The following is a 117,499-nucleotide window of genomic DNA, read 5'->3' as shown; positions in this document are numbered from 1 at the left end:
AATTTAACTCTGAGAGTGTACAAATGGAACCAAATGGACCCGTTAGGGTTAGGGTTAGTGTACCATTTGTACACTCTCTGAGTTACAGACCCATAAGGGTTAATTTGGTTCCTAATTATCATTTAGCTGGGGACCAATGTACTACATTATCAAATACATGATGTGCAGGACTTCAATTTGAAATGTCACGCTCCATTATCCGTTTCCACGTTACAGTGTTTGTTACGTTAATAATTCGGATATTATTAACAGAAATTATTTGGTAAGAGTTAGCTGCTCATTTGGCAGCAATTTTTGCACATACTGCGTTGTTACTTCACATGCACATTTCTCAACGTTTAATGAATGAGATTTCATTGTCAAAACATATTGTGCGACTATTTCTTACCTTTACCGCTCCTGTGTGTGTGTGTATATATATATATATATATTACAGTATATTACAATATTTAACAGAACGTTTCCAAGTTACTAACTCAAATCCATCCATCCAATTATTAAATGTTGCCAAAATGTATGGACCTGGAGAGAAAATCTAGCCTTGGCTCTCTTCTCTTTTATACTTCTATGAATGTTTGTGCAAATAAAATAATATAATGTAATACCTCTAAAGGGGAAATTCATGACAATTTAAAGCAAATATCTCACATCACAGAAACTCAAAAAGGTCTTCCCCATTTTTGAAATATATTGTATGATTTGTTGCACTGAGAGCAGCCAAGTGAACAAATTAACAAAATGACTTAGTAGCAAATGAGTAGCTTGCAGGTTAACCCTTTAAAAACATTGAAGTGTGTTTCACAGGATGGCAAATCACAATATTATAGCCAAATATATGATTAAGTAGAGCATGCAATTAATTGTGAGGTGGAAATAGATCTTCAAATTTTGCATGGTTCCTTCAATGCTCAAAAATGAACCACTGTACCTTTCCTTCAGTTAATTTGTCACCTTACCAAACTAGCTGTCTCGTTACGCAGAAATAAACACTATTTTTCTCCTTTTTGTGAATTTATTGAAGTCTGCTTTACTACAACATTGAGTAACCTTTTATACAGTAACATCATAATAATCAAAATGTATGTATCTGTCATCAGAAATTATAGTTTTACTTACTTAAAATAAACTACATTTTAATAACAATGCCCCACACTTCCAAATAACCTACATTTCATTAGCACACCCCACCCCATCATCAAACAAACACAACTTATTTGGTAATGTTGTTAGCATTCATGCTCTTCCCACTGCCACTGAGAACAATATATGGTGTTTTCTGAGATTTCTGCTTCTCTTGAAGCAGGGCTACTGTTCCCAGAGGGGTATCACTGCTGCTCATCTTCTTCAGCAGGGCCTCTTCCTCCAGCTTCTTCATTCTCCTCTCCGTCTTCATTTTGCCTGAGCCTTTGCCGTGGAAGCGATGTGAGAGTTGCCTGAAAGCTTCTTTGGGTGTGAGCTTACGGCCCGACTCGTCCACATACTCGATCTTGACGTCGGGTCTGTACATGTCCTTCTCCTTGAAGTCCTGGGTAAAGCCTCTGTATTCCTCTCTGCGGCTGTACTTGTCGTCGATGGTCATCTTGTCCTCGATGCAGTAGTTATCGTTGGGTAGGCCGGTGCCCTTTGGAGCTCTGACCCGGGCGATCTTCTGCATCTGGGTGTCCAACAGGCCCTTGTTTTTGCACAGATGCAAAGCGGCAGCCAGGCCAGAGTTGACTATGGGCTCTTCATCCAAGATAGTGGTGGAGGCGGTGGAGAAGTCGGGCTGTTTCTGCTCTTCGTCCAAATTGACCGTGCTCCAGCCAATGTTCTCATCGCCGTCTGAGTCAGAACCCCCGGCCTCGTCCCGTTCAGCCTCCTGCGCAAAGTCCATCATATCCTCTTGGTCCTCTCGGTTTCCTGAGAGACCGTAGGTCGGGATGTCGCCCAGAGTTCTGCAGAACTCAGAGGTGGCGTTGAATACGATGTTGTTCTTCCTGTCTGGGTCGTCGTCGCCGGCATCTCCGTCCAGCACCTTTAGCTGCTCTGCCACCTTCTCTCCAGAGTCTTTCAGGAGCTGCTTCTGCCTGAGCCTCCGCTGTTTCTCCAGCTGCTTCTGCAGCTCCTGCTCCGCCTCGTCCTCCTCCATCACGGCTGGCTCTGGGGTTTCAAAGTCGTCATCGTCGCTCATTTCCATCTCTGCCGTCCTGATGTCATCAGACAGTCCGGGGATGGCCACTCTGTCAACGACCTCCTCCGCCCCCTCCTCCGTTTCGTCCTGGCCTTCCACCTGGTCCACCTGCTTGCGGCCCCGCCCGCGCACCCTGGAGCCAAAGTCTGTGCTCCGGGTGTCATCTATGGCGAGTTCATCTGCCACTGATGCCTTCTCCTTCTTTCTGATCTTCCTGACACGCCGCTTTGTTTTATTAAAGCCCACCATTTCCTGCGGGGTGTAGTACTCAGAGGCCAGGGTGAGAGCAGGCATGACCAGGGTCTGGGCCTGGTTGCGAAGGGTCTCCCTGATGACCTCGAGCTCCCGTTCCCGCGTGCCCTCAGCGAAGCCTCCGGCGCTCAACCGAAAGCTCTTCTTTTTCTCCCCGTCGATCTCCTCATCGTACTTTGCCAGAACGCCGCGGGGCTTGAACGTGACCATGTCGTCGACACTTTCCTCTTCGTCATAGGGCTTGTACTCTGGCTTTTTCTTCTTCAACTCAACATTCTTCTCTGCTTTTTCCCTGTCCACCATGTTCACATTTACAAGCACATCTTCCTCCTCCTCTAGCACTCCTTTGTCTTGGAGCGTGAGGATGACGGTCTGGCCCTCTGTGAAGGAGTCTATCTTGTGCTGTACGTTGAGTCCCTTCAGGTCACGAGAAGTATAAGCATCTTTCTTAATCTTGGCCTGTCCAAATTCTTCCTCCACCAGGCTGCTGACGCCAAACTCCTCATCCATCTCTTGCAGGAGTTTGGCTCTTTTCTCTGCCAATTCTTTCTCCTTTGCCAATTTTCGGCTTCTCTCCACCCAAGCAGTGGTGTTATCCAACCAGTCATCTTCAGCTAGGGTCTTAACTTTCCCCAATTTCTTATTCAGCAAGCGTTTTTCTTTCGCCGCCGCAAGCTTTTCTCTCATCTCCTTCTGCTGCGCGATGTGAACAGGGTTGATGGTCTCTGCCACCAGTGGCTCCTCCTTGGTGCCGAGCTCCTTCTTGTTTTCATTTAACTCCAGAGGCTTCAGGCCCAGCTTGGCCCTCAGTTTGTTTGTTTCCTCGATGCTGAGCGACGCGTCTCCGCTCGCCGACTGGGGCTGAATGTCAGCGCCCGCCTCGTACGCAGTGTCAACTTTCTCCTTCTTGATGCGCGGCTCTCCCTTGCTGCGACCCTCGCGTCCACTCCTGTCCCGGGACCGGGGCCGTTTCCCCTTCTCCTTGCCTCCCCGCTCCGCGCCGTCCCGTTCCGCGTCTCTCTCACCTCGGTCCTTATGACGGTGTTTCTTGTGCTCGCGACGGCGCTCTTCGTTGTCCTTGTCGCGGCTCTTCTCCTTGTGTTTCTTTGACGAGCCCATGGCTTCAGGCGACGGTTATTGACGTTTATAACTCACAGAACGGTAGTAGACACCGATTTAGGAGTAGATGACGACAGCGGGCCTAAGTTAGCATGGGGGCTAAGCGACTATCTGAACGACGCGACTTAGACGGGAATCAAGATTTGACAGAAAGAAGACTTGTTGCAGAATAGACGAGCAAGCTTTACTTTACTTTACTTATCTAAAACTGATGTAACCGAGTGGCTATTATTCCTCCTCCGTGAGAGCATGGTGTGAAAGTGCGTTCACGGACATCGTCGCGTTTTTGTCGATAAAACGAACACAAGACGAAGACGCTGTTGTGAGAGTGACCTGCACTACTTCCTGCCTGGAGCGAGCAAGTACTTCCTGTAGGTCAAACTGGCTACAGCGCCACCTACCGTACTGGTGTTACACCTAAACCGGTGACTTATTGAGTTGAGAAACACAATGTTTATTTGAGGGAAACCCTTTTATACAGTCTATGGGGAAAACAGTCATTAAGGACTTGTTTTCTTACTTGTTTTGGTTTGACAACGGGTCATATGATAATATCAACGTGTTAAGATCGCACAGTATGCATTGCATCCGGTTATAATACGGTGAAAAACGTACATTTTGTGTGGAAACGGTGATTTTTTTTATTTTTTTTACCTGTTTCTTTTTATTGTTAATTTTCCAAAAGTACCATAAGAATATCTGTACTGGTGCCGGCAACTACAATGACACTCAAACACCAGCACATAATGTACAGCATTGGTTCTCTAGTGTGGGGTCGGGGAGGGTACCAGGGGGTCCCCAGTAAAATTAGTTAATATAGCGTTACAATCATTTTAACCACTTTATCGATCAAAATATCCAAGCTCATAGATCTGCATGTAGTAAATCTTTAAACTTTGTGCAAGTCTTTGAATATTTTTCTCAAAAAGCGAACATCTTTAACACAAATCTTTGCTGGGGGCCCCTGGCTCAAAACCTTTTCAGATGGGGGTCCGCGGCCAAATACATATCAATTTGGGGGTCCTTGACTTGAAAAAGTTTGAGAACCACTGATAGTGTACAGCATTGGTTCTCAAAGTGGGGTCCGGGGACACCCAGGGGTACTTGAGGGGGTTCCAGGGGGTCCCCAGCTAAATGATGGACAGGAACCAAATGGAACCTTATGGGTCTGTAACTCTGAGAGTGTACAAATGGAACCAAACGGACCCGTACACTCTCAGAGTTAAATTAACATTGATTTTACGATATGAATTGGGGTCCCAGAGGTATAAATGTCATTAAATGGGGGTCCGTTGCCTAATGCATGTTAAACTGGAGGGTCCTTGAAATTAAAATGGTTGAGAATCACTGCTAGAGAGCCGTAAAAACCTTCTCTTATGGGGGTCCCTGGCTTATCTTTTCAAATGGGGGTCCGTGGGGTAATAAGTGTCAATTTGGGGGTCCTTGACATGAAAAAGTTTGAGACCCACTGATAGTGTACAAGTGCGTATGTTGATATTTCGAAGCGAGAACAGCAACCTCTGGAGTCACACAATTCGATAGGTCACAACATTCGGTGTGACTCCACATTGATTAATGTTGCATAGATAGACAAACGGGAAGAATCGGTGGAGGAGACGTTGTTAGTTTTTTATTATCCGGTTATTAAAACAAACTAAACTATTAAATCCACGGACATGGTGGCCACCGGAGAGCTGTTAGTTACTAAACTGAAGTAGAAAATACTAGCCTGCTGCGACATTTTTAATATTGTCACCGCGGGGATAGAAGGAACGGTAACGTTTGTTTTCTTCTACCTTGCTAACCTTAGCTAACGCGTGAGCTAATAAACTAGCACAATGTTAACTGGTGATGATGATGGTTTATATACTCTTGTCAAAGTTAAACGCTGTTTATTTGACGGGGGTTTGTTGTTTCTGGACGTTTTCTGTGCCAAGCCAATGAATAGTATGAACACTTGACTGTTGGGGATATTATTTGGCCTTCTAGTGGGACTTCCATCAGTTTAGCTTTATCTGCAGCATTCTGCTGCTGCAACTTCTCTACCAGAGAGATGTTATTTATGATGATAAAGTGGTCGTTTCATCATGTCAGCATCACTAACTGCTAGTGTTATTGTAGCTAACAGCAACTAGCAGACCCCCCGCTGTGATTTAGCCTTCATCACCACCACCATCATCATCATCATCAGTGGTGTCTATAGTGTCAGGTTGATGAGCATCCTTATTGTGGAGAAGGCTTTCACAGAAAATAGCAGATCTACAAGCTCTCAACGCGTTGTGCTGCAACAAGTTGTGAGCTTGTAGATCTGCTATTTAAAATAAAAAATCATGCTGGAAAATAGAAGGGAAATGTGGCATATTTTGGACAAAAACTTGAACGGGGGGTCGCTGCCTCCTGGCACTACATGTTTTCAGATTGGGATGTGTGGACAATTACATATTAATCTGGGGGTCCTTGACATGAAAATGTTTGAGATTGTCGATCTGCTATTTTAAGTGAAAGCTTTCCCCTCAATAACCCAAAACAGAAAATACACTAGTTTTGAGCCCTGAGGGACTCTGGTTACCCATATTATGGGGTTTAAGTTGTTAAACACGGAGTTAAAGCCTTGTACTCCGTCGTACAACTGTGTCCCTTACTAAAAAGCTAAAAAACAGATCTACAACGTATAGCATGTCTTGTTTGTGTAGGTCTGTTCTTTTTTTGCCGCTACATGTCACCTCAAGGCAGGTCAGCCTCGCGCGATTGCCGCCCTTTTATTGTTGGTTGCCATGACGATTCTATGAGACAAGAGTTAGTTAACGTTAACCGTTTGATAACCACCTGGCGTCACACAACGACTTTTAACACAGATACAGTGGTGGAAAAAGTACTTTATTACTTTACTTACTCTGTTGCAAGTAAAAGTCCGGAATTCAAAATCTACTTGAGTAAGAGACGAGTACAAACGTATTGGTTTCAAAAATGTACTTACAGTAACAAAAGTAGAAAGTGCTCAAGATATAGAAGGTCCCAAGTTTTCAAATGTATGAATTGAAATGTATAAACGTCTTTTGAACATAGCAGATCTACAAGCTCACAATGCGTCTCATTGCGAGCTTTTTGACTGTCTATTTTCAAATGGATGAAATGTATTTACTAGGGCTAATGTAGTAATAATCAAAATCTACAAAGTTACTAGTAACTGAAGTTTTCAAATAATTGTAGTGGAGTAAAAGTACAATATTTGGATCCGAGATGCATTGGAGTAGAAGTAAAAGTATTGGGAATTGGAAATAGTCAAATAAAGTACAAATACCTCAAAATTGTACTTAAGTACAGTACTTAAGTAAACGTACTTAGCCACTTTACACCACGGGACGTTATTAACTAGTAGCAATGACAGTAGGTTTGTAGCTGGCGCTGACTGCATAGTGGGAGGAAGGTCCCTATTGTTATTTTACACCCGGGAATCCAGGCGGCCAATAGACAGACACAGAACACTACAGACAGGACTCTGTCAGTAACAGACTTAATCCAACAACAAGGGAGGGAATTCATTAGTGGGGTATTTGAAACTGGATATTTGGCTATCAGGTGTGTTGTGGTAAGAAATTACACTATGCTGTTGTTAAAAGTTACCGTCGACGTGATGAACTTGTCTCATGTGAACTTACGGTTACTTTTCAGCAGCATGCTAAGCATGGTTATTTTGTTATTAAGCTGGCATTGAGGTATTTGCTTGTTGGTCTGATTAGCTTACTACATATTTATGACGAGTCTTGTAATAAATATTATTTAGGCAATGGAGTAATCATACAGTTAGTTAATAGTATATTGTGTGTTTAACCACATTACTCAGTGTCAGTGTGTGTCCTGTTTGACTTTGACGGTTGATCAGTGTTTATATTGTTGTGTGAATCTCCAACAGACTGCGAGTGGTTGAGATGGCAACCGGGGGCACTCCTTTCGATGACTGCACCGAGGAGCAGGAGTTACACAACTGGGCCATCACCAATAGCAGTCTGGAAGACCGACTCAATAACATGGTAATAACAGTGCATCGGAGAGACACATCAGTCCATGACACCTTGATGCTTGTCATTACAATTACTGGAAGTACATCTTATAACAGCTTATGTACATCACAGTTTTTTTGCTCCAAAAGGGAAATTTGGTTTATAAAAAGTTGTAAAAAGATGCTCACAACAGATACAATTTGCCAAAAGCACATTAATTTGATTATTCAATGACCATGGATCTATCTGCTTTCTCCTTATCTACCGTATGTTGACATTTTGTTGTCCTTCTTTCAGGACTGGGGTGTACAGCAGAAGAAAGCCAATCGCTCCTCGGAGAAGAACAGGAAGAAGTTCCCCACCGTCGTGGCAGAGAGCCGGCTGACCAACGACATCTCCCCCGAGTCGACCCCGGGGGCCGGCCGCAGGAGGGCGCACACCCCTCACTCCTTCCCTCACACCAAATACACCACGCAGATGTCCGTCCCCGACCAGGCTGAGCTGGAGAGGTTGCGACAGAGGATTAACTTCACAGACCTGGACGAGGTGAGCAAATAAAAAAATCAGACTCAGAATCAGCTTTATTGTCACACCACAGGTTTACAGAAGTAAAAAAGTGGGTGAAATTTGTTTTCGTGCATAGTTTCCATTGTATTGTTATTTCCATTGAAAAAAAGAAAGGGAAGAAGAAGAAGGGGAGGGCGGGGGGAAAGGAGATCAAACAAGAGAACAAAAAAAAAAGTTTTCTACATATTTGCACATGGTACCTGAGATAAGATATAAAGGTGCGTGAGCATAGCAGCAGATGTATACTGTGCATGATATACTTATGTACGTTAGTAAAGGTGCTAGAAAAACACACAATAGATAAGACGAAAGTCAGTGCGTTGTACATGGGATTAACTCATGTTTATCCCAGGTCTCTTTATTTCTCTTGATTAACTCAAGAGACCTCTTATCCTGGTGTCAGGACGGTCTCAATCACTTATCTGCCTTGCATTGCAGTCATTATGGCAGAAACCTGAATTGAGCAGAAGAAATAGAACATGCACAGTCATCCATACAATGGTTCAGGTGCTGAACAGATGAAAGACTAGCACTAAAAGAAAGAAAGTCTGCACACTCCCCTATCAATCAAGTGTGTGTGTGTGTGTGTGTGTGTGTGTGTGTGTGTGTGTGTGTGTGTGTGTGTGTGTGTGTGTGTGTGTGTGTGTGTGTGTGTGTGTGTGTGTGTGTGTGTGTGTGTGTGTGTGTGTGTGTGTGTGTGTGTGTGACTTAAAACCTAAACCACTAGGTGCTAGCTAGGCAGTATCTCCGGGCTAGCTAACCCTATTTAGTTTTTAGTGACCTTTTCTCGTTGACTGCAGTGCCGAGAATGTTTTTCAAAAACGTTGGGAAGTGACATCATCATAAATGAATAACATGATTTGTATACAAAATCTCGAGGGCTCATGTCTGTTAGGGGCGGCCGTAGCTGAGTGGGTAGAGAGGCTGTCTGGGAGAAGGTCCCCGGTTCGTGCCCTGGCCCCAGAGCAAGACACTTATCCCCTTACTGGTCCCCGAGCGCTGTACTAATAGGGTGCTGCTCACTGCTCCTAATAGTTGTAATGGGTAAATGCAAAGGACAAAATTCACGTATGTGCAAAAAAAAACAGTGACAGAAATACCCTAAAGGAGTGTAGCCTCGTTCCCAGCCTTACTCATCTGATAAGAGAAAAGCCTGGTCACGACTTAACAGAGTGTCTACAGATTTGTAAAGTGTCAACGTCATTTACTTGGGCGGTACTTCCGCCAAATTCCATTACTTCCGTTTAGACACTCAACTGGCTATGGCTAGGTCTTACCCAGTGTGAAAGGAGTGGGGACCACGTTTTGTATTATTGTTATGTTATGCATGTGTGGTATATACATCTATTAATATGTAATGTGACATTCTACACTGGCGGCCACTGTGTAAGCAGGGAAAGATAGCATGACTTGGAGAGTTTGTTGTTCATGTATGAGACAATGGACATACCACGTAAAACAACATTCAGCACATCTCGGGTGTGTAATAAATACTGTATTTTGATTGAAAACCCATTTCTATCAGAACAAAATTGGGGAAAATATATAGCATTTTACTTTACTTCTTTTTTGGTCATATCTTTAAGTTGTAAATTTGAAAGAAACACCTTTATTGAGTTGGGACAATAAAGGATTTCCAAAACCTTTGACACCAAAAATACAATCTTTTAACATTTTCCCAAATCATGAGCGCTTTTGTTGTAACTTATTCTACCGAGTTAAGCATTCATCTGCCTCCTGTCTCCCCGCTGCCTCAGAGGAGCATCGGCAGTGACTCCCAGGGCCGTGCCACGGCTGCCAACAACCAGCGGCAGCTGGGCGGCGAGAACAAGAAGCCCTTCAACTTCCTCCCGCTGCACGTCAACACCAACAAAAGCAAGGCCCCGCTCCCCCCTTCCTCCTCCGCCCCGGCCACCCCGGCCATCTACAAGGAGGCCAAGAAGCAGAGCCTGGGGCTCAGGGACACGCTGACGCTAACGCCGGTCCTTCCCAGCAGCAAGGACCCCCCTGGCCTGGGACGCAGCGGAGCGGTGAGAGGCGGGCCACTGGCACACCACTTTGGAAGAGAAGAGCCCAACGTCGACAGCAGCCAGGTAACATGGCCGGTTTCTACCGGAGTTGGGTTTCAAACCCGGGCCGTCCTTGTTCTGGTCTCATGACCGATCACTCACTGGCTTATTTTGTGAGCTCCTGGTGAAGTAAGACAATGGGGTCTTGTTCACAAGGCACACATTGTGAACGGAACTCCCAAGTTAAGGGACAAGGTTCAGTCCTGGTCCAAAGCCTCGGTGAACGCACTCAAAAACAGGATCTTTAATCAAATAATGTATTTGTTCATTCATTCACTCTGCTCAATGTGCTTGATTTTAATTAATCATTCAAAGGGTAATGTTCATTGGATTTGCACCTTCATATTGCCCCTTCATAATATTCAGCATATACAGTACGACGAGTACGTGTAACATTTATTCCACACTGAATGCTTGATTTGATCAGAAAAAGATTCCTATTTATGTTCACTGCTCTTGTTGGCCCGGTAGGTAAGTAGGTAAACTTATGCAGCTGGTGTTGTGGGGATGTTGTATGATTGCTTAGTTTGGCGCATTTCAACTGTCAGGTGTCATGTTTTATAGTTAGTTTATCTAAAACGAAAAAAAAAGATTTCTATTTTTTTGTCAGTCTAGCGGCTAGACTCTAGCCTGAGCAAAAGAAACTAGCCTTTTTAAATGTCAGTGAATAAGATCCTGTGAAAGAGCATGTGAAACAGAGAGCCATCCTGAAGGTTTTTTACTCAGTTTTAGGGAGAAACCGTTTGTCGTTTTAGATTTCTTAGTTTTAAGTTCACCTTTCTTGGGAAGACATAGTGAAACACATATTTTGTGAAAATCGTGTCTTACAAGTCTTCACTGGGGAAACTAGAGCAAGGATGAACTGTGAGAGAGCCACAATGCTGCTACTGCAGTAGCCAGCCAGCCAGCCAGCCAGCCTGTATTTAGGGCAATTTCTAAATATGCCACCCCTGGTGCCCAGTGAGCTCTGGTACCCAGCTACTCCTCTCCTCCTCCACTCTTTGCCCTTGTTCAGACTGAGCTGAACAAGAGTCTTCATTTCTCCTCTCTCTCTCACACGCGCATGCGCGCACGCACGCACGCACGCACGCGCACACACACACACACACACACACACACACACACACACCTGGCGCTCCTCTCTCTCACACACGCATGCACGCACACACGCACGCACGCACGCACGCACGCACGCTCGCACGCACGCACGCACGCACGCACGCACGCACGCACGCACGCACGCACGCACGCACGCACGCACGCACGCACGCACGCACGCACGCACGCACGCACGCACGCACGCACGCACGCACGCACGCACGCACGCACACACACACACACACACACACACACACACACACACACACACACACACACACACACACACACACACACACCTGGCGCTCACCTGACTCTCTCTCTCCCACACACACATGCACTCACCCCTCCCCTCTCCTCCTCCCTCACACTGTCTATTGTTGCGGTATCAGGTGGTGAGCAAGCTGGTTCAGATCAGGGAGTACATCGGGAAGGCCAGCTCCATGAGGGATGACCTGCTGGAGAAGAACGATGTGCCGGCCAACGTGGAACGTCTCTCCCGCCTCATCGAGCATCTCAAAGAGCAGGAGAAGTCCTATCTACGCTTCTTGCAAAAAATGCTGGTTGGTCTCAATGTTTGTTTTTTTCTCTTTGTCTATTGCTATGTCTGTCTCTCCTCTGCTCAGATATGTCCGTTTTACATTCTGTGTGCTCAGACATTGGATATAAATTATACATAGTGTACATTATTTGACATTGAGGTGATGTTTGAAGCGTTTAGCCCCGATGTAGAACCTGTTTGTTTTTAGCTGCAACTCCCTGTTCATGTATTTTTAATGACCGTCTTTCTCTTTGGCCTGACATACTTTAGCAGGCGAGTGTCATGTTCTGTCTGATGGAAAAACTAGGACAAAGCGCCGCGCTCTTCTCTCTCGCACTGAGGAGTGGCTTTGTTTTATTTCTCCAGCTGAAGGCAGAGGAGGCCCATGTGTCATTCACACATCTAACAATGTTTACAAGAAATTCACTTTATCTAGTCACAATGTAGATTATGGATCAAGTACCTGCACTCAGCTTGTATTCCCATGACGATACCCACACACTGCTACTGAGGGCGATGATGTCTTTTAAAAATATTCCCAGTATTTTATTCTCTGATCTTTTCTTTTTTATTGTATCCTCCGTTGTCCTTGGTGCTGTGTTTAAGTGTGTGGCTGACCCTGTCTCTGACCCCTCCCCCCAGGCGAGGGAGAACGAGGAGGACGATGTGGGCACCCTGGACTCTGCAGTGGGCTCCGGCTCGCTGGCAGACAGCACCTCTCTCAACATCGAGGTCCGCTCCTCAGACACCTCCAACGCCACGGTGGGTACTGCCTCTGTTCACTGTAGGGATACTTATGACTTTTATTACAACCACCACAATATTGGGATAGATAGATAGATAGATAATGTAAATGGTAGATAGATGGAAGGACAGATACTGTAAATGATAGATGGACTTGTTGCTGGATGGATAGATGATACTGTAGGTATTATGGACAGATACTGTAGATGTAGTGTGTTGCATACACACAAGAATGCCAAATAAGCATTAAAGAGGTTGAGTGAACCAGTTTAACGTAATGTCATTTGGACTGGTACCAGTGAACTGTTTTTTTTAATGTCACATGAGGTATGATCTAAATGCAGATCCTGATGAGAATATAATTCTGGGGGATAGAAATAATCACGTTTAAAGATAATTCAACGTGAGCTCAAAATATCAGCTATGAATAGCATCAGCCTGGTATCAACAGGTTTTATTTTAATGTCACATGAGGTGTGATCTAAATGCAGATCCTGAAATAATCACGTTTAAAGATAATTCAACGTGAGCTTATGCTATGAACAGTATCAGCCTGGTATCATACAGCAGTGGTTCTCAAACTTTTTCATGTCAAGGACCCCCAAATTGACACTTATTAGCCCGCGGACCCCCCTTTGAAAAGATATGCGAGGGACCCCCATAAGAGAAGATTTTTAGCAGTGTTTCTCAACCATTTTAATTTCAAGGACCCCCAGTTTGACATGCATTAGGCTACGGACCCCCATTTAATGGCATTTCTATCTCTAGGACCCCAATTTATAATGTAAAATCAATGTTAATTTAACTCTGAGAGTGTACATTTGTACACTCTTAGAGTTACACACTCATAAGGGTCCATTTGGTTCCTAACTATCCATCATTTAGCTGGGGACCCCCTGGAACCCCCTCAAGGACCCCTGGGGGTCCCCGGACCCCACTTTGAGAACCAATGTCATACAGTATATGAGCCATTCTCTGCGCCTTCCTATGGATGAGATTCTTATGTGAATTGCAGGCTGCAAGGTTACTGCTTACTTTTCGGCAGCTCATTCTTGTGGAAATAGTTTTATCTTGAGGGGGGTAAGCTCTGCATATCATGTGTCACTTTTTAAGACAACCACTCAAAATAAAAGGGTGTGAAATTGAAAACAAACCAAGTGGAGGAAAAAACTTGTTTTTTTGCTGTTTCAGTACCTGACACCTGACTTGTTCAGCCTAAACGGCTGAGTGCCTGTGTGGAACAGCTGACTCTGTGCTTTCAGTAAACAGGAACTTTATCTGTTTATCTCTGACCCTCCCTTCATACTCTTAATTCCTGCACTGTGTGTGTGTACGTGTACACTTCCCTTCCCACCGTCCCTCTTTAACTCTTCCTCCCTGGCCTCCTTGTAGGGTGGAGGAGGAGGTGCCGGGCTGGGACGCGGGGATCAGAAGGAGGAGCTGGAGAACCTGCGCAGGCAGCACGAGCTGCTGAAGAAGATGCTGGAGCAGCAGGAGCAACTGAGGGCCCTGCAGGGCCGGCAGGCCGCTCTGCTGGCCATGCAGCAAGGAGCAGAGCAGGCCCTGGCCGTCCTGGATGACACCGGTGAGAGGGAGGTTCACACACACAGGGGTGTCCACATTAGCTGTCCATTTCAGGCAGTTGATATCGCGTATTAGGGCTGTGAATCGTTTGCTATCTCACGATTCGATTCCGATTCTTGGGGTCACAATCCGATTTTTATCGATTTTTTCAAAATAAACGATTCTCGATTCAAAATCGTTTTTTTTTTTCGATTCAAAAGCGTTTTTTTCCGATTCAAACGATTCGATTCAAAACGATTCTCGATTCAAAACGATTATTGATTCAAAACATAGGACACATTTATGTGACTTTTATAATTGTAAAGGTTTTATCAACTGATAATAATGTAAACACACAAAGGTAAATCCAAGTCCTCCCAAAAAAAACGTTTAAAAAAAAAATGAGAACACACCGTGAAGTGAATTAGTTGTAAGAGTAAGTACTACTACAGAAGTTTATAAAAAATTGTCCTTTTTAAAACTTTACTACAAGTCTCCATGGAGTGACTAATCGATAGAAAATAAGTATTTTTTTTGGTGAACTATCCTTTTAACACATTGAGAAGTTAGATTTTCACAACCTCACAAAGAACGTTAGGCTAAATATCCTGCCCTTTAATTGATGCCACACAAACACCACCTGTGCTGAAAGTTCAGCTGTGTTCTTTTCTGTGTTGTTGTACCAGTTGTTACGGAGACCACAGGAAGCGTGTCCGGCGTGAGCATCACCTCTGAGCTCAACGACGAGCTCAACGACCTCATCCAGAGGTTCCACAACCAGCTACATGACTCTCAGGTACGCAGCACATGTCATGTTTCAACCAGTGGGTTAGGAGCCAAGTGTGAGGTCTTGAATTTAAAAGATCACAGATGAAGAACAATTTTGGCATATTGAGTTATTTAACCCATTAAGAACTTTTAAAGCGAACATTTTTAACCCATATCTTTCCTGTTGGGGGGGTCTGTGGAACAAAATATTTTGAGCGGCAAAATACATATAATTTTGGGTGGTCCTTGACAATGGAAAATGTTTTGAGCAGTACTGATATGGAAACATACGTTTTTCAGAAAACTGTTAGGATTTAGAAGACATTTGTAGAATCGGGTCCTCAGGGGTTAATATACTGTAGTGTCCTGGCTAGGGTTGGGTACCGAAATTCGGTTCCAAGTAGAAACCGATAAGGAAATGGTCGGTACCGGGTACCCATACAAAATATGTAATTTCGGTTCTGCATATTGGTTCCTAGACGCGGCTAAAAGACGTTCAAACAAAGGCGTTTAGAAGTGCTACACAAACAGCACAATACAAAAATCACAAATCCGGTAAAACACTGTTGTATGGAGATGTATACATCCGTTGCGTCTCACTCGGTATTCGGTAACACACCGTCGTATGGTCGGAGGAGCTGCTGCTGCTCTCTGAGTGCAGCTGCATTCCTCCCCGCACCCTCCGCGTCTCCTCTCCTCTCCTCTCACACAACACCGTCTCAACTTTGTAAGCTTTGTTGTTCTCATCTTAGAATCCACATGTCAGAGGGGGTAACATTAGTAGGATGACCAGCGCTATACAAGAGCCTGTGCTGCGCAAGATAATTAACACCAGCTGTAAACGATTCTGTCTTTGATTGTGTGTGTGTGTGTGTGTCTTTCTGAAATGAAACTGAAAGTAACTTCTCCAAAAGAAAGGAATGGCAGGCCTAATATTATTAATGCATTTTGGCTGTGTGCAATAATGCAACTGCCTTTTGTTAGGTTATTGAATATTTGTTTTCATTTCTTGCATTCATATTTATATAATTTGCAACAATTCAACTGTATGGCATGCTAATGTTTTAAATAACTGATCTCAATATGGACCCATTATAGTTATGATAAGTTTTGCCATAATCATGTAGCTCTACAACAGAGGCATAGCCATGACAGCAATGGTACAAAAAATATTTTAAAAAAAATGTATATATTTAGAAAAAATAACAATTTTCGGCTATTCGGTTTTGGCCAAGAATTTTCCATTCGGTGCATCCAATATTTTTTTTTTTACCATTTTGGAACCGAAATATGGAACCGTTAGGAACCGTAACCGATAAGCAGAACCGGAACCGGACTCGGACTCGTAAAAATCCTAACGATACCCATCCCTAGTCCTGGCATCTATGTCAACATACAGTTAATGACACTGCACAGAACATCTCTTCGGAGCTCAGATTGTGGCTGGCTGGCAGGCAACGTTCATCGCAACACAAATGCTAGGCAACAAGTACAAACATAAATGGCCATTGTTTTCCTTTAGAAAACGTTGTGCATCAGTCTCCAGTCTACAGTACATGTACTATAATGTCAACAGACGACCTAAACGCTCTTTAGTTCTCAAGTTCTCTTTCTCCTGAGTTTAAGCCATTATATCCTCGTCCACAGCAGACTAAGGCGGTCCCAGACAACCGTCGGCAGGCAGAGAGTCTGTCTCTTTCCAGAGAAGTGTGCAGGTCCAGGCCCCCCCAGCCGTCCGGGCCCCCTCCACACAGACCCCTCCTGCACTCTGCCTCTGGGCCCCACGTTGGCCTGGCCAGATTGGGGCCCGGCGGCCTGGCCGCCGCCGCTGCTTCTGGAGACTCGGCCGCCGCCGCCAGCGCCAAGAAAACCAAGCTGCAAGAGCTGCAGGACAAGAAACACACCATGGATAAGATCCTGCAGGAGCTGCACTCCCTCAGAGACCAAACACTCAATAACAACTCATGTAAGGGATACTAATAAAGATGATGCGTTAGACCTGATCCGGTTTTATTTGATTTGTAGGCTGTAGCACCAGGTTGTAGATTTACATGAAACCGGTTATAAACACACACACGCAGCCTTTCTCATCAGCAGTGATTGATTAATGTGTTTGTTGCTGTCTTTCCCTCAGGTCGTGGCGTCCCTGCCCAACGCAGCCTCAGTATGGGAGCCTCGTCAGACCGACCCTCCACCATCTGCTCCGACGGAGTCACAGTCTCCACCTCCTTCCAGCCCTCCCTCTCCCACCAAGACCCCTCCAACCCCACAGACAAACTCAGGTAACACGCGGCACAGAACACTCACAACACTATCTATCTGAATGGATGGTATGGATTCAGGCAGATTATCAGATGCACACAAAACAAGTTTCAGACACATTTCATTTAAAATGGGCAGCTTTGTGTTTTTCTTGCATTACTGTATATTGAAAAAGTGAGTGGGAAATCCAAGCACTTTGAGGACATTCAGTAGGAAGGCAATGAGCATGATCCGATCCAACGTCAGTTATTTTCTAAATCCTCTCACTCTCTCTCCATCTCTCTCTAGGAAGCTGAAGGAGGTGCACAAGCGTCTCAATGAGCTGAGGGAGTTGGTTCAGTACTACGAGCAGACCTCCGACATGATGGTGGACACCGTCAATGAGAACATCAAGGAGGACGACGAAGACGACGAGGAGGAACAGATGACAGAGGACGGATCCATGTTTGAGGCCATGTTTGACTCGGAGCAGGAGAACCGACCGCCCATCACCAACATCAGGTTGGTGTAATTACAGTAATTCACAAGTGGTGCCAGGCACAACAAACCCCACCCCCCTATAAATAGAATAAATACACACATTGATCATGAAATAAAACGTATATATATATGAAACCAGCCTTATCTCACAGAATTTAGTATACATTGCACAGATCCAGTGCACGTCATTCCGTGCATAGTCGCCTAGAAAACCCGAAAATCCGTGCATATGTACCCACGGTGGGCGTAACCAGTTGCAACCCGGAAAAACCTGGAAGCAGAGCAGTCCCCACAACAAAATGTACGATTCTGTGCCTATCGGTACATAACTCAAACGGCGCTGAGTAGGCTCAAGGGAACGTCGCAACGTTTGGGACGGCAACTCGCTCTCTTTAGCTCGCTCGGTGGTCCCTTACGTGGCGACAGTTCCCTTGAGACTGCACGCCTCCGAAATGGTTTAGTCACAATGGGGGAGATGCGAGGCGGCTATGCATGGATTTTCGGGTTTTCTAGTTTATGCACGGAATGACACTCGTGCAATGTATACTAAGTCGTGTGAGATCGGGTTGATGAAACATACATCTGACCCACCCTAATCAAAACGATAACGCAAAAAAGCTTACAGAAAAACAGGTGACATTAAGTTTGACCGAGAAGGTCGATCAAGTTTCAAAGGTCCTCTTGTCACATGAAAGACCATAAAGTGACTCCTTATTTGTTGACAAATTAAAGTGGAAAATATGTAATTGTGACAGATGACCTTGGCCCACAAATCTTTGAACCCTATGGACAACAATGGATGGGATTATAACATTTTGTTGTTGTTGTTGAAGTTAGCCTGGTTGTAAGTAAATTGGACTATTCTTGGCGTGGTGAAAGTTTATTTTGAGCTTTTCTGTGACCTTTGAACAGAACTTGACATCTTGGGACCATTGTCACCTATCCGGAAAGTTTCATGTCATTCCTTGCAGCTGTTGTCCCGTTAAGGGACAATTTATTTTTCACCAGAAACTCACAGCAGTCTGTTCTATTTGAATTTGTATTTATTTGTGTTTTTCAGACATTTCATTAAATCTGCTGAGAAAGTGTTTTCTGAAATCCCACTATTTGTGTTCAGAAATGCGCAGCGCAGTGGGAACTGGACAGACCTGAACAGTCTGACCAACGGTCTGACCAATGGCCGGGCGTCCGGAGGCAGAGGAGCCAATAACCGAGACGGCAGACTGAACACCGAGTGTGAAATCAACAACCGATCTGCTGCCAACCTCCGTAGTCTCAACATCCCATCAGCGATAGGTACACAGAGTCACATTACACCCTAACCCTAGCTTTAACCCCTAACCCTAACCCTAACCCATTAAAACCTGAAGCCGATTCTACAAATTTCTTCCTAAATCCTAAAAACAAAACGTATGTTGCTGTATCAGTGGTTCTCAAACCTTTTCATAATTGTCAAGAACCCCCAAAATTATATGTATTTGGCCGCGGACCGCCCATCTCAAAATATGTGGTTCCAGGGACCCCCAGAAGCAAAGATTTGTTTTCGCTTTAAAATAATAGATATATTCACAGACTTGCACACATTTTCACAATTCTTAAAAGAATAGCAGATCTACAAGCTCGAAATTAAAAGAATACATAGCGCGGCACTGATTAAAATCTACATAGCACGGCACTGGGTGCCGCGCTATGAGCTTATATATCTGCTATTTTTTAATAGCCAAAGTGTTAAAATAATGCTTTTTTTGTTGCTCAAATCTAAAAATGACACTGACGCGTCCCCGGTCTTAATGGGCTAAACCCTCTAGTCTTAGAGAAACGGACTTGAGTTACAACTGTGCTCGGACCGCTTTTTTCTGTCTACACCAAAACTCTTCATCCAAAAATAGCCGATCTAAACCGAACTTAACTGAACCTTTCCTAACATTTCCTCCGTCTCGCTGCCTCACCACAGAGTGCCAGTACAACCGGGACAGCCCCTACAACCAGGCCAAGGATGACAACGAGGACGAAGAGGAGGACGAGGACGGCCTGGAGAACGAGGAGGGGGGTCGGGCGGCGGCGGGCAGGGACAGCGAGGGGTCGGGGTCCAGTCGCAGGAGCAGCCTGGGAGACGACGCGGCCTTCGCCCAGAAGGTCCACCGGCTGCACACGGCCAAGCAGAAGCTCCGCCAGCTACAGGAGCTGGTGGCCATGGTGCAGGTGAGACAGAGTCTACTCTCTGTGTGTTTGAATATTTTTAATACTTTATTAATAGTAATAATAATAAACTTTATTTGTATAGCACCTTTCATGACATGAAATGCAGTTCAAAGTGCTATAATCAGCAATAAGCAATAATACAATTACAGAAAAAGTACAGCTAATTTAACAATAAAGCAAAAAAGAAAAGCAAAAGCATAAAACAACATTAAAATAAAAGCAAAACAAGCAGTGGATCAGGCAAAACAGTGAGGACATGAATAACAACACAGAGATTTAAAAATCAACTAAAAGCAAGAGTGAAGAAATAGTTCTTGAGCTGTGCTTTAAAGCTATCCACACTTCACAGAGGCTTAGTCAGAAATGTAAACACCACAGAGGTGCATTCAGGTGACATTCAGGCTAAAAGGATAACACACTGCTCCCCCCCCCCCCCCCCCCCCAACCAGAGCGATGACACGGACGGCACCACAGCCAACGAGGACGAGGCTCACCATCAGCAGCCCAATAACACCAGAGGAGCCGTAGGGGGCGGGCCTAGGGACGGAGACACTCCCAGGCGCCTAACTCTGTCTGACAAGGCCAGGTAGTCTGTTCGGTTCACTTAACTAGTTTGATTTCGATGGCATCTCAAAAAGTTTTCTTTGTCCTAATAGAAATGTGTTTGTTTTGGTGGTTTCAGGGAGAAGCTGTACGAGGAGAAGCTGCGCCAGCAGCAGCAGGAGCTGAAGCAGCTTCACGACGACCGCCACAGACTGATGGAGATCCAGGGAAAGATCCAGGACCTGCACTGGGCCTGCCCAGACCTCCAGGTAACACACACACACACACACACACACACACACACAAATAGATAGAAGTGTACATACACTAATTTAAAGGTTCAGTACACTATGGACTGAAGTATGTATACAAAACTGGCTGTATTATTATGTTTATTTACTTACACAGAATTGTAGTTCATGTACAGCATATATTGGCCATATGCTAGCGCTCTGTGTAGCCACACTGTCCAGCTGGCAACACAACCTGTAGCCTCAGCGTGTGTGTGTGTATCTCTCGTTCCCAGTCCTCCATGTCGAGCACCATGAGTCAGCCCGGCCTGCTGAGGAAGCTCCCAGGAGCCGCCTCCACACCTGCTGCTCCACAGGCCTTCTGCTCCTCCTCTGGACAGAAAACCAACTCGGCTGTGCTCAAAGCCACCGCTGCAGAGGCAGCCAACACTTCAGTCACTGACAATGAGGTGATGCAGCTTCCCCGTGCACCCAGTACACGCTGCAGAGTTTAAACAAATGAGTTATGCTTCTCAAAGAGAGAATTTAGCACCACAAGTAGGATCTCTACTTGGATTTTTGTATTTAATGCATGTTGTGTAATTCATCTTTGTACTTCTGAACTGTTGGAGCTCGGCGACAAACACTCTGTTCAAATGTGTTCATGTGTTCAATGTCCTGTGCGTTCCCAGCAGTTGTGGTCGGAGATGCGTCGCCACCAGATCCTGCGGGAGGAGCTACGTCAGCGCAGGAAGCACCTCGAGTCCCTGATGGCCGAACACCAGAGACGCAGTGGCCTCCCCGACTCCTCCTACAGGCTGGATGACTGCGAGGGACAAGCTGCAGGCTCACTGGCCCTCAGCAGGGACGAGAGGTGAGAGACCAACCAGATGTTATGCAATGCAGTCAGACCGTTGCTTTGCTCTAGAAGATGACAAGATGCTCACTGTCCCCTCACATTATTCGATGCCTGACGTTGCTGCTGCCAACTGTTTGTTGCTGGCTCTATGTGTGGGCACAAGTGGTGTTCAGTTCTTACGGTGCGTTTTAACAGCGGGCGATACTGGGCGACATCGTCCAAAAAGATAAAGAAAATCCATCTTTCATCGCCCCCCCGCCCACTTCGCCCGATCGCCGGCTCTCATAGACTTTCTTTATATTTTGGGCGATGTTGCCCGGCATCGCCCGAGAGTTGCCCGCTGTTAAAACGCACCGTTACACTTTTGCTTTTACTTTTTCTATTATGGTCACTATCACTACTCCAGGACGCGTTGTGGTTTTTCTGTTGTATAGTTGGAAGGGACCATAAAATCTTATAAAGGATAGAATCTTAGGATCAAAGTCTTTTGTTTTTTTTGTCAACATGGGTAACAAAGAGGACATTGAAAATTCTGGTTACATGGCACATTCCGCCTTTGGCCAGACGTTGGCCCAAGGATCAGGATAATCCTCTGACTGAACGCACTCGGGGGCAAAGCTCTTGAATTCACTTGTTAACTCTGCAATGGCCTGGAGACATTGTTAAAAAACAATTTGTCCAGGTTGATTTACTACTGCCATAATCTTTCCCTTTTTTATTATTCCTCTCACCAATTAAATAAAAGCTTTTTAAACTTCATATTTAACATAGTTCATAAAAATATATTTTCTATTGGACAATTTGATGTACTGTTATTGTGTTGTTATATTACAGTACCCATTTTATCATAATACCTGGATGCCAGTCTATGATAGTACAGTCATCTACATATTTGGGTATATCTCCATATTTGGGCATATTGAGAAAAGATACACACACACACACTTACTGTATGTGTGCATGCACACACACACACATGCACGCACACTGCCCAGATCAGACATCGGTGGAATTTATTGCTGTTTTGGTCTGTGTTTTGTCAGGACTATGGCTACCTGGGGGGGTTCTACTCCCTGTCACCTTGATGAGGATGACGATGACGAGAACGGCTACCCGTCTGAGCTGGGCGGAGAGGAGGAAGACGAGGAAGAGGACAGAGGTGCAGAGAGCAGCTCAAGCTGCGACCTCCACCTCTACTCCGCTAGCAGGAAGCAGCGCTCTTTCAGCAATAGGAAGAACCACACAAGGTCTGTTTGATCGACTAAAGTCAACTATGAAATCCCAACTGCTTAATTGTCTTGTCTTGAAATGTTTATTCATTGTACATGACTGTCACTCATGTTATGACATGTACTTGTCATGTGTAAGAGGACCACAATGGAGTTCTGGACGTTAATCTGTCTTATCCTCTGTTGGTTTTAACTTGTTATTACTAGCCTAATTTATACTTCTTTTTTTTAAAGATTTGTTTTGGGGCTTTTATGCCTTTTTAATGATAGGACAGTAGACTGACAGCAATGGTCGTCGTGATCGGGACTCCAACCCGTGACAAGCTGTCAGGCTGGCATTGCAGCCTAGGGTGCCTGGACCGCCAGGCCACAACGTTTTTAAAAACTTGGTTGCTTTGTTTTATTTATTTTTATCTACGCCAGGTCGGACGGCCGATGGCAGGAGATTATGTTTTTGCCCCTGTCTGTTCGTCCGTCCGTCTGTCTATCTACGTGTCCGTCTGTAAACGGCTAGTCTCCGGCACCGCTGGACCGATCTGTGTGACACTTTGTACACACACGCTTAGTAGGCCAAGGAATCTCTATTATCTCTATTACTAATATTTCTAATCAGCCTCATGGTGGCCTTATAACAGGCCACTTCAGATTTTGGCCTATACTCTTGAACTGCAGGTTGTACAATGAAACTTATTTTTTCCCTGGATTCTTTGGCTCATGACACGACTCATATGATTTCCCTCCATTTTGCGTTTTCTTCACAAAACTACTCCAGTAGTCATGTCAAATTCAAAATTTGCGGGTAGCAACTCGAATTAATGTTCTGCCTTAATTGTTCTGTCCTAATCTCGCGTAGTCAGGTGATTTCAGGTCTCTGTCTTACAAAAATATCTGCTCCTTTTCATGTCAGCAAAGTGGCAGCATGGGGGGTTTCTGCTGCTCTCAGTATGAATTAATACAATTATATTTATAGTTCGTAGACTGTTTTGGGTTGAAATATCTTTGTCTGTGGTAGAGGTGAGATGTTTATCTCAGTTTCAAAGCATTACTGATGCTGTTCTTTTGGTGTTTTTCTTTTTGTAGTTTGTATCAATGTTTTATCATTTTTTTTCACATTGTAAAAAATGGATATGACCAAACTAAAACAAGCTATGATGAATCCTGTCTCTCCAGCAACCTGAAGCCTCCGGCAGCTTTCTCAGGAGAGGCCAGTGGACATCAGTCCTCTCAGCGTTCCAAGTCAAGGACCAAGCAGGAGCAACAGAACAGGACTGCGACACAGTCCGGGGCCCAGTCCGGGGCCCAGTCAGGGGGCACGCCGCGGCAGGAGAACCTGCGCTGGGCCTCGGAGCTGTCCTTCACCGAGGGTCCCCAGCCTCACTGGCAGGAGCAGGTCAGCCATCTGCAGAGGCAGTTGGACTTCAGCACCAGCATGTGTCAGACCCTCCTGCAGGACCAACAGGTGAGTTTACCAGGAAGGAACCACACACCCATCAGAACCATCAGACACAATGTTGATTACCTGCACTCAGTTAGTATCCCCATGATCACGCACACTCACACACACACACACACACACACACACACTCAGAGTCACTCGGCATACATTGATGTAGAAATTCACAAGGACGTGCAGCTATTATTGAATTTGTCATGGAATGTGCCCCATCTCAAATGCCAGCGCAGCCTTTCTGTTTTAAACATTTTTTAAAACGTGCTCCTTAATTATGATTATTTGAAAAAGTGATCGATAGAATAATCACGAAGACAATAATCGATAGTTGCAGCCCTTATAGAGTACAGAAGTCCTGATGTCACTCGTTCATCCCCTGGTTCGTAAAGTAATTTCTCTATGGAGAATAACATTGGGTCATCTTAGAATCGTCTCATATAAGAATTGTGGTCCAAAAATAAACAAACTGTTTTGGCGATATTGTCAGGGAAGTGGCTCTGTATCGTTCATGATGGTCAGTCACTCATAATTTGATACAGTCTGTTGTTTCTGGCGAAAATTTAACTAATTCGGTGGAAGTAACATTATCGTTTTCTCACCGTCAGTTGATGCTTCATATCCATAAGAGTCAAACCGCCGGGATCATTTGTTTATTTTTGGAACACAGTTCTTACTTGACGCGATATTAAAGACGTCTATGGGAATTCAGAATGGGGGTGGAAAACCGTGAACCGGGTAGAATGTGTAAATTATATCAGACTTCTTTGCTCTATTGTTTGCACTCTGCCACTGTACAGTTGATGATGCTGTGTGTCCCTCTCCCTCCCTCTGTCCAGACTCTGTCCTTCATGCTGCAGAGCCTGTTGGCGGGCCAGCACAGGGCGTTACCCAACAACATGTCATCCCCCCACGTCCACCTGATCATGCATCAGCTCAACCAGTGTTACACCCAGCTGGCCTGGCAGCAGAACAACGTGCAAAGGTAACAAACCTACATAAAATCAAGACCGGGTGTAGCTTCCCTGTGAATCTCTGTGGTTATGTTGATGATATCACATTGATGGCGTCAATGAAATATGGGGCTGATTGGTCCAGTGGTTGTGACGTTAGCCACTGACACACACAGATCCACGCCATAAAATATAGTGTTCAAGTGGAATTTTACAAAACCCAATATGGATATCATTTTTTATTATAAAAAAAAAAATCTATATAATGGCTTAACCCTAACTGTTTTAAAGGCAACAACCAGACAAGTAAACGTTTCGACAAGTTTTCACTCCTATTCACTCCTCTCAAACGATATACCACCGTAGCTTTCTGTACTATTGCCGTATGTTGTGTACACTGGTCCATGTGTTTGATTGTCCTGTCGGCTGGCCCAGGCTGAAGCAAGTCCTGAATGAGCTCCTCCACCACCAACAGAAGCTCCCGTCGCCCTCAGCGGGTCAGCAGGCTTCTTCCTCCCAGGACTCCAGCTCTTCCCGTCCGCCACTGTCCCCCAGCCTCTACCTGCCCATCTCCTCCGGCTTCCACCCCTCTGCCAACGCCTTCAATCTCCCGGGCCTGTCAGCCACCGCCTTCTCCCCGCTGCCTCCCAGTATGTCTCTCTCTCTCTCTCTCATTTACAGTATATATTGGCCATATGCAGTACTAGCGCTCTGTTGGCACTAGTATAGATTGTCTGAATAGCAGGGTTCCATGAGCAGCACACATTCATCTAATCTGGTGCCACCTGGACAGATTGTGTGCTAGTAATGTGTCTCACCGATTGTGTACTTGTAATGTGTCTCACAGATTGTGTACTTGTAATGTGTTGAGAGACATAGTGGGATGTTTCGTGCATGATGTGCAGACATTGAGCACTGGGAGTCCGAGTGCGCACAGGGCTCAGGGCTCTCTTTTCCATGCTGAAGAATTAAAATGCTGAGTCTGCCGTCCGATCATTCAGCCTCTGCTCTGCTGTGAAATTGGAATTAATTGAAATTGGATAAAGTTACAGTGCTAACACCGGTGCGCACACTTTTTTTCTGTGGGAAAGCCATTGACCTTGCCCAACTGTGAAGAGTCGTGTGAGATGAGTCATAGTGAATTACTACTTGAAGGGTGGTTTTACTTAAACATGGACCATTAACACCCTGCCCCTCAGAGGAAATCAGAATGTGCTCTTATCTTTTGCTTCTCTCCTCTCTTTCTCTTGCTCTGCTTTTTCTCTGGCTGTCTCTCACTCACTTTCTCTCCTCATCCTCTCTCCCTGCAGGCTTTAACTTCAACCCTCTGTTCCCCGTTGTGGGAGACTTTGGTCAAGCTTCAGCAGCTCAAAGCAGCCCCGACCAGCAGCAACATCACCATCATTCTCAGCAGCAGCAGCAGCAGCTAGATCACAACACCTCTGTCAAGACCGAGTACATGAGCTTCCCTCCACCCGTGCAGCGCTCTCCCCTCAACTCTGCTACATTTGCACGGTTTGTACGCCTGTATAGTTAGCTTTTAAAATGTAGGTATGGTGAGGATTGACAGCAGCACTCAAAGATGACAAGCAAAATGTGTAGTGATGAGATGAAGACCGTTAGGAGCTTATGAATGCAGCTCACCTAAACGGAAAGGAAACAACCAGCTTAGAATTTTAGCGAACAAGCAAGCGCATATCATATCATCAGATAATACCGTCTAAATGATAACAGTCACTAGAAATGACTAGTCAGTGAAATGAATGGGCTCTCCCTAGGCTGGCAGAGGGAGAGTAGCGCCCAGGATTACATAGGCAATTGGCACTGTGTGAAAAAATGGGTTACAAAATCGTGGGATAAAGATTTAGTAAAAAAATAAAATAATAATAATAATGAATATAACTCCTGATGCCAGCTGTCTGTTTTTCTGAAAGAGCCTTCAAATCCCTTTTCTGCACCACCATTTTACATACTCAACTCATGTATCTCTCTTTCTCTCTTTCTTTCTATTTGAACCGTCTCATAATCTGTGCAGGCCTGCTGGCTGGCCCAACACTTCCTCCTCCCGCATGAACAACACCACCCAGCTCCACCGGGACGATACGGAGCAGCAGGAGTCCCCGTTCTCCTCCCCCACTCAGGCCCCCCGCCACAGCCACAACCTCCCCCATTCCGAGAGCTTCAGCAGCCTGCCAGACGCCGCCGATCCCACCACCGTCACCAAGACCTTCAGGGCCGGACGCAAGGCGTCGGCCCAGGCCAGCCTGGCATCCCGTGACAAGACGCCCATCTCTACAGGCCGACGACGCAGGAACAAAAGTCACAAGAACGCTGCAGGTAGATTTACATAGGGGCCTTAAAGCTAAATGAAATGGTTGTGTTGTTAGTCCTCTGAAGTGGCACTTAATATCTGTGTTTAATTTAATGTCCGGAATGAAACCTCAAAATGGACTGAAATCCAAGTTTCTGTTTTACACAAAATCCTGGTAAGAATAATATTCTTCTTAATGGGATGCCGTGAGATCCAACAGGATGTCAATGTAGACAGACTGGACTACGAGAATATGTAGTGCCATTAGAAGTGCAATTGTTTTCACTGTGGAACAATGTAGTATTACAGGAAAACAACTTTTTTGGTATCGATCAGTGCTTGAAAAATAAATAAATATATATTTGGTTATATGAGGTCAGAATATTTTATTGAATATTTTATTTATTATTATATAGGCTCAATTGTCAGTGAATGGTACATTTGGCGTGTAATTCAGCAAGGCAAATCATCCCTCTGACTGTCTGAAAAGCAGTTACTTCCATTCATTTATTCTTTGTCAGTTTAAAATTGGCTCATTTGGACACTCACTGCTTTGCCTGCCAACTAACCAATTAATGACTTCATGATTCTTTTCCAATTTACCAGAAGTGGGTATAGATGAATGCGTCGGCCACAAGGGCAGGAGCCAGTATATAAGATAACAACAAATAATCATCCATTAAGGCCCAATTCATCCAAATTAAAGGGTGTGTGTGAGAGAATGGTACATACATTCACAACAGGAGTTACTTAGCACTTCTGGGAACATCTCAATTCAATGCAGTGGTTAAAACAGCAACAAAAACAGCAGCTAACAAACCCACAGCTAATGCTTTGAAAAACAGTCCTAATACCGTCCCAATATAAAGGACCACCCAAAGTCTTTGCATTGGTTTTATTTTTCATTTCAGAATTATTCCACCCAGTTCCCCTAAATTTAATTTAGATTTCCCCCAGACATTTTGGTACACAGAGACCTGAAATCACCTGGCTACGCGAGACTAGGACAGAACATTAAGGCAGAACATTAAAATATCCCTTTGGCTTCTTCTGTGTGTTCTGCAGGCCAGGAGAGCGACAGCGCAAGCAGCACTGCAGGCTTTGGCCAGGAGAGGGCAGCGCAGCCCCGGCAGAGGGACCAGGACCAGAGCCTTCTGGACAAGCTGACGCAGGAGAAACTGGACAGCAAGACCAAGGCGGGACACAAACCCAATGACCTTTCCTCTGGTACTGTCTCAACTGTCACCCGTCTGAAGCAGTCAAGGGTTCTTTCAATAATGACCTAAAATCCATGAGAACCAGACTACTGCTAGTGCTCTACACAATACGATGCCCAATGTTCTTTTAACGTAAAATGAGTGTAAAATGGAGCAGTTTACGTCCATTTTTGTCCAGTTTTTACACTCTCTGAGTTAAATTAACAGAGGATTTTGTGTATCCGTTAATTGGTTTCACAAGTTAATTACATTTCACCTGGGGCTTTGGCTCTCTAATTGGTGGTTCACTACAGATGAGATGCCAGATAAACGCTAACTACCTGGTAGGATGGATAGAATACTAGCAGTACCAGGGGTCCAGTGTTGAGAAACACTAAGTTTATCCAATTGTAACTAGTCATCAGCTTTCATTATATACAGTGATGGAAAAAGTACTCAAATTGTTTACTTAAGTAAAAGTATCAATACTGCAATATAGAAATACTCTGAAAGTGCGGAATTCAAAATTTACTTGAGTAAAAGTACAATAGTATTGGCATCAAAATGTACTTAAAGCACCAAAAGCAAAAGTACTCATTATGCAGAATGTCCCATTTACGTTTTCAAATGCATACAAATCTTTTGAAAATAGCAGATCTACAAACTCACAGTGCCAGTGTGTCGCATCGCGACGCACTGTGAGTTTGTAGATCTGCTATTTTCAAAAGATGTGAGCATTTCAAATGGCCGAAATGTATATAGGGCTGAAGTGGTTAATGTATGTTTGGTAATAATAAAAATCTACAAAGTAACTAAAGTTTTCAAATAATTGTGGTGGAGTAAAAGTTTGCCTCTGAGATGTAGTGGAGTAAAAGTATTGGAAATTGGAAATACTCAAGTAAAGTACAAATACCTCAACATTTTACTTAAGTGCAGTACTTGAGTACATGAACTTACTTACTTTCCACCACTGATTATATATGGATAATATGAACAATATCAGTGGTAGTTCATAGTTTTTTCTACAGAAGTGAAAGCTGATGACAGGCTGCATTTGGATGAAATGTTTGTCCTTGTTTATCATCATTACCACACTGAATGTCCTGAGTCCTGAGTGTTTACCATGAAATATAACATGCTTTATGCTTTTTAATATAATTTAATTTAATTTATCTATGTTTGCACATTTTGTTGTTGCGTCACATTATTTTAATTTTCGTCTCATCTCCCTTTGTTTGTCACTTTTGAATGTATTCTTCACTCAGCATATGCTTGGAGAACTCCCTTCCTCTCTAACAGAATTGCATGCACTGAAGCACCAGGTAAACTCACCCAGCAGCTCTTCAAAATAGCAGATCTACAATGCTCACAACATGTTCGCAATGTAGATCAGCAATTTCTGGGACACCATCGTACGACAATGTATCAGTGTTGATTTTGACAGCAAATTTTGATTTAGTTTTAGCCATAGTCTTTTGAATAAAATTCCATTTAGTTTATATTATAGTTCATATTTTAGTCATCTGAAATGTTTTAGTCTAGTTTTAGTCGACTAAATAGATAGAAGATTATAGTCTGCTAAATCTAATCTACAGTTGATTTAGTCTGTATTATAAAAAAATATTTTGGCGGTGCCTTGATGGCGTCATAATGCCTGATTTTACACTTGGTTGCATGCTGAAAATAGCCGATCTACAAGCTCACAACGCGTCGCGCTGAGACGCGTTGTGAGCTTGTAGAGCTGCCATTTTCAGAGCACAACCAAACATAAAATGACTTGTCTTTTAGTTCTACTGGATCTCTTCTCCACTAGTCCCTCACTAACATTTTAGTCTAGTTTTTATTTGTTGACGAAATTGTCAATATATTTATATATTTTATACGTTTCTTTTAGTTTTCGGCCTTGAAAAAAAGTAGGCAACGAATATTTTTCGGATTAGTCTTAGTCAAAGAAATCAATACTGCAGTGTATAAATCAAGCTCAATGGCATGCACTTACCAACAGTTGCTGCAGACCATTATTTTTTTGATATCCGGCATTTTCCAAAATGGGTAATGGGCCATAACAAATCTGCAAAATTGATTGTTTGTGACGATCATTGGTATATACATGGCATTCTCTAGCTATCTGCAGACACACACACACACACACACACACACACACACAGCGTAGCTTAGGGGTAACACTGGGTTTGCTCCCAGATGTCAGGAGCAGGTCTATGAACTCTGTAAAAAACAATTGCACATTTGCACACGAAATCTGCATGTGTGCTTGAAGCCATTAGTCGCTAAGACGGTGCTGTTTGTCTTCCCTGCAGATGCGAGCAGCGACTTCTCTCTGTTTGAAGCACTGAGGGAGACCATCTACTCTGAGGTGGCCACTCTGATCTCTCAGAATGAGTCACGGCCACACTTTCTTATCGAGCTGTTCCATGAGCTGCAGCTGCTCAATACAGACTACCTCCGCCAGAGGGCGCTCTACTCCTTGCAGGTAAACACAGATCCGACAGTCATTTTGAACCAATTGGTCAAAACTCATCAAGAAATGGCTACACACACACACAAACACACACACACACACACACACACACACACACACACACACACACACACACACACACACACACACACACACACGTTGCTTTAACGTCTTTGAACCATGGTGCTATGGTTTGACCCTTGTATTTTCTCCTCCAGGACATAGTGACGAGGCACCTCACAGAGCGGCATGGGGCTGAGAACCAGCCTCCCTTGCTGGGCCCTGTGGCTTGGGCAGCTGGTTCCCAGTCGGAGCTGACGCCCAGCGAGAGCCTGGCCACCAGTGATGTGGTAAGATGGAGTCTTTGGTGTGACCACCAGAGCGTTTTTTTTCTCAGCTGAAAATGCCAGGTGCTCTTCTGATAACGACCAGTTGGGAGCGCTTTAGAGCGCTTTCGGAAGGTGCAGCGATTTCCATTAGCCGGTATACGCCGGCCATTTGTAGACTAGAATCTCAATTGGCCATTAAATATCAATATTGCAGGCCATCTTGGCAGTTTGAAATAATGTTTTGAATTTTAGTTTTTATTATGATTAGTACCCCTCACTCTGGAAGAAGGGAAGTCTATATGCATACATGAGATTTCTTTACAAGGTAAAACCTTGGAGAGTAGTTTCATTGCACTTGTACATGTAAGAAGTGACAGGTCTTTTGTGTTGTTTTTCCCCGCCCCTCCTCCATTGCAATCGGATGGCTCTGTAAAAAGTGACAGAGATGAGAGCAGAATAAAGAGAGCAGTAGTACCTGTGTTTGCGTCCCTGTTATTGCCCTTAACACATTCACTACTAGGTACTATGCATCCGCCTTCTGTTGCTGCCGCCAGGGTTTTTTAGAATATTTATCTCCATTATGATCGATCCCCTGATGGTTGCTAATCACGGAGGGTTTCACTGTGCTTCCGTAAAAAAGAAAAAAATCATCGCAACCTCCCATTCGCTTGAAAATTTGCCAAAAGTACATAGTAAAACACAGGAGCCGTGATACAGAATATTTCCCAAATACTTTAACCAAGAAGTGAATGGAGCAGTAAATCTTTGGATCACGTTATATCCTGGTTCTGATGTCAAAAAAAGCGGGATAAAATAAAATCTCATTTTTTTTGGGGGGAAAAACCTTTTAAAACGTTTTTGGCAGGCAAGTGTTGTATTTGAAAAAATGTTTTAAAATGTTTTTGGCAGGCAATGTGTTAAGAACTGGGCGTTGCAGCCAGCTCTCCCTGGCTCTACTGGAGATACTAGTATTACTAGCGTTGGCTCGTAGACTAAGTCATCAGACAAACTCTCATATTGATGCCGTGCTGCCTTAAATGTTTTCTCAGATTTTATGTGCAACCTGACTTGCAATACATACATACATGCTACACGGTAGCTCATATCAAAATAAATAGGCACACTGCCCTAGTCGCGTAACTTAGGTCCTGGCAGATAGCTACATTCTTGCAGATATGTATTGATTGATTGATTGAATATTTTATTAGGCAAACAAATGTAAAACAACACATTTACATTTAAAATACTTTGTCTAACAGGTCCGTTCATAAAAGTCCTTGCGGACTTGTTTCCAATGAGGGCCTTGGTATTCAATTCATAGTCAAGCCTTTGTTTGCAATAATAAAAGGTTAATTAGTGCATTTATGAATCGATAAGCAGAACCAAAATTCAATTGTCATGGGTTTGGTTCTACTTTTGAACCAAAGTTCGGTTCCCACCCTACTCTCTCTCTATCTATTTTATCTATCTATATCTATCTCCCTCGTGTCTACATCTGTCTCTGTTCCATTTTGTCTCCTGTCTTCATCTCTTCTGTCCATTGAGGAGTCTGCCTGTACCTTCATCTTCATGCTGAGCCTCTGTGCCAACACGCGTGCCCTGCTTTCCGTCACCCTCTGTCCCTATCCTTACATACACGTCGCCCCCTTTAATTCCCTCAAGGCATCTGTCATTTTCTCCCCTTTCTCTTAATCTCGTTTCATCCTTATCCATCGCTTGCTTCTTTCCCTATCTCCTCACCCGTCCTTTATTCCTCCCCCCCTCCATCTCTCCCCGCCAACACCACCGCCGACAGACCCTCTGCTGGCTTTGAAACCTCTCATCAGACGAGGCTTTTTGAGAGCGCCCACACACACCTCGCTCCAAAATTCTCTCCGCGGCTCTCCTTCAAATGAGACACACCGGCTCTTGTGTTCTCGGAGGGGGCCCCACGGCGGTCCCCGGGGCTGTGCTAATTGGAAGCCGTCCCTTTTGTCTTCCTAAATAAGCCGCCTCTGTTCCTCGAGAATTGATGGATGGAAACACGTGGAGCGTCGGCGTTAGGAGGGTGGCGGGTTGAGGCGACCATTGTTCTCCTGGTTAATTCCTCCTATCTCTAGGTGTTCTTCGGCAGAGGTTATAGTGTTGTCAAGAGCGGTGCGCGCGGGGGCGGTCCCTGATGAGGCTTTATCACAATGGAAAGACAATGATGACAGATGAGAAGATATTGTTTAGGTTTTGTTGACACGTCTGTGTGCTGTGCGTGTGTGAGACTGATGGCAGCATGCTTGTGTGTTGTTAGGAGGGCTCTGAGAAGAACCTCAGGCAGATGAAACAGGAGCGCGTGAAGAGGACAGAGGACGGGGACTCGGCGGACGACAGCATCATGTCCACGTCCTCGAACCTGGAGGCCTTCGCCAACGATGACCTGGGTACACGGCATACACACGACGATGCTCGCCACAAGCACTCTCTCTCTCTTGCTCCCACAAATATATGCACACACTGTTTTTCCACACATACTGTGTACAGTACACATACAAACACACCAGTGACAAGTGGTTGAAGCTTTTCAGAATGATGCATGTTTTCCTTTCCTTTTTACATCGCCCATTTTAAGTTCTGCTTTTGCTTACAGTGCTAACTCAACTCACTCAACTATTGCGAATAATTATAAAACATTGTTTTGATGTTTATTTTAACCCTTTAAGACCTGGAACGCATCTGTGTCACTTCTTGATTTGAGCTAAAAAAGCATTATTTTACACTTTGGCTATTCAAAAATAGCAGATATACAAGCTCATAGCGTGGCACCGAGTGCCGCGCTACGAGGTTGTAGATCTGCTATTTTTGAGAAATTGTGAAAATGTGTGCAAATCTTGGAATATATTAAAGCGAACATTTGTAACTCAAATCTTTGCTTCTGGGGGTCCCTGGAACAAAATATTTTGAGATGGGGGGTCGGAGGCCAAATACATCATTTTAGGGGTCCTTGACATGAAAAAGTTTGAGCACCGCTGATATAGAAACATACGTTTTTCAGAATAGTGTTCAGGTCTTAATGGGTTAATATATTAATGAATTGAAGCGAAAGATTCTAATCGACAATTATAATCATTTAAACCGATTACTCCAATTAACTGTAGCAGCCCTATTGGTCTTCACAGTACATTTACGCTACTGCTTTTAAAGACGTACAAATAACATGCAATGTCTTGTGTATTTCGTGTATATATTAAATTGAACAGTATCTGTAGATTTATATCAGCAGGTACTCAAGCTTAGAAATAATTACTACACTTTGTAATAATCTGACACGCAAAAGTAATCTCCCATATGTTTAATAATGGACTGTCGCTCCACCCTTGCGTGCAAAGCTGAAGTGATGAGCAACTTACATTTTGTTTATCCAGAAACCAATGATATACGCTTACATTTCATGTCACCCACCATATGCACTCTAACTTTCACCAGCAAGAAAATTATGGGTTTTTTTTTTTATCCCTAGGCCCTACTGTGGAAACCAGTGTTGATTTTGACAGCACATTTAGATTTTGTTTAGTCATAGTCTTTTGAATAAAATTCCATTTAAACCGCTCACAAAATGTAAGGAAACTTGAATTTGGGCCATTTTATCTCCCCTTTACTAATACCAATCAGTAAAGTGCTATATATCATTTTTATCTGTGATTAGTCACCTTTACAACGAGGTACAGCTTGTAAGCATCGGGCATTCATGGAATGAGCAACACAGGCAAACGTGTGGGTAGCGCCAAGCAAAAATGTGCCAAAATCACCCAATATGCTTTTGCTGGTAATGGCTCTTGTTTTGAGCAACCTGCCAGCACACACCTGCTGAGAGGTGGGTTCTGCAACTTTGCGTTCTGCAACATGGGTTCTGCAACTTTGTTGAGTTTGTGTATGCTCCAAGCAGCAACACTGCCCCATAGAAAGATGCCACGTTTGTCCCTTCAGGATAAGGCCCGTGCAATATGGCAAGTGAAGCTGGTGTTCCGTTACGCAGATTACGCATTATTTGATGTCAGCCCTGATACCATTTGCAGGCAGGTGTGTGCCAGTCAAAGGTGTGTGACTGGCACCTGAGCATGGGCCCTGCAACTTTGACATCTGTCTTTGGTACCGTTGTGCAAATCTTGCCTGTAAATCTATGGTTCCTCAGTGAAGCAAGGGGTCTGGGTTGTTGTCTTCCTTGTTGACCAGTTCACCGGTCTCACAGAACTTAGTCCTAAGTTTGGAAATGGTACCAGGGCTAACACCAAATAATGCTGTCACTCTGCATAACGGAACACCAGCTTCACTTGCCCTGTTGCACGGGCCTTATCCTGACAAAAGTGGCATCTTTCCATGGGGGCAGTGTTGCTGCTTGGAGCATACACAAACTCAACAAAGTTGCAGAACCCATGTTCAGGTGCCAGTCACTCACCTGTGAGGCAGTCACACACCTGTGACTGGCACACACCTGAAGCCCATTGAATGTCATGAATGTCACGACATTGAATGTCAGCAGAAAAGTCTAATAGGCCATTTTGGCACATTTTTGCTCGGCGCTACCCACACACGTTTGCCTGTGTTGCTCATTCCATGAATGCCCGATGCTTACAAGCTGTACCTCGTTGTAAAGGTGACTAATCACCGATAAAAATGATATATAACACTTTACTGATTGGTATTAGTAAAGGGGAGATAAAATGGCCCAAATTCAAGTTTCCTTACATTTTGTGAGCGGTTTAGTTTTAGTCATATTTAAGTCATCTGAAATGTTTTAGTGTTTTACTGTAGTATTTTGGCGGGTCTTGATGGCGTCGTAATGCCTGATTTTACACTTGTTTGCGTGCTGAAAATAGCGGATCTACAAGCCCACAACGCGTCGCAGCGCGACGTGTTGTGAGCTTGTAGATCTGCTATTTTTTTTCCCTCCCTAACATTTTAGTCTAGTTTTTATTTTTTGACGAAATTGTCAATATATTTAGTCTTAGTTTTAGTCATCATAGCTTAGTTTTTATTTAGTTTGCATTTAGTTTTCGTCAGTGAAAAAAGATAGTTGATTTTTCGTCAATAGTTTTAGTCGACGAAATCAACACTGGTGGAAACCTAAGTACAGAATGATGCATTCATATCCACAGCAATCCCTGCTTTTTTCCATCCCTCTTGCCTCATTGAGTTTGATCTTCTCTCTCTCTCTCTTTCTCCTCCTGTGTGTGCTGCTCTGCTAGGTAACACAGTGATTCATTTAGACAAGGCCATGGCCAGGATGAGGGAATATGAGCGCATGAAGCTTAAAGTTGAGTCTAACCACTGTACCACCCACGCTGTAGCCACAGGCGGCGCTAATGCTCATCACCCCTCTGCCCTGCTTCGGGAAGGTACCTAAATCACTTAACCCTTCACAGTACAACACTGGGGTCATACTGGGTTAGCTCCCAGTGCCCAACAGTAGATGACTGGTCTTATAAAGTACTGGCATATTGATGTTACTTAGATGATATCACATTATTGCAAAAACATATCAAATCTGTATTTGATATGTCGCCATATTGTCACATTTTGTTAACACAATGAGTGCCAAAAAACGTAATATTAAGTTTTTGCAAATACACTTGTGGAGTGCCATAAACGTTATTTTTTTCACTAGAGGGCGCTCTAACGCAACTTAGGAATGATCCTAGGACCCTTTAAAGGGGAACGGACGGATGTGAAGTCATCCCAAAAAACGGAAGTGCATCCGCCCCAATGATGTGATCTTGAGAAAAAGGTCCATATCTCTATATCTTTTTGTTGTGGTCAAAACAAGACAATTTCGACGGCCGATCTCTGCAACGGCGGATTGCGGTAGAAATGTTATTGTTCCAGTCGTTAGACGAGACCCTTGGCCATTGCCCAGACACCGTTTGTTTACATCCGGGTCCTCATTTGTGGCTTCTGCAGCTCTAAAAAGATTGCCAATAAACGGTAAAAAAAACGCTGGCACTGGCTGTACCCTGTTTTAATAAAACCTCTGGCACTCAATGTGTTAAATACCAGTCGACTGTATGGATACATTGTCCACTCTAGCTCTAGTTGTGCTCGACAGCATCCAGGAGTAAATATAAATAAATGAATACACTGTGACTGTTAATGAACATCTGTGCTCAGCTGTCTTTCCCCAATGACATAAAGGTTGTCATCATTCACTCATGTCTCTGCTTGTAATGTTGATTATATTATTATTATTATTTTTTGCTTCATTGCTTCTTTTCTTTAGAGATGACATGTCTTCTTACATCAGTCATTTGTTTCCTTATTTTTATTCATTTCTTTCTATCTTCTAATTAGGCCTTTTGTCTTTTGGATTACATCAAATTGTTTTGATTTTCAGCCTTTGAGCCCCTTGGCTCTTCAACACATCTCAGAAGAACATCTGGGCTTTTTTTAATATACATATTTTTTATATCTCGCAGGTTATCTTTTTACTGTTTTTTTCTTATCACCGTGTTTCCAGAAAACCTGAAATAAAGTGGTTTGTTTGTGTCCAGGTGCTTCTGCAGAGGTGCGCTGTCCTCAGATAGACACGCAGCAGCTGGACAGACAGATCAAGGCCATCATGACTGAGGTCATTCCCTTCCTCAAGGTATGCTCGCCAGAACAGTACAGATCAGTCATCTTGATGATTGGTTCTCAAAGTGGGTAGCGGCTGGGATGAGACACAAAGGAGACTCTTTGTGTCTCCTAACCGCAGCCGCTGCCAGTCATCAAATTATTGGCTTAGGAATGCGACCAAAACAAACAAAAAAATCCATGACTTCAAGTCTCTATGGGTTGAGTAATCGTTAGATTTTGTCGTTAAATCGTTAACTTTTTTGAGTGAAATATCCATTTTAACAGTTGAGTTTAAAAGAAGGGATTGATCAGGGAGCAAGAGTCAATAATGTCACAATAGTTCCTTTTATTGTCACTCCTTCAACATGGCAGCACTGGCCCCTAAACACTCCAGATCACTTTGAGATTTTATTTTATTTTATTAAGGATTCCCATTATCTGGTGCCATAGCAACCAGCTAGTCTTCCTGGGGTCCACACAAAAAACAAACAATCATTATGGTTGCAAATACAAAATTATTAAATGTCAGTACTCAACACACAATACATAATGAAGCTAACAAATAAGATAGCTAGAATTACATGTGAGCAAAGAAACAGAAAACAACAAAAAAAAAGATGTCTTTAACTAGAAAAGTTAGAAGAAAAGAAAGTTAGAGATGTACAGCATAAAGAACAACGTACAGCAAACGGAGCTTCATTGGAAACAAGTCCGCAAGGACTTTTATGAACAGACCTGTTAGACAAAGTATTTTAAATGTAAATGTGTTGTTTTACATTTAAATAAATACAATTATTCATAAAATATTCAATCAATCAATCAAAGCTCATCTGTGACAGTGTTGTGTGTTTGTATTTGATGTGATTATAGGAGCACATGGACGAGGTGTGTTCCTACCAGCTGTTGACCTCCGTCCGTCGCATGGTCCTCACCCTCACCCAGGAGAACGACGACAGCAAGGAGTTTGTCTGCTTCTTCCACAGACAGCTGGGAGGAATCCTGCAGGTAGGGGCGATGCGTTCATGTTCACTGCATAGACAAAATTAAAGAGGTGGCTCATTTGTTTATTTGTGTAATGCCAAACCCAAATGTTAATACCAAACTAAAAATAAGTGTTAAATACAGTGATGAAAAATGTATATGAGAAGGAAATGTTCATTTGAGTTAAAATAATACCCTAATAGGGTTTTACAAATATGACACCTAAAATAGAAGAAACAACATAGCCACAGCAACAAATAAATCACTACAGAAAACCGGTTAAAACAATGCAAAGAAGATAACACAATGTAACTATCTTAAGGCTATTGAACTCTTTGTCTCGTGTCCAATTTTCAAGTGCATTTATTTCCAGTGACAATGCTGTACATCGTCAAACCTAAATTAACCTATTAAACATCACAAAGTTGGATAATATGATTTTTCACAGAGGAAATGTGTTTGTGTGTGTCTGCGGACACGTGAAGGCAGAAGATCATGGTTTTCATCCCATGGGGATGAAACAGCATCCAGGGGTCTAATGCCTTTCCTTTCTCTGCCCACTGCCGCGGGTCAGGACTCTCTGAGTAAGTTTGCGGGTCGGACTCTGAAGGACTGTGGAGAGGACCTGCTGGTGGAGATCTCAGAGATCCTGTTCAACGAGCTGGCCTTCTTCAGACTGATGCAGGATCTGGACAACAGCAGCACCGCAGCGGCCAAACATCGAAACAAAAAGAGACCGGAGGAACCCAACAACAGCAAGCACAGAGCTCAGGTCAGCTTATTGCTCTATCAGGGAAATATCATCATTTTGTAAATTGTGACTATTGATGAAGGAGCAATTAAGACGGGAAAGAATCTGTGTCTCTTTTAGATTTCTTTGGGCTATTCAAAAATAGCAGATCTACAAGCTCATAGCGCAGCACCAAGTGCCGCCCTACGAGCTTGTAGATCTACTATTTTTAGGAAAATCGTGAAAATTTGAGCAAATCTTTGAATATATATATTTTTCAAAGCAAACATTTTTAACTCAAATTTTTGCCTCTTTGGGGATTCTACAAATGTCTTCTAAATCCTAACCTAATAACAAAGTATGTTGCTATAATCAGTGGTTCTCAAACTTTTTTCATGTCAAGGACCACACAAAATGATATGAATTTTGACATTTACATGGACATTCATTTGTGTAAACATATAATATATTATAGAAAGGTGTCTGGCCTACAAGGCATGAATGTAAATATCTGCATACCTCCCCAACAGGAAACCAAAACTGTGGAGGGAGAGAAGTGCTTTTCTCCAGTATACCTGGATGAAGACAAGGTAAGAACTGCTCAGAATGTCTGTATTGTTTAGTCAGTATTATTCTCCTTCATACCGCATATTGTACTGTAGTAAACGCATTGGTTAACCTCATGCTTAACCGAAATGTTTTCAAGAATAGCGAGAAAGAGCAGACCTACAAGTCTCACAACGCGTTGCGATGCAATGCATGTGAGCTTGTAGATCTGCTATGATCGCTATTCGTGATACGATGAAGTATATAGTATATAGCTTACGTGGTCAATAAAGAGTTTTTTTTAATGGTGAGATATAAAACACGATGATGATAATGTCTGTCTCTCTTCCAGGACCAGGATGAGACAGAGCAGGTTGCTGAATTCCAGCAGAGAGAAGGACAGAAGGCTGAGGGAGAGTACAGCAGGAGCAGCAACGCTTCAGATGGAGACGAAGAGGAGGATGAGGAAGATGGAGAGGGAATGCCTCTTTCCATCAGTATGTGACAGTTTTAACTTCTCAAAATGATCGGCTCTCTTAAAGGAAAATGTGTCTTTTCTTTTTGAAGTGTGTGTCATTCATTGCCTGTCCACAACAATCAGCTGACCAAATACGTTTGAATTAATTTTTTCACGATTACATTATTGTGAAACCTAAAATCAAACATTTCGATTCATTTCAAATAACTATGCAGTCCTACCTATAATGCTGATTTAGTGTTTTGTGTGTGGCGTTATGTAGTGGTGGTGATGTATGTCATTTACCTGAGCTGTAACATATTATCTGTTGTGTGGATTATTATTATTGCTGTGTGCCTCCATGTCTCATGTGTTACTCCATTGTGTTGTGAGTAATACCAAAATAATACTGTGTGTGTTGCAGGTTTGTCCAAAGCAGAGACCCAGGCTCTGACCAACTATGGCAGTGGAGAGGACGATAATGAGGTGGAGATGGAGGATTTTGAGGCAGGACCTATAGAAGTCCAGACCTCCCTACAGGCCTCGTCTGACACACTCCTGGAGCAACAACAGGTCACAACCAACACACACATCATACACCTGATGTTTAAACATGACATATTCCATAGCTGAGCAAGCTGGACTTCCTGGGGCCGTTATAGTCTAGGACCTGAGACGGAGTCAATAATGTATTCCAATGAGTCTACACTGTAGAAAGCAGATCATTATATTACTCAAACCAGTGAAAGTGCTGTCATTGAGTTGCAGCCGAATTATCCCAAGCGTTTCCTTTAGTTGTACAAATATTTTACATGTTGCACAGTGAAATCTGACTGATACAGAGTGAATTTGGGTCATAGAACCGGAATCTCGTTGGGGCCAGGCTAATATTCCCTGCACTCTCAGCTTACATTCCAACGTGTCTCCTAATGAGGGTAGTGCTACTTAACACCTGTCGTGTTTCCTTTGAGCAACCCACCAGGTCAAATTCCTCATCATGAGCACACTTACCAACTAGAAAATGTGCTCCTCGGAGCACAAGTCTCCGCCAGCAAATATTGGAATTTATTCCAAGATTGGAACTTTGATGATAGGCGTTGCGCCTTTGCTTCTTCATCAGTTTGCAGACAATGATTAGCTTCTTCAGTTTGCATAATAAGAGTTAGTTGCACTGTGTCATCAACTGTGACTGGAAAGTACTGTTCTTGATTAATCCTGTCTAAGCTATTTATATACAGGAATAATCACGAAATCTCAGCCATTTCGTGCGTGATTATTCCTGTCTTACCTCACTTTGAAAGAGACCAAGACTCTTTCAAAGTGACACATCTATTTATATGCCGCTATACGTCATGCGTCTCACTAGCCAATCGGAGCACACTCTTTCAACGTATTGTCACGTGTCACGTGAGGCTTGACCAATGTTAGCTTGGCCGAGGGGGGGGAAGTGAAAACAGTCTCAGAGACAATGAAGTGGTTCTGATTCAAGTGAAGTGTGATTTGATTCATCGTTGGTCTGACCGGTGTAATTGTCTTTGTGTATTTCAGGGAGCGCAGCCTAGAGGACAGGAGGCAACATCTGACCAGAACTGTTCAGAGAATAATTATGGTGAGGATTTGTTGTCACCTAAATAAACATTTTTTTTATTCCTACATGTACTGTATGTAGGAAGGAAATGAAAGAAATGGATGGTGGTTTGCTAAAATAACGCATTGGTTTCATGCAGACGTAAAGCAGTGTTGGACCTAAACATTACAACAGGATGACTATGCCCTTCTTCATCCAGTGTATAATGACCAACAAATGAGACACACACACACACACAGGTGCTAAAGTTTATTACCCCTGACTCACATTGGTGTCACATTCACTTTTATTACCAGCGTAAAGCACTTTTACACATAAACTGGATTCTGTTTTAGCCTGTGCGTCTCTGTATTCATATTTCATGGTGGCCTGATACAGGTGAAGGGAAGGTGTCTGTGAGGGGTAAAACTTGAGTGGCAAACCGAGGTCATGTAGCCAGTGAGTGGCCACTTGACCTCGGTTTGTTCCATAAACATGTTGACACTAGGACTATAACAATTATTATAACTAGACCATACCCGGTCGGCGCAGCGCATCCGTGGGGGGATATGCGCACATGATCTGGCAACCCGGGAGGCAGTTTGTCCCATAGCTGGGCAGCCGCAGCTATGGGACGACATTCTTTGACACAAAAACGCTAATAAGAAGCTGGGATTTGATTAAATTGAAAAACGGGCTTCACAGTTGTGTTCAGATGGTAATGGTCAATGGCTGTGTGCAAAATCAGAGCAATTGGTCCAGCCAGTGGGGAGAACCGGGTAGCTTCACCACCACCACCACTACAAACGCACGCACAGAGGTTACTAGAATTATAGTAGGACTAGACCATACCCGCTCGGCGCAGCGCATCCGTGGGGGGATATGCGCACATGATCTGGCAACCCGGGAGGCAGTTTGTCCCATAGCTGGGCAGCCGCAGCTATGGGACGACATTCTTTGACACAAAAACGCTAATAAGAAGCTGAGATTTGATGAAATTGAAAAACGGGCTTCACAGTTAAGTTCAGATGGTAATGGTCAATGGCTGTGTGCAAAATCAGAGCAATTGGTCCAGCCAGTGGGGAGAACCGGGTAGCTTCACCACCACCACCACTACAAACGCACGCACAGAGGTTACTAGAATTATAGTAGGATATACTCGCCTAATCGCAGTTTTCTGAGATAATCACAGTTCCTTTGCATTATCATCAGAATCGTTTCCGTTAATCTGTATGATTCATCTGTTAAAAAATGTTCATACAAAAATATATAAACAATTGCCAGTATACCGGCTCACAACACGTCGCTATGTGACACGTTGTGAGCTTGTGGAGCGGCTATTTTTTAAAGTACAAAATGTATGGCCTGCTTTGACCATAGTACTTATTGATTATTTATTTTGATTATTGGCACCGATCATTGCCTGTCATTTCTTTGTATATTTTTAAGTTATTAGTTATATCTACCCTACAAAGCCTTAAAATGCAAACAGAAATTACAGTTTTATTCATATGTTCCAACGTTCAATGCCAAATCACAATTAAATCATTAATCGCAATGTATTTGTATAATAGTTGATCGTGAACTAAAATGATTGTGACTCAACTCTAGTTAACACACGTCTCCTCCTCCTCCTCTTCCCATGCAGTCCTGAACAACCGGTCCGAGTCTAAATCCCCGGAGCGTGTGGCATCCTCCCCAGAGGGGAATGTGGGTGCTGGGGTGGAGCACGGAGGTCCTGAAGGGGAAAGTGTTGAGTGCGAAGGGGGAGATGAAGGAGGCGCAGCCGCGGCCCCAGAGACCAACGCCACAGACAGCCAGGGTCAGGAAGCATCCAAGGCTGCTTCCGCCACCAGCAGCCCTGACACAGAGTCCCCTGTCATGATTAACGTAGATGTAAGACATCTACACTTCTTCTCCATTAATGACCCCTTTACACCAAATCTAGAAAGGTTTCTAACAGGGTTGCAACTAACTATTTTCACAATTTCACATTGGTTGAATGTTTTTTCCCTCAACTATTTGAAGCTAGATGAATAATTTAGATTTTATAAAATAGGTATAACATGATAATGAGTATTAAAGTACAAAATTATAGCAAATGCTCATCACGTGTTATCTGAACCCCAAAAGACATCTTTGGCCCTATTCTGGGCGCCGTCTTACACATTATCCCTAAACTTCTTTGCCATTTTTTACTATTTTGATTAACATTTTCAAATAGTTGAAATAGCAAATCTACAAGCTCACAATGTGTCGATATAGATTGGCTATTTGAACTACTTGAAAATGTTTTTCAAAATAGTAAAAAATGGCAAAGAAGTTTAGGTAAGACGGCACCCAGAATAGGGCCACTTGTATGCTATGTAAAATAATAACTTCATTTCATAATACTGCAAAGACAAGCGTTCACATTATGGTGAAGTTGTAAACGGCAAAAACAATTACGTTTTGACATGATGCATCACTAAAGCAGTTAGTTGATCACAAAAATGTTGTTTGATTTTTACAAAGATTTTATTTTCTATCAATGGAGTAATCAATTATTGGATCGATCACTTCACGCCTATCTAATTATATACTACAGTGTGTGCATTAGTGATGCATATAATGAGACCACATTTTGCACGATGCAAATGTTTGCCTGCATCCGTGCCATCGTTACTAGGAGATTAAATAGATGTGAACTGTCTTTGTCACAGGAGGTGGGATCAGGAAACACCAGCCAGAAGTCTGATGAGGATGACTTTGTTAAGGTGGAGGATCTTCCCATGCAGCTCTCTGTCATGTGTGAGGTACAGATCACTCGTATAATACTCACTATTATAGATGATCACCTACAGTACACATTTGTTCTTGCCCGAGTTTTATCCAGCTCACCTTGCTTGGGCTGATAATATGCCTTTGCATGAGGTTGGATAAAGAGGACAACCATGGATGCCGGGCCGTCATTTGTTTATCACACATACCCATACCCTTATTTTATTCACAAAGTAAATACAAGTCTGAAAATGGTATTTGATCGTCACTTTAAGTTAACTCTCTCAGTCCAGAATTTTCTAGTATTTTCCATGCTCCGTCATCTTGTCTTACCACTCCATGAAAGATGCTCATTCCTTAATTCCCAATCTGTCCAACAGCTGTTTCGATACCATAATATAACCCGGAGCGACAATTGGCGCTTTTGCTGCACTTATTTTAATGCTTTCCTGGGGAATATGTGGTTTTGCATTGCATTGATTGGCCAGCTGCCATATTAGCCCTAAGGGTTACATAGACCTCAACCAATCAGCACAAGCTTATCACTCCTCTTACCCAGGTCAAGTAAAGGCTGTGTATGTGATGCTGTCCATAACAAAAGGAACTGTTCATGAATATATATGAATTGAACTAACCTGCATGTGTTGCTGTCAGGAGGAGCTTCAGAAGCGGATTGTGGATGAACAGCAGAGCAACAACCTGTCAGCAGAGATCCTCAACCACAACACAAACACACTGACTGTGCTGGTGGGAAATGCACACACACTCAAAGAACCAGGTATAGAAAACGGTTTACTCCAAACTAACTAATTCTATAATTATCAATGGACTCAAAACCGTTCAATTTAGGCTTGAGCTAACATTTGATCATATCAAATATAGACAATACAACATTTATTTGATGTTTACTTTATATTATGGAATAAATGCAATAGCCAGCTTAGTTGATTTTGATCATAGTGTCACGTTTGCTTTTCCTTCTTACAGAAAGTCTTGGTGCCCAGAGTGCATGAAGAATCGCACCAACGTCTAAATATCCATTGATTTTTAGAAACACTACAGTAGCATCAATCTCGCACACTGAGCCTGTATCAACGGACGATCAATTGTTCTTTTTGTTGATTGTTCTTTATGTTGAAGTAACGTGGCAGGAGCAACGGTTCAGAAGATTCATCACAGGTTGCAGTAACAAACACATATTGAAATAAAAGCTATAGCTACACATAATCAACACTTAAATCACTTTATTCCTCAACATGTTCATTTAATTGGTTGCTGATTTAGGTTGTTTTTCCCCTATGCTGCTGTTGACAAAGTTGTATGCCTCTGTTTGAATCTTTATTTTCTTTCTAGTAGCCCTCATTCTTTTTGTTACTTTTACTGTTCTGGGATCAGTTTGAATTCAGTTTTAAATGTTCTATTTTTGTCTATTTTTGCCTCGTTCTGCTGCTTTAGTGTGTTTTTCTTTGTTCTTGACTCCCATTATTTCCATTAATGTTAGCAGGTAACAGGTTTTAATAAATAAAAGAAGTTGAATCTTTTGAGAGTGGCGTAATTGTCATTCATTTGTACTGAAGTTTACGAATTGTCTTAAAATTATGTTGTTGGTGATGGTATACTGTGGCATAGAATTTAAGAGAAGCAGTTTTGCCTTACATAATTATTTCCCTAGTACATGTGCACATATCTGTAATTGTCCTCTGCATTTACCCATTCTACTAGGTGCAGTGGATGCTATTAAGACCGCACCCATGGAGGAGTTGTCTTCTCCTCCACCTTCCACCTTCTGAGGAAGATCGGTCGGATGGTTCTCAATATGCGGGACACACACAGAGATTAATATAGATTTATTACTGGTGTAATACCCATCATCGGAGCAGAGTAGTACCATACTGTACCTGTTATCAGAGTACTCTGAGGCCAGTCTATGCCGCACCAACTTGGGAGAGTTCAAGGATCTCCATAAATGGGCGTTAAGTAAGTGTTTCACCAATCGGAGAAGCAGATCGAGAGTAACACACATACACAGTTATCAGTTAACACAGTAACTGTGTCTGAAATTCTTTGCATTCTATAGAATGCAAAGAATTTCAGACACAAGACTCACTCAACAGTTGGCTGCCATCGTTGCTAGGATACAGGTCAGGTAAATTCGGAGTGTGTTCGGACTTCTAGAACTCTGTAATTCCTCTCCACCAATCATGATGCGAGGAACTATGACATCACTGCTACATTATAAAAGCTTGCGCAGCTTGACGTCATTGTAGTTTGGAAAGCACCTGTTCCATATAGATTTTACGTATGATATTAATAGTTGATATTTAATAATCCTAATCAAGGACAGTTAATAACACCAGTTAGTAAGAGCAAACTTAACTGTTGGTATTTACTTGGAAATGCCTTTGATCATTAAAGACTACTCATGGAAACAGACAGAATCAACTGTTTACATAAATGTACCTTTAAAAGGTACGAAGGTTACGAAAGTGGATATACTTTCTACAGATGAATATCTAAAGGTCCATTTCCCACCCTTTCTGTTTGAAGCGTTTCTGTTTGAACCTGTCATTGACGATCAAAGCAATACACAGATTGGAAATGGTGTTGCAGCTATCATTCTGCAGAAGAGGGCCCACAGGCTGTGGGAGCATCTCATGATTAGGAACAACAATAAAGAGCAAATGCAAAATATTAGAGAGAGGGCACTCTTGAAATACCAGGAAAAAATTGCAACAGACACCAAAGCCAAAGATGAAAAGAAGAGAGAAGATAAAAAATATGCATTGGACACAATGATGAAGCTTGAGCAGGAAGAGAGAGAGAGGATCAAGAAAACGAGAGATGATGAAGTGAAGTCGTGGAAAGTAAAGGAGGAAAAAGTAACAGTCAAAGAACCATTAGTCAAAATGCCAAGTCCAAGCACCAGCTCGGAGAAAATGAACACATCCTCAGACGCACGCATGGTCAAATGTGATCAGAGAAGCAGCAAGAAAAGGCAGGTCAATTTGCCAGCGCCAAGATCCTTTGGAAATATTCAACTCAAATTTACCCCACGAGGGCTCCCCACGCCACTCAGAGAATCCCGATTGCCAGAAGAGGAGGAGTGGCTCAAAAAGCAAGCTGAAGCCAGACGTGCAATAAGTGCAGACCTTGCAGAACTGACTGACTTGAAGGAGGAAGAGAAGAACCCAGACTGGTTGAAGGAGAAAGGAGACAAATGTTTTTCAATTGGAAACTACCTGGGTGCAGTAAATGCCTACAACCTTGCGATCAAGCTGAACGGAATGATCCCGGCCTTGTACTCGAACAGGGCTGCGTGTCATCTGAAACTAAGACATTTTCACAAAGCTATGGAGGATTCCTCTAAGGCACTTGATCTACTGACACCACCAGTTCCTGACAATGCATCTGCCAGAGTAAGAGCACATGTACGGAGAGGAACTGCTTTCTGTGAGCTGGAACTCTACACAGAAGGCCTTGAGGATTACCAAGCTGCTTTGATGATTGCTCCTCAGAATGAGTCCCTACAGGCAGATGCACAGAGAATCAGGCTAATTATTCAAGGTAGTGTCAGTGGGCAGGTGGAGTTATGTGAAGAACAGGTGAAGAATGAAGATAGCACACTAGAAGACACTGAATTGGCTCCCCAAACGTCATGATTTTCTGTAACTGTACCAAGTGGGAATTGATTTGTCAGACTTCAGCAACATGTTGAAGCAAGTGAGTGAGGAAAACCAACCTAAAGTTCAGTAACAATGGCTAGCTGTCGTCCATACTAGTAGGACAATAATTTTGCTTATTAATTCACAAAATGTTTTTGAACCAATTTCAAAGATCAGCGTTTTGTGACATTAGCTCCATACTCACTCTCTCTCTCTCTCTCTCTCACACACACACACACACACACACACACACACACACACACACACACACACACACACACACACACACACACACACACACACACACACACACACACACACACACACACACACAGACACACACACAGTGGCAAAAACAAAATCTCTTGCTCCACCTTTTATTGGCAGAGATAAAAACCCACATAGGGCTAAGTACTGCAGACTTAAAGGTGCTATAGATGTCACACTGGACCCACCTCCACATTACAACACCCTTGTTGCATAAGGTGCCTTATTTACCCTGCATCACGTCTATAAAGCAACATTAATGCAATTTAGAAGGTTGTAAGGTGGCGGCTGCCTCCAAGCATCTCTTTAGGAAAAAAGTACCTTCCCCAATGAAAACAGAAGCAACCATGATTACAGGTGTAAACAAGACAATAAGTTTGTGCCTCTCAACATTTTTTTAATTATTATGTTGTATTTTTTATTTTGTAAAAGTGATGCTTCAATGGAAACAAGCCCCTGGGGATTATCCTTTTAGCTTAACCTGAGACTGTACTACTGTTTAAGTACGTCGGTTTACCTCAGCCGCACATACCTCATATTCAAGAATATCAGGTAAAACCAAAATTTTACATGTAAACTTAAAAGTACTGTAAGAGTTTTGACAAAGCAGAGTGTAGTGTCTGCAGGTGATCATCTCATACTAATAAAGCTCTTAAAACAAGTGTTGCCACAATTGTCTATCACAATCCAGGCATTGTAGATCATTTAAATTATATTAGTATAAATAGCTGTAAGAACTGCTAAATGGATTTGTCAATCAGCACCTACTGGTCATATATTGTAACCACTGTTAGCCATATATTAAAATGATGACTAGTAACATTTAGATTTGGATTGCTGATATCGGAAATGGGAGTTTCTCCTAGTAAGAATGCTACTACAAATATCCAGAAATGATAATTGTGGATAGAAAGGATGTCACTGTAGGTGTCAGAAATGTTCAGTTTGACTAGGTATAATTTAATTACAGATACTGTATCTGGGGTATGTGGGCTCATATAAGCCTCAGGGAGCTGAACGCCCCTGCCTTACATAGTTTCGGGTCACCCTTGGGCAAGGTGTAGCACCCGTTAGCCCCCCTCATCAGGGTTACGAGACTACTGCCTTGTAGTGAGGCCCCGGAAGGTTAAAGGCTAAGGGACCTCCCCTGACAAGAAAAGGGTGTCTGAAGAAGTTGCGCTCTCAGCACACAATTTAGCAAACGACAAGATCAAGTATCTGCAATACTCAGTCTAGCTATTTAATGTTGAAACAGTCACATTATATTTTAAAGTTATCTTAAATGTAATCAAAGTTGTATTACATCAAATGTAATCAAAGTTGTAGACATTAACCCATTTAGATCTGAGGCCGATTTGAAATAAAATTATGTTGCTACATACTGTATAGCAACAACTACACATATTGGTGTTCCTGGCTTGAATAACAACATATGTGTTCCAGGCTTATTACTGCAGATAACTGTAATTACCTGTTACGACTAGTGAGACAGACTACAATTTTGACTAGGACAAATGTTGGATATTGGATTAGATCAAATATAATTACAGACTCACAATCCATTACAGGATTGTGGGTCGATTAAATGTTAAAATGGCTTTCCATAAACCTTGGTTTTCTTGGCATTTAGCCCAAAGTTCCAGATAAAGATTTGTCAGTAGCTCATTTTCATTTTGCATCAGTCGCAGAAAAGAAAAAGTAATTTGAAAAGCTTAAATTTGTTATTGAAACGAATCCTGTTTAGATCAAAAACTCCACAGGGGATGTATCATTTCAATTAAAAAGAAATAAAATGAAAAATATCACATTCAAAACACAGCAGGACATGCAGTATTCAGCATTAATCATGATTCAAATGATTTGTGGTTGAGTGCTGCAATCTACTCTGAGCTGTGGAAAGTGCTTTTGTTCAAATGAAAACACTGATTGAATGCCACCGGCCTTCACGGTTTTACCACCAGTCATTTCCAATAAGTGCCTGACTTTCTTTTTGAAGAAAGTTTTTAAACGAAATGTCAGAAACACAGTCATAGGTTTTTATTACCACCAAATTCATTACAAGAACAGTGAAAAGTAGACCGTACAATTATCAGTAAAAGTGAAATGATTAGTCATGTTCCGTTAATGATTTTGTGTTATCACACTGTGGTTCTCAACAAATTATCTGGCATCCTTCCTGTGTCCCCCCTGAGGGGATCTGGCGCCCAGGTTGAGACCTGCTAGCCTGCTAGCCTACAACCTGACAGAATGATCACGTACTGCATATCTCACATTAAAAAAACACATTCTCCACCTTCAGCCATACAGTACAAAACAAGTGGTCAAATATTACCATAAAATATCAGTTTCATTTTTACACTGACTTCAGGTTAATACGTTGTATTATTGCCAGCTGAATTTCAGCTGATCAGCATTTCTTTTTTTTCCCAATTCTCCCTAATTTAGTCATTGCTATTCCCCCCCCATGTACAGTATATCCCTGTCACTGCTCTGGATCTATGGGAGGGTGTAGACAACCATGTGTCTCCTCCGATACACATGGACTCGTCAACCACTTCTTTTCACCTGACAGTGAGGGGGCATAAAATGCCATTCTTCCAAGTTCTGCTACCTACTGAATAGGCAACCAACCTGTAGGAGTCGTTAGTACTGTACAGCCAATCGGCTCTGGGCATAAGTGTAGTCCCAGTTTTCCAGAAGGTGGCATACCCGTTTCCTATTCCAGTTCACTTCCCCATAGGCCCATACTGTTATTTGTTTGGCTCAGCAGCCAATTTAAAACACACTTACACATACATACACACACATATGACACATTCACATGTGTTTACAGATCAAAACTGCTGATGAGCAAATCAAATGGAATGGAAAAAATGAACTGAAACAGGAAACGGTTATGCCACCTTCTGGAAACCTGCGACTACACTTATGCACAGAGACTATTGTGTTCGTCGGAGCGCCTGTCCAAGCTGGAAACACCACGGAGGAATCCATGGTGGTGGGGAGCAACTTTACCTCTGCACCAACTGGACGCTCTTATTTGCTTTGGTTAAAAATACTCGTGAGAGTGCTACTGTACAACATTGAGGCAATCTTTGGTTCCTATGATTAGTCACTGAGGAAAGACCTGAGCTCATCTCTCTCTCTCCCAGTCTTTCTGTGCAATCAGGCGTTTAGAAAACTGAAGAGGTAGAGGAGATGTTCACCAGGGCATGCAGGGGTCAGGGCAGTCACGGATGTAGGACTCCAGTCTGCCCTTGGACACTTCCATCAGGGTTGTGTATGTGGTCAACTGCAGAGGACACAGTGGAGAATGGAGGACATAAATGAGTCCGCTGTGGTTGCGTTGTGTGCAAACTACACTCAGTAGAAATTTCAGTAGAAATCATTAACTTTCTAACTTTGCAAGTGTTATTTTTAGGGGTGCACCAAAAATTTGGCCACCTAACACATTCGTCCGAAAAGGCAAAACCTATTTTGCCAAGGCAGGTCACATCAATCCAGCTTTATAACGCCACAGAAATATGGCTAATGTCAACAAAAGACTCACCTTGTTCAGGACTGGTTTGGTTGAGAGCATATCGTACATCGTCTTCAATGTGATGTTCTATGAAAGACAAAGAGGCAGATTAAGTGTGTGTTAGTAGTAAAATAAGGCTGAAATTCTACAGTCCTTATTCCACCTTGCCAGACTTACTTCCATGGTTAAATGTGGGTCTGTAAATCCCTTTGAGAACAGTGATTAAGGGCTATACAAGGGCTCTATACATTTGAGTTGAACTTCAATCCAGGGTCCCCACACATTTTTAGCAATGAATTTCCAAAACTTTTCCAAAACTTTTCCAGAATATTTAGCCCAATTTCCAGGCCTATATAACAATAATTCGGCGCAATAATGTGTCTCTTACTCCTATGTAGAATGCCCAAAGATAGGCAGTGTAGCAAAAATACAGTTTGAGACATACATTAGGCTGCCGTCACACAGCCCGTTCGGCGAAAAACTACTTATGTTACATATTTCGTGTAATATTATTCATGTTTATGAAAATGTTTTGTTTTAACAAAATCAATAGCCAAAAACAATGCATAGCCAAATATTTTTCCAGGACCCTTGATAAATTCCAGGACCTTTGATGATGTTTGATCAATTTCAAACCTTTTCCAGTACTGGATTTTTTTAAATTTTATTTCAAAATATTTCCAGGAATTTCATGACCGTGGGGACCCTGTCAATCTTATAAGACTTTTGCACTTTTCTTACATATATGGAATTACTGTCAAAGCACCTGTATATTTATTTAAAGAAAAGCTTTAAGTTTATTTAAATCACTTTCCATTTTACTTACTCCCTGCGAGGTCTGGTTCATACACTTCATAGCTGGTGTTCTGCGGTCATCCAGGAACAGAGGCTTATCCCAGTGGTCATAGTTGGTCTCCAGAACGTACCACCTACCCAGCTTCAGCTCAATCCTGGAGGGAGGGAGAGAAGAGTTGAATCATTCAATAGAGAGATGAATATAAGTAGACAGAGACACATATCCAATCCAACTTTATTTATAGAGCACATTTCAAAATAACAGTCGACCAAAGTGCTGCACAGTAGGCATAACGACAAATAAAAACATACAAATGAATACACAATATAATTAAACATGAGTACAAATATCAATCAGGGTTAAAAGCCAAGAAATACATGAGGTAGTGTGGGGGGAGCCAGCCTGACATTACAAGGTAGCTGGTTCCACAATTTGGGAGCTACAATTGAGAAGGCTCGCCACCCTCTTTGCTTAAAAAAATTACTTATTTTCTACCAATTACACACCCGATGAAGCCTTGAATTCGTGGAGCTGTTTTTGTTTTTGTCGTATTCCTAAGCCAATAATTTGATGACCAGGTCAGTAGGAGACTCAACCGGTCATCAAATTATTGGCTTAGGAATGCGACAACAACAAAATCTCGATGAATTCAATGCTTTGTGGGGTGTGTAACTGATAGAAAATAAGTAATTTTTTGGGTGAACTACTCCTTTTAGTGACGACAAGCAGCAGTTGATCAGCTGACCTCAGGGATCTGGATGGAACATATAATTCAAGATAAAATGGCACTAATCCATTTAAAGATTTAAAAACCAACAATAAAATCATATACAGACAGATGTTGCGACAGACTGACAGTCAAGTACTGGAAATACAGATTATGTACCAAAATACACACAGCACAGAAGATGATGTTTGTTCTCAGAACAAACATCATCTGGTGTGCTGTGTGTGTAAGATCTGATGACGGCAAGTCGGACAGAAACCTCATGACCAAATTTCACAACAATCACAAGACCTGTAGTGTCTTGTGATTGTTGTGAAATTTGGAAGGAGTTCAAACTAAGCCACAAAGTACACACCAAGATCTATAAAAGTCAGTACTGTGTTCTAGGTTACAACAGGCTATAATGTCTTGCTCTTGTCTGTTAAAGCACTGGGTCCCGGTTTCATTCCCACATGGACATATTTTTCTTTACCATCCTTACAACAACAACAAGTATATATTTTTAGTTTAGGATGGTAAGTAGATGTAAAGTTTGACCTAAGGGTGGCACTAGAGGAAAGGTCACAGGGCCACGAAAATCATCGTACTGTCATCCTCAGGGGAACATGAATGCACTCAGCAATCTGCCCATTAGATCTGGCCCTGATGAAGGACCAGCTCCATCAAAACACGTGGGCTTTTAACCTTTGTAATAGACATTAAAGTTCGTAGCCTCCGTTCCTTTTTTGAGTGCTCAGATCTTTTTGCCCTTTTCCGATTTTGAGATTATCTTGTGCGCTTGAAATTCTCGCCTAATGATGGCGCTAGCGGAAAGGCCATGGAGTAATCAAAATCAGCAAGAGTCATGCAAATTCCATGGCAATGCAGCCAGTAGTTTTTGAGAGATGTTGTTTGGGACCAAAGTGGCCCCAAATGTCATCTAGAATGAACTGCCCATTCCCCTGTTAGCCTGGGACAAAGCAACATCACTGTCCTCAGTACACGGAGAAGGACTTGACCAGCACATCCAAATGCAAACCAAAACCCTCACAAGCTCCAAAGTTATGCTATCTGAAAATCTAATTCAAACAATGAATACACTTGAATATGCTCCTTACTCCCAGATGTCCAGGCTGAGCTCTCTGGACCTGGTGATGACACAGCCCTGGCCTGTCTGGTTTCCTCCCACGATGAAGTAGGCTGGAGCCAGCAGCTTGGTCTGGGCCAGACGGTTCTTGGCATCCTCATAGCTGGAGAGAATGAGAGAGAGAGAGCGGGAATAGGAAAGCGGCATGATGACAGAACATTAAGCTAATATTGAGTTCCTGATTTTTGCAAACAGCATGTGGCATGTGGAAAGAGCATGTGGGAATCCTAATACTTAGTACACAGTAAAATCTGGGATTGTTAATTTAACTGAGTGTACAAGTAATCATTTGGACCCATAAGCGTCCCTTTGGTTACATTTGTACAGTGCACTCTCAGAGCTAAATTAACATTTTTTTACTGACAAGCACATTCCAGTCATCTGAATTGTTTGTTGCATGTCTTGCAGAAACAATATTAGTCTATTACACGGCCCAGTGGAAGCCTTTCATTTCCTGTTGTAAGAGATGACAAAAACTCATCTCTCTTTTTGTGTTCCCAGAGGTACAATTAGGAGTCATGTAGCAAGTGCAGATGCCCTACTTTTTTTCCCCTCTACATAGACTTTTGTTCCAGCCCCAAGTGAAATGTTTGGAAGAATCTAGGCATGCTGTCTTTAAAGCAGTCAGAAGAAGGATTGTCTGTTAACAAGCTGGCTGACAGACACTGGCGTATTGTGTTACAGCATAGTTATTTGTTTCAACTGTGCGGCATTTAACAGAGAATTTCCTGCATCAGCTGTAATTCAAGATACTAATGTAGATGGAAGACATTATTCTATGATGGCTCACACTCCACATATATCAATCTATCTATATGTAAAAGTGAAATAAATATACACATTTATTTAATAGTTATAAGGAAACTGACCTGGTAGCGTTCTCAAGGACAGAGCGGGTGAGGAAACTCATCCACATGCCATCCCTCTTTCCCAGAATCCACTCCATGATTCCTTAAGTAGAAGAGAGAAACAAAAGCATTAACCTTAAAAACAAACAACACCCACATTCAAGCATATTCAATCATTTGAACAAAGCTTGGCTCCCGTTAAGACTAAATTTCCCCTCAGGATAAATACAATTTTCATGTTAAGCTCAAGTGCACTCAAGGTTTTCCAGCACCTGTTTATACCAAATGTCAGTTAAAAGCAGGAGTGCAATGAGAACAATTTAAACACTCACCGATGTACCCTCCGTCGACACTGAAGCGCTCGTTCATAGTCAGAGTGAATGTGTTCTTTGAAGATTGAAAAAATGTTTTGTTAAATATACACCCGGAGCTAGGCAAGACCAATATAGCATTGACATCATGAGCTCAAGCGGTTCACTAATATTTTATTATTTCTGTTTCAGTTAACTTACAGCTTTGATGCCAGTCAGAATACCAACGTATCCGGCAAAATTGGTCGACTTGAAGACAGTCTTGTTATTTCTGGTGAAGTCAATGTTCACCACAAGAGGTCTGAGCTTCTCACTGACTTCCCATGACTTGTTCTTTACGTCCCACCTACACAGAGAGAAAGACTGTGTTATGACTCTATGACCTCCATTGGACCAATTCTGAATTCAATATTGTGTAGTGCAGTAAGATACAGTATAATGCAGTAACATGTAGTGCTGTGAGATATAGAACAGGGGGAAGTACTACAGTGAGATGTAGTACAGTATGGTGCAGTCCAAATAAAGCTTATAAGAACCTGCCAAACATCATTTGCAGTGTTTACAAGCTATATGCAGGCCACTATAATGGAGTAACAATAAAAGGAAAGATCCCTCCCTGACCTTTCAACCCCTTTTGGTGCTAGGTTTTGATCCCACAATGAAGCAATTAGAAAGTAGCAACAGAGTTTAAAAAATGTAATAAAAAAATGCTGCGAGTTAAATACTCAAATTAATACTTTCTTGAAAGTGTAACACAGCCAAAGCTCCCTCCTTCAACTTAATGCATTCTCACCCCAAAAATAATCCAAAGTCCAGATTTCTGCCATGGATCAGGTTACCTGTAAGAGTAAGACCAAGGCCAATAAGCCATCATGAGAAATTACACCGTTTTACTTGAAAACATTTCACAATGATAATTAGCTAAATAACTTGACCACCTACCATTAGTGTCTTCTGCTACAACTGAGGTGCACACAGTGAACACCTCATAGAAGATGTTAAACAACGCAATTTCACCTGCATTACAAATAGAAAAGAATAAGCAATTAGACATCTATATGTTCATATTTATACAACACATTACATTGGGTGAACCCTTACATACAAATAGGTTTGCAGTAACAGTCAAGAGTGCATACATTTTAGAACAGTTTGAGGAACTATCAGTGACTGGAGGTTAAAAATAAAAAAATATCTGAGTTCTTACCAAGACGAATGCCTGAGGCGGTTGCAATTCCGTTTATTTCATCAGCGAAAGGGTACGGGAGGCTCTGCACAATAGCCGGCTAGAAACAGAAACACATAAGACAGCTTTAAAACCTTTACATGCAATTGCTTGTGTCAATATATGTTTAAGTTATTATTTACAGTGCTTGTACAGTTCACTCCCGTTCCAGACATAGGACATTTCAATCAGACTATCCTGACAATCAGACTATCCTGACCTGATGTCGTTCACTCCTCAAATATTAGTTTGCTGTGTTTTCGCGGTTGTGTCCGACCCCTATCTGCACCACTACAGTGATCATGGATAAGTGAACTTGATTATTGAAGTAGAGACAGAAACATTATTAAGCTTTATTAAGATCAAACATCAAGCAGACGCTGTATCACCAGAGGGGTTGTTTATGTCCATAGTTAATTTGATCATCTCATTATGACTATGATGTTTGCCTTAATAGTGCAGCTCTAGCTTGAGCCAAGATGATGGAAAGAGAACCTTTGGCAGTTAGACACAAGACAGCAATTTGCCCAGTTTCTGCCTTTTGTTGATCCTCTCCTCCCACACTGATGGCTCAATTATCAATAACTACCCTCTGTGAGTATTTAATCCGGAGTCTGTTTTCTGTTCCACTGACCCCCCCAGGAGTCTGTACTTGGACCCCTTCCTTTCCCTCTTTACACCAGATCCCATCTCTGCTCTCCTATGACTGCTATGATGATACTGAACTAATTTTTTTTTCCCATCCCTCTCCCTTTAGCATCTTCTAAATGCCTAAATTATCATTTCAAGCAGCACCAACTTATAACGTTTTTTTCCCCCAACACCACACAGTTTCAGTAAGGTACCATCTAACTCAAAAGACAAACCTCTTTTTGAAAAGCTGTTTGTAAAAATATGAGATTTTAGATGTTGCATACAGGATACCAAGTGGATCGTTTATGTCTAGCATTTTCCAAAATGTCCATTACTTTCATTCAAATTACATTTATAATGATATTATTATTATTATTGTTGTTATTTCGTATTTGTTCTATTATATTATTAATATATAACTATGTATCAATCCTCATACAACTGAGGTGTAAGATTGGATTCAGTAAATAAAAAGCACACTCACCAGAGCGATATCAACAATTTCTATCAGCTTCCCACTGGGTACGAAAGCATCAGCCAAGTCTCTGATGACCTGGATCATGTTGGTCAGCTAAACATAACACATAAAGGGTTCTTATTAGTACACACATGCCATGGGGCTATAAGACACATCTAATAGCCGTCTGGGACACCAATCTACACTGTAAAATCTTCAGTATACAAATGGGATTTGTACACTAGCAGAGTTACGGGCTGGTAAGGGTCCATTTGGACCCGACATTGAGAACCAGTGCTTAAATGACACAATATATTCAGGTAAGATTCTTACATCTTGTTTTTTGTCAGTGATCAACTGGGTCCATCTCTTGCTGGGAGGCAAGTCCAGATCTACTGTGTACCATGGGACTGCTCCTTTGAACCTGATCCAGAAAGGTTAAATAGAACATTACTGCAGCAACACAGAGTGCAAATCTGAGAAATGCACTGTCATTATGTAAATCTCCTAAAACAATGACAGAGCTATTTTCATTCTTGACTATCTAATTTCTCTTCCTCCACAAATCAGACTATGATGACTTGACTATGACGGACCTAACAGTTTATGGCATAATGATGATGCTGTATTTGTATTTCTTTGTTGATGCTGCCATTTGATTTCAAGTGGATGCACTAAACAATAAACATCTTATCATTATTTCAGCCAACTCAAGATAGAAATGACTGTAGCATTGACACATAAACCAGACCTGTGTAGCCTAGACCAGTGGCTCTCAAACATTTTCATGTCATGAGCACATACAAGTAAAGGTCGAGGAACAAAGAAGATAACCCAATAGAGCTGCAATATTGATACGTTCAATACAAGCAAATAGGACCTCGACCTTTCTATCTCTCGATGAGGGCTGTCAATGGCAGGACATGCGACATTAGAAGCAGTGGTGTAAAGTAAATAAGTACATGTACTCAAGTACTGTACTTTTGAGGTATTCTTTTTATTTCTTCAGTATTTACAAATTGCAATACTTTTACTGCTACCCCACTACATCTCAGAGGAAAATATTGTACTTTTACTCCACTACAATTATATGAAAACGAGTTACTTTGTACATGTTGATTATTATTACAAAACACACTAACCACTTCAGCCATATATATATTTCGGCCATTTGAAAATAGCAGATCTATCTACAAGCTCACAATGCGTCACATTGTGAGCTTGTAGATCGGCTATTTTCGAAAGATGTTTTACATTTTGAACTATGCAATGGGACATTCTGCACAATGAGTACTTTTACTTTTGGTACTTTAAGTATATTTTGATGCCGATACTTTTGTGCTTTTACTCAAGTACATTTTGAATTCCAAACTTCTACTTGTAACAGAGTATTTCTACATTGCAGTATTGATACTTTTACTTAAGGAAACAATGTGAGTACTTCTACCACCACTGATACCCTGCGAGTTGCTTCAAACTTCCTTGCCTTATGGCTACACAACAGGCTACAGTAGAGAGTGGGTGGGGAGATATTATAACTTCGATTGATTGATTGATTGATTGAATGAATACTTTATTTAGAAGTTTGCAGAGAGAAAAAGCACATGGAAGTACAGTTCAAAATACAAGGTCAACTAAAAAGGATGAAAAACCCAAAGAAGCCTTTCAGCTTGATTCAATAGGGGTCCGCACGTACTCAATTACAGCACATACTCTAGAGTCTACTACACATAACAGTGTAGTAGAGTGAAACTCTATGGTCTGCTCTGAATGTCATTCTTCCTTCCATAACTGTTCCTCATTTTGTGGGGGACCCCTCCAGGTTCTCAGACCCCACTAGAGAGGAACTGCTGTAAACAACAGTGTTGTGTAACCTATTGTTTGCCACTCCTTATTAACCTCCTTCAAAACCCAGCATAAAAGAGCACCTGTCTGTAAATGGTAACTAACTGGTCCTATAAACGTCTAAGCTCAACAGCAGAACATAGAAATGACCTCTATGAATTGAATTACGCAGGAGGACCACAATGGAAATAAGCCCTCAGGACTTTGAGTGTGTTATCCTTTGTATAATAGTACCTACAGTACTATTGGCAAACTGTTGATAAAGTATTCAATCAATCAAAAACTCTACACTGTATGTCATGTGACTACTTGCTTGGCAGAATGTTTGGTAACAGTGTTATTCAACGTGTCTCGTATTATAATAATGTTATTATAGTCTTGAGGGCGTCTTTCTACTTACGTTGGACCGTTGGGAGGATACATGCCTGTCCGACACTCCTCTGTGTACTGTAGTTTAAACATAGACAAACAAAAGTCAGTTTGCTATGAAACACAACAACACAACATTCAAATACTTGTTATCTTCCCACATAGAGTTCACTTACCGGTGGTATAAACTGTGCCAATGCGCCTGAAAAGAACGCCGCTAAAACTATAAGACCAAATCGGTCCATGTCTAGGACTTAAAATCAAGTAAAACTCTCTCTCTCTGTCTGTGTAGTTGAATGACTCCCGTGATCTGCTGCTCAGCCACGGAAGTCAGGGGCTAGTGTTTACCAGTGTTGCCAGATTGTGCGAGAGAAATAAGCAACCCGGTCTATGAAAACAAGCCCTAACGAAGCGACCACTCTCTAACTTTCACTGATTGATTGATTGATTGATGTACTTTATTTAGTAAGACATGAGAACATCAGTACATGGAAGTACAAAAAAATCACAATACAAGGTCTACTAAACTGGAAGACTCATTAAGCACTGATGACATATAAGAGACAGACAGATATACACACTACGTCACTACTATACATAACGTCATACAATCAGCTTACGGGTTACTGGTATGAAGAGTGAAAAGAAATGTACAAGAGAAAAAAAGAAATGGGGGGGGGGGGGGGGGGGGGGGTAGGTTAAGACTTAGACAGGGGTCATTTTCGAATTGCAGCCTCCTGAAGGTGTATCTTTAGGGCAGTTTTGAAAGTGAGTAGGGTTTTACACTCCTTTACTCCTTTTGGTCCTTTACTCTAAACTCATAACGCGTTGCGATGGGACGCGTTGTGAACTTGTAGATCTGCTATTTTCAATGAAAAATCTTGGAAATGTACAAATATTTTCAAATCCACCAATCTTGTATGGGGGTCTCAGGGATAAATTCTTTTAAATGGGGGTCCGCAGAAAAATACATGTTCATTTGGGGGTTCTTTACTTAAAAATGTTTGAGAAGTTGAACCACTTGTCTAAACAACATAGGAAACAAGCCCAAATAAGCAACTACACTTTAGCCACAAGCCCTAAAAAACGCAACCCGCGCAACTACCCAATACCAATATTTACAAGCGACTTTACAGAAAAAGAAACCAAAGTCGCTTCTAATAACCGGACATGGCAACACTGTCAGCGCGTCGCTGGTGTTTACCAGAGCTTCTTCTGTACCATGCAACTACGGGAAGCACGAGGTTTTCGCGTGCCAAGAAGAACAGATCTACAAGATAACAACGAGTCGCTATGCGACGCGTTGATAGCTTGTAGATCTTGTAGATCTGTTCTTCCTGACAAGCGACACCGTCGTACAACGGACTATACATTCGGCTTCTCAAAGCACAGAATGTTCACATACATTTGAGCAGTGATGGAAGAAGAAGTACTCAAATGTTTTACCTAAGTAAAAGTATCAATAGAAATAGTCTGTTACAATTACAAGTTCGGTATTCAAAACGTACTTGAGTAAAAGTACAGAAGTATTGGCATCAAAATGTACTTAAAATACCAAAGGTAGTAACCCCAGAGCACTTCTGGGTTTTGGAACCATAGTTTGGTCTGTACACGACATGCTGTATGATCAGCATTTACTTAACCATTTAAATCCTAATATACTTCGTTGACCAGCATCCCCCAAGGCTCGATCTGTAGTAGGTTCACTCCCATCTTCCCTACAATCTCTTCCCTGAAAATAGCAGATCTACAAGCTGAGCTTATAGATCTGCTATTTCCGCCTGTTATGACATGTCCAGAATAGGGACGCTGGGGTTCATAATATACTTGAAGAACAGAACCCTTGTTGCTTTGTGAAATGACCCAAACATTCAGTAAAACAATGGCTGTAAATAAATGTGGCAACTGTTTATATCAAATAAACCAGTGGTTCAGTATCCTGCGTGTATGCGGTCATGGTTACCACCAAAGTATGCTGTTATACGATACGAGTACTGGCTTCAGGAAATACACACTGGGAGGAGACAGTGTCATGTAATCACTGTTATTGAGGGGAGGGTTTATGTACACACTGCCTTTTTTAATTCATTGTAAAATTGTCCGTTTTATAATCATCTTTTTATACTGTACATATGACATACAGATGTTGGTGTGTAAGAAAATTATAATTAAAATGATCAATACAAATGATAAAGGAGATAGACAGCAAGCAATTTATTTAGATCAAATCAGATTTATTCGTGACATTAAAAAAAGTTAAAAGTGTAAAATCAAATGGCCAAATCTAGATAACACAGGTTTACAGTGATGGCTCTTCACTTGCAGTATCTGTCAGCTTTCATTTTGGCTCTCCTGTAAAGAAACATTGCATAATGATTACACCAACTTTATTTGCACCTATTATACATATGTATACCCAGCTGGGTGCACACCAGTAATGTACATAATATAAAACAAGAATTGACAAAGTTATGAGTAGGCTAGTTTACGTCACCTTACATACTCAAATCTATTGACATAAGTTGGTATCTTGTACAAGCCTGTGCACAACGCACATAAAATGAATGGGTGAGGTCCTGCACTTGGGCATAAGTTGAACCATGGTTATGTAAAGACAGCAGAATTGACTTATGTGCTTGATTTAAGGCGTTACTGCAGTTTGTAGTTGCTTAGACTAAATGTGTGGTCAAAACAACTGTCAAAGACAGCGTTTGAGCTGCACTCTGTCTACTTCCGTTTCCCTGTGAGTCACATGCCCACGTCCCCCATATATGTCACAAGATATGACGAAAAGGGTTTGTATTCGGACTCTGCCTGTGTCTGTGCTTAACTATTGTTCCTTTTGGGTGGTGCATCCAACACACTGCAGCACCTGCCCACCCACACACACACACGGTGTGATTTTATACCTGTCAAGCAAAGTTTCATGAAACTTCCCGTCCGTCCTGGCCCGTTTCAGCGAGGTCGAGTCCTCTTCATTCACCCTGAGCCGCCGGTCCTGAAAACTCTGGAACTTCTTCCTGGAAAGTAACATGTTAGACAGCATTATGTTAGGATCCAGTATACTGTACATATACACAAAACATTGATACGCCTCTCTATTCTCTTTCACTGAAACTGTTAACTGTGTGGTACTTGGTTGAAGAGAATAATGTAGTTCAGTTTACTGTGGTTGACGAGGAAGTGGAGCAGTGCTTTTAAATGTTTACAATGTTAGGTGGTTAGAGGGGCTATTTGCTACTTTCTAACGAGAATGGGCTCGTCTATTACACGTCTATTACATCATGTATGACGCAGCAACGTGACCAAATTTCTCTTCTTCCCGTCTTAAATATTTCACTTAAACAGTAAACAACCGTAGGGGAATAAATAATATCAAGTAAAATGGTGCAAATTAAACAATAGGGCTCTATTTGTGCTGTTTTAGGTTGGCGGTTGGAGAGGAGGGTACTCCGACAGTGGTTTACGATACCCAGGTTGCACTTCATTCTGAAACACATTGGAGATGCTAAGCACTACATCACGAAGGCAGCTCAAGGGCAGCTATTATCGTCACGTCAACATGATGAGTCCATTTCCCCAGTGTTTGCCCTAAAAAACAATAATGGAGCGCGGAGGTGGGGGGCAAAGCCTTGACAAGCATAAAACAGCCCGAGATGTATTGTTTCAGACTTAATAGGCAACAGATGGGATGTGATAAATAGAAAAACAAACAGGAACACACACGTCACGTTACGTCAATACAGCAATGTCCTCTAGTGCAATCCATCAATTGCGTCTTTAACCACATTAACCCTGGCGTCCCTATTTTGGGCATCAGTATATTTTTTGAAAATGGCAGATCTACAAGCTCACAACATGTCGAATTGCAAAGCGTTGTGAGCTTGTACATCTGCTATTTTTGTGTGACACCGTTGTATGACAAAGTTGTATAAAACAGGCTTTAAGGCAGAGGGATTGATGAGGCTGCCACATCAAGGGAAAGTGATTTAGCTGTCAGAACCTCCCTGCCATCAACTGAGGAAAAAAAAGGAAACGTCAAGGTAATAGGGAGGAAATCACTGCATTAAAAAGGTCAGCCTGAAACCCAGCCATGTTGAGAGAGGCTGGAGGTTTGTGCATGCTGTAAATTATTGTGCTGAAAGTGGAGCACTAATGGAATAGAAGTAGAACAGATGGGAAAAATGGCAAGAAACGCTCAAAAACCTGTTGACTGGTTTTTGGATGCTTCTGGGTTTTATTAGATTTAAATGAAACAAATTCTTTGCTTCTTTCAAAATGTGTCTCTCAGACAGTAAAATAAAATAATATCTATTGCCCCGGTAAAAAAGCAATAACGCAACATACACCCGATTCGGTATGTTTTTCAGCAACATTACATTGGTTTCGGTTGAGCAGGTCATAACGGATTTGAAAATGACACTGAGTTAATCCGAACGGGTCACCTTTACGTGGGTTGTTTTGTAATGGGACTGCTGGAGCGCTGAAGCGATTATAAAAGGCAGTTAGGCATGAAAAGTGTTATCGTAAAGGTCACGCACACATAATTGATCTCGCAGTTCTTCACGTTGCCCCGGTCCTCATCTGCTATGTCATCTTTGGGCTTCACATCCTTCTCCGCACAGGACCGGATCTGTTCATCATCCACAGAAAGACACACAGACAGACAGACAGACAGTTAAGAGAGATGAAGAGAGAGAGAAATACAGAGAAAATGAGAGCAAAAGTTACAGACTTGGGAGTGAGCGAGACAGAACGAAAGATGATATAAGATGAGAAATGAGACAAGTAAAAGAGATAGAGAAGCAGAGAGTGAAAGACATTGAGAAAAGTCAAGTCACAATGGGAACGGCGTTGCACCAATGTGGAACCCGTACTTAATGTGGCCAGCTTGTTGGACATCTATGACATCAGTCGTCTATGAAATATCTATGACGTATGACTCCATATTTGGGCAAGGTTTCAGCCCGATCAGAGCTCCTATGACTTCCATTATTATACATTAATTAACATTAAATATTTCAAAAAGTATAAAACATAGATATTTGGAAAAAAATAAATAAGTGGAAGTACTTCTGTGTGAGCACATGAAATATGGCACCAATTGCTCCAGCGGTTTGTGAGATTAGCTCTGGACACAGTCAGGCAGATCCTCTGAGGAGCCATATTGTAAAGAAAAAAAAGGAAGGGGGGGGGGGGGGGTACCAACTGTTTTTCATGTAATAAATGTCCCTGCATAAGGTCAGGACCATTTTGCAAACCACCTCTCCATCTGAGCTGGCAGGTCCCCATGGAGACAGCCTGTCTATATGAGTTGCATATTAGGATGCAGCCTGAACACTTCACCTTCACCATCTCGTCCTCGCCTGCTGTCTTAGTCTTCGCCTCGATGTCCCCGCTCTCACTGTAGGAGATGAAACAGCTGTTTGATGCCATCAGAGCCATTTTACCCTGAAAAGGTACAGACAGACAGGGCTGTGTTGGGATATGTGTTGACCAGAAGGTAAGCATTCATCTACACAGGTTTCAAGTCATGATGGAAGGCCAATTTATGCTTGGAGTAACAAGTGGCGCACAACGTGTCACGTGATGAAAGTGACCTGATTTTTTTTGTGGAGGCTGTCCCCCCCCCCGACGGTGTCTCATGCCTCTTCATGAAATGTTGCATTGATTGGGAAGACGAGGTAAGCTCCGCCACCACAGAGGTGCATGAGACCACCTTCACATCCTTGTTTACATTTTATGGCGAAGCTGTCGGCGAGTCACAGACAGAATGAATGCTCAAAGCTAAAAACGTGTGAGAAAAGTGAGACACGTAGTCCGATGCGTTGTTCGACACTTGTCTCTCCAAGCATAAATTGGCCTCGACAGAGTTCATGTACAGTGCACTGCATAATCACCAGAATGAATTAACTGTGGGAACTTTGAAGGGCTCTTCTGTCTGGCTTCATCATATAAAAAAACATTTAAGGCTGTTATGGCTAAGACTAATGCACTCCTTAGTAATGGCTGCTCGGAATGATGGTCATATAGGAAATGAAGCTTATATTACAGTAGAACAGATTATTAATAACTCTGGGGTTACTGCACACAACGACAGTTTGCAGAGTACCATGGGAAAGTTAAAACTCTTCTATTTCTGACAGTGCACATAAAATGCCTAGTTTTATCAGCTTGCTTAACTTACTTCTTGGAAAACGGGTTCCCATTGTTCTCTGGAGCCGATGGCGTCTGAGCGACCCACCACCAAACCATCCGAGTTGATTCCCAAGTACTTTCCATATCCAGACTTCAGGGCTATCCTGCAAAAAGAACATCAGATCAGCGTTTTCTCCAGCAGTATGTCCTTCATACCCTAGGCCTGTAAAGGGGCCGCTTGGTTATCGTTGGCCATCATTTCCTGTTAAAGCAACCTGAATGGTTCTAATTTCAATCACCATTAATAACCCTCCCCGTCAGTCAGGTGTGCAGGCTAGGGCAATGAACTCAAATACTAAGGTAAAAAAGTTGTAGTTTGAGAACAATTTATTGATACACAAGATGCTGCAGATGGCTTCACAATGTAGTCTAGGGCTATCACAATAACCGTGTCATGAACCCTATGGGGGAATGGAAAAGCTTACATAGGCCTACTTGTATACTTTATAGACGTTATAAACACTTATAAATATTATGAATCTTCAAGGGACAGTGGGAAGAGTGTCTTTTTGTTTCTAGGCAATGGTGTGTTGACTAAACTTGTACCGATTCATAAAGATAATTTAGATACAGGCATTGCATTTAGTCATTAATGCTGTGTTCAGTGTTGCACCCTATGATTCATAAAGATAATTTGGATGCTGACTGCTGTTCTGCCTTGCGTTTAGCCAGTAATGTTGTGCCAGGCAAATTATTCTAAATTCTTAACACGATTACAAACATAGCAATGGTAATACACAACATCCCTTTTTATGAGCCACTTCACTCTGTGTATTCCACATTGCAGAAATCATAAAAGGCACTAAAACGAATGACGCACTCAATGTTATGATGGTTTAGTGAGGTTCGTTGCCCCTTTCACATTATAGCAGAATGCAATGTTAGGCGTAAAGACAAAAACATGTTGCATTATACGGTGATAGGTGATGATACAAACCTACATTAAATAGTGATCTACACTACAGTAATCCTGGAACCATGGCCCGGCCAAAATGTTTTATTTTTTCTACTTCTAACATTCCATGAAAGTCTGTGGTGCTGTGAAAAGGTAGCTTTAAACAAAAAACCTTCACGTGCGAGAGTGGAGCGTCCATGCGCGGCCAGTGAGAATGGCTGCATTAATTAACATGTGCTTATGCTTGAAACGCCTGGTGGGTTTCAAGCATTTCACCAATATCACCAAACTTTAAATAAATTGCTCACCTAATTATTTAGATTATAATAATACACCCACCTGGAGTCAGACAGCTTGATAGCAGTGAACTGCTCAGGAGGGTCGGGCCCTTCATCCTCTGAAACATTAAAAACAGTATTCCTTTATAGCAGTAGTTCTCAAACTTTTTCGTGCCAAGGACCCCCAAATTGGTATGTATTTGGCCGCGGACCCCCATCTGAAAATGTTTGGTGCCCAGAAGAGACCCCCAGAAGAGAAGATTAATGTAAAAAACGAAATGACTGATGAAGTTTTCAAACATTTTCAAGATCTTCAAAAATAGCAGATGTACAAGCTTGCAGTGTGGCACAAAGTGACACGCTGTGTGTGTGTGTGTCCGCTGTGCCCCCCCCCAAGCCCCCACCCCACCCCGTTTGAAATGACCAAATCTGCCTACCGATCAAAATGGGTAAAGTGGTTGTTTAACTTGCTTTTTGATCATATAACTGTGGACTCTTGGAAGAATACCCCCTACTGGTCTGAGAGATGATCACATTAAATCACAGTAGAGAGGTGGTTGCTATTCCAAATTTTCATCTTTAAAAAGATTAAAGATTACAAGTCTGCATTCAGTGACCTCCTTTCTCATTATCATCAGATTTGTTTTAAATGAAGGACCTCATTCAGCAAACATTGATTAAAAAAAGCAATCATCAGTTCACTCATTGTGTGGGAGATGGACTAGTATTATGCTTAAAGTGATCTGTGACAGACAGGTCCCAGCGTGCGCACACGCACGCACCCACCTCGCGTCACGCTCTCATTGTTTTAGTTCCCCACATAATGTGAATCAATTACTTAAAGGCATTGTAGGGAGTTCAGACATAATCAAAGAAAAAAACTGTTGTCAAACACCGCCCCTCCAGCAGTTCTTTTCCCCGACCACCAGGGGGTGACGCAGGGGGGACTTTTTAAATGAGTCATGCCCAAAATAGGTTGCCTTATGCGGATACAATTCGCGGAAATGCCCGACCCTACGGTTCTCTGAATTTATATTTTTAAATAGGCTCTTTCATGATAAATTGACCACATATATGAAGCTAAACAACTAAATTCTATCCAAACGATTTTTTAAAAGTAAATTATGTGCCTCAAAAAAGAAGTTTGAGAGCGTTTTAAAACCGAAAGTAAAAAGTTGATACGGGCACGGACGCGCACGGACACGCACATGCGTGCGTTAATTTACGACCCGGACATAAACAACATGAACATAAACAGAAGGGAAAATACGGATTTCAGACAGAGGACTGTGTTTCAATGAAGGAAAACACCCCAGCATCATTATATAGTGGCTGATAGAGGGGAAAAAATGCAAAAAATATATATATAAATATTTTTTAATTTTAGGCTTAATGTTCCCTACAATGCCTTTAAGTCTTGCGAGTCACGCTACAAGTTAGAATAAAAGATGGACATAACAAACCATTATTATACCAGAAGAAACTAAACGGTTATACAAAACTAAACACATTTTAAACTAGGGGAATTCTTTTGGAGGTGCATGGCGTCGGAGGTTCCGGTCGGTTCCGGCCGCCTGATGACGTAAAGTTATTTCCGCTCCAGACCCGATCAGAAACCAGAAAATGGTATTTATCCCAGGCTACCCACGCACACACACACAAGTCCTTTCCCCTTTGTTCCCCATTCTAAAACATTTCAGGTTTAATAAAGAGGGGCTTTGCCAGGGACCATATTATAGACCTGTCAAGGATGAGCACAGCCTGCTAGACCTTAATAAGGCAGACATTAATAAACCACAAGTGTAATGAGACGTGAAGAGCTTTTTTAACAAGGGCTGGTTATCTCGGAGATATGCCAGACCGTGGGCCCTCTGAGTTTGATTAAAGAACATCAGCAAGTTTCCTTTGAACCAGAAGCTGAATGTGAACATTTTGTGCTTCTTTTTGAGAAGGAGCTATTATTCAGTAATGCGTGTACAGAAAATCCTCTTTGAAAAAAAAAGAAGAAATGGAGGAAATCTCTAATCTGTCTCAGTCTAAAATGCACGGCCTCTTCTGCTTTCATCTTGTATGAGCATGCAGAGGACGAGAGTCCACCGAGGGGAACTGGGATGTTTCAATCTTTTTCTTCTCATAAAACGTGAGCTGAATACAGTGCTAGTGAGTGGCAGCTCTTTCCAGGGTAAGCCATTCCAATAAGCATCAGTCTCCCAATCTAGAAGAAAAACTCATAAAAAAAATACAGGAAGCTCTGAGCTGCATCACAAATGAACTCCTGTCTGAGTGGGCTTGCTTTTTTTGGGGGGGGGGGGGGGGGGGTTATGCCTTTATTGATAGGAAAGTAGGCTGACAGGAAATGGGGAGAGAGATGGGGAGTGACATGCAAGGCCGTCGGGATCGGGAGTCGAACCCGCGACACGCTGTCAGGCCTAGGTGCCTAGACGGTTACGCCAACCGTCCGGGCCCTGACTAAAGGCCTAGGTGAAATGTACCCTAAATGCATCCCAGTATGGGATGAAGGATTGACCTAAAATGTAGTTGAGTGAGTGAGTGAGTGAGTGAGTGCAACTCCTGTTTTCAGTTCAATGCTGGTGACTTGCCAGCTGGACCCAGTGGTCACTTAGTCACTCACCTCTCTCTGCACTTGACGGCAAGTACTGACTGCAGGGGAAGGAGCGTGATGCTGTTATCTGCATCAGAATCCTGGCTCTTGCAATTCCCTCCAACTTAACCCATTAAGACCTGAAGCCGATTCTACAAAATGTCTTCTAAATCCCAACAGTTATCTAAAAAGTGTAAGTTTCTTTATCAGTGGTTCTCAAACATTTTCATAATTGTCAAGGACCCCCAAAATGATATGCATTTGGCCGCGGACCCCCATCTCAAAATATTTTGTTCCAGGGACCCCCAGAAGCAAAGATTGGAGTTAAAAATGTTTGCTTTAAAAGAATACATATATTAAAAGATTTGACACATTTTCTAAATTTTTCAAAAATAGCAGATCTACAAGCTCGTAGCGCGGCACTCGGTGCCGCACCATGAGCTTGTATATCTGCTATTTTTGAATAGCCAAAGTGTAAAATAATGCTTTTTAGCTAAAATCAAATAATGACAGATGCGTTCCAGGTCTTAATGGTTTAACTGTCTACTGGGCTTCCTCTGAACTCTTATGTATTATCACTTGCAGAAAAGTAACTCTGATGGTGTTTTTTCAATACCATGCTTGAGAAGCCAAGGAGAAGATTAACAGATGTTGTGCTTAGGGAACGGTTCCAGCTTCTGCTACGAAACATTACCTGGCAAGCAGCACAGGAACCTGCATTGAATACTACATTGCAGAAAAACAGGCCTGGTATCTCAAGCTGTTCTTTCTACTGTATATGCACTCTCAGACGATTTCTTCCACTCTCTGTAGGAAATCAATACAATTTGCAAAACTGACAGGTGCTGTTCACCGTAATGCTTTGTTTTCAGATCTAAGGCAAGTTGCGGTCCATGAAAACAAAACAAAAATCCCAACTGTCTTGTACCCTATCGTATCCTAATTGCTTCAAAAACACTCTTTTGTTCAATATTTTACTTTTTAAATCACTTGCGGTGTAAACCTTCTCATGCAATAGCGAAGAATGCGCCTGGGCATGACCGGTGGGTTCAACACGAACCGAGTTCACATAACAAGCGTGTGCAATCTGTGCATCATTCGTGCATGAGCCTGTTTATCCCAGAAGTGTTTTAAACAATAAATATTCTTCGAAAAAGCAATATTTTTTAGCTAATGAGGATAGTTTTGACACAAGACAATTAGGTTATACTCTGACAGCTGTGTTGGAGTTTATAATAGCTTTATTGTGGTTAATTGTGGACCTGTATTTATTTCAGTTCATCAGGTATTCTCTTTTCAATTCTTCATTCACCATAAAGACAACAATTATCCACGCATTCAAGGCTTCATGGGGTGAGTAATTGATAGGGGAAAAAATAATAATCATTTTGGGGTGGACGTATTCCTATAATGTATTGAACTACCATAAACTCCCACCCACACCCAGCTTCCATGAGTGAGTGAGTGAGTGACCAGGATTTCTGATCCCACGTACCTTCGTGTGGTGCGCCAACAGTGAAGAGGCCAGTATCCAAGGCATGGATGTAAGAGTTGTTGTGCATCTCCACAGCGACTGTTCCAGTGAGGTCTCCAATATTATGGACACACCACCAACCACCTGGACAGCAGAATGGAGTGTGATGGAGCACTAATACATGCACTAATACATGGTGTTCCAATTAACCCTGGCGTCCCTATTTTGGACAGCAACTGTCAATTTGTATGCATTAATTGAAGGAAGTTTTCATAATTCATGTTCAGTGCTGCCGTCCGTCAATGCAGCCCATTCAAGTACAGAGAATGTGGTCCATGTGAATCTTGTGGAAAAGTGGAGATATTTTTACTATACACGTTTTCTTCCCCACAACCTTCAAATGGTTATGAAACTAGTTGACAAGAGCTGACCTCAAGCCGTAGCAATTCATTATTGGGAGAGAACTACAAATCGAGACAATAGAGATGGATCCCACCACACAAACGCATTGCGTGTTCAATGGCTGTGTTATGGAATAATTTGCAATATATGGAATATCAGCCATTCTAGGGCCAGGACACACACACACACACATATATGTGTGTGTCGATAGAATTCTGCTGGTTGTCATGGACACAATTATTTTACCTGCTACATTTTAAATTACCTCTATAATCACACACCAGAATCTAACAAGAACGAGCACACCATTCAAAGTAATAGGGCGACTGAATAGAACATGGCAGCCGTGTCCATTGAAGTTCAATGGCAAAGTGGCGCCGTGTTATATTCGGTTACTCTCAAGCTATACACGCACATACCAACAATATCCTTTTTGTCCACTTCTTCATCTTTTTTCTTCTTCTTATCTTTATGTTTCTTCTTTTTCCTTTCAAAACAAGACATGTAGTAGACACGTTTACATGTTGACATCAGACAAGTTACAACTGTAGTTACAACACGTACCATGGGTGACCAGGCCTTCTGCTCGGCCACCCCCCAATTGTGGAATGCCCTCCCTGCCCACCTGAGAGCGCCATTCTTTTAAGAGTGGGCACCTGAAAAGGTGGGCACCAGGACAACTGGGCAGCAAAACCATCTGGGCACTAGGGACCTGAATTAGGATTTGAGTCCACAAGTCTTTTTTTAACTTTACATAGCATGCTGCTTTGTTGATGGTAAGTGATATTTAACCCACTGTTCTTTAAACCCCCAAACACTGTTAACATTGATCATTTGACCATTTTTTGGTATCCTTAATTCTTTTTGGTATTTTACCATTTCCCCAATTAACAGTGCTTCTATCTTGGCAAATAGACTCTTATATTGTACTTTGAAACTCTGTTATAATGTACTTTTGACCTCGTGGTTGTGTTGTGTTTGGGGGTTTAAGGAATATTGGGTTAAATATCACTTACCAACAACAAAGCAGCCTGCTATGTTAAGTTAAAAAACACTTGTTCAGGTGGCCACATGTCCCTAGTGCCCAGTTGTCCTGGTGCCCACCTCTCCAGGTGCCCAGTCATCCCAAAAATATGGTGCCCAGATGTCCGTAGTGCCACTGCCCACCTGTCTTGTATTCATTCACATGCACTTATATTGCACTAATGAGGCCACCTTAGACTGGTTAGCTAAACAAGTAACAACCTCACTCGATTCGTACAAAATGGCCCTAAAATGGACTGAACGCTGGCTGTAATGAATCTAATAGATCCATCACAGCCAAGATACGGACCGCATATGGATCTATTACAGTTATTATCCTCGTAAACACAGGCTACACGACAGTAGCATTAGCTATGTTAGCTTTAGGACAGTCGGGACCAAGGGGGGAAAAGCAAAAACAACTAGCATTGAACAGTTCACTAGCAGCTAGTGACTAGCTAGAATGTTGACCTTTTCTGCGGAGACATATTTACCCTTTGTTCATTCCTTTTAGAACCAACTTAGATGATTTGACGCGTGAATATTCATCCATATCGCTGCCTCTTCTGCTACACGCGCTAAAATGTAAACACAAACAGGTCCAGGAGAGAGACTACGGAAGCAGCAGAGGTTCAAATGATATGAAAGTTGCGAAGGACCTGAACAGCCTGGTGATGCTATGTTATCTGCGAGGTATGTCAAGACTGCTGTTATTGGCGCCAAATTGCGTTTCTGTTTATTTTGTTTTATTTTAACTCACGGTGGTGTGGCATTGTCAGTCACCATGGCGACCACCACAGGCCGTGGTTACTCATTTATACTTGGCAAGTTGGCAGTGTGGGTGATGAGCCCCAGGTGTGGTATGGGAAAAGTCACACCGTTTTTGACCCGACCGTGATGACCATGTTGCTACGCAGGCCAGGTCGGCGCTCAATGATTTTGTTTGAGTTGTCATATATCTATGAGCTTGAATGCTGGAAAGAACACAATATTTTTAATACGTGGATTGACATATCCGACATGAATAGGAGCACTGCTGGATTCTAGACATGAATTCATAGTTCACACGTCTGACTAAAAGTCAACCCAGTTTCCCCTGGCAGTGTATAGCTACAGGTAAGCTCTACAATTGCTAGGAGAAAATCCTTTGAATTTGACTCTGGGGGGTGTTTGGGGACCTCACAATAGAATGTGGATAGTCATATCTGTTAAACATGTTTTATTGCAGTCAAAACCAGTGGGTCTAAAAGTGGGGTCCGGGGACTCCCAGGGGCCCTGAAGGTTTTTTTAGGGGGTTCTGTCCCCAGCTAAATGAGGAATAATAAAAAAAAAGTCAACTAAAATCTTTTCAAATGGGGATCCTTGGCCAAATACAAACGATGTGGCATAGTAGCCTACTGGGTGGCACTGATATAATTTATAATCACTGTGCCATTTTACCTTAAATAACCGTGCTAGAATAGCTTTGGCAATGAAGTGACCTGTAGAACAGTGCTTCTCAAACTTTTTCATGCCAGGGACCCCCAAATTGATATATATTTGGCCACGGACCCCCAGCTGAAAACATGTTGTGCCAGGGACCCCCAGAAGCAAAGATTTATGTTAAAATGTTTGCTTTAAAAAAATAATATATATTTAAAAAAAAAACGTGTTCAAGGTTTTAGAAAACGGCAGATCTACAAGCTCATAGCTCTGTGAGCTTGTAGATCTGCTATTTTTTATTAGCCAAAGTATAACAGGTTAAAGTGGTTCAAATGATTGTGATGCTATATTAACACATTTTGCTGGGGACCCCCTGTAAACTCCCCAAGGAGCCCTGGGGGTCCCCGGACCCCACTTTGAGAACCAATGCTCTAGTTTCCCCGCCCCCTCCCCCCCACACCTGCTGCAAACAGACAGTCAGACAGACAGACAGACAGACAGACGGGTGTTATACAACAACCTGATACAAACAAGCGCCATTATATGTGGAGGGAAAATAATGTAAACAAACAACATAATTACATAACGTTCCACCTCAGTATGGGTACTTCTGCAGGGCTATACATAAACATTGTAACATCCGTGGCCATGTAAGCACTTTATATTTGAAATATGAACCTTATGCTGACATACAGGCCTTAAAGGGAGAAAGTGCAAACACCAGGTTGAAGTTGATAATGACAGTTATGTAATGTTTCTGTTTCAGGGCTAATTACGTCGAATGAGTGTCAGCCTGTGAAAGACTCCAAACTGCGTCATGGTCGTTTTCTTTTCAATGACGTTTATTCAGGTGAGTAAGTTAATAATAGCTACAGTTAGCTTAGCTATAACTGCTGTTTTTTTACTTGTATTAATGTGGTTGTCAAACTTTTCCATGTCAAGGACCCCCAAAACGATATGTATTTGGCCGCGGACCCCCATCTCAAATATGTTGTCCCCAGAAGCCAAGATTTGAGTTACAAATGTCCGCTAAAAAGTATATATAATATATTCAAGGGTTTGCACAAATTGTCATGATTTTCAAAAATAGCAGATCTACAAGCTCATAGCGCGGCACTCGGTGCCGCTATGAACTTGTATATCTGCTATTTTTGAATAGCCAAAGTATAAAAAGTAAAAATTATTGTGATGCTATATTAACACATTTTGCTGGGGACCCCCTGGAACCCCCCCAAGGACCCCTGGGGGTCCCCGGACCCCACTTTGAGAACCAATGCTGTAGAAGATTGCTTGGTCACAAAAGGTGGATGTGTCAGTCAGTCTAATATTATGAAGAAAGTTTGGAAGAATGTTGCACTCAATTATGAGTTAACAAAATGTACAGCACTGAATCTCCAGAGTTTAAAGTCACAACCGAGCATTAAGCAGAACTTACTATTTACAATGTCAACAATTTTAGGATCTAATGCCTGTAATGCCTATAAAAAAAAGCCTGCTTAAAATGAATGAATGGGCCGGCGGTAGCTGAATGGTTAGAGAGCCTGCCTAGTGGGGAAGCCAGAGGTCCCAGGTTTGATCCCAGGCCTCAGCAATGTGTAGCAATGTGTCCAAAGTGTCCCTGAGCAAGACACTGAACCCCTACCTAACTGCTCCCTGAGGCGCTGCCCCCATGGCGCCCACTGCTCCTGTTACTTAGGATGGGTTAAATGCAGATACCTCATTTCACTGTGTATGCAAATATACAGTGACAAATACCACAAAGGCTTGTGGAGTGGACGGACTATATTGTTATTATGAGAATTTGACAGATGACTGTATTTAGTTTTGCTAAGCGATTGTTGCAATTCAATAAAGTCACCAAATCCACTGTGACATTTATAAATACAAAAATAGTATACCAATCAACCTGTGAGTTGATTGGTATCCCTCACAGGTTGATTTTCCTGTAAGGGGAGATATGAATGACCTCAACAAGGTGGCATGGTTCAATAACTGTTTATGCAAATGACACCCATTAGACAGGAATGGTCTAATCAGGGGTCTGAGACAGGAGGTAATAAATCACTTTGTTGACAGTGTCAAGAAGTAAAATAAATGAGACACAAGCTTGCGTTATCTGCCCTCTACAGTAAAACACCCAAGTAGAAAAGACAGCCAGACAATGGCGGTGACGGCTAGGGCGGGCATCCTAAACCAACAGCTTCATTATGGATAATACTCTCACAGTTCCACCACAAGACCTGTCTAAACTGTTAGTTGGCTGGACACCAGTGTGTAGTAATAAGACTCCTTTTGTTATTTTGCCTTAAAGGAGAAATCCGGTCATTTTAAGTGTTATGTTTGATGTGTGTCAAATCACTTACCAACGTATAAATGAAAATCGCGTAAATCCACAGAGCCCCCTATCGACCCCCACCGTTGTCATTGTAGGAGGATATAGAATAGCCCAAATTCGCCTATTTTAACCAATGCAAAGTCTGTTTTTTTGCTTCTAGTACTCATTGTTGAGTCCCATGATAATGTAACAGGCGCTAAAACTCCCGACAAGCTAACGGCTAATAACAAACGAGCTAACGCTGGGGCTGCTTATCTCTCTGAATGGCAGCCCCAGGTTGCCAGGTCGGGAGAGAAACCAGCAACCAGCATTAGCTCGTTCTGTTATTAGCCGTTAGCTTGTCGGGAGTTTTAGCGCCTGTTACATTATCATGGGACTCAACAATGAGTACTAGAAGCAAAAAAACAGACTTTGCATTGGTTAAAATAGGCGAATTTGGGCTATTCTATATCCTCCTACAATGACAACGGTGGGGGTCGATAGGGGGCTCTGTGGATTTACGCGATTTTCATTTATACGTTGGTAAGTGATTTGACACACATCAAACATAACACTTAAAATGACCGGATTTCTCCTTTAACCCATTGAGACCTGAAGTCCACATAAAAAAAAAACTAAACACAATTTCCCTTTTAGGCGGCTGAAAATATGGTTTGACCCAAAAATAATTTGAACAAAAGGTTTCTCAATGGTTTATTGTAGTATCAGGTGTACTTAATAACATATCAAAAGTTTACCGAAATCTGATCATTAGAAATGTCAAATTTCCAAGATGGCCGCCACCAGTTCCTTAAAAGACCATTATTCCTTAATTATTTGCCCTACACAAGTAATTTTGGTGCCTAGCCCCATGTTTTGGTGATCTAGGAATCCAATTAGCATATATAAATAGGCACGTGATTATAAGTACAATTATATATCAAAGCAATTGGTTATAAGCATATTTAGCAATGTAATTGGACATTTCTCCCTTTTCTACATATAATGCCCAGGATTGGTGAATTAATCACCTATACATGTAATTCACATCTGTTGAAACTTTAAAAATGTATTTGGATACCAATAAGGAATAAATTAATTATTACTGGGTGGTACTGTGACATTTGTAAAAACATGGCTGCCAAGCGAAAGACTGGGAATATTACACAAATCTTGGAAGACATTCCTTACAGAGAAATGTCTTCACCAATGTGTTTGTAAAGGTGTCCCGCTCCCAAACTTGGGTCCCCCAAATGATGTTGGGGGGTCCCCAGATGGTTAGCTTTATGTGCAACATGGTTTTCTCACTCAACAGTAAACAAACCAACATACAGTATAAGTGTATACAGGGTATCTGCACATTTCTAAAGTTACAATTTAAATACTCTTAAGATTCAATATTATCTCAAATATTAGGTAAGAAAGAGGCAACATTGTGAAAATAGTACAAGCTGAGAACACTACACTCAGTAGGAAAGAAATGGCCACTTGTCTGGTCTATGGGGAAGATGGACTCCTCTGTGGGTATACAGTGGAGAGAAATGGCCCCTTATGGGCCAAGAGAGGGTGTACAAGTCATCACAGAGCTATCACAACGTATCTAGTGTCTTCTACTGGGTGTCTAGGCAGGGGTGGTGGAGGAGTGTGGCGTGGATAAGGTTCAGATTTGCTTGTCACAGACATCTCCTTATTCCTGAGACTAGTAGTTGTGTGAGGTTTTAGTACAAAACTAATTTCACATGTCCTTATTTTGTGATTGGTACTGCTGGCAATAAGCTTGAACCCTGATCTCTTTTTCTGGATAATTTTAAGAGCAAGAAGGTACGTATAGGGGACAGCCCATGACGCCCTGGGCTCCAGTCTCCCCATAGAATCCCAATCTAACCGACCTCCACGCCCATAAGGGGCCAACAAAAAAGCATTGCTTTCGGCATACACCAATTTTTTGTTCTGGAGCTGTTCTGGAGAGGGGAGAGGACGCTCTGAGCCATAATGATGAGTCACTGGGAGCCCCTGGGAATATTAATGGTCAGCCACCACCGACTCTCCTGTGAGCCAGTCCGACATAGACACCCTTGTTTGCATCCCAAATGCTACTGTAAGTTGCTTTTGGAGGAGCTGAGAACGAGGAGAGCGCAGGCTCCCCAAGCCACTTGGAGTGAGATCTGGCAAAGATACAAAATGATCTTTCATGTGTCGTTTGCAGAACTGTCTTCATTGAAATGGCGTGTCATTTCCGTTGGAGGTTTTGCACGTCGGACATGGGGGAGATCAGAAGCTCAGGGTCTCCTTGCCTCCTAACTTTGCTCTTCTGCGCTCCAAGTGCCCAGGGAGCAATCCAGTGACCCCCATACTCCCCTCTACCCACCTGAGGGGAACCCTAGGCCCACTATACTCTAGACCAGACCCACCCCCCATACTCCCCTCTGTCTAGGCACCCAGTAGATACTCGGTTCTGACAGCTTTACACTTAACCTCCATAACCACCCCACCCCTCTTTGCACACTCACACTGATTGCCTTCCTAATGTGTTAAAAGGTTCTATAAACATCTATTTAATGTTTTTTCAAAATCTTGTGTCTACAAGATGACACTGCGCGTCCACGAGTAAAATAAATATTCTCGTGTATGTGGGGGAGGAGTTATGAAGTTCCTGTGGGGTGAGTAAGGGGAGGGGTGCAGAGATATTGGTTCATAATGCAAGACATTTTTTGGGGTCAAGTCAAAGATGAATTTAGTTTGGGCTAAATTTGATCCACAGAGCTATCCAAAACCTTTCAATATTAAAAACAATACTATCTATCAACTGACCATATTCTCTGCCACCACCTTCTGAATTACTGCAAGTTGTGACTACTACTTTTGTTGTGTTTTGAGGATATCTTGAAGCCTTGTTCCAGTAAAAAAGAAATATAAGTAGTTGAACATTTATTATATAATTAGTTAAGTTAACTTGAAACAGGTGACCATTTCAGAGGGTTTTAATGGGGTCACAAACAAAATGTTAGATTTCACAATGATCTAATTGTATATTTGCAATTTGGATAAGTCTAATGGATTCCCAGGCCCCCAAAACATGGGGTTAGACACACAAAGTACTTGTCTAGGATAAATAATGAAGGAGTTAGGCTGTTTTAATGATTTCTGGGGCATCTTGGACGCCATCTTGAAAATAACACCTTTCCAGTGGGCAAACTTTGGTAAACTTTTAGTATGTTATTCAGGACACCACATACAACAAAAAACAGTTGAAAAACCTTTTGTTCAAATTTTTTTTGGGTAAGGTGCTTTTTTTTCATATATTCAGCCGCCTATTTGGGGATAATAAAGTATTTCTCATCTCATAGAAAAAAAGTCATTTTGGGGGTGAACTACATAGATATTAGTGATGCGCGGTTCCCCGCGAACCCATATATAAATCCATGGCTCAACCTGCCCCGCGACCCGCGATTTTTTTTTAATTCTGTAAAATTATGGTTAGAAAATAATCCCCAAGTGTATTCAAACTGTTTTATTGTTATTATTCTTATTCTTATTAGGAATAAAGACAAAACAAGAGCATGTTATTATTTCAATTTTTTTTGCGTGTGAGAGCGCGTGACCCGCTCACCCTCAGCCCGCATCATTTTCTCCGAAATTCTGACTTGACCCACCCGCGCCGCGGGTTGACCCGCGGGTCCCGCGGGTTACGGGTCAACCCGCGCATCACTAATAGATATAGAAACCTATAGATACCTCCTTGGCCTCTGCAGTTCGTTGGAGCGACCTGTATCGCGGCCACCATTCTATGGTGAACTATCTCTTTAAAGGCAGTTTTTCTTTCTACTTCATTCATAGGACAGCATGAGAGACCAGAGGAAAACCAAGGGCGGAGAGGTGGAAGGACACAGGTCCCCAGCCGGAATCAAACTGGTGACACCACTGCCACATGCCACCGACACACCACCCGCCCCGGTCATCCACCGCCAGACTGGTGAATATTTAATATAACATGTTAATTATACCATAAAAATACCTTTGTGAATCAGAACTCTGGTTGTGGTGGGTGATCATCAGAACCATTTTGTGTGTAATAATGTTTTATACACAAATCCCCTGGAGGATGATTGTAGAAAGGTAACATACTACACTATAAAAGACCAAATTAATGCTCCTCCGATTAGACAAGGCACATAAAGCCTTAATAACTTAAACACAGCCGGTTGTGTGATTTGTGTACCTCTTCAAATTAATATTCATGGAGATAAAGCGAGTCGCAGCTGGTATGCTATTAACTTGACGATGTTTTGACCTCAAATACCCTGTTGGATTTTAGAAGTTATAGTAGCCTACTTTGCAGCCTGTGTTGTGATTGCTTTCTGAAAGCATTACTAGTTTCAGGATGTTGCCATTATATGTATATGTATTAGTCAGTTTTGTACGACAGATGGTGCAGCTGTTTGAGAGCTGGGAATGTTTCGTGATGGTGTTTTTGTAAGACATAAGCCCTGCTTCCCCTCCCACAAATGTGTGATGAAGGCAATTACAGGCAAACGGTATGGCGTATCAAAACTTAACGGTCCCTGCACATGACTCGGGAGACCATTTGTGGCTAATTTGATGAAAAAAGTCATGCTTCGGCAACAAACAGTGACATTTAGCATTTGTGGCGCCCGTGGAAATTAAATCATTTTTGGCTCTGCATTGTTTAGAGGCCCCTCAATGTGTGCTTATTTAATTGGAGCAGATCGGACGCTGCTCTCATGATTTGTGCCATTTTGTGCTAATCGGAATGGAATCTGAAAAATCTGACAGATACGTCTTGACTCCAGAGATAATGTGTACAGATTGTGTGTGAGTTGTGGACACAATCTGTAAGGGTATAGCAAAAATCTTTGCCTTTATGGGAAGTTGTTTTTTATAGTTTTGATTGAATATTTTATTGATTGTTTTTAAAAAGTACAGAATAACAAGTGAAGCGGCCTGTTATAGCACCACCATGAGGCAGATTGAAAAGATCTGGGGTGGAGGTTCATCCTTGGCTTACTTGGAGTGTACGTGCCAAGTTTCACGCCAATCATGACTAGCTGCTCACGCGCACATGGACGGATGGACATGGGTGAAAACATAATCACTGCCCCCGGCCGTTCCGTTAAAAAAAAAAATCAATAATGGCAATAACCACATATTTAAAATACAAGAAAATCATATGACAAAACCTTATGACAACCATATATCACATTTATTTAATCTATCACATGCTAAAGGATGAGTACATTGATGAGAAATGCTTTGTCCTTTAGTGTCTTTCACGCCCTTGTTAAAACTCCTGCTGCCTAACAAGGGTATCTGCACCATTAGCTGCCTCTCAACTGTGAAAAAGAACATTTATCATCCTCTCTCTAACACGCATGACACCCCCAAAAAGCATTTAACCCCTTCTGGTTAAGGTGAAATACTGTGTCTTTACCCTGTGAAAGTATTCAAAGCATTACGCATTTTTTGTATGTGGACGAAAAGGGAAAGGATGTCATGGTAGCTGTTGTATTCTTATTGTTCGTTAGTTATTTCTCCACACACTGATAAAGTCCCGATGACGGAAATCATTATGGAATTGTAATGGCATATGATGGACTATGAAAATAAGTAAGCAGACCTTTTCCGAGTGCGACCCTTTCCTTTTACAGTTATTTCTCCATCCATCCATATCAACTAAATCTGTGCAGGCAGGCATGTCAATGGAGAACTCGTCTTCCACCAAGTGTACTTCTCGTTCTGTGACAGCCGTTCACACCCCTCTCCCTATTTCTCTTTCTTCCCCTTCCTCGCCTCATGCTGTTTCCGTGCATCTCGCTCACTCCTTCCCTCTATAATGCTTAACATTATACAGTCAGCGGTGTCAGAGGTGTCAGCCCCTGCCTCTCGCCTTCCCTTTTCCGCCCTACATGTGTCACTTAAAGTGCTCTAGAGAGGATTTAGGAGATCAGGGGGCGAAGCTGATGACAGTGTGGAGCAGGTGTCCTTATGAGACGGCGTGTCTCTGCATTCCAACAGGACCCCATGCTCCACACTTTGTCATTGTCACCGTTCCCTCATGGTGCCTCCCGGGGTTACATGTCATTCGTATGTAAGGACCCAGTCTGAGTCTTTGATGCGGATGACATGTGAGAGATGGAAATGGATCAGAGTAACTGAGCCCTTGGTTGAAAATGTCACCACAATGATGTCATTTCCTGAGTGTGTCTGCGGTGATAGGTCGACTCGCAACCTGATAAAGTGTCATGTGGGAAAGTTGGGGGAATGCATATCATCTTATGAATGCCATACGTAAGTCATGTCATGTAGAATTATTGCTAGTTGGCCATGTGCCCAACGGGTACCGGCCTACTCAGAAACGCTGCAAGTTGGGAATGCATGCCCCGCCTGGTTATGCAGATACCCCTTTTGAAACCGTTGTCAAGAGTACCCAGTGCGGTACCAACCACCATAGTACATAGACTCTGTGTACTCTCTGAGCCTCTGAGGTTAGTCTGTGATATCAGTACTATCATGTCATATTGATGACATCAATCCAACTGAGAGGGATCACCAATCCAACCAATCTGCCCATACTGTATATGGGCATATTGATATATATCAATATGCCCATATATGGGCATATCGGTTGGATTGGCGGTTCTGGACAAGCGTCGATCCGGCCTCCCCCAGATCCTCTGCGATACGCACGCCAGGTTTGAAGTCGATCAGTCGGACAATTTAATCGTTATGCCAATTACCAAATTCCACCACATTTCTGTGTACTCACTGCTGCCCCTACTGGCTCACCTACCAGTGAGGAGCCCCCAAAGGGAGGACACAGCACAAGTGGACAAACACCTTGCTGTACATTTGCCTGTTCAACACCCCCTGCTGACAGGCTCCACCCCAGCGGGTAGTAGTTAGTTAACCTCCCCACTCAGCATCCCTTCTGCGAAACATGGCCATTTGTGTTTGTATGGATGCCTGGTCAAGCCCGAGGCACAGCAGAGATGCTGTGTGGAATTGCTAAGATGAATATCAAAATCATTAAAATGTAGATAAGATGGGGGAGAAATCAGTTATCGTATGATTTGAGAAATAACAAGCGTTTAGTCTACAGACGTGTGCAGAGTGTTCAGTGGGAACACATAATGTGTTCATCCCCTGCAGCAACTTTTCTTCCAACATTTTCAGGTACATTTATATTCATATTTATTCAAGCATCACTTTCCCCAAGATTAGCTGTCACCCAGTAACTAAGCACAACTGAACAATGTATTTCAAACCCTGATGGAAGGGAAAACAATCGGTACCCATTGCATACATTTACCCTACACTCTAACATTGTAAATGAACACTATGGATTTTACTGTGTAGATTATTCAGTGAAGGGTGCAAATCTACTGCTAAAATCAAACTCATGTACTTAAAAAAAGATTAATGGGGGAATTTAAGGAGAGGTACTGATCCTGAGATTAATATTTGTCCAAAGCTAAATTTATAGCCCACTCCATCACACGACGCTGTCGCTTGTGCACAAGATCTGATTTTCAAGCTTAATCGGTTCTTGTCGAAGAGACACCGCCGTACTGTGTAGACCGGTAGAGTATAAATTAGGCCTGAGATAGAGGACGCTTCATGGTGGACTGGGGCTGTTGGATTACATGGAGCTCTGGCTCTCTGGTAAATGACTCAAATCTCCACCAGTCATTTATAGGCCTTTACGGCAATTTCACCACAGGATGTGGAAGAGGGGAGTTCAGTAATGGGTAAAAATACCTGTGAAATTTCCCTTCAACACCTCGTTCCAAGTTAACGGCCCACCATCAACCTTTCCATCAGCTCTCTCCTGATGCTAGACCCTTAAAAAGCTTCCACGGCGGGGACACTTTTCTTACACCGGGGTGACTGAGGGGACACACCTGCCATCACCGGGTTGGGTTTTCGACCGACTCCTGTATTTAAACTGTACACATATACGTCGTGTACTACATTACTCAAGTACTAAATGACTTGCCTTATCATTAAACCATTAAATGTCGCTAAATACACACTGAAACAGAAGAGAGAGAATCTTAGTAGCATTACCAAACCAAACTAGCTGTACACGTGTGTATCAAAAATATTTTGATACACTTGGCAGCATTAAAGTTCAATATGATGCAACAGCGGTTTCACTTTCTTAGGAGACTGTCTTTTAATGTCAGCCAGGTGCTAGTGCCAAGTGTCACCTTGTATGCTCACTGTACTTTCGGCTGTGTATGCACTTTTAGATCTACTCTATGGTAGGATCACAGCAAACTAGAGCGATCATTTCTGTGTGCCAGTTAACTAACCGGGCTTAGTCAAAAACCTTTGGTTGCATTCTGGTTTAAAGTGTAATGAAAGTAAACAGATAATGGTGGACAACAGCCATTCTCTATGCATGGATGCATGTGTACCGTAGGTACAACAAGAGAGGGAGTGGGCGTCTACTTCAGCACACAAAGCACTTGAAAAACATTCCCTTTTTATGTCATGGCGTTGTAGGAGGAGCTGCACCAGAGTGGTCAGTGAGTGGTGGTAACAGAAACAAGTTTGCTATTGCATCCAATTAAATAATAAAGATGAACTTGACTTGATTTCACAGGCACGAAATGTGTGTGGTTCAAACGCCACCATCCACTGTTTTTATCTGACAAATTCTATCTATCTATCTATCTATCTATCTATCTATCTATCTATCTATCTATCTATCTATCTATCTATCTATCTATCTATCTATCTATCTATCTATCTATCTATCTATCTATCTATCTATCTATCTATCTATCTATCTATCTATCTATCTATCCATCCCTACCCCCACACACACACATACATTAAATCATTACTAGAGACTCATGTAAACAAAGATTTGATCTTGATCAACATCATCCCTCTCTGGAGGTCTAACGTGAACAAAGGAAGAGGAGAAAACTGTTCTATGCCTCCTCGTCATTTGGCCCGTCCAGATTATATTCGGTGCCAAGGTTAAAAAATACAGCTGCTTCTCTGTCATTACAAACTCACTGGAACATGTCATTTTGTTAGCCACTGAAAATAAACCCCCCTTTTTTGTAGGGTAAGAAAAAGTCATAGCAGCTGTCGGTGACAGACAGACAGACAGACAGACAGACAGACAGAAACAATGTCCATTGTCCACACGTTATGGGACTTTTTTCCCCTCTCCGCCTGGCAGGTGACTGTTGCTGGGTGCCACTCTTTGGTGGCACTCACTCACTCTGGTTCTCGCCTTAGAGCACTCGCTTGCTCCCTCCCTCTCTCCCTCTCTCCCTCCTTCCCTCCCTATCCATTCCACTCCCTGCACTCATCCTCCACACAGTCTTTTCAACCCCCATCTTCACAGACCCTGAGACTGCCTTTCCTTAAGTTGGGAATGTTAAAAGAGACTAATTTATTAGTCAAATCGTGCCTTGCTGCACTGTGGGGGCCAAGAAGGAAAGGCAGATGGGTTTCTGACTCGTCCTGTCTTAGTAGTTCCACTTCAAGCCACAAGGTGTCAGTGCACACTCACGGGTGTGTGCACGTCCGGCCATGCCGAGTCGCCTCCCTCCCCAGCACCCCATGGTCGACCACCAATTGCTGGTTGCCAATGGGAGTTTTAGGAAATGTCCCAAAATAAATTGTTATGAGATATTTTTGGGGCCATGCATAACCAAATATATAATTTCAGGCGAACATGTATGAATGTTATGTCTTGGGGAAGACATTTTCATTGACTTCTGGAGACTCCAGATTGAAGTCAATGAAGGAGTACGCCATGATTTCTTGCAGTGCCAGTGAGCAACATACTCCAGACTGGAGTATGTTGCTCACTGCAAGAATCATGGCGTATTCAAAAAGAGGGTGTTATTACTAACAGTCAACATGTTGATTTAGATTAGTTTATCTGATGACATAGAAAATGAGGAGAGAATGCATGGCACGTTTTCCACAAATAAAATAAAAGGAGAACCTGTTTAAACAGTGTGAGGATGAGATCAGTGTTGCCAGATTCTATGAGAGAAACAAGCAACCAGGTCTAGGAAAACCAGCCCAAAAGAAGCGACTCACTTTAACATATACATCAGCTATTTGAAAATAGCTGATCAAGCTGATCAAACAAGCTCACAACGCGTCGCATTGTGAGCTTGTAGATCGGCTATTTTCAAATACAATCTTGCAGGGAAATTATAATAAGCAGATCTGGCAACCCTGGATGAGATAGACCTTCTGTGCTCATGGGTGCAGGAAGTGAATCAACTGAATCTGCTACAAAATCCTGCTTGTGTCAAACATGTGCTTTTGCTGCCCCAACACAGACCAATGAGACACACTTGGGTATGAGTATGAAAATACATTCTTTCATATATATCCATAACATCACATCAGTTAAGATTCTTCCAACCACCCACCAACAAAGTGCCAAGCGGGTCTGACTCTGTGTATCAGTGACAGCCTTTGATTGATTAAATGCTTTAACAGTTTGCAAAAAAGTACAGTGGTAAGGTAGGTTACAGTGGGCCAGCAATGTTCGGAATTCACTAACCAGGATGGAATATGAAAAATCGGACAGAACCATGTTGATCCCTTGACTATAGAGATAATGTGTACCGATTTGCATGATGTTTGGACAAACATTTGTATGAGTAATATAAAAAAGAAAAGTGTTTGCTTCCTGGTGGCGCTATAATAGGGCAATGTTAAAAGGGTGGCACTGTAGTGCAAATGTGCGTGCAAAGTTTCATCCAATCGAACGCTGCGGGCATCATTTGCGGCATTTTGTTCAAAACGGGCCACTCCTGCAAACTTTAGATGTCAATCTTAGCCAAGCAAGATGGAATATGAAAGATCAAACAGAACCGTCTTGATCACATGACTATAGACATCATGTGTACCGATTTGCGTGAAATTTGCATTAAATCTGAAGGCTTAATAACGAAAAGATTGTTTTACATAAGTCGGCCTCCTGGTGGCGCTATAAAAGGCAAATGTGAAAAATGCAGGGCAAAGGTTTTTCCTTGGCCTCTAGAGAGTGTGCATACAAAGTTTTACACAGATCGGTGCAGTTATAGGTTAAAACACGAATCGGCCTGTTATAGCGCCACCATGCGGCTGATTTGAACATTTCAAGAGGCATTTCTTCCTCAGCCTAGTGGGAATGTTAGTGGAAGATTTCACGGAAATTGCAATCTGTGTTCATGATTTGAGGCATTTTGTTAAAAACGGAGCACTCCTGCAAACTTTGGAAGCCAATTTTAGCCAATCAGGATGAAATATGAACAATCTGAAAGATTTTTTGGGTTTGATGACTATAGTATAGAGATACTGTGGGGCAGAGGTTCTGCTCTGGCATCCAGGGAGTGTATGTGCACAGTTTTGCTGCGATCAAGCCAACGGTGCCAGAGATTAGCTGTACACAGACAGAATGACACACACACACACAGACGGACGGACGGACGGACGGACGGACGGACGGACGGACGGACAAGGGGCAAAACATACTCTCGCCATGCCTTCCGGCCTGGCGGAGACAATTATAGTTGATATAGCGTTACCATCATTTTAACCACTTTATATATCTCTCAGGTCATCCCTGTAAATAACCTTTTCATCCACGGCACCCCTGAATAACATTGTTACTTTATAGCACCTTACATTTATGTCAAATTACGCTACGCAAATATGTAAATCTTTCCCCCTAATATACAGCGTGTCACAGTGAAAGCTTGAGAGAATAATTCCTTTTGGAGTTAGGACAGATTGACGTTATACTTGACGTTTAACCACTTTCTTTCTTTCTTTCTTTCTTTCAGATACTCAAGGCTGGCAGAGGTGTTGCAGGGGGGACACCCTCCTCTTCATTATAAGCCTGGACTATGCATTAAGACATCAGTGGAGGAGGGGAGCAAGAACTGGGATTCACTACTACAACTAGGAGGTCTAGATGGCTCCCTGATGTATAGTCTTTTTTTTATTTTTATAAACACACACACACAAACACACCCCACACACACACCCACCCACCCATACAGCCACACACACACACACGTCGTCAATGCCCAGAAGACTGAGCTTCTCACCTACAGTGTAACACCCTCCCAGACCATCCACCTCTAATAAAGTACTGGTGAAGCTAACCAGATGTATGGAGGATGGAGATGGCGACGCTGGAAGGCTCATCCGAGGATGCCCTGCCCTAGAGATCGAGATCTGGAGATCTCTCTCTATCCATGGGTTTGTCTGCATGGGGGATTCCTCCGAAGACTTGGTCCGCACGGTCGAACGGCCGCAGACCTCGTCCTTCTCGGGGTTTCCCCTGAAGACGGCTGATGAAGACGCCTCAAAGTAGGAACCTCTTTAGGATCGATCATGTTATAATTGTGACATGAATTTTTCCTTTTCCTTTGCTGGGTGCTGCTGCTGCTGCTGCAGTTTGTGTTGTATGCTGTTCATGTCATGTGCTGATGTGGTTCAAGATGTACTGTAGCTCTGTTGGGGCCCGGTGTGGCAGTGAAACATGTTCAGTGAATGTTTGTTTGTGGCTCTGGAATTGAAGGCTGATGTGAATCTCGAGTGTGTGTGTGTGTGTGTGTGTGTGTGTGTGTGCGCGTGTGTGCGTGTGTGCGCGCGTGCGTGTGTGTGTGACAGAGAGAATTTGCATTAAATACTTTTTAGACATAGACCTCTGTAAATCCGGACCTGGTCATTTGAAAGGTCACGTTTTACCAAAAGGTCAAGGGGACTGTGTAAATCCGGGCCTGGACTTTTCACACTAGTCACTGCAGCTACATTCATCAAGACAATCTACTTTTTCATTTAAAAGTTTAATAGACCAATTATTTGTTTACAAACATTGAGACTGGACACACACGTGACTGTTTCATGTAATCAATTGAATTCCCAACAGATCCCCAAACCTGCTGTTTTGGGGTGCGCTGGTTTCACTTCATTCAACCTCCTCTTGTGTGTTGGCTAGTGGGGTGCGCCCTAGCGAGCTATTGTAATGAGACTTAGCTACAGGGTCGTTTTCAGTTGTACATAGAGTAAGTAGATTTATATAGGCTCTATGCACAGCAGCCATATTGGGTTTGAATTGGGCCCCTTCCTTACTTCCTTCACAGGTGTTACCAATGATACTAATTAAGGCTCTGTTCCATTTAGTGTGGCACAGTGGTTGTCTTATTTTCAAGGACCCCCATAACTCTCAGAGTTACACACCCACCCTTGGGGCCATTTGGGAAACAAAATGGAGTGTTTCTAGTGATCAGAACAGAGCCTTCATTAGTATCATTGGTAACACCTGTGAAGGAAGTAAGAAGAGGCCCACTTTCTTTCCAATATGGCTGCTGTGCATAGAGCCTATTGCACGTTTTGCTGAGCAATGCCCTTTTGAAGTTCATTGGTCAATACCGGTATCTTCAAAACTAAATAAGATATCAACAAGCTGTATGTCAGTATAGATAAGCTTGGTCCACTATGATCAACAGGGAATTTGGTAGCAATCGGACCTACGGTTTAGAGATGTCAAAAACCAGTATTTAAAAAAATAATGGAAATGGTGGAAAAGTCAAGGCAAATTTAAGTTTGTGAGGCTAGATGGATGTCCATAGCAAGTTTTGTGTAAATCTAATGTCCATGCAGCCATCTGGCATTGGGGTCTTATTTGTAATTAGTTCCAACTTGCAATCACTGGTGAAAATATCTACTATCTCTACTATTTATTATCTCACAGGAATGTGTCAAATCAAACGGCAAATTAATTAATAACTTGAGCAGCAGATGGCTCATTTGTCCAGTAATAGCCTGCATGGATGTGTGATACTAGTATCAGTCTATTAGATAGATGGGTAATCTGTGTTGGCAAATAATTAGCCTTATTAGCACATATATAATGCATACTTATTATTTTCATCCTCTCATTAATAAATTGCTGTGGGTGACATTGCCCATATGAAGGGGAGGGAAATCAAAACAAAATTGAGTACGTGGCACAAAAAAAAAAAGTAAACATATCCAATAAAGTCCTTGTGTCGAGGAGATGAATAGTACATGATGAAGCGCAATAGGTAGGCTATACAGTAGGCAAACATTCGTGTATACCAGTGGCGCAGCCAGAACGCTAGTATAGGCTGGGCCTGAGCAGGAGCGGGTGGGCACGCGCGCTAAAAGTTGCGGTTATTGCGCGGATATTGGGAGTTTTTTCGTTACTTTATTTCGGTTTTAGGGTTAGGGTTATGTTATGTAATTCTTATTTTTGCCTGATTTTAGCGATATTTTTATCCAAAAAATAATTATAAAAAAACATTTAAAAAGAAAATCCCCCAAAATTGTTTTTTTTACAAAATCGATTGGGTGGGCCAGCACTCTATGTGGGTGGGCCACGGCCCACCCAGGCCCACCCATGGCTGCGCCCCTGGTGTATACCACACGTTGTTCTTGACGCAGTTTGCATCAAGAACAACAATACAGTAAATTGTGTAAATGTTTGCAATGATGCAATGTTCTATCGAAAGTCTCATCATGAAAAAGAAAAATCTGATTAAGATATATATACAGTCCTTGTATTTTTTGTGTGAAGTAGCAATATGAGTTCTTATTGGGAGAGCAAACCATGAGGTTTTTGCGTGAAGTAGCAATATGAGTTCTTATTGGGAGATCAAACCATGAGGTTTTTGCTTGGTGTAGCAATATGAGTTCTTATCGGGTCAGAGATCAATTAATCAAACCATGAGGGTGTCGCTTGCAAGATCAGTTATTTTTGGCAGGCAAAACTGTGGTACCACAGAGTTAAATTAGGTTCACGTCATCATAGCCTAAATGTATGGTTTGCAGACCAACATCCTCGCAGTCAATATGGGGATATGCTGTGATACATGAAGGAAATGAGCTGTTTTCCACATTACTAGCTGTCAGCATCCAACCCCAAAACACCTCTCAGACTGTAAGGGAAAGGCTGAATAATTCATTAATCCTGTGTATATTTAAACCCATCCGTACATTTATAATGCAGAGGAATTTGAATCAGCTGCTACGAGACTGGCACGCCGTTAATCTTTCAGTGTCTCCACATCGCTATACCCTATGTGACTGGATAACACATGGAACACACACACACACACACACACACACACACACACACACACACACACACACACACACACACACACACACACACACACACACACACACACACACACACACACACACACACACACACACACACACACACACACACACACACACACACACACACACACACACACACACACACACACACACACACACAGGCACAACACCCCCCCGTATGTCACTCTTCATATGGTGAAGTGTTGTGATGTTCCCTCTTTTCCAGACAGAAAACAGCTAGGCATGACATGTTTTGTATGCTGTATGTTCTGTATTCCTTAATTTGTTCATACTGTGAAAGAGGTCAGGTAGAAGTAACCCTATACAGTCTTGTTAGTTGTGGTATCTACACAGTAAATTCCTCAATGTTCATTTAAAGGTGCAATAGACTTGCCTGAAATTTACATTTGAATTCTGCGACCAGGATGGTCTACCAGGCTAGCAATAGACAACATTCAGCTGCTATACTGTATGTGCTGGATTAAAATGTTACTACTTGTAGATCCAGATCCAGTCCAGATTTTCTTCCTAATAAAATCAACAGGAAGTTGATGTTTTTGTAAAAAATGATTAAATGCAGGTTTTGTGATGTTAAATATTGGTCGAATCAGCTTTGTTTGTGTTCGTTTTTGTGCTATAAGAGGGGCCTTGAGAGCTGTTTCGATGTCCCATAATGTGTGATTCAAATTTGGGGTTGATCACACGGTTAATGATTTTTGCCATTTTTTGTCAAATCCGGCCACTTCCACAAAATTATAGCCAGTCGGAAATGCAATATGAAAAATCTGAATGATACGCGTTTATCACATGAATCCATAGATAATGTGTAGAGATTTATGTGAAGTTTGGGCAAAATCTGTAAGAGAAGTATAGCAAAAAGTGCGTTCAAAATATTTTTTTATTGCACGACTACAGTTCAAGAGTTAGGCAAAAAAGGAAAGTGAACTGGTATAGCTACACCGCCTCGAGCATACTGGCCTGGCAGAGATAATAATTCAAACTTTTCTTTGAAATGCGCGTGTGTGTGTGTGTGTGTGTGTGTGTGTGTGTGTGTGTGTGTGTGTGTGTGTGTGTGTGTGTGTGTGTGTGTGTGTGTGTGTGTGTGTGTGTGTGTGTGTGTGTGTGTGTGTGTGTGTGTGTGTGTGTGTGTGTGTGTGTGTGTGCCTATATATATTTACACACACACACACACACACACACACACACACACACACACACACACACACACACACACACACACACACACACACACACACACACACACACACACACACACACAGAGTCGACACAGCTGACTGTGTGATATTGGCAACCAGTCTAATCCTATGAAAATTGTGGTAGGATTACACACAAAAGGCACATTTTACACACAGATTTCCATGTGTGGATTAGCAGGGCCATGTAATGGAGGCTCGCACACAGCCACCATCTTGCACGGACACATTAAACCGTTGCACGGCCGCTTTCCCTTTTTAAACAGCAGACATTACTCATCCGCCGGCCTGGTAGCTAAGATAATTTCCTGCTGAGAGAAATTCCTTTTGACTTAAAACCTGTAGGAGGCAGGCACATGATGCAAGATATTCCATTCTCAATTACCAACCATGCGGTAATTGAGTGTATGTATGTATCCTAAACAAATGGAACTACATTAAACAACTGGAACTATACATTAAATACACTCTTTTGCATTTGCGATGGCTGGAAAACTGATATAGTAGGTACAGATTGTGTACAATGTATTTGAGGCCTCAGTGATAGCTTTAACCTTCCTGCATGTCTCGATACATGCCATCCATATAAATGGTGTACAACAGTACATGGTGAATAGCTGCCTGTAGCCCTAAACAAAATATTGTTTTTGTGCACTATACAAGATACATTGTTGGATCTCTTTTAATCCCTTTTCCAGAAAAGCAAAGTAGATGTCCCCTATGATACTGGGCTTTGTTTATAGGCTGATGATTTGCTCACAGAAAGGGATTCAGACACAGAGCTGCTTAGCTTATGGAAGGTCGCACACACAATACAGAGCCACCAAATTCTCTCTCCTTTGTGGTTTGTCTTTCACTGACCCCCACTCCCTTTTTATCTTTGTTTTAATTTACATATGCCTTCTCTGTCTTACACTTTTTTTTTTTTTTAAATGTTTATTTATTGCTTTTGACCAGCAAATAGTACATAGGAAAAACAGTTGCCATAGGCTGTCTTACACTTTTTATTTATGTTTTATTTTTTATTTTCTCTGTCACATCTCTGCCTGCCCTCCCCACACACACACTCAAATAAACACACGACCCTGCCCTTCTCTGCAGTCTCTCTGTGTCTCACTGCACCTTCCGAAGAAACGAGATGGCAACAATATCCACAAAATGTGGTTTCATGAGAACCAGATTATGTTGGATCATGTCACTAAACAAAACCAAGATGATGAAATCTGAATAAAGTGGTAATTTGGAGCTGTCAAACCATCATCATTTATATCAGGCAATAAATGATCCTATATTCGACACAAATAACGCGAGGAAGTTGAAGGAACCATCCTAAGTAGGTCAGTATCACATCTATTGTGAAACTATTGTCCATTGTTCTGGTACGGTGCCTGAGGTTGCCATTGTTTAGAGTTCTGACAATTCTTTGTATCTAGTTACCCTTATTGCCAAAAAGGAAGAAAAAAAGTGGCAGGCTATTTTAGGCCAAGCAAAGATGGTCCTTTTAGTGTAAGTAGAAAGAGCAGATTGAAATGGGGGCATACACTTTCATATGTGTTTTCAGTGGTGGAAAGAGTACTCAAATATTTTACTTAAGTAAAAGTACCAGTACTGCAATGTAGAAATACTCCTTTACAAGTAAAAGTTCGGAATTCAAATTTTACTTGAGGTAAAGTACAAAAGTATTGGTATGAAAATGTACTTAAAGTATCAAAGTTAAAAGTACTCGTTACGCAGAATGTCCCATTTCACAAGTTTTCAAATGTATAAAATCCATAAAAATCCTTTGAAAATAGCAGATCTACAAGCTCGCAATGCGTCGCATCGCAGTACTTGAGTAAATGTACTTAGTCACTTTACACCACTGGGGGTACAGGCCTAATGCTTGATTTTAAACATTGCAGGATGATAAATGATTTGCACACATTTTGAAAGCATGTGGTCATTTTAAAGTCATTCAAGCTGGATGCTATTGCAGTTAATTTGAACCTAGACTCCGCGGTGGCGCATGGATAGATACTTTGCCCCCCGGATCACCCAAGTGCCCCCCTTCTATTGTCCTTTAATGACAAGTTTTTAATGAAGGCTTCTTCTGCATATTTACCTTATACGTATCAATTATATGTAAACAGTCCGGTCTGGCCTAGTATGACAATATTCCATGATTGCTAACTTCGTAGCCCTATTGATGTGCTATAAATCATTGCTGCATGAGAGAAACCACAAAGAGACAAACCTCATAACCTCAGCTCGGCAGTCTCATTAACTCTTTAAGACCGGGAACGCATCTGTGTGTCATTTTTAGATTTTGTTGGGCTATTCAAAAATAGCAGATATACAAGCTACAAGCGTGTAGATCTGCTATTTTGAAAAGTTGGGAATTGTTTTTTGAATATTTTTCTTTTTTTTGGCGGACATTTGTAACTCAAATCTTTGCTTCTGGGGTTCCTGGAACTAAATATTTTACAAATGTTTGCTTTAAAAAGTATATAATCCTTTGTTTGTCTGTCTTGTCTTTTTCTTTATTGTTAAGTGATTATTATTATTTATTCTTTTTTGTCTTGTCATTTGTCTTGTTATGACCTTGGTGGGAGGGTTGGGGATTGGGGGAATAAGATGTGGTACATAAAGTCATATGCCTGTATTTTGTTTGCAATATATGGAAAAATAAAAACAAAGTGTCTAAAAAAAATATATACCGGTATATAATCCAAGATTTTGGCTAAAATTTTCACAATTTTTCAAAAATAGCAGATCTACAAGCTCATGGCGCGGCACTCGGTGCCGCGCCATGAGCTTGTATATCTGCTATTTTTGAATAGCCAAAGACATCTAAAAATGACACACAGATGCGTTCCCGGTCTTCATGGGTTAAAAACACAAATCATGGAGCACTCTGGTAGCTCAGCCAGTTAGCGTGCTGACCACATAATTGCAATGTCCAGGAGTTGGACCTGATTCATGGGCCGTGGAGCATGCCAACCCCCCTCAATACCCTGTTTTCGCTTGCCTCCACTCTCCACTTTGCTGTGCAATAAAGCAGAGAAGTACCTAAAATGGCTAAAAATAATTGCGAAAATCACAATCCGCTCTGTTGATCCGATAGGACGGACAAGTGACTGCAGGTGCTGAACGTTCCCTCATGCAGAACAAATGTTCTTTGTGCACCGCACTGTATGTTATCAGAGGAGCGGAGCGGAGCTGAGTGACACTTTTCTCCTACACTGTGACAAATACATTATCTGTGTTTATCAGTGGCAAGTGATAAACACACTTGCCCACTATCGAGAAGACGTAATAATAAATTCAAACACTCAACACAGATGGCTGTCAACTTGTATAATTGTTGATAATTACGCAATGAATGAGAAAATAAATATCTTGGCATGTCTACCATGTCTAGCGCCTCCAACTGAAGGCAGCAATCCGTGACAGGCTGCTGTAGTCTGTTCTGTCGTCGTTGTTTATCTGTTTGTTTGTTAGTAAGATAAATTGAGGACGAGTGGGCACACTTTCCTTACATTTGGAGGGTATTCGATGATTTCTAACTGTTTATATGATGTTTTTGCATAGTATTGTATATTTGTCCGTCATTAAATGTTTTGATGAATTGAGTACAAAGGACCCCAATGGAAACAAGCCATAGGCTTGGTTGGGTTTAAAATCCTCTTAGCAGACGCTTGTATTAATCTGAGTTCCCAGAAGTTTTTTGCCAGCTCTCGCATACAAACGGGAGGGGCGAGGAACTTCTGGGCCAAAACCCCTGTATTTGTGGGTGGGATGTAACTTACGCTCAGAATCTGAGCGGACACGCCTCTTACCGGTCTGAGAGCTGTGCAACTCGTCTAAACAGTCCGACGAGAGGCAAACAGCAGTACACAACAATGGCGGCCGCAATTTCTCAAGGGGAAATTGCTTCCCGTCGCTCCTATTTACATGCAACACCCACTGCATGTGGATCCCGCCCCCTTTTCTTCATTGGCTATTGATTTGAATCAGAACGCAGTGGCCACGCCCCTGCTGTCCAGGCTCTGAGCCGAAGTCTCCCAGACTAACCTTGTATTGAACTGTACTTTCCTGTGCTTTTTTACTTTTTTTTTTTGGAAACTGCTAAACTGCTGTTGAATGGTTAGTGCGGTGGCCTACGTATATGGTTTGCTTGCGGCAGGAGCCATGTGGCTTTTTACTATCTACCCAAAGCCTAATATAATGTCTCACCGCAGATTTGGTATAGGACTAATGAGCAGGCTGCCCTGAAGACGTATTACATTTCGGTCAAAAGGGTCAAAGGTCAAGGTGACAAGGAACAGATAAGAGATGTTGCGGGTGGAGTTTGGTAGTGGTGTAAAGTAACTAAGTAAGTACATTTACTCAAGTACTGTACTTAAGTACAATTTTGAGGTACTTTTACTTTATCTGAGTATTTCCAATCGTCTATCCTTTTGCTTCTACTCCACTACATCTCAGAGGCAAATATTATACTTTTACTCCACTACAATTATTTGAAAACTTTAGTTACTAGTTACTTTGCAGATATAAATATATCATATTATATTATAAAACACGCGTTAACCACTTTAACCCTATTTTATACCTCGGCTATTTGAAAATAGCAGATCTACAAGATCACAACGCGTCCCATCGCGACGCGTTGTGAGCTAGTAGTTCTGCTATTTTCAAACATTTTACTACTTTTACTTTCGGTACTTGAAGTAAATTTTGATACCAATACTTTGTACTTTTACTTAAATAAATTTTGAATTCCGGACTTTTACTTGTAAGTAAAAGTCCGGAAAAACAAGTAAAATATTTGAGTATTTTTTCCACCACTGGAGTTTGCACACTTTGTTTTAATCTCCTTTTTTGTTCCTATACAACTTTATGTTAAACTTCTACCGCAGTTTTCTGATGTGTCATGACCCCGGTATAGCATATCATCAAGAAAGATAAACAAAACACAACACAGGCAGTGAAACAAATTAGTTTATCAATGCCAACACCTGACATATGTCTTGATTTGGAGAACAAGCAACAACAAAAACGAAAAAACTACTTTTTAATGCATCAGTCTGAGCATCCATAACAAATACTTAACTCTGTATCCAGGGGAACAGCGCTTCATACCCTGCCGAGACCATCATGGCTCTGTAATCGAATTGTCTGCGACACAAACAAAACTTGTGTTCACCCTGTCCTGTTCTGCAAATAACACTCCATCCCCCGGCTCCCGCAGTGCTCCTCCCACAATGTCTAGGGTTATTTTAATCCATTAAGACCGGGAAAGCATCCGTGTCATTTTAAGATTTCTTTGGGCTATTCAAAAATAGCAGATATACATGTTCATAGCCGTGCTATATGAGCTTTGAGATCTGATATTTTAGAAAAATCGTGAAAATGTGTGCAAATCTTTGAATATATATGTATATATTTTTTAAAGCGAACATTTTTAAATAAAATCTTCGCTTCTGGGGGTCCCTGGAACAAAATATTTTGAGATGGGGGGTCTGCGGCCAAATACATACATCTAAAAATGTTTTCAGTGGTGCTCCAACGTTTTCATGTCAAGGACCCGCAGAAATTGTATTTGGCCGCGGACCCCCATCTCAAAATATTTTGTTCCAGGGACCCCGAGAAGCAAATATTGGAGTTAAAAATGTCCTCAAGATTTTCACAAACTTTAACGATTTTTCAAGAAAAACAACAGATTTTTGCTATTTTGAGAAATCTTAAAATGACACGGATGCGCTCCCGCCCGGTCTTAGTGGATTAAACAAATCAATCCCAGTCCCTTGGCTTTCATAGACACACAGTGTCATGATTATTCTCATCAGGTCTTGAAGAGCGGTTGGCTGAGACCTTGCTGAGAGGACACCTAGGGGACCAGGGGCTGGAGAGCCAATCAGTCCTCAGCGTGGGGGTCAGTGGTCATTGTGATGCGGAGCATGGCTCTCATCTCCATTTGCTGCGGTGAGGCAGCAGGACAGCGGAATGATGCTTTACTTATTTACTTTGGCCCTTTAATTCCAGTTCTGTGTTTTCAAAGGTTTTCAGTAAAGTGTTTAAAGGAGAATTCCGGTCATTTTAAGTGTTATGTTTGATGTGTGTCAAATCACTTACCAACGTAGAAATGAAACTCGCGTTACTCCACAGAGCCCCCTATCAACCCCCACCGTTGGCACTAGAGGAGGATCGTGGATAGCCCAAATTCGCCTATTTTAACAAATGCAAAGTCTGTTTTTTTGCTTCTAGTACTCATTGTTGAGTCCCATGATAATGTAACAGGCGCTAAAACTCCCGACAAGCTAACGGCTAATAACAGAACGAGCTAATGCTGGTTACTGGTTTCTCTCCCGACCTGGCAACCTGGGGCTGCCATGCAGAGAGATAAGCAGCCCCAGCGTTAGCTCGTTCTGTTATTAGCCGTTAGCTTGTCGGGAGTTTTAGCGCCTGTTACGTTATCATGGGACTCCACAATGAGTACTAGGAGAAAAAAACAGACTTTACATTTGTTAAAATAGGCGAATTTGGGCTATCCACGATCCTCCTCTAGTGCCAACGGTGGGGGTTGATAGGGGGATCTGTGGAGTAACGCGAGTTTCATTTCTACGTTGGTAAGTGATTTGACACACATCAAACATAACACTTAAAATGACCGGAATTCTCCTTTAACAAACGGAAGAATTTGTAAACAAGTCAAGCACTGTAAGAAGAAGGCACAAACTACAAAGAGACAAATAAATTGTCAGATAACAGAGAGCCTCTTACGATGGAGTCATACCCGGTCACCATGCCAAATCGGTGTGTATGGTGCAGGGACGTGCACAGATAGACTCTAGGTGGTGCTAGAGCCCCTGCCCTTTGCCCTCTTGACCAGAAGTGCCCTTTTGAAAAAAAGTTTTAAGCAGGGGTCTTCAACAGGGGGTCCGGGACCCCGAGGGGGTCCTCAGAGTTACTACAGGGGGTCCGCCAAATCTTTATGTGATATGATTTTTCTTTTTTACCATAACCACTCGAAACCTAGCATCCCTTTTCTGAGGAGAACTTTAGCCAAAAATAGCAGATCTACAAGCCCACAACGCCTCGCACTGCGAGGCGTTGTGGGCTTGTAGATCGGCTATTTTTGGCAAAGAGGTATAGGTGTAGAGGGAAAAAAAGAGCAGACCAAGTCCAAGCAGACACCTGCCCATCAAAATGTCTGTGCACGCCACTGATAGTGTTGACAAAATCTGTCGACAGACAGATTAACTTACACACAGACTCACAAGGTGAAAACATTACCAGCCATGCTGTTGCGGCTGTTTAAAAACCCATAGTAAATCACTCTGCCACTCATCACTGTCTACATCAAGGTATACCTTTTCCAGACAAAACTGAGCAGTCTAACAGCAGCTGGGTGGAGAAGCTTGTGCCTTGAGGCAAATGAACATTTGAGATTTTGTTTGTTTTTTTAGGCTACAGTGTGTATTGATTAATGTTTTCTTTAGCCTATAACTGCATGATCTCATTTAAACTCACTCACTCATGCTCCCCATCTCTTCCTCTCTTCCTCACCAACTTGGCTATGATGTCACGTTCTCTTAAAATCCAGCAGAACGTTCTGAGAGATGCCAGCCATGTGTTTCCAGCTGTACGTTGGCAAATCTTTTTATTATAAGGCGCCACCTCTGTTACACGCCGGCAAACAACAAAAAAGGCTCATCTATCACCTATGATTTAATTAGCAGCCACGCTCCAGATGTCTGTTTTCCTCCAAGCGTCTCCTAACTCTCACTGAATGTGTCTGTTCTCTCTCTTTCTCTCTCTTCCTCTCCCAGTACAGTAATTGTGTTCGTGGAGACATGGCAAGAAGCTAGATGAGAGGAAATACAGAGAGAGAAGTAAGATAAAGTGCGGTGAGTCTGTTGTGAGGCCAGAGATGAGATAGCTGAGAAGATGGGGTAGAGAGAGATGGAGGATATGTTGAGAGAAAAGGAGAAAAAAAGAGGGAGGGAGAGAGATATTAGTGGAAAAGAGAGAGGTTGTGGGGGAGTGAGATAGGAGCATGGAGGATTATAGATATACACCAGAGGTTCATCAAGGTTCATTTTTTACATGCTTGCACATGAAAACAAAAATTGTACTCAGGACCATCAGTGTACATTTATCAAAAAATAAAAAATCGCAAGCATTAGAATACTAAAGTGCAGTGAATTAAAACTGAGCAGCATATTAAAAACGGTAGCAACCAGCATTTATCAAAACAAGATAACATGGCAGCATGACATACTGTATAACATCACAGCAAGGCAGAACAGCGAAAGTGCATTATTGGGGGGGGGGGGGGGGGAGAGAGATATAAATATAAAATATAAATAAATAAAAAGATTGAACAAACTGATGCACATTTCCCTCTTTATATAGCGCCAACGTTGTGATGCCAAAGTGTGAGAGGTGTTCGGGTGAAAGTGTTGCACTGACTGATGTCAGTGACGACGCTCTTACACCCGTTCAGAGTATGGGAAGGCATTGCGGACTCCCCATTGGCTTAAAGGACAGCCATTGGCTGTCCTTTAAGTAGAAAGTCATGCTAAAATCACTACTAGACCATCTTGCTGAAGCAAGGGGATGCAAGGTTGTGGCCATCTCTGATCTCATGTCAGTCTGGCAGAGCCCCTGTTGTTACAGTTTGAAAGTCACCGAACACAACAGCATGCAAAACACTGTAGTTTTCTGCTGGTGACGTGAACTGTGTAAAACTGCATGCCATACTACTACAGACAAATAGAGCGAGAGAGACACGTCACACACACACACACACACACACACACACACACACACACACACACACACACACACACACAATCACGCAATGTGCTCTTTAACCAACAGCCCAGTCCGCACCAATGATTCGCAATTGCAATCACTTGCAACAGAATCCCAAAACGGCACCATCCTGGTCAATTCAGACCCTTTGCAACTCATTTACTTGCGAATCCTTATTGGTGTGGACTTGACTTTACATACTGTAGGTCTGTCAATCTTTGAATAGTTTTTAACCTTTTGGTGTCAGCATACTCACAGAAGTGGCCTAGGGTTAATCCAGAATTCTCCTTTACATTTGTCAATGTTATAAAATTAGTTTGTAGGTGTGTTGTCCATGTCTATCTCATATGATCCTTCTGTCATGAGGCCATTGTGACTTTGGCCTTTGACCTCCTTAATATCATTTGCTTGTAATGTTAGTCATCGAGCAGTCAAAAGTTCAAAAGTTGATCTGGAATACAGCAAATATCATGCAAATGTGTTTTTCTTCCATAGACCAGCTGTAGTGTACAGTACGCTATATCTCCATACATCAAAGCTGGCACTCTGCCACCTTCACCCCTCAAACTGCTGCGGTGTGACATCTGTCATGCCTGGCACAACATTCTGGATGCCATTTCCTTTCATCTCCCTTGTCACTCATTCTCTCTGATTCTCATCTGTCATTTTTGCTCACAAATAAGATGCGTGTAGAAAGTATTCTGGGTAAAACTCCTTGATTTGCTGAGGTTGTGGTGTTTTTTCTTTTTCTTTTAAAATTTCCACCAGGCCTGAGCGGTCGGTCCATCATTTTTTGGTGTTTTCCAGAAAGGGAGAAGAAGAAATAGGAGTGGGGGGACGACTAACAATTAAATTAGCGTGTCAAAGATAACGTAAAAATATCTAGACATCTAGATATATACACAATACATTACGACCAGCAGATACTTGAGGTTAAGCATGAGGTGTTAAAGTGGCATCAAATTGGCAGGTCCACATAGAGGCAGGTATGTGCAAGAAAATCATTTAAGGCAGGAAACAATGGCGTGACCACGATTGGGTCCATCGTCTAGAACAGCGTTTGTCCTATTATGTCTCCCCAAATTGTGTAAAATATGGAGTTTTTTTCCACAAATAGAGATGACTGCGCAAATATTCCCGACATGGCTCCAGACTGGCCTCCAAGTACTGACTGTGAAGTGAAGTCATGTCATTAATAGACACTGTCTTGTTTGTCACTATAACAAAACGCTGTATTTTTTACTCCCCAACCACTGCAAACGAGGAGAATATTCTCTCTTTCTCTCCTCTCCTCCGCTCTACACACACACTACACCCCGAAGGTTACCGAATGCACGCACGTACGCTCGCAAGCACCCACGGCACGCACGTACACACACAGGGAAATGCCAGTAGCAGGATACTGAAGCACATATAACATAAGACTGCTTAAGTGAACTGTCAGTGACATCACACAGGATGCGTCTACTTGAAGGTCGAAATTCTGGTTCAGCTGTGAATCCCCCTGCTACAGTCTGACAGAGGACACACACACACACACACACACACACACACACACACACACACACACACACACACACACACACACACACACACACACGAATAAGAGAAGGAAACTGGCAACAATAAGTCTGTTGGAGTTTTGCATAAACTTTAAGGAAATTGGAACCCACCTCCGTCGTGTTCCATATGTGAAAATGATATGTGAAAACATATCTAGTTGCTCTCATTGTAGGTTGATAAAGTCATGCTGTTGCAATACTTTCCTCAAATTTCCGCATTGTCATTTATTGTGCATAAATTATAGATACTCTTTATTGATCCCTGTGTGTCATCACAGCCAGCAGTAAGTGTGAAAAACACCACAGGAACAGCTAAATAACTTAATAACAATAGAAGTACAAAAACGGAGTGGTGTAAAGTGACTAAGAACATTTACTCTACTACTTAAGTAGGCCTACTGTACTTAAGTACACTTTTTAGGTATTTTCAGTATTTCCAGTTTTCAGTACTTTTACTTCTATTCCACTACATCTCAGAGGCAAATATTGTACTTTTACTCCACTACAATTATTTGAAAACTTCAGTTACTAGTTACTTTGCAGATATAATGATATTATGAAACATACATTAACCACTTTAGCCCTATTTTATACCTAGGCTATTTGAAAATAGCCGATCTACAAGCTCACAACGCGACGCGTTGTGAGCTTGTAGATCTGCTATTTTCAAACAATTTAGTGCTTTTACTTTTGGTACTGATTCTGACCGAATCCTGTCTTATTTGATTGAGCCAAATCAAATCGGTGCTCTTGTTTACGACTGGGCAGATCCCAGGAGGTGATCGTTCAAAGGTGAGAGGTCGATGAGTTGAGTCTGCGCGTGGGAGAAAGGACAGATTTGAAAGCTTAATGGCACAGTAGGTGAGTGTTCAGTTCCTCATGTGGGCTGCATGTGGGAAGGAACGTGTCATTTGTCTGTCTCTCTTGCTCTCCATTTTGTCTAAGCTAATGGACCCTGCTACTCCCACAAAATCAGCCAGGCCTTCCACAAATGCATATAATATAATTTTATCGTCTGGTACAGTACATCGGCAGAAAAAGCAGCATTAAAGCACGTCACTTTCTCTGCATTTGAGGGAACGGGAGCTTCAGCCATCAGCACTCCCACCAAGTGAGCAGCTCTGCCAGTGCCACCCAGAATGTAATGTCCTCACAATTATATATTTTGCATTTTTTCTATGGATTGCCTGCCCACTCCCCCCCACCACCTGTCTACAGGGAAGGGGGCGGGGGGGGCGACCTCTTTCCTTGCATGCAAAATTAGCAGGGAGAGATCACACCTGCCGACGATAAACCTCCACATAGACGCAGTTCACGCGAGAGGGCAGATACACAGGGCACAGGTGGGGAGGTGGCACACGAGGCAGAGTAAGCCTTCTTCTCAGTGGTGTGTGTGTGAGTTTAAATTAACACAAAGGAATGTGGAGTGTACACACACGTCATTTTTAGGCCTGTCCCCGAGTAAGGATTTCTGTAGTCGAATCTGATTGGCCAAATGTTGCCTATAGTCGACTCCACTGCCAATCTCTCAGTCGAATCATGCAAAAAAAGATGTTATGCAATAGAGGGACATTCCATTTGGGCTGTAGGGGTGCTTAATGTCTGATTTAACATATACTTTCTTGGTTTCTCCCAATAAATCATGATGTATATCCTGTTTTTGGCAAACTATTAGTTAATTAATATAACTAGGCCAATCTCTCAATGAAAAAAAAGTCGACTCTGGCTCCCATCGACTATTTGAATAATCAAGGAGGTCAGGCCTAAAAATTTTCATGTCAGTTTTGTGGTTCTTCGCTGAGAGATAGATGAATTTTTCATGCACGTCACGTCTCTGTCTGCATCTCCTCTGATCTTCTGACCTCATGTTGTCTCACCTCATGTCTTCACCTTTCCACCATGCTGTTCTCCTCTCCTCTCCTCTGACCCCTCTATCTCTCTCCTTTCACCTCTTCTGCTCACCTCCCCTCTCTCCCCTCTCCTTGTGTCCTCTTTTATCTCGTCTCCCCCCCTCCCTTCCTCAAATAACCCCACCTTCTCTTCTCTTCTCTTCTCCTCTGCCGTAGTTGAGTGGGTAGAGAGGTTGTCTGGTGATAAGACAAGGTTACCGAATCTCCTCCTGGCTAGTGATGTGTCGTTCATGATCGATTTGTTTAAAATAACTAGTTAATTTGCTGCGAACGAGCTCGTTCACTTTCTGAAACTGTTACGTTCACTCACAACGTAAAAAAAGGGCTCCCGCGATGGTGTTTTACACACATTATAAAATATACATTAACCACTTTAGCCCTATTTCATACCTAGGCTATTTGAAAATAGCAGATCTGCAAGCTCACAACGCGTCGTGAGCTTGTAGATCGGCTATTTTCAAATATGTTAGTACTTTTACTTTTGGTACTTTAAGTGTATATTTTGATGCCAATACTTTTGTACTTTTACTCGAGTAAATTTTGAACACTAGAAAATAGCGCTACTGAACGAGAACGTGAACGAATCATTTGAACGAATCATTGCCGTGAATGTGAACGAAATCGTTCGTTCACTGAAATTAACCTTTTTTCCCACCACTACTCCTGGCCCATCCATGTCTCTGTCAAAAGTGTCCCCGAGCAAGACACTTAACCCCTCACAGCGCCCCCATCACGACCATTTGAGCAGCCGTCAGCTGGGTGGAGCTGAATTTCCCCCGTGGCCACGGGATCGACAAAGTTCTTCTCCTTTTCTGCTCTCCTCTTAGCTCTGATTCATAGCCTTGAAGGAGTTCTCCTTGAAGCTATGGGACTTACGATTCTTTGCGCACGCACCACAGACTGCATAGCCTCTCGTCCGCAGTAGAAATAAAACATGCTCTTTCGCTACTCACCAAAACAAAGACGGTTTTATGGATTTGAAAGCCAACTCTACTAAGTGGGAACACTCTGAGCCCCTCACCTCGCATCTAAAATACACGTTTTTGGCCAAAATGTTAAATATTTCAAGAAAACATTATTTAGTTACTCCGCTGAGCCCTCTACAGTTCTTGTCAATAGAAAGAAATTCCATTGACCCTTTTTACAGCAGACAAGAGGCTGTGCAGCGTGTGGTGCGTGCGCAAAGAATCGAATGTCCCATTGCCTTAACCCTTTAAGACCGGGAAGGAAACGCATGTGTGTCATTTTAAGGTTTCTTTGGCTATTCAAAAATAGCAGATATACAAGCTCATAGCGCGGCACCAAGTGTCGCGCTATGAGCTTGTAGATCTGCTATTTTTAGAGACACGATCGTGTCCCTGGAACAAAATATGTTTAGATGGGAGGGGGTCCGCGGACAAATACATATTATTTTGGGGGTCCTTGACACAAAAAGTTTGAAAACCATTGATAATAATAATGAGCAACATAAGTAAAAAAAAAATGAAAAAAAAAATTAGGAAAACAAAACTGCTAGGATTTACAAGACATTTGTAAAAATGTGAGTTTTTTTTTTGTGAATTTGTAAAAAGATTTGAGTTAAAAACTTTCGCTTTAAAAAAGTTTATATATATTCAACCTAAAGATTTGCACACATCTCACCACTCAAACAGAGAGCGTCTCCTTCCCAAACCCCAATGGTTCTATTCAGCCCCCCGCCCACAGGAGTGGCCCAATTCACTCACAAATTGCTACAAAAATCGCTCATGAAAAACTATATAACCTCCTACATTCCATTTTCCACCTTCACATCTGTCTCCTTCTCTAATAATCATAAAGTGCTATATATTTCATCTCGCACTTTACTTCCGGATGGTTCGTTTTGCACCTTCTTTGCCACATCCGTCACGGGACAGAAACAAGCCCTGCCGTGCTCTATGGAAAACAGCCCAAAAGCGCACCCAAATGAGCCCAAAATCGCTTACACACAAAGCAGACCTGGCACCCCATTTCAACGTCACAGCAACATGCAGCCAATCAGCGTCGACGGCAACGCAGCCTACGCCAATCATGTGTGAGAGATCTACAAGCTATGGGGCAGAGACGCCGTGTGCCATGCACCGTATCTTAGCAACAACGAAAGCGCTCACTCTCATTGGTCGTGTCACGCTAAGAGCAGTTCCCAGACAATGGCATCTCAGAGAGCTTGCTGTTGTGTTTATCTATGGCTGTAGCCATCAGAGTCAGTCGCAGCGACGACGGACAGGACGCTGTGATAGTTGGCATGTAGCTAACGCTAACGTGGCTGTCATGCCTGCAGCGGCTGTGCAATCACTTTGTCAACAATGCACGTTCGTGCGGTAACTGTTATTATTGCTGCTCCGTTAGTCCATTGTAGATGGTGTATGTTGTGTGTGTCTTCTGGTGTAGCTCCACAGAAACTCCAGTAACTAACGTAATGGCAGGACCGCCCCGTGCAACGCACGTTTAGGCTGCATTATGGTCATGTAGTAATTTCAGATCATTTCGGTCCGATTAGGGCAGTGGCTAACCCAACCCCCCCCCCCCCCCCAAAAATCATATTTGAACTGGGGACCCCCCCAATTTTGTTTGACTCCGTTCCACAAGTCAATATTGTGAAAATAGCCGATCTACAAGCTCACAACGCCTCACGTTGAGAGGCGTTGTAAGCTTGTAGATCGGCTATTTTCAACATGTTTGCCTCTTTCTTAATTTATTTGACAATGTGGCCAATGTTTTATAGTATAGTTTGTTGACTACTTTTGCTGCAGTAATGCTCTTTTCCTTCACTGTAGCTTTTTTATTGTCTCCGCCAGGCCGAAAGGGATGGCGCGAGAGTATGTTTTACCCCCTGTCCGTCCGACGGTCTGTGGATAGCTAATCTCCCGCATCGTTGGCTTGATCGCAGCGCAACTGTGCACACACTACCTGGATGCCAATTCAGAACCTCTGCCCCATTTCTTTCACATGGCCCTGTTATAGTGCCACCAGGAGGCCGCTTTTTGCAAAACACATTTTCTCACAGTACTGCTACATATTTTGTCCTAACATCACGCACATCGATACACAGTATCTCTATAGTCATAAAAAAAAACACGCTCTTTCAGATTTTTCATTTTCCATCCTGCTTGACTAAAAATGGCTTCCACAGTTTCCAGGACTGCTCCGTTTTGACCAAAATGCCTCAAATTATGAACACAGCATGCACTTTCCGTGCAACTTTGCACCCACATTCCCACTATGCCGAGCAAGAAATTCCACTTGAGATTTCTCTAATCAGCCTCATGGTGGCGCTATAACAGTCCCATTTGTGTTTTTACCTATACCTGCACCAATCTGTGTAAAACTTTGTATGTGCACTCTCTAGAGGTCAAGGAAAAACCTTTCCCCTACATTTCTCACATCTACCTTTTATAGCTCCACCAGGAGGCCGCCTTATGTACAACATATTTCTTTACATTACTCCTTCCGATTATATGTACATTTCACGCAAATCGGTACACATGATCTCTATAGTCATGTGATCAAGACGGATCTGTTTAATCTTTCATATTCCATCCCGATTGGCTAAGATTCACATCTAAAGTTTGCACAAAATGCCGCAAATCATGAATGCAGCGTCCGATTGTGGTCAACTTTGCACGCACATTCACACTATGTTGAGGAACAAGTGCTACCATTTTAACATTGGCCTGTGGGGGGTCCCCACCGACTCTACCTGGCCCTTAGGTGGGCCCCACCTAGGCAATTCTATGTGGGGCCGAGGTGGGTCTTAACTGCTATGCCCATGCGGGCTATAAGTCGCTTCTACCTGGCCCTTAGGTGGGCCCCAACTAGCCACGTTTATGTGGGACCAAGGCGGGTCCTAACTGGGTTTGCCCATGCAGGCTTTAACTGGCTTCTACCTGGGCCCTAGGTGGACCCTAACCAACCAGAGTGCAGTGCCCATCGCTCCAAATGTTGTGACGTCAGGGCTCCCAATACTGCACATTGGTGGAGGAGGAGGGCCCGCAGGGCGCCCGCACACATCGCTGAACCAATGGTAGCCCACGGACGTTTCCTCTGGAGATTTCAAATCTGCCCCTCTATGCCACATATCATCCGCGCTACAGGGTCTTCACTGACCGAGCCACGGCCCCACTGGCCCTCATGACGCTATGCCACTTATATGCGCTGCCAAGTGGCCGCGGGCGCTACGTGGGCGTGGCGGCGGGCTAGACGCGAGGCCCTGCGTAGCAGGGCCGAGCTTCTAGTTTTCACAATTTAAAAAACAAATAGCAGATCTACAAGCTCATAGCGCGGCACTCGGTGCCACGCTATGAGCTTGTATATCTGCTGCAGCTGTGCCTCTGATCCCAACACAGTCTCAGAGACACTGTGTCTTGCATCCAGAGACTATACGATGGAGAGCATGGCTGGTCGTGGCGAGGGTCAGGCTGGAGAGAACCTCTGCTTATGTGTGATCTATCAATGCCATTGGAGATAAATCGAGTGTGTCCATGTGTGTGTGTGAGGCCTATGTGTTTCTATAGTGCATCCCATGTAATTGCAACAAGATGTGTGTGTGTGTGTGTGTGTGTGTGTGTGTGTGTGTGTGTGTGTGTGTGTGTGTGTGTGTGTGTGTGTGTGTGTGTGTGTGTGTGTGTGTGTGTGTGTGTGTGTGTGTGTGTGTGTGTGTGTGTGTGTGTGTGTGTGTGTGTGTGTGTGTGTGTGTGTGAGTGTGCTTGAATGTGTGTGTGTTGGTGTGTGTGTGTGTGTGTGTGTGTACGTATACGAAGTCTATAAAGAGACACTGAAAGCCCTAAAAGAGCTCAGAGAGCAGGAAATTATATCCTTTCACTTCACCGAAAATGGTTGTTTACAGCTGAAAATAACAAAAGACGATGGCAGACGATTGCGGGTAATAATAGCTGTAATTTTTGGGAAAAACCTGTCAGTAATCGGCTTCGCACAATGCTGAATGCAATTCTGCCGTATCAGGAAGAGCCGGATTGGAGAATGAGACAAAGCAATGTAAACAATGGTGATCACAGGAAAAATGAGGGCCGCGGCATGCAGGTGAACGGCACAAAGACCGCATGAGGAACTGACTGAAATTCATCTCCGCTTCAGATTTCCATCCAATTGTCATGTAGGCAGAACGAATCCAGACTAGCCCACTTTGAGTCCATCTTAAAAATACAGTTTATCTTTCAAGCATAAACAGCAGTTCTGTCACTTCAACCTAGGCCAGTGGTTCTCAAACTTTTTCATGTCAAGGACACCCCCAAATTGACACTTATTAGCCTGTGGACCCCCTTTTGAAAATATATGCCAGGGACCCCCATAAGAGAAGATTTTTACAGCTCTAGCAGTGATTCTTAACCATTTTTAAACCCCCAGTTTGTCATGCAATAGGCTACGGACCCCCATTTAATGGCATTACTATCTCTGGGACCCCAATTTATATTGTAAAGTCAATGTTAATTTAACTCTGAGAGTGTACATTTGTACACTCTCAGAGTTACAGATCCATAAGGTTCCATTTGGTTCCTATCCATCATTTAGCTGGGGACCCCCTGGAACTCCCTCAAGGACCCCTGGGGGTCCCCGGACCCCACTTTGAGAACCAATGACCTAGGCTATTCACCACTTTCAACCTGGTGTCCCTATTTTGGGTTCCTATAGGCAAACATTTTCAAAAACGTTCTAAAATAGCAGATCTATAAGCTCATAATGTGACACAATGTTATATGTTGTGAGCATGTAGATGTGCTATTTAAAATAATAATAATAATAGGGATTACGTTTTTTAGATGTTGGAGGCTTTCATAGATGAAAATGAATGCACTTCCTCTATTCCCTCAAAAAACAACACCTCTACTCCATGATTGTGGGTGAATCTTCTTGAATCGAATCACTGTAAATTATGACACAGATACGTAGGTAGTAAGATGGTCTGCCATTTCACCAGGATCAGGTAAAGTTAGGTCAAGTAAAATAGGACGTACAGCAACAGTGTAGTAGTGGTTTAAAACTAAATTATGCTTTTGATGCCAAAAGTGACCCACTAAGTGAATTTATAGAATTGCAGTACTGAAAACTTTAATTACTGTTCCTGTGTAGTGATGTTTCTTAAGCAGTGGGTCTAAAGTTCAAACCATAAAGTGGGTCAAAAGAGAGACGCTCTGACAGGGTTGCAGACAAAAGACTATTGTTGTTTCAGTTCATTGTTGATGCATATTTTATAGAAACGGGGTGCAATTCTCCTACAATTCTTGATTCATATTTTGAAGTACTTTTTTGCCAAAAAACGGGAAAAAAAAAGTTCTGTAGTAAATCTTTCAGAACAGCTTCTGCAACATTTCACAGACACAGAAGATTTACCAAAATCCTTTAATGTTAAGGACGTCCAGGTCATGTTTGATACTATGCCCGCCGCAAAAGATCGATCGAGCCCATGCATGGCACGGAGTGCACAAATGTAACCAAATGGACCCATACGGTGATCCATTCGGTTCCATTTGTGCACTCTTTAGGTTAAATTAGCAGTGACAACTTTACTGTGCACACTTGCTTAAATCATTTGAGAACCACTGCTCTTTGACGTTGCAGTGCCACCACGTCATACACAGGACTGTTCTCTGAAAAGTAAATATCAGAACAGAACAAAACAGCGTCTGCAAATCCCATAAATTAGTCAGAGATTGGCAACAGCGAGTCTACCAAAAAACTGTGGCACTTACAATACCAAACAGAGGCAAATGGACCAAAACATTGTCTAATGATTTCAGATATACAGAAGAAGAGAAAGATAAATGGAGAGGTCCTGGGTAGGGAGAAGACGTATTTCCTCACACAGCCGTATTTCTCTTTAAAGAAATACAGCTAATTGAAGATAGGCCTCCGTGAAAAGGCCAAGATCATTGGTTTGATGTCAACAGAAAGGAGTTATAATATAATTATTGACTTTGTGGCTGTTGTGGGGGGAGGAAACCCACTGTGACTTATCACCATTCTTGTAGTGCTTGATATACAACAGTAATATACATCAATTGGTCTACTTACTGTGCCTTACTTACTGTTACAGGAAACACCAGAGAATGAGATGAGATGAAAATAGGAGATGCAATGAAACCATGAGATGAGATTAAAATATATGAGATTAGATTAAATAAGATTACAGGATGAAGTTACAGATTTGATGGAAATTCAGCTGTTACAGCAGTCAGTCGCCAGATACAGAGATATAAGTGAGACGATAAAGTATTTACATTTTTGTGCACATATTTAAAGGGGCTACACCATGAATTTCATTTTTTTTTAGGTTTTTAGTATTTTTTGGGCTCCCCAGTGTCTCTTGTACCCCAAAAAACTTTTTTTTTTTAACATTCAGTCATTCATGCTCATTTCATGGATTTCCTGAATGGGCGTGTCTGAACAGGCCATTTCAGAATGGCAGGGCAAGTGATGTCACTTGCCCTGATTTTGCATTGATGATGGCCAGACAGAATTGCTCAGTAGCTCCCCCCTGCCCAATAGGACGTTTTGGTATTGCAGCTGAAAAAGCTTGGAATGACAGACAGTCAGATTGTGAGAAAAAATATCTGGATGTTTTTTAGGCTTACAACCTGTTTAAAACGTATTAGGGGGCAATATTTATATATAATATATTTTTTTTAAATTCATGGTGTAGCCCCTTTAAACGAGGCCAGACAGTGCATTTGCAAAGCACATTTCTTACACAAAGGCAATTCCAAGTACTTGACAAAATGCATTACCATTTATTAAATGCATACCAGGCATGGCTTAATATAATAAAATAGAGAGAGAGAAATTAAAGAACACAAGTAAAGGTCAGGTTACGATCGTGCTTTTACTTTTTCTCACCCAATCGGCAGTAAACTCTTTGTCAGGAGTAGGCTACCAGCGTAGGAGTGACTGGTGCAGTGATAACCATAGCACTCCCCTTCCCAACCCAGCCTCACTCACCCGAACATGGTTTACTTACTTTATTTAGATCAGTGGTTTTCAACCTTTTTCATGCCAAGGACCCCTAAATTGATATACATTTGGCCGCGGACCCCCAACTGAAAATGTTTTGTGCCAGGGACCCCCAGAAGCAAATATTTTAATTAAAAATGTTCTCTTTAAAAAATAAATATATATGCACACATTTTCAAGATTTCCGCGCTATGAGCTTGTATATCTTCTATTTTTGAATAGCCAAAACTAAGTGGTTAAAATGATTCTGACGCTATGTTAACTAATTTCGCTGGGGACCCCCTGGTACCCCCCCCCCCCCCCCCAAGGACCACTGGTGGTTAAAAAACACTGCTTTAGATGCTCTGCAAAGCCTCCTGCAAAACTTGAAAGTCAATCATTTAGCCATTGGAATGGAATATGAAACATCTGTCATTTATGTCTTGATTACATTACTATAGAGATAATGTGTACTAATTTGCGTGAGGTTTGGAAAAATCTGTAGGAGTAGCAGCTTTGTGTTTTGCAAAAAATCTGCCTGTTATAGCTCCACCATGAGGCTAATTTGAAACATTTGCTTGGCCTACTGGGAGTGTTTGTGCAAAGTTTCACGCTGATCTGTCCAAGATTAGTGCTCATAGGTACAGACTCACTGGACCAAAAACATAATACTACTATATGGTTATGGCTACTGTAGGGTACAGTATAGACATACTACAGTACATAAAGGCCTACACCGTACGGTATACTATACTATATATATTCACACACAAATACAGTATACATTCATAAAACACCATGTACTGTAATGCTATACCCTGACAGCACATTTCCAAGGTATACACGGAACAATGGTCACAGGTAGTCGAGCCCCTTTGCCCAGATTTCCTCCCCTGTCCTGAGTCTGTCGATAGCCGCTAGTTGCACTGTCTAAGATGGTTTATCAGGATGATCACACACACACACACACACACACACACACACACACACACACACACACACACACACACACACACACACACACACACACACACACGTGACGTACTGTACACACACACACACACACACACACGTGACGTACTGTACACACACACACACACACACACACACACACACACACACACACACACACACACACACACACACACACACACACACACACACACACACGCGCACACACAAACCTAATCCACCCTCTACCAGCATCCTGATCATTATCGCTGGACAACCGCAGTGAGAAATATAACCTAACTTCTAATAGGATGTGGCTCATTTCAGTTCCTCGTTTCAGACTCTTTCATTTGCTAAACGAAACAAATGGAACACAGCTAACAGGCACAGACGTACACGCGTATTATGGCTAATGCTAAGTGCAGCGCATTTCACAATACACAATGGGGCTGCTGCAGAAGATGGAAATTGATTGTAATAATAGCCTTCATCTGCGAAGATCCACGAGCTCTATTATCAACGGAATATTGCGGGGCCGCGGGGGATAAAGGCCTTTATACAGCCTCATGCGAGTGAAAAGGGCGCTGCAAATGCAGGTTGGTCATAATGGACACCCAACCCCGTGTGTAAGAGGGCTGCCCCTCCCACACGGATGTGCATCCAAACGGGTCGCTCAATCCATTTTCCCATTTTCTCTCACACACCTTATTTACCGTCCCAGCGCGCTCATTTGCATCGTAATGATTAGACTGTATGCATGCAAAGCAGGCATTCTTTTTTTTTTTTCTTAACTCATTTAAATCGGGAAAGAATCTGTGTCACTTTAGATTTCTTTGGGCTATTCAAAAATAGCAGATATACAAGCTCACCGAATGCCGCGCTATGAGGTTGTAGATCTGCTATTTTTTTTAAAAATCGTGGAAGATTTTTGCAAATCTTTGAATATATATATATATATATATATATATATATATATATATATATATAGTTTTTTAAAGCGTAAACATTTTTTACTCAAATCTTTGCTTCTGGGGGTCCATGGAACAACATATTTTGAAATGGTGGTCCGCGGCCAAGTACATGTAATTTTGGGGGTCCTTGACATGAAAAAAGTTTGAGAACCACTGACATTATAGCAACATAAGGTTTTTCAAAAAACTGTTAGGATTTAGAAGACATTTGAAGAATCCCCAGAAGCAAAGATTTGAGTTAAAAATGTTTGCTTTAAAAAAAGTATATATTCAAAGATTTGCCCACATTTTTCGCGATTAAAAAAAAAAAATAGCAGATCTACAAGCTCATAGCGTGGCACTCGGTGCCGCGCTATGAGCTTGTAGATCTGCTATTTTTGAATAGCCAAAGACATCTTAAAATGACATGGTTGCGTTCCCGGTGTGAATGGGTTAAATTGGTTTTAATAGTCCTAAATATATTCATGAGATTCCAGAGAGAGTGGCGCCGACCTGTCAGAGCGGGAAAACCGCTGCCAACTGAAATGAAAACGGCTGCAGAACTCCTCTGTTGTTCGCTCAGCCAGCAGCGCAGGTGGGGAGAGGACTATATACTGCCAGCCAACACTGGAATAATGCTGTGTCTGAAGTCCATATTCAAAACTTTGTTTTCCAATTCCATTTCAGTTTTGGGGGAAGGTTGTGATGGTTTCACACAGCACAATCCTGAATGTTCACTCAACTCTGAGAGTGTCAAAGAGTCAGAGTTAACAATTTAAACTTTGTTGTGTGTTAAATCGCAAAAATAGCCAATAGCTGAGCTTGTAGATCTGCTATTTTTGCCCGATTGTTTGACTATTTCTGCCTAATTGTTTGCCTATTTTCTCCAAATGTTCGCCTGTTTTTGGCAAATGTTTACCTACAGTATTATGATGGTATACCCAGAATAGGGATGCTAGGATTCATGTGGTTACAAGTACAGCAAGTGATATATAAAAGGTTAAGCCTCGATCTCAGGTAACGCATTGGGGGTTCGATTCCACCGCGGTGCATCCGGCTTTTTCGTGCGTCCACAAGTATACAATAAAATCACTTTAACTACACCTTTAAGTTAACAGGATTTTACTTAAATTACAACTTCTTCTTCTCTAGCTTTTCCTGCCATGTATCCAAAGTGTATTTATTATTAGATAACAGGTTATAATATAGTTATAATAACAGGAGTGTTGGTTATCCAAACTTTTAAAGATGCTAGAAACACCTATCAGAAGGGTTCCCATGGTGAATCGGCGAGATCTGAAGATGTGTTTGATGCTCAAATGCCTTAACATTTGCAAGCCTGAGAATATCTATGTTTGCGAATATCTATATTTTCACGTTTTGTACTGTGTTGTCCTCCTACACACCTGTTCACCAGCAGGTCTCAGGGTGAAAAGAAACTGCACACAAACATTTTTAGATTCTGCTGAAAAACATGTCAGATCCTGATTTCTTGAAATGTCTGCAGACCTTATGCTATACCTTCTGCCATCTGTCATTTCCATTGGCTAGAAATATGTGCTTTTATTATACGCATGCATA

At 42.3% G+C, this 117,499-nt stretch overlaps 5 protein-coding genes across 9 annotated transcripts; 2 read left to right on the top strand and 3 right to left on the bottom strand.

The window, feature by feature from the left end:
* Positions 1-973: 973 nt before the first annotated feature.
* sart1 (spliceosome associated factor 1, recruiter of U4/U6.U5 tri-snRNP) lies at positions 974-3,873 on the bottom strand. The gene has a single exon (XM_084074506.1). It carries the CDS (start codon positions 3,539-3,541, stop codon positions 1,211-1,213), a length of 2,331 nt encoding a protein of 776 aa, XP_083930632.1. The 5' UTR covers positions 3,542-3,873; the 3' UTR covers positions 974-1,210.
* Positions 3,874-5,132: 1,259 nt separating this feature from the next.
* pcm1 (pericentriolar material 1) lies at positions 5,133-46,573 on the top strand. Of its 5 annotated transcripts, none has more exons than XM_084082394.1 (40): positions 5,133-5,316; positions 7,455-7,572; positions 7,840-8,088; positions 9,867-10,202; positions 11,669-11,839; positions 12,460-12,579; positions 13,954-14,146; positions 14,811-14,920; positions 16,540-16,858; positions 17,027-17,174; positions 17,443-17,655; positions 18,752-18,930; positions 19,589-19,836; positions 20,286-20,422; positions 20,519-20,648; positions 20,906-21,079; positions 21,305-21,483; positions 22,512-22,715; positions 23,868-24,156; positions 24,984-25,129; positions 25,533-25,747; positions 26,408-26,612; positions 27,133-27,434; positions 28,474-28,635; positions 29,870-29,926; positions 30,923-31,095; positions 31,302-31,433; positions 33,694-33,823; positions 36,626-36,775; positions 37,925-38,019; positions 38,859-38,993; positions 39,544-39,741; positions 40,230-40,289; positions 40,598-40,742; positions 41,127-41,275; positions 42,251-42,311; positions 43,918-44,165; positions 44,972-45,064; positions 45,684-45,807; positions 46,017-46,573. In XM_084082394.1, exons 2-40 carry the CDS (start codon positions 7,471-7,473, stop codon positions 46,040-46,042), a joined length of 6,507 nt encoding a protein of 2,168 aa, XP_083938520.1. In that variant the 5' UTR covers positions 5,133-5,316; positions 7,455-7,470; the 3' UTR covers positions 46,043-46,573. The 5 variants fall into 5 exon arrangements, with proteins under 5 accessions (XP_083938520.1, XP_083938519.1, XP_083938521.1 ...); XM_084082393.1 differs by having other exon boundaries at positions 21,302-21,483; XM_084082395.1 differs by having other exon boundaries at positions 12,460-12,583; positions 13,961-14,146; positions 21,302-21,483.
* An 852-nt stretch (positions 46,574-47,425) lies between these two features.
* LOC311055564 (dynein axonemal assembly factor 4-like) lies at positions 47,426-48,688 on the top strand (the record flags this gene model as incomplete). The annotated part of the gene is made up of 1 exon (XM_084071803.1): positions 47,426-48,688. The coding sequence occupies one exon, from the start codon at positions 47,426-47,428 to the stop codon at positions 48,686-48,688; it is 1,263 nt and encodes a 420-aa protein (XP_083927929.1).
* A 2,292-nt stretch (positions 48,689-50,980) lies between these two features.
* asah1b (N-acylsphingosine amidohydrolase (acid ceramidase) 1b) lies at positions 50,981-61,123 on the bottom strand. Its single transcript, XM_084079254.1, has 14 exons — positions 60,992-61,123; positions 60,847-60,893; positions 58,935-59,025; positions 58,629-58,715; positions 57,494-57,572; positions 57,229-57,303; positions 57,080-57,125; positions 56,488-56,632; positions 56,308-56,362; positions 55,997-56,078; positions 55,099-55,230; positions 53,305-53,428; positions 52,509-52,565; positions 50,981-52,250 (listed from the first exon to the last, which is right to left on the bottom strand). The coding sequence occupies exons 1-14, from the start codon at positions 61,058-61,060 to the stop codon at positions 52,161-52,163; spliced, it is 1,179 nt and encodes a 392-aa protein (XP_083935380.1). The 5' UTR covers positions 61,061-61,123; the 3' UTR covers positions 50,981-52,160.
* Positions 61,124-63,028: 1,905 nt separating this feature from the next.
* On the bottom strand, positions 63,029-74,298 carry frg1 (FSHD region gene 1). Its single transcript, XM_084078739.1, has 9 exons — positions 74,182-74,298; positions 73,084-73,151; positions 72,284-72,406; positions 68,248-68,305; positions 67,003-67,117; positions 66,162-66,266; positions 65,357-65,448; positions 63,725-63,835; positions 63,029-63,167 (listed from the first exon to the last, which is right to left on the bottom strand). Exons 1-9 carry the CDS (start codon positions 74,238-74,240, stop codon positions 63,131-63,133), a joined length of 768 nt encoding a protein of 255 aa, XP_083934865.1. The 5' UTR covers positions 74,241-74,298; the 3' UTR covers positions 63,029-63,130.
* Positions 74,299-117,499: the final 43,201 nt, after the last annotated feature.

This window comes from Gymnoscopelus microlampas, assembly GCF_963454915.1.
Source record: "Gymnoscopelus microlampas genome assembly, chromosome: 2".
Lineage (NCBI taxonomy): Eukaryota > Metazoa > Chordata > Actinopteri > Myctophiformes > Myctophidae > Gymnoscopelus > Gymnoscopelus microlampas.
Note: the sequence above shows the minus strand (reverse complement) of the source record. Positions and strands in the feature narration are given on the sequence as shown.

Bases quoted from the DNA above. Each gene is read 5' to 3' on its own strand.
- sart1 (XM_084074506.1), bottom strand. From the start codon at position 3,541: ATGGGCTCGTCAAAGAAACACAAGGAGAAGAGCCGCGACAAGGACAAC.
- pcm1 (XM_084082393.1), top strand. From the start codon at position 7,471: ATGGCAACCGGGGGCACTCCTTTCGATGACTGCACCGAGGAGCAGGAG. The intron at 14,921-16,539 runs GTACGCAGCACA...CCTCGTCCACAG, and splicing joins ACCAGCTACATGACTCTCAG to CAGACTAAGGCGGTCCCAGA. The intron at 39,742-40,229 runs GTCAGCTTATTG...CCTCCCCAACAG, and splicing joins ACAGCAAGCACAGAGCTCAG to GAAACCAAAACTGTGGAGGG.
- asah1b (XM_084079254.1), bottom strand. From the start codon at position 61,060: ATGGACCGATTTGGTCTTATAGTTTTAGCGGCGTTCTTTTCAGGCGCA. The intron at 57,126-57,228 runs GTAGGTGGTCAA...TTACTCTTACAG, and splicing joins TGTAGCAGAAGACACTAATG to GTAACCTGATCCATGGCAGA. The intron at 53,429-55,098 runs GTAAGGAGCATA...CCCTCCCTCCAG, and splicing joins CTCAGCCTGGACATCTGGGA to GATTGAGCTGAAGCTGGGTA.
- frg1 (XM_084078739.1), bottom strand. From the start codon at position 74,240: ATGGATGAATATTCACGCGTCAAATCATCTAAGTTGGTTCTAAAAGGA. The intron at 73,152-74,181 runs GTAAATATGTCT...TTGTTTTGAAAG, and splicing joins CTAAAAGGAATGAACAAAGG to GAAAAAGAAGAAACATAAAG. The intron at 66,267-67,002 runs GTAAGTTAAGCA...GTACCTTTTCAG, and splicing joins GGGAACCCGTTTTCCAAGAA to GGTAAAATGGCTCTGATGGC.